At 40.9% G+C, this 144,179-nt stretch overlaps 1 protein-coding gene across 1 annotated transcript; it reads right to left on the reverse strand.

Annotated features, from left to right (window-relative positions):
- Positions 1-35,881: 35,881 nt before the first annotated feature.
- Positions 35,882-97,990, reverse strand: LOC124722727. Its single transcript, XM_047247868.1, is given in 6 exon segments — positions 35,882-36,083; positions 36,086-36,115; positions 36,118-36,675; positions 58,006-58,115; positions 65,056-65,259; positions 97,821-97,990. Coding segments are annotated over 6 exon segments (1,191 nt in total). The 3' UTR covers positions 35,882-35,964.
- Between the last annotated feature and the right edge of the window lie 46,189 nt (positions 97,991-144,179).

Here is a 144,179-nt window from a genome sequence, read left to right on the forward strand (position 1 = left end):
TTCTTCCAGAGCAATCACCAAACCCACAATTATAGCAAGGCGAAAGTAGTTTCCTCTGGACACAACTAAGAAAACTTTAAACAGCTATCTCAATAATTAGCGGCTTAAGGAGATAGCTAGACACACTAAACATCAAGCTGACGTCAGTATTAGCAATTTCATACCATTCAGGGAATTCTACCATGCTCATAGAATTGCACGTGATAGATATCACTGACATAAGGATCGTTGCAACCACACAAATGCCAGTGACATGGACATGCGGCGAGGGGAGGCGCCCACACATAAACCGCCTAAAGCGCCCCCAACTCGGCTACCAGATACTATAAAGTATCTGAATTGAACATAATACCGAAAAATTTGTAAAATAAGTTTGCATTACTGACTGCCAATATTTCACTTGAGGGCTGGCTCACCAGTCCCATTGGTAATTTTTTTTTCCTTTGTTGTATTTCGATTCCCCCCGAAGGGGGCGGGCTGTCAGCATCTTATTACGCTGCTCTGCAGCCTACAGACTTTTTAAAACGTAAGAAAGAAGATAAGAAACAATAAAAGCAGGCGATAAAACGGTGACTGAAATTGTAAAGTGGCGGAAAATTGTGGAAAGTTAAAACATAAAGCAAAGGGGTGGCAAAGCTAATAAAATACACAAGAAGCAGACAGGGAACATAGTAGACAGACAATTAAAAAACATGGCGACAGTCTGGTTTCTGTCCGCAAGAAATATAAAAATCACACCCAGCGACAGAATGATGTCCGTTCGCAACACTTCGGAGAAGACACACAACACTGAACACTCACTGTAAACGCTATACTAAAATGTCGGCACAAAGGTAACAACAAGGAGGGAGGAGAGGGAAAACGAAAGGGGGGAACCAAAGGAGGGAGAGGACTCATAAGGGGGAGGGAGGAGCAGGGCAGATGTGAGAGGGAATGGGAAAAGGCAGAGGAGGGAAATGCAAAAGGACTCGTGGGGAGAGAAGGGGGGCAGAGAGAGTAGGTGGGGAAAAAAAGAGGTTGGAAAGAGGGGGGGGGGGAGAGAGCCCAGGAAAAGGACAGAGGAAAGGAGGGTGGGTGAGGATCAGAGTTGATAGAAGGGATAAATGGAGGGAGAGAGGGCATCATCCGGGAGGGGGAGTTGATGGAAGCCACCTAAGGAAAGGAGATGAAGGGTGTAGAGATGGAGGGTAGGGGGGACACAACAGTGAAGACGTGGCAGCGGGTGGGGATGGGAGAGGAGAGGAGCAACCAGGGGGTGAGGGGGATCAAGGCGGTGGGAGGTGTAGAGTATGTGGATATGTTCGAGGAACAGGAGCAGATAGGGAAAAGGAATGAGGTCATAGAGGATCTGCGTGGCGGACGGGAGGCGTATACGGAAGGCGAGGAGGAGTGCATGAAACTCAAGGATCTGGAGGGACTTACAGAATTTGGGGGGTCCCGTTGGTATATTTCACTTGAAACTATACATAATTTGCCCTGGAATATTGGAACAAGTAGATAGCATATTTCTCCACAAATCATTAAAAAAGCAACATCTTCTTATAAAGTATAAATAACGAAATAGGAATTCATGTTTATTGAAAACAAGTTCTACCATAAATTGTATTCCTGAAACCCTGAAACTGCAAAATAGAATCAAGTCCTATTTCAAATCCTAATTTCAAAGGACACCTGCAGATGGCTGCCTTACAGAAAACTAGTGATCCTGTTACCAGCAGGTGGTCGCACTGTAAAAAAAAAGTGGACAATTCAGTCTTTGTACCACAATATTCTTTGAGGTTATTACTGTCGCCAACAGCTGGCTTCACCACTAATAGCACAACAGAGTCGAAATTAATTATTTCGCACATCTGAGATGATGCACTATTCCAATACCTGCAAAAACACGTCTGCAGCGTGATAAAGAGCAAATTAGTTCCCACATACACACATACTCGCCAAATTTGTGCCCAAAATTCTGAAGTATGTACTAAGTGCTAGTTTTCCATGCCTAATAACAGTTGACATTTTAGAAAGTAAGCCTACGAAATGTATGTCGTAAAAATAACCTGCGTGAAAATACATTTTATCTAAAATACTGTACTGAGCAGGTAGGTAAGCCAGCAGCCGGGTAGTTTGAATGTAAATAATTAGCCGTACTCTTGGTTTAAGCTACAATACATCTTCACAGTACATATTTACTCATTTCTGTTATTCTTTCACCATTTTATGGGGTCACACAATATAAAATGTAGTAGTTGAATCTAATTGTTAATTATTGCTATTATTACAAATGATATAGGCCTACTTTCAATGAAGATTGAAACATGAACTATTGTGCCAAGCCAGTATAAATGTTTTGTAGACTGTTTTACTTTCCACAACTAAGATTCCATAATATTCTAAAATGTCTGCATAATACGTCGGCAATGCGAGGAGTGCGAAGTTACATTGAATATCTAGAAGCTTGTGAAGGTTAAGTACAGGAAAAGGTGCAAAATAAATACGTCATCCCATCTATCATGTCAAAATATTCTAACAATGACTCGGAAATACGAGGGTTGGAACTTTAATAGTGGCAACTATTTATTTACAGCTCGTACAAAATAGATACGTGTTTCGAAGTTGTACTGACCTTCAAAGTAGTCACCAGCATTGTGTATAACTCGTTGTCAGCGATGTGGACGTCGTAGGATACTCTTAGCAGTGCCAGTTGTATTGACAGTTCGAGTGGCGCGGTCTATTGCCCCACAAATCTGTAGCAGTTCTGAAGCGAATACCGAGAAGTGTTTCCTGCAGTTTAGAAATCGAGTTGAACTTACCAGAGCTTAAGTCAGGGGAGTGCGGTAGGTGGTATAGCACTTAGCAGCCCCATCAGTCAAACAAATCAGTAACAGCTTTCACTGTACGTGCTTCAACATTGTCTTGCAAAATGATGATCAGGTCCTGCAGTAAGTGTCATCACTTCTGTCTCTAAGCTGGTCCTAGGTTGTGTTCCATAATGAACAGCGTAGAGACAGAAGTGATGACTCTTTCTGCAGGACCTGACCAACATTTTGCAGGACATCTCTGTCACGGATATTATCTAACCTCAGACATCTCAACAGAAACCTGAATTGGTTTTCACTCATGCATAAATAACATGATTCAAGTCGGTTTACCTTTGAGTTATCCCACAATTTCGATATACTCTTCCCAGAACATCTCAAAGAGCCACAAAGATATAACAAACCAATGAAAGCTTTGATCTCTATCGCATCCGTTTCTTTAACATCCCTTTCCGTAGAGAATTATCACGAACTTCATTGATGTATATATTAGTGTATGTTGCTATATTGTTTATTATGTTTTCATCCGAGAACTAATTCAGAATTTCTATTCCTGTCTTTTTTATTCGAGCTTGAGTTTTTGGTCCAGGGAAGTGCGTAATGATATTACAAGATCTGCTTCTGACATTGGCAGGACATTTACATTTCCTCCATTTAGTTATTCCACCTTTCCCTAAAAAAAAAAAAAAAAAAAAAAATGCATCCTCTTAAGCTACTTCTTCCTGTGACTCATATTCATGATTTCCTGACACTTCTTGCTCTGTTCCCGAATCATGATCGCTTTCTTGAACACAATCCTCAGTCTCTGAGTCAGCTCTACCACTGTGAGAATCTTCATCACCCAGCTCATTGAACTACTCCAGCCATACATTAGGGTCTCTACTAAATTCTGCCAGAGGTTTTCTTGCCTTTGACATTTCTTCTACAATCTAAAAATAAAGTTAGTACTAGGTAACACGGAAGGAAACTGCAATCAGTTTCAATACGTCTAAATGTGCGCACATGAAAGATTGGTTGAATCTAGGAAAGCAATAAAGTAATATAGACTTACTTTGTTTCAGACTGTGGCATCGCATTCGGAAGGACGACGGTTCAATCCCGCGTCCGGCCATCCTGATTTAGGTTTTCCGTGATTTCCCTAAATCGCTCCAGGCAAATATCGGGATGGTTCCTTTGAAAGGGCACGGCTGACTTCCTTCCCCGTCCTTCCCTAATCCGATGAGACCGATGACCTCGCTGTTTGGTCTCTTCCCCCAAACAACCCAACCCAATCAGACTGTGGCAGCAGAGCTCGCGCGGATGACGAGCGTCCTCCAGACTATAATAATGTTTCATAAACAATGTATCTTTCGTAACTGAAAGCCAACAATAACTGGAACAACAGCTGGAGAGTTAACAGAATGGTATCTAGGTACCTTTCGTAACTGAAAGCCAACAATGACTGGACCTAACTGCTGGAGAGTTAACAGAATGGTACTGAAAATGGCGCGGATTCAATTGGGCCCTGTCAGACAAAAATTGAGCGGGAAAGTCATGTGGATGACGTGTGTCATCCGCGCTAGCAACAGAGGGATCTGCATACCTTGAAAAGGTAATGAAGCGCCAAATACGCCTAAAGCCTAGCGCAAGACAATATACGAGTACCCTCCATTGTTATAAATGCTAAAAAAATGTCTGAATACGTATTAAAGTGACGTTATTATCTACAACGTAGAGATACGTTGATGTAGATGGGGTATTAGTTGTGTTCCAAAATTTAGAGGGTTACAACAGGAAATGATGTCAGGGATTCTACCACCCATGATGCTGCTACGTCTGATATACATGCATTGTATCTGTTCAGAATAGTGAATCCCAACTGTCTCATCATATAGAATACCCCAAGATATCGTTTTGCATGAGAGATGTCAAATCCAGGCAAAAATTACGCTACGCTTGGTAAAGTTTATAGATTACCGAATTATGCTGGTTCCTACGACTGCTGCATGGTAGTGAAAACCCATAGAAATCGAATCAGATCTATTAATGTGGATTTATAGAGTAATTTCGTGAGACAGAGTAGTATGTGCATCCCATGTGTGGTGTGTATAAACTAAAGATGTCATATCATATTCGGCAAAATGGCAGCGAATAATAACGTAATGCAATAATTTAATGGTAACTCCGCGATTTATGCGTGTGGCAGTGTGCCAAATCGCGACCGACAGACTGTACCGCCGGTAATATTACGGAGAACAATGTTTCCCTTGTTTTAATATAGCGCTACTGTGTCGCATTTAACGAAGTCAGAGTAGCGTAATCAAGGGATACGCAGATAGAATTGTTAATTATTTACCTGTACTCCACTAGACAAACAGCAGTCCGCTGCAGAGTGAAAATCTCATTCTGGAAACATCCCCCAGGCTGTGGCTAAGCCATGTATCCGCTATATACTTTCTTTCAGGAGTGCTAGTTCTGCAAGGTTCGCAGGAGAGCTTCTGTAAAGTTTGGAAGGTAGGAGACGAGATACTGGCAGAAGTAAAGCTGTGAGTACCGGGCGTGAGTCGTGCTTCGGTAGCTCAGATGGTAGAGCACTTGCCCGCGAAATGCAAAGGTCCCGAGTTCGAGTCTCGGTCGGGCACACAGCTTTAATCTGCCAGGAAGTTTCATATCAGCGCACACTCCGCTACAGAGTGAAAATCTCATTCCAGCAGCAACGTTGTTAATCACCACACACAGGCTGTTCTGTAAGTTATTCGTTAAGTGAAACCTCATGGAAGCAATTGGCAGAGAGTAGAGTTGAGCACATCTTAAATATTTTCTGATTGTGTTCACTACATGTAAAGAGTTGGAGTCTTACCCAAGATCAAAACCTACAATTCATACTGTTCCCAACTCCAAGATACACACAGCCACAAGACTACTTGTTGCAACGTATGAAAAGATACATCATCACCTAGCAGACACTATTTGTAGTCATAGATCCTGAGAGGCTGTCAGGGTGCACGATACACGCCCTTAGCCTATCCCTGGGTAACACCTGTATCTACAAGGTATGCATACAACATCAATCTGAGCCCTAGAAACTCCAGTCTGCGAGCCTTTCGCTTCGTTTGTTATCAGGCCTATAGGTCGCATGTCCAGACATGTCGCATTCGCCGCGCGGGATTAGCCGAGCGGTCTAGGGCGCTGCAGTCATGGACTGTGCGGCTGGTCTCGGCGGAGGTTCGAGTCCTTTCTCGGGCATGGGTGTGTGTGTTTGTCCTTTGGATAATTTAGGTTAAGTCGTGTGTAAGCTTAGGGACTGATGACCTAAGCAGTTAAGTCCCATAAGATTTCACACACATTTCATTTGTCGCATTCCTCTGGACAGTACCAAATTACTTCATATGGATTACAATCTTTCATGTGGTAGATGACACTATCTGTAAACATCTAATTAATTGATATCAGTGATGTTTTAGGAGGTGGAATCTCTTGCATTTTGCTAAATTGTGGAGAGATAGTCGACTGGATTATGGCAGTTTCAGCGTCTATGTGTATGTGTGTGGCGTGTGTGTGTGTGTGTGTGTGTGTGTGTGTGTGTACTGTGTTAGGCAGCTGACACATGAAGACATATTGAGTAGATCTAGGCCACCTCACGTTGCTTTTAAGACAGTTGTGTATATCTTAGCCTCACATTAATTGTTACTGGGACATATTGCAACAATTCCCTCTCGTTAGGGGTTTTAAAAAAAATGGTTCAAATGGCTCTGAGCACTATGGGACTTAACATCTGTGGTCGTCAGTCCCCTAGAACTTAGAACTACTTAAACCTAACTAACCTAAGGACATCACACACATCCATGCCCGAGGCAGGATTCGAACCTGCGACCGTAGCGGTCACGCGGTTCCAGACTGAAGCGCCTAGAACCGCACGGCCACACCGGCCGGCCGTTAGGGGTTTTAACCTCTAGATGTTGACAGTTACAGCTCTAGTAGGAATTTCCGTAGACTATGCCCATTGGTCAGGCGGCGCGGGTTGCACTGTCCAGCAGTAATACACATTATATGTGTGATATTAACATAAAAAGGAATCGTAGTATTTCATCGTTCAACAACAAGGTTTATTTTGACATAAAGAAGCATAAAGAAACATTGCATTCCAACCATAGAGAGCGACGATCACACCACCGGTGTTCCACACTTTGAAATTTAACTCTGTAATCACTGGTTGATTTTTGGCAGCACACATTTTCGATCGGATCGCAGGGAGTGAGGGACACCACTCGGTACAATATTCTGGTAAACAGTCGTTAAATCCGTTTATTTAATTCAAGCCCTTCAAAATGGCACATGACTTGAATGAAATAACTGAGCGCATATTAATGAACACCATCCCCAATGGGATACCAATTGATCCCCTACTTTGCCGGTGACGTTTCACCATTAACCATTCTATGGAACCTACGTCAAAATCACAGCGGGGCACTACTAACACCAGAATAAAACAACCGTAAGCTTTCACACTACATCGAGCACCCTACAGCATCCGAGATTCTAGCTCGCTTGGGACAAACCGATAGTGTGCCAGGTTTGGCACTGTATACAGAGGTCGGCAGTACTTTCGCCGCCTAGACATGTAATATCGCTGGTGAGGCAGGTAGTTTGAGTGTGGCTAGGAGGAAAATCGGGTTGAATTATGGAGCGGTGACCGAGAAATGCTGGTTGTTGACGCCCTGGCGTTGGAAACGCGGTACACAGCTGGTCGGACGGGTATGACTGGAGGTGTGGTTTGCCTATGTGTTTTGTGGGGATGGTTAGTCCAGTGGATCATAAGAAGGAAGAGCGTGAACATAGATGAAGTAGAACTAGTCATGCTCTTCCTGCGCTCCACGTTAAAGGTACTGATATCTGCGACATTTTGCGAGGAAGAGTAGCGAGTTCACTGAAGAGCGTTTGGTGTGTAAAAAGTTCTGTCAGCGTTGGTTGCGAGAGGCATTGTCTGTTGACTTGTTTTGGAAGTCAAGTTAACTCATGTTATCTGACAGATGTGTAATGCATATGAAGTTGTACACTGTTATTATCGTAGCTAGGAGAGAACTTAACTCCTGTTCCAGGTTACTGTCAAATATTCATTTTAGTTGTTTGAAGTTGCCATGTACTAAAGGTCTACCCCATGTGGGAAGCAGCGTAGCGTGACACAGTCCACAGTTAACCATGGAAGCTATATCTTGCATACCATTCAATACTTCAAAGTTTGCTATTGATCTGTGTATTGCAAAAGTTAGTGTGCATTTAAAAGATCATATGATCATGATATTTTCCCAAGCTGGGATTTCATCTGTTGATTGGAATAAGTTTTAAACCTTGCTTAATCTGGTTTTTAAATTATGAATTTTACGTTCTTCTTGCATTGATAATTTTCTTAGTAAGCTGCCATTAAAGATTACTGACCAGTTTTCTGCTAAGAATATAAGAGTAATTGTGTTCCATGTTTAGTTCCAAGTTTGATGGTGTAACTGAATGAACGTTTTGGGGAAGCCATGTTACTGGGAAGTATACTCGCTGTTTCCAGATTGCTGCCAATGTGACTAGTGATTGTAATCTTGAGCTGAGACTCTCTACTAACTTTATTTGTTTCAGAAAATAAGTTTGATCTATGTGATTCCGTACAACGAAAACGTAGAGAAATGTAATTGTCAGTGGTGGCTGTACTCGGACACCAAGTCTGTAAAATTACTTGGCGCTACAGTGAACGGCTACATCCTCTCGTCCAGGACTGAATCATACCTGCAACAGTAAGGGCAAACAAACCTAAGAATAACAAAGCATGCAAATTTAATAATAGAAACAACCATAACAATAATGATGGTAATAGTGGTAACAATTAGTGATGAATGGGCAAAGTAACTACTAATACTCTTTTCCTTCTTCTGCCCGGCTGTTCGCTGCTGTTTCTGGTGGTGCTTCATGCTGCACAGCAAGTGATGGTGTAACCTCAATCACATTATTATAAAAAAAAAAACTTTGCTCGAATGTTAGGGAGCAGAATTTGCATGTGTAGGGCTCTACCCCTACTCCTACAAGGCCTTGGCACATGTCGACAGAATCCCACATGCAGGTTTTGGCAGGTTATGTTATCTTGGAGCTTCACAAACTACAATATATCACCTGACACGTTGATCGCGTGATTAGTATTTAGTGATGGGAGGTGGGTGCGCTTACGGACAACGCATACTGTCTTTATGTTATCTATCACTTAAATACGTGTTGCGGCATTTGTTTAACGTTTATAGCAGTGGAAGATGTTCATACAGTAGTGCAGTTAAGAGAATGTCTTGTTTTTGGTTCTAGGCTTTACGTATGTTTTGTGTTAGGTGTTAGCTATTAGGTGTTCAACATCAGATATTTGGCATTAGCCACTGGACGTTCTGCGTTAGCCATTACGTGGGTTTGATGCCTCACTGTACTTGCAGGGTGTGTGGAATCTTACAGATAGGGTGATTCAGGTGCCCCTAGCAATATCGTTCTATGCAACCCGCAATTCTATACCTGGCTTTCAACAACCACATGCAAGATTTTCATATTCTCTCGCTCACTACGCATGAACTAGTAGTCCTACAGAAAAAAAATTGAATTGCGTCATTTCGTAGGAAATCTAATGTAGTTACGTTTTGTACTGCATAACGCCCACCACAGGATCGAGCCATCAGGCCTGAGTTTACGAACGGTATTCCAATGTATTTGTTCCCACCTACTGGATTCGGTGTAATACTGGCAGTAGCAAGACATACAAACACCTGCAGTTTCAACATACAATGCTATCATGTACATTACAATTTACATTACCATACCCAGGTATTTGGTGCAGAGTACAGACCGCATATTTTAAAAAACTGTTGTTTTTGGCATTTAAACTGACATATATATATGTCTTGGTAATAGAATTAGATCACCTTGCTTGTATTACCTGCATAAACATTAAACGCACACAAACAAAATTTGCGTTTTTTCAAACGTCTAGCTAACCTTGGGTAGCGGTGGAAGGCGCATTACCCAATGGAGAGGTAGTTTGTTTGGTCCAATCCTTCTCAGAATCTAGATGAAACCAGTTCTCCAGCTATAAATCTTATCAGTCCTAGTCTGAGAGCTGATAGCAGCAGCATCATTGCTGGTCTGAAAGTATCGTCATGCACGGATCTATTCTGTAATTTCCAGAGATTTTGCACTCCAGACTATCGAATTGTCGCAAAGAAGCTAGCTTTTCGGATACTAGCTGGTGCTTGATATAGTGTGTCTGTTTCTGATGATTTTATTCTGGTGTCGACACTGTCACACTATGAGCTAGACGTAAATTCCACAAATAGGTTCATGGTGAACCACCATTGGCAAAGTACTGATTTGGATTATATGCCACTGGGGACACTGTTAGTTGTATACGCTCAATTATTCCAACCAGGTCATGTGTCTTCTTGAAGGTCTTGGAGAAAGTGAAGTGGGGCTCATTTCCGCCATAATATGACTATAATATTGAGGCCGAGGGGTGTCCCTCCATCTCTGCGATCCAATCGGAAATGTGTGTTGACGAAAAGGAACTAATTACTACAAAGTAATATGTGAAATTGTAGTTCAAGAACTGCAGAAACCACCACGCAAAACATACCCTGGAAGATATGTTATGATTACAGGTTTTGACGGCAAGTGGCAGGTGGATCTTGTCGAGACGAGGGAATATTCACATGTGAATAACGGATATAAATATATTTTAATGGTCATTGATAGTGATTCTAAATTTTCCTGTACATTACCCGTGAAAGCGAAAACAGGGAAGCATGAGGCGCGTGTGTTTGAGTGATTGCTGCAGGCGAAGACGAATCGAAGCCCAAACAACCTTCTAGCAGATCATGGCGGCGAATTTTACAGCATAATTTCGAGACAGTGATGGAACAGTATGGAACACACCATTACTCGACATTCACCTACGTGAAGGCTAGTTTTGTGGAACCCAATTATGGATGCTCAAAACTGGCTCTGAGCGCTATGGGACTTAACTGCTGAGGTTATCAGTCCCCTAGAGCTTAGAACTAATTAAACCTAACTAACTTAAGGACATCATACATACATGCCCGAGGCAGGATTCGAACCTGCGACCATAGCGGTCGCGCGGTTCCAGACTGTACCGCATAGAATCGCTTGGCCACACCTGCCGGCAATTGTGGATGCGATTCAATCTTTGTGACTCACAGAAATGGATCGATATCCTCCCGCAAATAACTGTACAGTATAATCGAACCAACATCGCACAATAAAAATGAGACCAGTCGATGTTCGTGACAATAAACTTCTAGATGCAGCATGCAATCGTATTAAAATGCTAGATTCACGCAAATAGCAATTTAATGTGGGTGATATAGTACACATTTCAAAAGACAAGACAGCTTTAGAGAAGTCGTACATGCCAAACCGAAATATTCACAATTTCCGAAGTGCAGAGAACAAATCCTAGAAACTACCTCCTAAAGGACTGCAGTTTTACTGAAACTGTAGGATGCTTTTTCACGGAAGAGTTACAGAAGAGCTGGGATCCAGATGTGTATCTTGTTGAGAGGTTGATATGGCGTCGAGGGAACAGAGTGTTAGTTAAATGGCTTGGTTTTCCCGCATCACGAAACATCTGGATCGACGCTGACGATTTGCTACATAACAGACCATCACCACCTCAGTAGCATGACATGCGTGGTTGGAGAACCCATTAGAGGAGGAGGCTGTATTCTCGACGAACTACCAGTAGAATTATGCGTACCTGTATATAACTACTGTGGACCTGGAACAAACCTTCAAAAACGAATGGCACGCGGTGATAAAGGGACGAATCTGCTCTACAAAGCGTGTATGGAATACGAAATCGCATACTAACCGCCGATCGAAATTTATCTGATAAAGGTAAGGCAACAGGTGCAAGAAGGGATATTGGTGTAGGTCAACGCACCGCAGCAAACGCTACTGAAAATAACTTCGTGTGGCAAAATTAAACTGGGCTTGGATGTAAAGAAGTTCAGTCATTATGAGTGCTGCACATAGGACGCTAAGAAAGAAGATGACAACCAAAGGGTGCATGAAACTGCACCCTGACAGCGCTGTATGCAGCTAGAAGAGCCCTGAAACAGAAAGGAGCGAGAAAAAGAAGATTCATTAAACCACCCAGGGCTCTACCATTATCCAAGACGTTGGGTGAAATTATTCCCTTCCTCATGCCTGTCCTAACCGGTCTCTCGGCGATGGGTTCAGTGGCTCGAAGTGCTCCGGTTATTCCCAGGACAGTCAAGAATGCACAAAACATTCAGGAGCAACTGCAGGAGGCGCGACGACATAACCGCATGATGGAGGAAACAGAGATCGGAAAAGAGCTATACTTGAAACCATACAAAAAAAGGACTAGGTCTCTTCATAAACAAAAAAGAAAAGAATCGTCTTAGCAGTCCTACCAGACAGGGAGCTTACAAATACAGATATGCTTAAGTCTGTTAAGATAAAATTCAACATGCCAAGATTCCGAGGTGTGTTTATGCATATACATTACCGAAGACTGCGTAGTTAGGTTAGGTTGTTTGGGGGAAGAGACCAAACAGCGAGGTCTTCGGTCTCATCGGATTACGGAAGGAAGTCGGCCGTGCCCTTTCAAAGGAACCATCCCGACATTTACTTGGAGCCATTTAGGGAAATCATGGAAAACCTAAAACCAGGGTGGTCGGACGCGGGATTGAACCGTCGTCCTCCCGAATGTGAATCAAGTCTGCTAACCACGGTGCCACCTCGCTCAGTACTGTGTAGTGATCAGGAGGATGGGGATTTGTGAATCTGGATGTAGCAGGAAGATTTGTAACCCAATGGGTAGCATATATTAAAAAAGAAATACGAATAACGTCTACTATTCGAATCATTCGACGACCTGCAATCTCTAGAAGAATTACAACGATACTTCGCAGGCGGAAGACATGTGTTGTACAATTTTCGACGCTAATAAGACTTTAATGCATTCCTCTGCGGTCATCTACGCATCATGTCCTTCCTGACGTTTACGACTGGTATATAAATAAGGGTATTAAGCATCCATTCAACAGTTGATGTTTAGATGCAACGTCATACACACTGACTTTAAAAGAACGATCGTCTGTATTAAGTGCGAATCACTTCCCACCAACTGATTTAAGTAATGGAGATTGGGCTGGACTGGACTGGAGAAATACAACAGCATCCAAAATGTCCCAGAGGCTAATAATAAACTGCATCTGGAAATTAGTAGTAAAAACAAAATTGTGGAAACTGAACCAGGTGCATCGATATTGACGATTTAAGGGTATACAATGAAGACTTTCACGACCGAATGTTCCAGCTGCTGAGAATTCTTCCGCCGGTTTTATGGCCGTGGTCCATGGAACTCTTCTATCCCTGACGTTTCGTTCAAGGCTACGTTGGACATCTTCGGAGGTGCTCCTGATTGTGCTGAGTCTTGCAGGTTTTTGAGAACAATGGGTACTCTAGTAAGGAAATAAATAGAGTTTTGCGACCGAATAAAAGGAGGCCTGAGGACAACGATAGGACACAGCGATGGAAGAACACGCTTTCTTTACCCTTCATCAAAAAAGTAACGGATCAAATCGCCAAGATTTTAAGGAAACATAACGTTCGATCGATTTTCAAAGCAACTAAGAAAATAGGCCAAGCACTTCGTTTCGTTAAGGATAAATGTCCCCCTCTGTCTGCAAGTGGTGTATACAGCATTCCGCGTACGTGTGGTAAGGTCTACATTGGAAGTACAAAGAGAAGTGTGAATACACGGTTGAAGGAACATAAAAATCTTTGCCGACTAGAGAAAACAGACAAGTCAGCCGTGGCGGAACATGCTCTTCAGTCAGGTGATCACGTAGTGAAATTTTCGGAAACTGAAGTTTTATGTACTATGACGAACTATTATCCACGGCTATATAGAGAAGCCATCGAAATATATAATCATGGGGATAATTTTAACAGAAAAGAAGAAGCTATGAAACTCAGCGATATATGGACAGTGGCGTTACGGAATCGATGAGAAGTTTTTATCTTTGACGTACTATGATCGATTGTTATATTTTATCTTTGTCAAGGTTTATCTCTGCTATCACGTGAAATCCAGACCACGCCCACATTCCACGGTATTTAGGCCGCTCTTCGACGACCGACTCGTCAGTCGGCAAGACTCAGCACAACCAGGAGCACCTTCGAAGATGTCCAACGTAGCCTTGGACGAAACGTCAGGGAGAGAAGAGTTCTGTGGACCACGGCCATGCAACACGGAAGAATTCTCAGCATTTTTAAGGGCAATTTTAAAACAGTCTGGAAAAGGGATTGAGCTCCGTGCTAACATCCATACACTTAAATCTGAATCGAGTGACATTAAGCAGAAAAGGTTCAATAGGCCCACTGTTGGGTTTCCCACAGCGACAGGTTTTTGAAGACCAATCACAGTAAATTTTACAAATATGATGAGACAGTGGATATTCTCCCTGTCAGTACAATCCGTGTTGAGTGTAAATTGCAACGAACTCATATCTTAACAATAGATTGATTCATTCAATTTAAGGATTCTCCCATCAGTTGGAACAGGATATAAGATTGTTGTGACTCCTACCAACGCGATATACCTTCAAGTGACAGTTCAGACTCTGGACTACCTGGAGCTGCGTATTGTAGTTCAGAATAACCAACTTGTTGACTTCCGTGTTGTGGGAACCATCGTACGACTGTATCTAAGAAAGGATGAGGGTAAGGTATAAAACGAGCGCACACAGCGCACAGCACAGCACAACACTTCACAACAGAGCCGCCAGGCGAAAACAGTTGCGAACTACGAGTTCCTTAAATCAGTAGGCTTGAAACCTCGCAGTGACGTCGTCGCTCAATGTATGTCACCCAGTGGAATATGAAGAGCAAATCAAATACCAGGAATACTTCTCGCATAAACCTTATGCTTCAACGACATTTAACAAGAACGATGAAATCAGGATTCTCATCCTGCACCAAAACGCTTTAACTCTTTCATGCAAGCGTTTCATATACTTGGATGAATTATTTAAGAAAAATGATGGCAGTCACACAATGGAATCAAAGCTTACACGCGATACTTTGGCATTCTTATTCCAAGAAATACAGGATGAACTTAATGGGGTAGAGACTGATCGTACATGAAATGTTGACATAGACTCATCACCACCCTCGGATTTGAATGTTTTAGAACTGCAGGATGGTTCATAGACGAGCATGTTGGCAGAGCAGTAACTCGTACAATCAAGGAACTCAAGAGGAGAACCAGATCATCATCATCAAATTATACGGGAAATGCCACTCATCACTGTGGCACACGGGGAGGCTTTGAAGCTTTTAAAAGTTCTGAATATCGGTACATATCTGCCATTAACTTTCCGCTCATGGGAGGTTTTTGAGTTCCCGGTGCTAACAACAGCGAGCAGACGAACATGGGCTATTAAAACCTCAGAACAGCTGGAAACACCAAGATTCATCATACTTGCATTCCAATCCTATAGAAGGGGGAATGATTCCACCGTATTTGATAACTGTAATTTAACTAATGCTAGAGTCTACTTGAATTCCGAATTCTATCCGCGTAACAGTTTACTGCTACAGTGGGATCGGGATACATAGTCTAGCATTTGACATGTATGCAAGATTCCGTGCTTCTCACTATGAACGTGTTGAAGAGAAAGGATGACTACTCAGTCCACGGAAATTCAAGGAGCTGGCACTAATAATCGTGATAGACTGTTCTAAGAAGAATGAGATAATTAAATCAAGACCGACTGGTGTACGAATCGAATTTGAATCTTCATCAAATTTCCCAGAACACACTGCAGCGTCTGCTCCAGTTCTTCATGGCCGTGTGATTGACTATTTGCCCACTTACGGGTGTTGTGCAGCGTGCTGTGTAAATGACCAAGTGCTGTGTCATACCCAAAACATTTCTCAGTGAGAACTTGGAGTGTGAACGTTTTTCCTGGCACTCAAGGTTCATTTTTAAAGATGTTGCTTTCATAGCATACACAGAAGATGCCAATATAATAGAGACACAGAAACATTCTCAGCAAGAACTGCATCACCGAAGTCTTTCAAGGATGTGAATTGTACTAAAACACGGAGGAGTGCAAAGTGGTTAATACGTTCCTTCCATGGACTCCTCTGGGACGATCCTGGTATACCTTACAGAGGTATGATGACGTGACTTGGAATATTCAATCATCCTCAGACCATCATCTACGTTACAGGCGAAGAAAAGATCACATGGATGCAGCGAATCTTCAAGTTTGCATCTTTTTAAGACCTGGAATTCTACGGGCATCCAGCTATCAATCAGCTCAAGAAGAAGAAGGTGTGTGAAAACACTGATGTGTCAGCTTATGAAAATGTAAAATTACTTCTAAATTGGATTAATGAAAATAAATTTTTACCTCACAATCTGTGTTTCTCTTTCTGTCTACCTACATCCTACTTAGTATGTAGCTTTGCCAGCTCCTACGCACAGCAGATATAATTCCAGACATGTTTGCTACATGTCTTTTGAAGTGGGCGTGATCACTCGACACCTGTTCCCAAAATGTATATGTGCAGTGCTATAGGCGAAATCCAATGCTATCATTACATATATTTTGGTTTCCGCCATCTTAAACGTCACCTCCCCTTGCTTCAGACTAATACCTAGTGCATCTTGCACAGATTTTATATACATTTGTAAGGGTAGGGATTAGTGAAATAACAACACAGACCTATGGTAACGAATAACAATTTTCTATTCAGACATATTCACAGTACTAATGCAACTATACATCCACAAATCTTATTGCTATTACAATACACGAAGTAATAGTGCTTTTACATTCACACACAAAAAGTAGGCCTAATATATACAGTGAACTGGGTAGCTGTAAACATTTTCCATCCCAAGAATCTGAAATAATAGAACGAAGTGGATGGCCCTAAAATGTTCATCCCAAACAGCTGCACTAAAATGAACTGCGTGGAACTCACACTTAAAAATAGAACGAGAACAAGACACACTCATGAAGTGCAAAAGAAAGAAATTCTGCAAAATATTTTTCCCTTCATTTACAATTTTTTAAACTTTTTTGATGATTTTAGTCCAATATTTAATTTTTTTTATACATTGCACATTTTTAACTGTCTTTATTATTTTTTCCAGAACATGGTGCTTATACAGGGTGAAGAGAAATTCTCACAATCGGACTTCACAACGCTCACATACTAACATACTAACAATACAAAAATGTCACCAGATTTCCTCCTTTGCACATTTTGGTTAGTAAACGGACGTTAAAGATGGGCAGTTTGGCAACACTGTAATCACATGTAGGATAACTAATTATGTTAGCAGGTGCACCAGTTCTCTGCAGTTCGTGCAGTGAAGGGAGTTTTGGGTTAACATGCAGGAGGTCGACGGTTCGATTTTGGGCCGAGGCTGACTTGTTTTTAATTGCTAAAAGCAGTCTGTGTGGTACGGTACGTAGCGTCTTAATCGTCAGACAGAGATTACAGTGGGCCTTCTACAAAGCATTTGCAGGTACATGTTACAAACACAGAAATGGAAATACAATCGTTTTCATTTGTCAGGTCTTAAAGAACTCTGATCACTGCAGCAACTGCAGAGCACTGCTGTATCTGCTGACAGAATTAGTTACCGTACCTGTGATTACAGTGTTGCGAGACTGCTAATCTTTTGCGTCCATTTACTGCCCGAAATATGCGCAGGACGAAATTCCGTGACAGACATTTTTGTATTGCCATTATGTGAGGAATCGCACTGCGAGTTCCAATTTTTCTTCGCCCCGTACATAGTATGCTAATTATTCAGAGAAAAATAAACAGAATTTATTTATACATAGGGATACATATTTACGCAGGCATCCACACTCAGACGTACTCACAAGCATACACACTGACACATAAGCACTCACAAATGCAGGTACACTATACCTCACACACATACAGTATTTACACTTCTATGAAAGAACCATACTATTCAGCACAAGCTCTCACCCAGCCAGTCACTCACATTCTCTCTCTCTCTCTCTCTCTCTCTCTCTCTCTCTCTCTCTCTCTCTCTCTCATTCACACTGTCGGAGGCACCCACCCCCTCTCGCGCCGCAAGTAAATAGTGTAAGTACGAGAGGGTTTCCATCCCGTCATCACAAATGGCTCTTTTATCGTAATCAGGTAAGAATCCGACTTTAAACTGCAGCACAGTGTACATCTCGTGACCTCGCGATCGTATGCAGAGGTTGCAGTGGAGCACTGCGAACACGATCGTACACACACTGCAAGTAATCTTCGACCGTGACGACACGTGATGCAGCACGTTGTACACCGCTATCCCATCTGTGGGTGGCTCCATCTATTGTACGATTTGTATACATTTTGGAACTTGGACACGCAAACTTCACAATCAAAAATCCATCTGTCTCATCTTTCATTAAGCCGATAATCTTCTTGTTCTGAGGAACAATACTGAGAGGATTACAGGCTGCATATGTCGGTATGTCGAGTTCATTACCGTGGCACCTAATTACTTCATATGGATTGCAGTTCTTCACCCATTAGATGAATCTATCTATGTCCATATAAAGTAACTTTGGTTCCACGAAATAAGTTTTACCAAACTCATAGTGAAGTAGATGTCCAGTATACACGTACTCAAATAGATAGGCTTCGTAAACTCCACTGAAACCTCCGATATCTCCACAGCAAAAACTTCTCATTGAAAACAGCGACCAGCTTAAATTATGGTGTGGCGATGCACTTCCTTACGCCCCACGTATAGATTCAGAGCATCAATAACCTTGAGGCTGTGAGGAAGATTTTTACTTGGATAATTATGTTCACTATAGATACTCAGATTCGTTCCAGAACGACAGACGTCAAGTGGAGACATTACCTTTACATCGATCGGTGTCAGACTGCAGCAGCAATCGTAATATTTAATTGTAGTTACACAGGTAAATTTGTTCCTGGCTCCCAATATTCGTGTGAGTCTTGTATGTATTTGATGATCTGTAGACAAGTTTATCGAGGTTTAACTGTCAGTGCAATGTAGTGATCCACACTGGCAGGAGCACCAGTTTGACGGGTAAATTCAGTGGCGAATGGGCTACCCCGTTAGGATCACTAGGAGCAATGCACCCTGTGCTACTCTGGGAAGCATTGGAACATCTCTCTTGGCGCTGGACCTGCACCGCCGCTACGCTCGTATGTGTCGTGGCGCCAGCAACTGTGCCTAGGTGAACATATATTTCGACTGAAATTTCTCAGGTGTCAAATATGAAAGGGATGCCACCGCCTCGTGCTTGCCGGACCATAACGGACACCTGTGCATCGCTAGGCAGCTTTCGACCGCGTCGCCACTTTGTAGGGCCCCTGGACTCCAGCATCGGCGTCAGGCGTCGTGTGGCTGAAAGCGTTTTTTACTAGCCACCTTTTGTTTGAATTATAGTCCATCGATTTCACTGACCAATAGGATGCTGTGAATGAAGGAAAACTACCCCATACATGTGAAGAATACTGATTTAATTAACTTGCATAAATTTTTTATATGAACATGGTGTTGGCGGTACAATAGTTAAGGGGAGGATGTGTGTAAGTGGGTGACATATAGCAAAACAACAGGTTAAGTGCAGAACACTACGTTAATTTGCATAATTTTCATGTAAAACGCAGCACAATATTTTAAGTGGTGAGTGACGAAGAAGAATGCGCCAGAAATGGTGTTCAAAAGCATGTGAAATTCGAAGACCGTACCAGAAAATGGTGGAAAGACATAACTAATTACTTAATTTGGTATCAAAGGCGGTACAATACTTTAAGGAAAAGGCGGTGACATGGAAAACCATTTAACAGAACAATAAGTTAAGTGCTGATAAAGTCCCACACATTAGGTTAAGACACCCAGAGTACAGTGTCAAACATTAGGTTGTGCAGCATGTTTGCTCCATGTAACTTTTTCTTACAAGACCTACATGTTTCCAAATAGCAGAGAATGATAGGCAAGAGAAATCCAACCCCACAAACTAAATTTTTTATAAAAAAACAATGTACCCTTGAATTTCCTGTTATGAGATCCTTCCTCTCCACCACCACCAAGACCACCATCTTGAATTGCGTCACGGAAGGGACGACAGTGCCCTCTGGTAGCAATACTTTGTACTAGGTCAGTTGGACTCTAGACCTTGGGGTGAACACACTTGATGGTGGTACTGCCTCTAATTGTTTAGATAAAGACTTATGTCCAGCACAGGCAGAGTCCTTTTCCCACCAATCCCTAGGAAGAGGTGGCAGTCAGATGAATTAGGTTAGTGGAGGTAGCCAAAGTGTCCTTTTTTCCCGCCATTTTCTTAGGTTAGTGCAGGTAGCTGTGGTGTGTTGCATTGTCCTGATGGAATTTGAACTTCCCTCCATTTTCTAGGGATGATAGAGGAGGGGGTAGGGGATGGGTTCTACCAGTGAGTGAGAGGTTAATTAAGTGATCAATTTAATTAAGTAGTCAATCAAATTGATAATAGTGAGAGGGGCCTATTCCAATAACTCAGACCTGAAAGTATACCTGTAGCAGTGAGGGGGAGAAGGGCGTTGGGGGAGTGGGAGGGGGTGAGGGAACAATAGGTTAAGTGCCTGTCAATCAAAACGAAGGATCCTCTTAGCAGAACAATAGGTTAAGTACCTGTCATTCAAAGTAGAACAATATGTTTACCCCTGAGTGCATAGCTGCCCATGATGCAGGCAACCCACACTAACAAAATGCACCACAACGAACTTTGTCCCACTAGTACCAGTTACTCAATTATACATAAGTACAAAACAAGGAAAACGTCACTATAAAAAATAAAGAATTTGCCTTATATGTATTCATATGGGCCAGCTGCCTCGTATATATCATGTAGATCATATACCACATAAGGAAGTTATATATTAGTATTATGCTATGAGAGTATGACGCTGCTATGTTAGATAATATTGTTTATTACGTTAGGCCCCTCTCAGTGACATTGCCATCTTCAGGTTATCTGTGGCTAGTACATAGTCTGGTACTATATTTCAAATGTTGATGTAGATAATTTAACGTATTACAGAATTATGGTTTGTTACATACATCAAGTGGTCTTGATATCCATATGAGATCTTTGTCTCAATTGATGTCGCACTACTGTATTAAAGGAGCAAACTTATTACGTAGTGTGACAGCAACAGAGACATCGACGTCATATGTATATCGCGACCACCTGATGTGTGTAACAAACCATATTTCTATAACACGTTAAGTTATCTATCTGAGGAATTGAAATATTGTACCAAACTACGTGCTTTCCTTAGATAACCGGCCGGCCGAAGTGGCCGCGCGGTTCTGGCGCTGCAGTCTGGAACCGCGAGACCGCTACGGTCGCAGGTTCGAATCCTGCCTCGGGCATGGATGTGTGTGATGTCCTTAGGTTAGTTAGGTTTAACTAGTTCTAAGTTCTAGGGGACTAATGACCTCAGCAGTTGAGTCCCATAGTGCTCAGAGCCATTTGAACCTTAGATAACCTGATGATGGCAATCACGCAGAAACAGACCTGTCGTAAAAACAACATAATCGATCACAGCAGCATCTAGTTCCATAGCATAATAAATAATGAACTTAGATTAAACACCCAAAGCTTAAGATACTGAACGTCACGAATCCGATACCGTGAAATACACACAAATGGAATGGTCTGGGGACTTAAAATAATCCGATGGGGTGCAAAACAAGTTAGTTAAGTAATATCACAGGCATCCACAGTTCTTACCCTTAAGGTTAATACAATCACGTCTGATTTAAAAGTGAGGCTGATGTCAACATTATCCCCTTGCAGGAAGAGACACAAACTAACTGAAAAAGGTCCGTAGGTCTCAAACAGTCGTGAACTTTACACTTAAAGAAACTGCGGGTATTTGTGACGGTATCCGAGTCATAGATATTGATAAACTAGAATCCTGTTCATGTGCAAAATTTGCGATGTCACCCTTCGAAACGTTTTTTGCCCCCTTAGGTAGCAGCATGAAGGTGGGACAAGCTGCCTTCTTCAAACACGAAATAATTTATTTTCGAACACAAAATCTACTAATAGGAGGTGATTTTAGCTATGTACTGCATGCGAAACACCACTGGCCGAATATTAACTACTGTAAAGAATTACACCACCTCGTGAAGAATTCGTGGCTCAAGGTAACACGGCAATTAATATTACTCATATTTGTAAAACATATTTTCCTGCCATCGACTTCAGCTAGCCAAGCTGGTAGACCGTAGGTACTAGGGAGCATACGTCAAAGAGTGCTCACTACAGATATCAGCCTCGCACCATCTTCCGATCACTGGGCATTATTTGTATCGTAAAACCTAGACAAACACCCTGAAGAAACGCATTGGGTTTACTGGATGTTAAACGTCTCCCACCTAGATGACGAAGCCTACATGACGCTGTCAGAACCACACAGACCGACTGTGTATTTTCCCTTGACAATTCCATATAAAAACAGTACAGAGGGTGCAGAGTTGCTTAAAGACGCTTACTAATATATCTATTATTCATGGATCAAATCAATCAAGTAAAGCGAACCGTGGAATTCTGTGTCTGATACTTTGACGAGCCGACTTATTGTCATTTGGAGGCATTCCTTATTAGTGATTATCTCTAGGCGCCACCTGCATATCCAGTCTTCACCATCTACAGCCTCCATCCAGTCGTCTCCATGTGAAGAAATGGCACAAAATGGGAGAAGTTTGCTATCGGTGAACGATCCCATGTTGTCAGACGCATTGTTGTCAGCGCAGTGTTCTTTGTCAATGGAGAGCAATACGTCCACGTCTTATTCAATTGCCATAACGGGAGCTAATAGCAATGTACACTGTCGATGTGCTTTGATCATGTTTACTGTTGGGTCCTAGGTCTTGCTTTATTGAAATCTGCTGCTTTGTTTGTTAATTCTTCTTGAAGAGGGCTATCTACAGCCTCTTTTAGGCAACGATGGGATTGACAGTATGATAAATGTTAGTAACTGGTTAAATTTCTGCGTAACCACAGAAATGAGTAGTAGCTATGAATCTATAACAAGAAAATATTTTTCTAAAGATACCTTATAGATATGACGAAGTGATCAGTACCTGTAGCAAGAATTCTGTGATATTAAGGCCCCACAGCCTCCGCAGCACGATAGCAGCCAGACTCAGGTGGCGCTGGCGTGCAGCTGGCGCCTGGAAGTTGTAGAAAGTGAGCGCATGGACTGCTGCCACCAGCTGCTCGTCAGGCACAGTGGAGTCGTTCAGCAACCTGTGACAACAGCAACACACACAGCTGTAGGCTGATGACTGTGAGATATGAGAGAGAGCACCACAACCAACACCTGTTGCTCTGACATTGCAGGGAAACTCACCGCCGCGCGCAGTGGCCAGGCGGTTTAGGGCGTCATGTCACGGACTGCGCAGCCACTCCCACCGGAGGTTCGAGTCCTCCCTCGGGCATAGGTGTGTGTGTGTTGTTCTTAACATAAGTAAGTTTAAGATAGTTAAAGTGGTGTGTAAGTCTAGGGACCGATAAACTAAGCAGTTTGGTCCCCTAGGAATTCACACATATTTGAAAATTTTGGAAATTCACCCAGTAGTTACCCACGAATGAGGACGGTGGCTAGTCAGGTTTAGCGCTGGTACAGAGCTTGTGCATCGAAGTTGTAGAAAGTGACTATAGTGTCCGTCAGTGTAACGAGTTGGATTGGCGCTTTGAAACACGTCGAACACTATGGAATGATTAAAACCACAATATATTCAGTATGAAGCATACTTAAGTTTGTATCCTGTACTCTCGCTCTCCCTCTCCGTCCCTCTCTCTCTCTCTCTCTCTCTCTCTCTCTCTCTCTCTCTCCCTATAGGGTGGTCCATTGATAGTGACCAGGCCAAATATCTCACGAAATAAGCATCAAACGAAAAAACTACAAAGAACGAAATTCGTCTAGCTTAAAGGGGGAAACCAGATGGCGCTATGGTTGGCCCGCTAGATGGCGCTGCCATAGCTCAAACGGATATCAACTGCGTTTTTTGAAAAAGGAACCCCCATTTTTTATTACATATTCGTGTAGTACGTAAAGAAATATGAATGTTTTAGTTGGACAACTTTTTTCGCATTGTGATAGATGGCGCTGTAATAGTCACAAACGTATAAGTACGTGGTATCACGCAACATTTCTCCAGTGCGGACGGTATTTGCTTCGTGATGCATTATTCGTGTTAAAATGGACCGTTTACCAGTTGCGGAAAAGGTCGATATCGTGTTGATGTATGGCTATTGTGATGAAAATGCTCAACTGGCGTGTGCTATGTATGCTGCTCGGTATCCTGGACGACATCATCCAAGTGTCCGGACCGTTCGCCGGATAGTTATGTTATTTAAGGAAATAGGAAGTGTTCAGCCACATGTGAAACGTCAACCACGACCTGCAACAAATGATGATGCCCAAGTAGATGTTTTAGCTGCTATCGCGGTTAATCCGCATATCAGTAGCAGACAAATTAGGCGAGAATCGGGAATCTCAAAAGCGTCGGTCTTGAGAATGCTACATCATCATCGATTGCACCCGTACCATATTTCTATGCACCAGGAATTTCATGGCGACGACTCTGAACGTCGTGTACAGTTCTGCCACTGGGCACAAGAGAAATTACGGGACGATGACAGATTTTTTTCACGCGTTCTATTTAGCGATGAAGCGTCGTTCAGCACCAGCGATAACGTAAACCGGCATAATATGCACTATTGGGCAACGGAAAGTCCACGATGGCTGCGACAAGTGGAACATCAGCGACCTTGAGGGGATAATGTATGGTGCGGCATTATGGGAGGAAGGATAATTGGCCCCCATTTTATTGATGGCAATCTAAATGGTGCAAAGTATGCTGATTTCTTACGTAATGTTCTACCGATGTTACTACAGGATGTTTCACTGCATGACAGAATGGCGAAGTACTTCCAACATGATGGATGTCCGGCACATAGCTCGCGTTCGGTTGAAATAGTACTGAATAGTATATTTCATGACAGGTGGATTGGTCGTCGAAGCACCATACCATGGCCCGTACGTTCACCGGATCTGATGTCCCCGGATTTCTTTCTGTGGTGAAAGCTGAAAGATATTTGCTATCGCGATCCACTGACAACGCCTGACAACATGCGTCAGCGCATTGCCAATGCATGTGCAAACATTACAGAAGGCGAACTACTCGCTGTTGAGAGAAATGTCGTTACACGTATTGCCAAATGCACTGAGGTTGACGGACATCATTTTGAGCATTTATTGCATTGATGTGATATTTACACGTAATCACGCTGTAACAGCATGCGTTCTCAGAAATTATAAGTTCACAAAGGTACACCCGACAGCAAAAAAAGTGAGTCACACCTGAATTCCAACGTGAGGCTGCACCTGAATGTATGCAACCAACATAGCATATCTGTGTTGCACATCGTCGCAACCCTCCACAGTACAGTCGTTGTAAGATACACAACGGGTACCGCTAGGGACTACTAGAGAACACCGGTCTTTATGACAGTCCGTCCAGATATAAAGTAACACCACGATAGTACAGAAGAGATCAGACAGTCCTTATCGTTTGTAAACTAAACATAATTACAATAAGTGACATTTCAAATGTTATGGGACAACTAGTTTTGTCACATAAATCGTTCAGTAATCCTTAGGCACAATTAAATATTTGAGACAGTTTATGGATTTATAAAGTTGTATGGCAATTGGAAACAAGCTCTTTGCTGTCTAAAAGGTTTACCCAACACATGCTGATCGTCATTCAACGTTCAACGGGGAGTGGTTTCGCATCAACTTTATGTAATACTAAGCAGTTAAAAGAAAACGTGATAAACAGCGAGAAGCACTCTACGGAAATCCCAACATTAACAGCGAATCACAAGTACGAGGGGCGTTCAGAAAGTAAGCTCCGATCGGTCGCGAAATGGAAACGACTATGAAAATCCGATAAAGCTTTGCACAGATGTGTTGGGTAGTGTCTCTAGTATAACCCCAGTTAGCATCACGTCGCTCTTCTCATTTCTGAGCTCGCAGTGAGTGCGTAAAGATGTCTAGAAAATAGTGTCTGCCGCCAAGTACGAGGGCCTGCTGAGAAATTTCGCCTGAAGCTATGCAGCTAACATTACATAACTGTCGTGCTGTTTCTTCGTCAAGACAATTCTCAGCCGCATTCTGCAGGGGAAATGAAGATGCTCCTGCATCGTTTTCAAATGGAAATGTTAGATTACCCACAATACAGTCCGCAATTGTCTCCCCCAGAGTTTCATCTCTGGTCACATGAACCGCTGTCTTTGAAGACAACATTTTGACACAGACAACGAGGTGTAGGCCAGCGTGGAGAATTGGCGGAAAGCACTGGCGGCTGCCTTCTATGATGAGGCTATTGAAAAGTTGGTACAACGCTATGACAAAAGTCTAAGTCAGAACGGCGACTACGTAGAGAAGTAGCTGAAAGGTGTAGCTAATTGTTAGAAGTAAAACATTTCTGATGTTCACTGTGGTTTCAATTTGGCAATCAATCGGAGCTTACTTTCTGAACAGGCCTCGTAATATCATTGTTCATATTACTCATCGACAGTTACTTGTACACAATGTTGTACTTTAAATGACATGACCAACGTCTTCGTTCTGGATCCGGATGTAAACCCAGAACGTAAAGCCATTGTTAACCAATCAAAGCTTTGTGCCTTATCGAGACTCGATCACTAGGCAGAAAGAGACGTCAAATATTGACGTTTGCACCAGTATCAGTTATCAATTCTCAACTTGAACGTAAATGACGATAATGTTTGTACGAAAGCAGGAAGCCTAACATGACAATTACCTTCTTGGTAATTAACCTCGAAAGACGTTGTATAGTGTTATATTGTTAAGGAACAAAGAATGCATATGTTTAAAATTGAAATGCCATCATATAATGCTGGGGACAAGGATGCGAACCCAGCACCTAATCGGATTGTTGAATAAGTACGTAAAATCAGAATGTAGATATCACAGTTTGTCACCAGTAGTGGGATTGGAACCTTAAATGACGACTGAAGTTGTATTGCCTGACTAGGATTCGAACCCAGCGCCTACCGCCGTCGCTGTCTAACCAGGAACAAACGAGAAATGTCCAAAGTTGTTCCACCATCAGCGAGATGTGCACACGTTTAACTAGAAATAAGGTGACGAAAACGTCTATGCTGACTGAGAGTCGAACGCCGCACACATGGTTATGAAGACACGTTAATTATTAACTTCATATTCTGTAGTAGCTAGGAGTAGCATGCTTAGTTGCAAACGTTAAGGCCTTCCTCATCCCTAGTAACGTGTTGCCTAATATCTGCGATATCATGATGTTAATTTACAAGTGGATTGACTGCCGTAAAGAACAATGTTCTCTAGTAGTCGTGTATCATTGAGATGTAAATGAAGTGCCTCAGCAGAAAGTAATTTCCGTCGCGCAGCACGTATTGTTTCAGAGACACTGAGTACATGTTATAAGCGCACAAAACGTGTATTATATACTAAGTATATACTATTATTTGGAGAAGCTGCCGCCAAACCTGTTTACTTTTACATTCTGCTTAGTTGTCGTGGTTGAATACAGATTTCCTTAAGGCTACATCTAATGCACAGCGCTTACAAGAAAGTATAGTTTCCTGCGTCATGCTATTGATAGCTTGGTGAAATATTTTGTGGTAGCTATGTTTAAAATGAATGTATTTTTGAAAGTATTGTTCGTCAAATATTTGAATGAATCGTCAACTGTAGGTGTTTTGGTTGGCAGGAGAGCCAACACCGGGTTACTAGAGGAGGCCGAAAGGCACGCGTTTTAGCTCACGCAGGCTGGCGTGAGGTCTGGAACAGGACAAGAAAATTAGAATTTAGAAAAGCGGACGTAGCTGGTGGAATACTTAACTTTAATCCGTTAATGAAGAACGTCGGTCTTGCCGGTACATGATTCACAATATCAATGGTAACTGATGATGGCTCCTTGCTAGGTCGTAGCAAATGACGTAGCTGCAGGCTATGCTAATCTATCGTCTCGGCAAATGAGGACGTATTTTGTCAGTGAACCATCGCTAGCAAAGTCGGTTGTACAACTGGGGCGAGTGCTAGGAAGTCTCTCTAGACCTGCCGTGTGGTGGCGCTCGGTCTGCAATCACTGACAGTGGCGACACGCGGGTCCGACGTATACTAACGGACCGCGGGCGAGTTAAAGGCTACCACCTAGCAAGTGTGGTGTCTGGCGGCGACACCACAGTAGGTGTGCCTGCACATGTTATAGCATAATAGCTGTAGCTGCGTTAGTTTATACTACAGACTTGGGTAGGTTAGGTGTAACTTTTCATCCTTCGAGGGGTGATCGTGGCTTTGCGGCCCGGGTCTGTACTAGCCGCGGCTCGCGAGCTACGGGCCAGCCAGGCTGGCCGAGGCGAGACGAAAGTGAGCGAGCTGGCGGTGGCGCTGGTGGGCCAACAACCCGGGACGAGCCAGCACGGCATGCCTCTGCCTCTGCCGCTCCGTTTGACGTAAATACGTTTACCTCCTCTCCTGGAATCATTATAAGAGCGGCAAGCAGAAATGCATCAGGCTGTCTGCCATAATGGCTCACTGGGAGAGGTCGATTCGAGGTACAGTCAAAACATGGTTCAAATGGCTCTGAGCACTATGGGACTTAACATCTGAGGTAATCCGTCCCCTAGAACTTAGAACTACTTAAACCTAAGTAACCTAAGGACATCACACACATCCATGCCCGAGGCAGGATTCGAACCTGCGACCGTAGCGGTCGCGCAGTTCCAGACTGAAGCGCCTAGAACCGCTCGGCCATTCCGGCCGGCCGAGGTAGATTCGTCGCTCTCATTGAGGAAGGAGGATGTTCCATCAGAGAAGCTGACAGACGGTATGCCGTACCACATACCACTGCAACGAGATGGTGGAGGATCTGCCTTGAAAGAGGCACCACCAACAGGGCTCCTGGCTCAGGCAGGAAGAGAGTGAACTCACAGCAGGAAGACAGGGACCTAGTGTCTAGGAGCAGAGAAAATCCCTTTCTGAACGCGAAGCAGTTGCGGCGGGAGACCAACTTCCCCGGCTCCAAAATGGTTCAAATGGCTCTGAGCACTATGGGACTTAACATCTGCGGTCATCAGTCCCCTAGAGCTTAGAAATACTTAAACCTAACTAACCTAAGGACATCACACACATCCATGCCCGATGCAGGATTCGAACCTGCGACCGTAGCAGTCGCGCGGTTCCGGACTGCGCGCCTAGAACCGCTAGACCACCGCGGCCGGCCCCGGCTCCAGTGACACGATTCGCCGAAGGCTGAGGGATGCTGGACTGCATGCACGACGATCCGCCGTGAAACAAGAGCTCAGCGAAGACAACGTTTTATACCGGCTAGCATTTGCGGGGCTCCATCTGAGGGCGTCGTGGGACAACGTCATTTTCACTGATGAGAAGGTGTTTTCCACCAATAACGACGGTCCACGAATCGTTTATAGGCCGCAAGGGACTCGCCATCGACGCGAATATGTAACCACGACGAGAAGAAGTGGCCGGCTATCTGTTACCTGCTGGGGTTGGATTTCTGCGAGAGGGACGGGAATTCTTCACAGGATAGAAGGAACTCTGGACAGCGTGCAGTATGCCCACATATTGGAAAATTTGATGTTTCCGTCAGTGCGAATGCTGTACGTAGGAGGAGACGTCACATTGGAAGAGGACCATACTCCCATTCACAAGTCTGCATTTGTTCAGTAGCGGCTCTCCACGATTGGCGTCAACCTCATGGACTGGCCGCCACGAGCGGCTGATATGAACCCCATGGAAAACATGTGGGCTGAGGCCGCCAGAACATTAACAGAGAACTGGCCACGAAACCAACCAACTACTGCGGACGCTCTTTGGGACTGCGTCCTGGAAGTCTGGGAGGAAGTTGCTTGTTCAGGCTGTTACGTCCGACGGCTTATACATTCTATGCCAAGACGAGTGATAAAGTACAAAATAATGAAGGATTCTGTTTTGTTATGTCTTCTTTTTCGTCAATTTTCCTCATTGGGAGCTAGTGGAAGACCGCGTGGCAACAGAAAAAATACAATATGGGTTAGCTTTCCTTTGAGTTGCACTATTAATTCAAGTGGGTTTCTTTTGAATATACTGTTTGTTAAGTATTCTATTTTGATTTCATTTATACCCTGTCTACATTCTTACAAACTAATCAGCGTAGATGGACTCTGTCACAGTAGTTTTTGTTATTTCAAATACATCTCTCTCTTCCCCTCCATCCATGAATACACCCTCCGTCCTCCACACAATACGCAAACGATTTCATATTATGTTTACTCGCCACACGGGATTAGCCGAGAGGTCTAAGGCGCTGCAGTCATGAACTGTGAGGCTGGTCCCGGCGGAGCTTCGAGACCTCCCTCGGGCATGGGTGTGTGTGTTAGTCCTTAGGATAATTAAGTTAAGTAGTGTGTAAGCTTAGGGACTGATGACCTTAGCAGGTGTGAATGGGAAGTCCCATAAGATCTGACACACATTTGAACATTTATGTTTACTCGTTGTTAATATCTCCTCTATTCTCTCTCACACTCTCTCTCTCACTCTGACACTATCGCCGCAAGTGCCCTTCTATTCCACTCCCCCAAAACTTTATAAACAAATCTAGCGGTATCCAATGACGCTACATTTTCTCTTTTAATTGCTGTTGTCTTTACTCTCTATCATTCCTCTCAACACCTATGAAACCGTATTCTTCGGTCTCCCCTTCCCTATAACCCATTCTTCGTTCTGAGAACAGTCCTTCTTATCTCTCGGTGCTAAGATAAAACGAACTGTGGCACACATCCAAGTAAGCAATACTTTGCAAGCATTTCACGCTTATATTTTGCACTTTTGCACTTCTGTCCATTCCCAGATCCCGCCCTCCTTCCTGTTACGCGTCCCTTGACATCTGCATCTACATCTAAATGAATACTCTGCAATTCATAATTATGTGCTTGGCAGGGGGTTCTGTGGTCTGGTGGATTAATATTGTATTGATGTGTAAAACGTGTAGGTTCACATCTCACGTCAGGCGTAGATTTTTAACACACAAAAGTAGCTCTCCTTCACCCCTAGTAACGCCAAGTGCAGAATGCCAGTAAGCTCCGTAGTTCAATATCCGCAGTAAAGATAACATCCCTTCGCTGTTGACTGGGGCAGAGTGGCATTCGTTTGAGCTGTGACAGATGGAGAAACCCCGTAAGGCAGAGACTCTGTCACCAGCAAGCCGTCGTAAACTAGAAAAGTATTTCATTTAATGAACCAATGGCCATGTAAGTTCACAAGGCTCTTACTTTATTTGAAACTGAGACGTTGAAAATTGTGATTCTGGACTGGGATTAGAATTCGATTTCGCTGTGGTCCCGAAGACTGCAAACTCTTCTAGGCGTCCTCGAAAGGCATCTGTCTGGTTTCGAATCCTGATCAGCACAAAATATTCATTATTTCATTTCAAGCGCCAGCATGTGCACTCCGAACTTCTGGTGAAAAATAGTTGCATTTTCAACGTCTCTTCGTGCGTTGTCAGCTGTAACGTGTTCGTTTCAACTCAGAGCCACAGGATGAGCTTTTTATCACAACGTTATAAGATTAAACGTTTCCTTACATCTTTTCAAGTTCAAACATTCCTCTCCATCCTACTGATGAAAACGGATTTGGGTTTGACGTTGTGTTCGTTGTGATCACCAACGACGATATGTTGTGGATTCAACTTCTACCCAGCAGAGTATTTTCCATCACATCATTGAAAGTACAAACATGCCATTCCTAGCTATTATTGGAAAAGAATTTGATAGTTAAAGATTCTTCATGACCACGTGCGCGGGGTTTGAATTCCATTCAGCACAGAACTTTTCGTCGCCTTATGTCTAACTAAACATGCGCCCATCTCGCTACTGGTGAACCAACAATAGCTACTTATCGTCTGTTCCTGGCTAGAAAACAACGGGTTCGAATCCCAGTCAGGCAAAAACAATTCTATCGTCATTTAAGATTCCAGCATCTCGCTATTGGTGAAAACATTTGATATTTAACTTCTGATTTTATGTACAGTCGTGCTCAATAGTATCCGAACAACCTGAATTGCATTTCGCCTGATTCCCATCCAACCCACATAACGCAGCTGTCTAGCAGGTCCTCCAATCGCTCCTTGGTACAGTCGTTTGACTATTGAAAATGGTTCCAACAAGTCACCACTAGAAAACACTGCTCTGTATCGCAATAACTCAAGATGTAAAGTAATATCACGATACTACAAATATCAGGGAACACCTCATCACAGATAAGACTCTCCTTAAGTCTTGTAAGCTAACATTTATTGCAATAAATGACATACCTGAAATGTTAGCACTCTCATTATTACGTCAGATAGGTAATGCACGTAGTAAGTTCGTCATATTCATAATTTCCTCTTCAAAGTAACATACCGTACTTGTTATTTAACACAAAATGTCATTAAAATTTACGTTATTCACGAGCAGCTGGTTGAGAATATGTATGAACTTCAAATGACACGACGAACCGCCTCGTTCTGCATATGGATTCAAACCCAGGTCATGCAAACTAAGATTTCGTGACTGACGGAAATTAACAGTCATTCCTGACTAGGCATAAAGACAGTGATATACCTCGATTTTAGACAGTATCAGTTAACAAATATCAACTTTAAATTACATAACGTAACATTTTTAACGGACGCGAATCCCTACCCAGCATCTATTGTCCCTGTTAACGAACTACGAGAGATGTTAAATATTGTTTCTTCACAAGTAACTTACTTGAAATGCAGTGGGGTAAAGCTTTGTGTTGGACAGGGATTCGAACCCAGAATCTAATCGGATTGTTATCGAAGAACAATCAACTTTGAGATATCGGATTTTCTCGGCAGTAGCTAGATGTGTTAACTGAAATGACGAGACGAAACATTAATTTTTTCCTTCCGAGGACTCCAACCCGGCATGTATCGCTGTTATATTCTAGAGAAAAGGAACGTTAAATATGGGTTTGTTACGCCAGCAGTGACATGTGAGCATGTTTGAACTAGAAATAATATGACGAATAGTTCAGTGATGACTGAGAATCGAACCCCAAACATATCGTTGTTGACTACACACAAAGAGACGACAGTTACCGAATTTTTATCCACCAGCAGCTCGGAATAACATCCTTGAACTTACAGTGATCTCGCAAATAGTTCTGTGTCTCACTGGGAGTCAAAAAAGTCAAATATCGTTAGTGTTGACAACGAATGAAAATGCATTAAAAATAAAAATTATTATCCACCAGCAGATAGGTGTTCTCATGCTAGAGCTTGATAATACATAGTCAAAACTTTAGTGCTGGGCCAGGATTCCAAGCCATTCATGCACAATATGTGGAGCTGTTGAGGAATCTGCAGTTTTGAACAAACAACAAGTTGTAGTCGAGCTGTATTGTCACGAAGGTATCAAATTCCGCGTTAAGGGCGGTCTGAGCTGCATTCCCAGTTCAGAACCAATTTTATCGACATACATAAGCTCAAATAAAAGATGGAATAAGTGTCCTGTGACCATACACAGGGTATGTTTCGTAACTAGAAATAAATAACTAGTATAAGAAAGGTTACTGGTGATAGAGTTTCTACCTGTCGCCACTCCTTACTTTATTGTGGTTCCACCCAACGTCTACTTGGTAGAGAAAGAATATCATGTTTAATGTGATTTTCAGTCCACAATGCCATTATACCTTCTTCACTTGGCGTAGCCAGAAGAGAATAGAATCGGCCTCTCCCAATTAAGAAACATCGGCAGAAGTTGGAATCGAACCCAGACCATCATCATATGAAACTATCATCAGTCCAACAGACCACCAAATCCTCTTCTCTAAGACTCATTACTCTATCATAACGCCGCTGCGGCACACAAGATGAGAATTCTAACACACAGGCTCCCTGTAGTGGTTTGCAGGATGTTCAGTACATTCATTTACTTGGTTGACCGAATCGCCATGAACTAGTTGCCTTGGCTGCCCAGTGCATACATTCGGCTCTATTTTGTAATCACCGAAATAAAATAACGTAACTGCCACCTACACAGAACTGTCAACAATGTAGGATGCAGAAATTTGAATAGGAAGTGTTCCTTTCCATTTGAGCTGCTCTATTGCGCTATCTGTTTGTTGAAACCGTCGTGCAGTGCAAAAGAAATGCTGTAACTGTCTGTCTCTCAGAAGTCTAGATCCAGCCATATGCATTATCTCACAGCACTGTGGAATGCGGAAGTTCTGGAGGAACTGTTGTTCACTTCCAGAGCTGCTGTAGCTACGTCACAGCTACTAGTGTAACGGTAAGTGTTGTGCACTGTTGATAAGACGTCGCGTGTTCTATTACATTCGCTGCTACATTTTTTAAAAACGCAATTCTGTTGAAGTTATCAATATAATGGAACTTTGAACATAAATCCCTTCACTTCTGAACCCAAAATAGTCGCATGTGGAAAAAGGGCTAACTTCTGCGTCATTTTGTTCTTTTCAGGTTTAATAGATGGCCAGGCAGCAGATGCGTCTCGAAGCTTTTGTATTATGTATGGGGAGAGCGCATCGTGCCAAAATAGTCAGAAAAGTATTTTATACATTGGCTGTCGTCTGGTAGTGGCATTTTATTCTTCTTCAAACCTTGTTTGACAGCTTTAACTCAGAAAAGGTTGTCTACATGCATGTAATCAATAAACTGCATGTGCATTGTCAGACTGTTATCGATAACATCAGAGAATTCGCATATATCGTTGATGATTAATTTCTCTCTCATGTTTAGTATTGTTTTAACAACACTAAAAGAAACCTTACGAAAACTGTGCACTGTATTACAAGAAACGAAATAAAATTACGCACGATAACCTTACGACGAAAGTCGGTTTTAACAAAACTGAGTATCTGTACACAAGCGTGCCTCTATCTGCACGAATTAGTAAAATACTACTCACTTAGATTTAGATTGGGTCTGTGTTTAAATGGTATGCTGTGTCATACTCAACAGGTATGCAAATGTGGCATTTCATAAATAAAGTTGCGTATTCCTAGAAACCCAAAATTTGCTTGTTAGCAGCGGAAAGAGGCGTTACCAGTTATGCAGCATTGTAAGTTTTTCACCATTGCACTTTGAGCTGAAAGTATTTTCTTGCGATTTGCTAATCAATTTATTTCCTTCATACTTATCACCCTGGCATGTGAGTCTTAAGTGAAGAACAGTATTGAATTTCGTATCGTTGGCGGTCGATTCGAATTTCTTCAGAGACGCTTGTATTGTGTAGCAGCTTCGCAGTAAAAATGAAATGAAATGTCGTGTGGCTAGGGCCTCCCGTCGGGTAGACTGTTCGCCTGGTGTAGGTCTTTTGATTTGACGCCACTTCGGCGACCTGCGCGTCGATGGGGATGAATGAAAGATTTTATTCTTACGCCTTTAACAGAGGCATGTAAAAACAAAAGTTTAAACTTACTGCAACAGCGCAGAAACATGACTTTAGCATTGTTTTTCAATGCAACACAACATAGTGGGAGGGGGGGACTAGTAATTTGTAGCTTTCTACTAATCTCGCAGATAAGTACCACATAATCACATTATGTTCACAGGTATAACAATTGTTTTCTCCACTAGAATTCAAAATGGTAAAACTAAACCAAAGTCAGTAAGGCAGCCAGCACAGCTATAGGAGAAGCTCTCTCAGAAGCGAAACATTCATCGAGCTAGCACAGGGGGACCATGGGGGTAGAATTTGTGGGTCCGGTACCCACAGCTCCGACAATCCGACAAGGAATCTGTAGCAGGGACAGGGGAAAAAATCGAACGGGTGCGGAGAAAGGGTTCACACTTCGGCACTGCCTTGACTTTCGGTATATCGCCGCTCGGCTTCTCTGGAGCGGGAGGGACTACAGTGACCGTCCCGAATCCACATCGCAGGCTAGGCTAGCAGGTGAGGAGCGGAGAACAGCACAGAACTCGTGGCAGACTGCGGCATCACAAAATCAGGGAGTGCGGGAACAGCTTCATTGACGAGTAGTCTGTAAGGATCTCTTTCAGCTTATCTTTTGACAGCCTCGGCACAGACAGTTCGAAGCCTGTTCCGAGCAGCTGCTGTTGTCCAGGTAGAGGTGCTTGTTGTACAAAGCTCCTGGTCAATGTACGGCGTCAGCGGAGTGTTCTCCACACCGTCCCGGGCGCAAGCCTCGGCCCACGGGCCCATGTGCTTGTCGTTCACCTCCTCCACCACACTGGACATGTCCGCCTGAAACAACTTGCAGATGCTGGACAGAGTATTGCCCCAGTAATCGTGATTGATGTCAAGGAGGTCTGACACAACGGAGCTGATATCTCCTTGCGTCGTATCTCTCGAATCGACGACGTGGTAAACCTGTCCGACAGTGTCATCGCGTTGTGCCAAGTGCAATATCGCACGGCAAACGTCTTCCACGTGGACTGTATTCATGCGTAGGTCGCGACCCCACAGCAGTTTCATCATCTCTCCGAGGTGCCTGTATATGGCACCGATGACCAGCCTCGGGGCGAGGCCGTGGCGATCGCCGAGCCCGTACACAATGCCGGGGCGCACCACGGTGTACTTTAGATCGCGCACGTTCTTCAACTCCTCTTCCAATTGGCACTTACACTTAGCCACATACGTCCAGGATTCTGGCTTCCCGTCCTCCTCGGCAGTCAGAAAGCCGAGATCTACGAACATTAACACAACTTACTGAATCGAGCTGCCAAGAGGATTTGATGTGTAAAGGTTTTCTTCTGATTTTGTTACAGAATTTTTTCTGGGAATTCGCAGCTACATGAAATAATACACAAAAAAAGCTCGCACGCGCTGCCCCTACCACAGTTAGAACTGACGATTCTCTTAACCGTTGGAACACGAGACACGCGCGGTACCACGGGGCTACGGACACACTGATGCCAGCACGCAACTCTCATTATGGTATTGGTCGCTCAGCCTCATAACGCATCGTGAAAGATATTAAAAGTTGTCACTTATGTGAAAAATAGCATTTCTTTGGCCAAAAAATTCAAATATCTGTCTCAGTGTCTTAGTTTACGTGAGGATTATATACCACGAGTCATTCAAATGGAAAGGGAATATCAAGTGAATTTAGCGAGTCAATTCAGTACCATACGCGGAAGTGATTGCACTGTCACAGTGTTGTCAAATGTTTGTGACGATGTTGCCAATTCTCAGCTGTGCTAGGAACAGCTCTGTAGCATTATAGGAGAAGAATCCTGTGCTCGTGTCATAGGAGGAAACGGAGAGGAGGCGCGGGGTTTGATTAATATGCAGCGTTTTCTCCTATCAGCTGTGTCAAACATTCAGGTGTGTAATCTTCCATCACGATTACGGTTTCCCACAAAATATATACGAATAAAACACTTACCTTCTTACTTTGTGACAAAAGATTATTTCAGTACAATAAAAAGTCTTTGGAAATCAACTTTGCCGACCTGTCACGAAAAGTAAGATAACAAACACTTTGCACCTCGAAATCGATTGCATCTATGTGCAGTCTTGTGATCATACAAGTAGAATTTCATGAATTGCACGAGAATGTAGAAAAATGTTGGTGCGAATGGAAGCTGTAAGAAAGACAGTTACCTAATTATTCTGTACCACGTAATAATCAATTCATTTGATAATTCAGAAGAGAAGAAACTAAAAATTATGCCCATTAAGACAGAAACTAAAGTGCAGATGCGGGCACTGTGCAGATCTACACTTTTTCATCTTCAGATTTATACAAATAATGTATACTAACCAGCGATTCATTGCTTTCATAATGTTTCCCTCTTGTTTAGTCTTCTTATGATGAACTGGATCCACACCCATGAGTCTGAATTTTTCTTTGTATCCTTCCATCTACTATCTTTGTGTGTTATTGTTCGGTGTTCAAAAAGCAAAATATTATGCCTGCTCCCACGAGGTTTTAAAATGAGGTCGCAAAAAGGCTAACGAATTATAATCAAAATACAGTGAGACGCCAGTTCGCCTGTCGTCATGGTGTTAAGTAGACATAAATAGGTGGGTGTTATTGCCTGCATCTCCGGCATCCCGTTGTCGTTTTCTCTTATTGAGATTTTCATATTACCTTGATCACAAGACGCTGAGATAAATGTGTATATTCTCCATGACGAAACATCCCACATTCCATTCATCCTGATCCATTAGTTACGTGCATCGGCGGCAATGATTGATAGGAAAGCTGTTGTGGGGTGACGAATAACAATAACAACGGTAGTAATTACAAATCAATAATCAAGGATGTTTACTGCATTACAGACGATTAACAAAATAACCAAGAATGGCTGAGTGTTTAATTGGCGTACTGAGTAGGTGTTCTTACCACTTTGTTACTGAATTCTGTTCTAGTTGTTTGCAGAGAGAAAACAAAGAACGCCGTAGCCATACATATCGCTAGTACAACGAGATATTACCTATCAACTATCCTTGCTTTACATCACGAGACGAACATGGCGTCACTGAGCTGATATTTGAAATACATTTCTGTTTTCTCTCTCTGTCTCTCTCTCTCTTTTTATTTTAATTTTAATTTTTTGAGGAAATCATCGAGAAGCGTCTACGGTCGCAGGTTCGAATCCTGCCTCGGGCATGGCTGTGTGTGATGTCTTTAGGTTAGTTAGGTTTAATTAGTTCTAAGTTCTAGGCGACTGATGACCTCAGAAGTTAAGTCGCATAGTGCTCAGAGCCAGCCATCGAGAAGCGCGATAATAAGCAAGTAGGCATATAAACTGTTTACAGTTATTTTCATCGGGATACATAATGCAAAAATACAACTTTTAAGTGTGTTATTGCGAAATTCCAGTTATTGACAGTCTATTCGTGAGTTTGCTCGCATTCAGTGGGGTGAAACCTATCACAGAAGCAACACATAAACGAAATCTCGCTGCACTGACGTGTTGTCCGATATATTGCACGGAAAACATATCTGATTCATGTTGCTAAATACAGCTCTATCAGATATCAATTTGGAAGCGTACCAAGTGTATATAAGTATATCTTGAAATACGCAGAAAGGCCCATAGAGGTATTCGAATGAAACATAGCCATGACCAAAATTGTAACTGGAGTCGACAGCATCGTCGTCTACCACCTCGACAACTCGAACGGTGACAGTGCTCAGCAGGTTACTTACGTTTACTGGTATCAAAGCTACTGCATGAAAACACAAAAATGTTAATAACCCGAAGATCATTAGTTTTGGAAACCATAGAAAGTAAAGCAGTCATCAGTCGGAAGAGTGGTTTGAACACCACAGTGCTTTAATAGGCACGGTCTTGTTGGAGGTGGTATGCTGTTGCTTTCATCCGACCTTTGAGTTGACTTACCTAGCCAGTTAATAGGGGAACCTACAGTTCTACGTGGCTTTCAGGCCAACAGTGCAACTCGGCATTTTTCACATCAACAAACACTGCCCGAGGGGAAATATGTGTAAAACGGCACATACAAATAGTGGGAGTGGTGAGGGATCGAACCTGAGACCCTTGTATCCATTCTCTTGCTCTTTATCACCTTGCCACCATGCAGCCAACACTGTGGTTTCTGCTTGCCATTAAAATTAAGGATCTCTCGTTTGTGCCTGCGTTGGCACTTGCGTGTCCCTTAGGAGACCTTACCTTTGGGATTACCCTCGTATACGTGTGTGTAAACGCCTCCCAATGCCCACTCAAGGAAGACAAGGATACGTAGTCTAGCTTCAATGTTACAAATACGCCTCAGTTTGTGGATTAACGCTGACTTAGGTTGATAATCATTTTGAATATGTATCAGTACTGTACCCATTGGTGTGGAATTCGTTTTCAACCAATGATTCCCACAGCTACAAGAACACTGCTTTAATACCTCTTAGACAAAATATTTACGCAGTGATATCAGACGAAAAGATCAACCTGACACAAACTGTGGGAAGTTTGTTTTACAACCTTCGTACCTGGATAAAGAGCTTTCCCTATTTGAGATATCTGTGAACGTTGCTGCATAAGACGATTTAAGAAGAAACTAAATTCCTTCAGCTACGAGAATGTTTAAAGAAACCGTGTTAACGGCACTAAATCAGGGTTTGTAAATCGTTTACCAGCCGTACTCTGCCGCATTTCGCTGGTTCGAAGGCAAAAAGCTTACTGATAAATTTCACAGAAGGAAAAGGGGGACGAAATGTCTCCCACTCGAAGGTCATGTTGTTTTACTTAAATGATTTCAAAATCGGGTAAAATGAACAATGAGGTTGTCAGTATAAGCACATTACTGTTGCCAATATGATGTTGCACCGTCCAGGGCCTGTACTGATAAAGGGCCCGTTTAGGTCAGGCATATTGTACACAGAAATGGAAGAGAGAGCACCACTAAATTCTACAATCCGTATGCATTGCATACACAGAGAAATTACTGTTACAGTGTACTTATGGAGCCCAATGAGTGAACTGCATATTTTCCAGTGAGAAAGAGCACTGGCAAACAGTCTTCGCTACATTATGTTACTTAAACTGGCGTCACTCTGAGCTAGAATTTACCGACAGCAACTAAGTGCAAGGACAGTGAGTTGAATGCGGGTTTTGCAACTATGAAATACTTTCCTTACATTATGGAAGCGAATATTAAATTTGAAGTAATATTGCGAAAATTTTGGACTTGGATAGCTTAGAATGAAAATCTTTCTGTTTATTGCAAAGAAAAACAATTGATTTTCTAAAACATTCTCTGTCATACACAACTTGAAACAGGTCACGTCGACCAAATCATATGGAAGAACCGACAGTGAGGTATATCGGAAGGCAGTAAGATCCCTTGGCTTTAGGTTTGGCAGTATTCGACAGCCATTTCTAGGCACAAGTAAATGAAGAAAGGCAGCGCGCTTTCGTTATAAAGTAACGTCTTCATCAATTACTTTACTTGTGATGTAATATTCGAGTAATTGCTGATGTTTGATATTAACAAGAAAAGGATTCCGTAGACAGGGAAAGAACTTGTTCTTGGCCAACTACTTCTATAATGACCAAAAGGCCTTAAATGATCTTCAATCACATGTGTTCCAGCAGTGGTATGAAGGAAATGATAGTAATAATGACGGTGATAATCGAAGTATCCGGTAACTTCACACTTCACAGTGGATTTTCTCGAACTGAGAAATTTCCTGAATTAGTGAAAATTTCAGAATGGCTTCAAATCGATGCTATGACGCCTAGAAGAGTCTTTACATCCTGCTGACATGAGAATAGCATAATCTCCACGTCAGAAGCTTGCTTCTACTTAACCATTTAATATACTCGCGTTTTTTTTTTCCACCGTGACTAGTTTTGTAAGCTAAGCACATCATCCATTACAGCACACTCCTGGGGCTGGGAAACGTGGCCACAATGGTCTGGTGGAACGAACTATCACAAGTGCAATGCGTGTGACTAGTTTTGTAAGCTAAGCACATCATCCATTACAGCACACTCCTGGGGCTGGGAAATGTGGCCACAATGGTCTGGTGGAGCGAACTATCACAAGTGCTATGCGTGGGTTCAGGCATTTATTTTTAAGAGGCACAAACAGATTTACTTTACCTCTGGTAACCTCAAGAGAAAGCTGTTATAATCCAGAATCCGCATTAAACATCGAGTTCCTTCATTCCAAACTGGGCAGAGCCGGTTTACGTTGGAAAATGACATAGGTGGAGGTCAGGGTAAACAGAAATACTGTCGCCAGTAAACTTACTTACATTAGAAAATTTTATTTTATTTGATGAACTGAGAGCCGTCTAAAGGAACAGGGCTCTTATTTTACTTGTACTTGATTGAACTAGAGATGTTGAAAAATTTGGTGCTGGACTGTGATTCGAATTCGTATCTCCTCTTTCGAGGATCTGAATCTCTCGGAACACTGTAGTTCAATCATTTCGTTCCTTTTCCCAAGACTGCAGGCTTCTCTAGATCTCCTCCAAAGGTAAATATGTGGGTCCGAATCCTGATCCAGTACAAAAATATTCATAATTTCATTTCAAGCCCTATCACGTGCACACCGGCCTGCTAGTGAAAATTAACGTGCACTTTTAATGTGTGTTCATGTTGCCATCAATTTCTGGACAAACACACACACATCTTACTGTTGGTTAGTAAGCAACTGATACTTAAGCAATATTCGTGGACAATAAAGAAGAACGATAGGAGTGCGGTTCGATTGTCGCTCAGGCACAAAAAATTGTGTCCTTATTTTAGATTCAAACACCTAGCAGCTGGTAAGAAAAACCGATACGTAACATTAGATTTTACTTAGTTAACAATCCGATTACGTCTTGCGCCGCCCATTGTGGCCGAGCGGTTCTAGGCGCTTCAGTCTGGAACCGCGCGACCGCTACGGTCGCAGGTTCGAATCCTGCCTCGGGCATGGGTGTGTGTGATGTCCTTAGGTTAGTTAGGTTTAAGTAGTTCTAAGTTCTAGGGGACTGATGACCTCAGATGTTAAGTCCCATAGTGCTCAGAGCCATTTGAACCATTTGATTACGTCTTGGGTTCGTATCTGCGGCGCAGAACTTTACATCATGCGCTTCATCTTTAAATGCATACACACTTCGTTACTTCGGAATTGAGGTATATCTGACATCTTTCATGGTTAGTTAACAGGGATGAAAGGGTCTTGATAGGAGTCCCGGTTTATTAAAAAAACTGTCGTCGTTTATTTTCAAGTTTAGATTTGGTTACTGATATAAGCGAAAATTTTAGTACTTCATGACTCTTAATGGATAGTCAGAAATATGATATGATTAGATTAGATTAGATTAATACTTGTTCCATAGATCATGAAAACGACATTTCGTAATGATGTGGAACGAGTCATTTTAATGAAAGATTTCTTTACATACCAGTATTCAATTTCTTTACTACAGTTTTTTACCCTCTCTCCCTCATTCTTTTTTATTTTTATCTCTCTGTCCCTCTCTCTCTCTGTCTCTCTCTCTCTCTCTCTCTCTCACACACACACACACTCACACATTCACTTTTTATTTTTATTTCTTTGTTGTGCTCGACTATCGGCGAGGCACGAAAACGTCCGTGAATGAGTTTCTTAGTTTTTAGTACATTTACGAAAGAAATATAAAAACAACTATGAGAGTTACTTCAAATGGTACAAATGGCTCTGAGCACTATGGGACTTAACTGCTCAGGTCATCAGTGTCCTAGAACTTAGAACTACTTAAACCTAACTAACCTAAGAACATCATACACATCCATGCCCGAGGCGGGACTCGAACCTGCGACCGTAGCGGTCGCACAGTTCCAGACTGTAGTGCCTAGAAACGCTCGGCCACTCCGGCCGTCTGAGAGGTGGTGATTTATGATGCTTAGTAGCAGTCAGTTCTGAGTATTATTAGTATCTAAGCTCCAGTCCCTAAACTAAGTTACAGAAATGCGAATCAGACGCATTACTTATTCCAGGCCGTAGCAGCCGCGTCCTTGAGGCACCAGCTATGGACACTTCCCAGCCCGCTGTAGGATCACATCGGTTCGTCTTCTTCCTGCAGGTAATCTAACTGAGATTTGGCAACAACGCAAGGAATGTTTGGCAACTCTGTGATCGACAAGTTACTTCCTGGTGTGCACGGAATTAACCCTCAAATTTCACTTGATTTCTCCTGTCATTCGTTGTCAACACTAACGATATCTGACTTCTTTGACTCCCAGTGAGACACAGAACTATTTGCGAGATCACTGTAAGTTCAAGGATGTTATTCCGAGCTGCTGGTGGATAAAAATTCGGTAACTGTCGTCTCTTTGTGTGTAGTCAACAACGATATGTTTGGGGTTCGATTCTCAGTCATCACTGAACTATTCGTCATATTATTTCTAGTTCAAACATGCTCACATGTCACTGCTGGCGTAACAAACCCATATTTAACGTTCCTTTTCTCTAGAATATAACAGCGATACATGCCGGGTTGGAGTCCTCGGAAGGAAAAAATTAATGTTTCGTCTCGTTATTTCAGTTAATACATCTAGCTACTGCCGAGAAAATCCGATATCTCAAAGTTGATTGTTCTTCGATAACAATCCGATTAGATTCTGGGTTCGAATCCCTGTCCAACACAAAGCTTTACCCCACTGCATTTCAAGTAAGTTACTTGTGAAGAAACAATATTTAACATCTCTCGTAGTTCGTTAACAGGGACAATAGATGCTGGGTAGGGATTCGCGTCCGTTAAAAATGTTACGTTATGTAATTTAAAGTTGATATTTGTTAACTGATACTGTCTAAAATCGAGGTATATCACTGTCTTTATGCCTAGTCAGGAATGACTGTTAATTTCCGTCAGTCACGAAATCTTAGTTTGCATGACCTGGGTTTGAATCCATATGCAGAACGAGGCGGTTCGTCGTGTCATTTGAAGTTCATACATATTCTCAACTAGCTGCTCGTGAATAACGTAAATTTTAATGACATTTTGTGTTAAATAACAAGTACGGTATGTTACTTTGAAAAGGAAATCATGAATATGACGAACTTACTACGTGCATTACCTATCTGACGTAATAATGAGAGTGCTAACATTTCAGGTATGTCATTTGTTGCAATAAATGTGAGCTTACAAGCCTTAAGGACAGTCTTATCGCCGGCCGAAGTGGCCGCGCGGTTCTGGCGCTGCAGTCTGGAACCGCGAGACCGCTACGGTCGCAGGTTCGAATCCTGCCTCGGGCATGGATGTTTGTGGTGTCCTTAGGTTAGTTGGGTTTAACTAGTTCTAAGTTCTATGGGACTACTGACCTCAGCAGTTGAGTCCCATAGTGCTCAGAGCCATTTGAACCATTTTTGAACCAGTCTTATCTGTGATGAGTTGTTCCCTGATATTTGTAGTATCGTGGTATTACTTTACATCTTGAGTTATTGCGATACAGAGCAGTGTTTTCTAGTGGTGACTTGTTGGAACCATTTTCAATAGTCAAACGATTGTACCAAGGAGCGATTAGAGGACCTGCTAGACAGCATGGGAATCAGGCGAAATGCAATTCAGGTCATTCGGATACTTTTGAGCATGAATGTATTTCGTTAACAATCCGATTACGTGCTGGGATCGCATCCCTGTCAGAAGCTTTATACGATGGCATTTCAATTTTAAACAAGAGCATACCTTGTTCCTTGTGAATGACACCATATTAAACGTCGTTGGGGGTAGTTTCCAGGAAGGTAACTGTTATGACAGGATTCCCAGTTCTGTACAAACATTTTCGTCATTTATTTTCAGGATCTGAATTGATAACTAATACTGGTGCAAACGTCTATACTTCATGTCTCTTTATGCCTAGCGATCGGGTCTCAATAAGGCACAAACAAAGCTTAGCTTAGTTAGCAATGGCTATATGTGCTGGGTTTGAATGCAGGTCCAGAACGACGACGTTGGTCATGTCATTTTAAGTTCAAATTTGTGTACATGTAGGTGTTGATGTGTTACGAGAATAATGATATCACTGGTGATTCGCTGTTAATGTTGAGATTTCCTTAGAGTGCGTGTTGCCGTTAATAGCACTTTTCTACTGGTTTGTCCAATATCTAGTTTCCAGAGCCACTCGCCGTTGAGCGACCTTCAGCACGTAGATGGAAAACCTTTCAGAGGACGAAGAACTATTTCCAATTGCTGTACAGCTTTGTAACGCCACATATTGTCTCAAGTATTTAATTTTGACTAAGGATTACTGTACGATATATGTAAAATAATCCGATTTCTCAGAACTTTTGGAATGTCACTTGTTGTAATTAAGGTTAGTTTATGAGTGTTATGGGGTATCTCATCGCTAAGAACATGTTTTTTAATATGTTTTGTATGACGATATTAGTTGATGCATAGACTGATTGCCATAAAGACCTTTGGTACCCATTGTGTGTAGTCAAACGACTGTACCCCATGGGGTTTTAGTGTTTAGAGGACCTGCAACACAGCTACGTTATGTTGGTTGTATTCGGCAGTGACCCACTTTTTTCGCTGTCAAATGTACATGTATTACCTTGGAACAATGGACATAAAATGTTCAAACGTATCTACGTTCTGTATTTTAATTTAAAAAACCAACCTGTTACCAACTGTTCGTCTAAAATTGTGAGCTATACGTTTGTGAGTATTACGGTGCCATCTGTCACAAAGCGAAGAAAGTGGTCCAACTAAAACATTCATATTTCTTTACGTACTACACGAATATGTAATAAAAATGGGGGTTCCTATTTTAAAAAACGCTGTTGATATCCGTTTGACCTATGGCAGCGCCATCTAGCGGGCCAGCCATAGCGCCATCTGGTTTCCACCTTCAAGCTAGACAAGTTTTGTTCTTTATAGATTTTTCGTTTGACGCTTATTTCGTGAGATATTTGGCCCGGTCACAATCAATGGACCGCCCTGTATATATATATATATATATATATATATATATATATATATATATATATATATATATATATATATATATATATATATCACTGCATTCTTGTCAGTACATTCGGTGTGATGTGAGAGCAGTCGGGGAATACTCTCAAGTAATCTCAAGATATTCTGAGGTGGGGCTCTCAATATGGAGGTTTAAAAAGACGTGTGTAACTAACAAAATTGCAGGCAGTGAGATGAGGCAAATTCGGCGTACTCTGTTAGCGTGTGTACCGTTTCCTCGCCACATATGGCGAGCCCTCTATAGCAGTGTCTAGTTTAAATGTTTCTTCTGTGCAGGTGTTAGCTGCGCGGGACGCTCAAAGTGCGTCCGGCGAAGATATCTTCGATACCGCATTCCTGTCCTTCCCCCACCCCCCTTCAATCCTGTGCCATGGAGCTACTGATGGAGTTTGCTGTGGAACGATGGCTTGGCGCTAACCAACGTGTGCCCAACGTTCGTCTTGTGTACCACCAGGGACCCATGCCTAAGACGAGAGGTAGTACTTCTATGCAACGGCACACATATCTGCAGTATTGATACTGCTGTGGACGCCCAAGGCTTAGTGGCCGATTACAACTTTGTGTATTTGACAGACGTAGCTGTGAACGGAGACGAATGCTGCGGCTGCTGCAGCGATAGTGGAGGCGGCAATTGCTGCGTACGTGGGCAGGGATTCTCCTCTGTCACAGAGCCATTTCAAGACCCATGTGCGGGAACGTCAGGCATCGGCAACGGCTGCTTTAAGGTAGCAGCCTGGTATGTAGCCAGCATTTCTGAAAGATTCATGGATTCACAGTAATCACGAAAACGTGGTTGATTTTGATTCCATTGGTGGATGCTGTTTTGCAGCGAACGTTATAAAGAGCTTGATCAATCAACTGAGTAACGGTATTGGGATTTAATACTTCTCCTGGCGAAGGGTCGCGAAGTGTCCGAGTGCCATAGCTGCTGACAAACAACTACAAAGCATTTTATGTCGAGTCCGAAAGATAAAATTTGAGCGTTTTAGCCTGGAAAGGGCAAATAAAACGGTCGGCTTCACCCTTCGCTTGAGGATAGATTGGTGGCAGTCAGATATGATGAATTCTATTTCACTGGCAAGATTTTTCAAATTTCATCTTAGACACTGTGGACCACCGTCTGAAACGATTGTCTGTGGTGTGCGTGGTGAGCAGACGGACCGAGTGGAATGATTTTATGGAATCATTCTTTCAGTAGTTTTCTTTAGACTTCTGGTACAGAGCGCTTTACAGTCGAGCTGTGGCTGTACATGGTCTGGTGCGACACCGGATGTTTCTAGACACAGCAGCTACCCTCATTCAGCCCAAGTGAACAGCATTCCCACATCTGGGGCTGCAGACAGTAGACGCTACTCGCAAGCATACGGTTGAAGGGGTGTATCCGAAGCACCATCTGCCAGCCAAACAGAGGACTGGGAACGGTCACGTGGGGGACGTGGAGTAGGCTGCCGAGAGGGCATCGGTACAATGGGTTCGCTCTCTGGTCAGCCAGCTCTCGTCACGACTAGACGTGTTCTCCTGTCCTCTTTCCAGGCTATATGGCCCTCAGGATAGATGTGACAGCCTCCTGCCACGCTGCACTCTATAACTTTGTGTAAAGTTTAAAAGTAGAAGATGCGGAAATTTACCCTACTCCGTGAATCAGACACTATTGGTGTTACCTTTTCGCAAGCTTCTTGACACTCCCCGATGCCCACATATTACCAAAGTCCTAATCTCTGTCCATGGATGCACATCTTGTGTCAGCCGCGGGGTTACAATTGACCGTTCGGCCCCGGTTGTTGGCGTAGGAGGGAGCTGGCTGTACTCTGTTAGCTCATATCTTGGCTGCATTCGACTGGGCAATGTAATAGTCCGAATTCTTTTGGCGTCAGTTTCACCTAGAACGCATCACGCCGCGTGGGTACGCACTAGCAGCATGTTCGGCCGTGAATTCTTTAAGCCGCCTTGCTGCCACGCCGCCTTCACGCTGCCTCCGAGCTGAGGCGCCTGGCGTGAGCTGCCTGCTACGCCGTTGCCCGTGTCCGACCCTGACCGCCACGACGCCGTGGATCGATGCCGACGCCGACGCCGACGCCTCCGTCTTCATCGTCGCCTCGCGCTGCGCCGTGCTTCCGATCTCGCTGACACCGCCTCTTCGCATCGTTTCAACCGACAGCAGAAATGTTGAAATAAGCTGTGCTGCCATGCGTACCTGCTCCTTGATGCAGTCTTTATGAGAGCTCCTGCGGTTGGAATTCGTTGCGGTTGGGTTTTAATGTTCATTTAAATGTTGAGACTTTTTTAAAGTCTTCCAGTCTCTAGACATTCTGTCCTAAAGCTTGTAACCGTGCCTGGCACACGCTCCCGTGGCTTGCCAGAACATCAAGAAGCACCAAATGCTGGAAATCCTGAGGTACATAACACTGGGGTACCTCAAGAGCAGATTAATGCATTATTGCTACAAACAACGAAGTTACAGAAGACAAGATGCTGATATAATACAACAACGTGATCATTGAATTAGGCATGCATCTGGCCAAACTGCTGCAAGCACGTCTAGAGCTTCTGCGGCGGATGCAGTAAGTTCTGTACCAAATTTTGCTAGTCCCAATGGTGCAGCCTCTTTTGGTCCCTCCTTGGCGAGAATGTTACCACATTTTTGCTGAATGTCCGGCACCTGGGACGAACTAGCTCCTGGCTGTATAGCTTTCTGCTAAACATAACAACACTACATCCCTTAGGTGACATGTGCAGTAAAGTGGTATCAGTGGATGCCTTGCACTATTCACAACATTTGATATCCTTGCAAAGAGAGCGCTACTCCGACAAAAGAAGTGTCCTTTACGGCAGATATCGTTCGTCGACTTTGCGCCAGAAGTATGATGAATACTTATGGCTTTCGATGATCGGATATGAGCTGTCTTGTCGAACATATGTGCTGTAACAGGTAGGAACCCTAACTAGAAATAATAATCTCAGAAACAGGTATAGTACGGTAAGCTAGAATTTCCCTAGTTTCAAAGGATTCCAAACCAGCTCTTCCTGCATTGTTACAAGCAACGAAAGCTACAGTTACCCATCCGTTACCCAAAGAGGAAGATGAAGAAACTTTCATCAAAGAAAAATTTAACTTCGGACCAAAAAATAAACTAGGTCCATTAAGAAGAACTAGCAATGAGGTTCTAATTGAGGAAGCTGAGCCAGAGTTATTGGTGTATTCATTTGCGGAATAAATCCACAGATTGGGATTGAGGTTAAAACTGCTTCCCAAACTTCATTACACGGTGCCATCAGGTTGGCTGTTTCACGTGAGGCAGCGACTCGCTTTGTTTCTACTCCTGCGCGAAACAACGAATCTCGACACGTTTTATAAATGACTCAAACTGACAATTGTGTGGAAAAGCGAATGACATGGCTCAGCATTGCCATGAACAGTGTTGTATGACATGTCATACAATAGGGCTGTAGGGGTTGCCCACTGCTGGGCTGGTAACCCAAACTGTTTTCTTAGGATACTGACTGAGGACAAGTCTGGCGTCGTTTGATGCAATAAATCAGTATTCTTTTTAACTCAGAATACAAGTTGTTGCGTTGTCTCCCACTATGGCGGTTGGCTATGTAATTTGCAGACAAATCTTCTGTATCCAGCAGCGGACTCAGGGTTGCCAAGGACGCTACATCAGCTCTGAATGGAAGTTGATGACAGCCTTAGTAGTAAGGCACTGCATATGCGGTGCCATATTACAGCTAAAACAACTGCGAATGTCATATTTCAGTGACATCAGCATCAGCACTTCCTTATCTCCAAGGCTATACCAGGAACCATGTGCCATATTTCACTGACAGCAGCAAAAGCATACATCCACGAGCACCTGTAGTCCCCTGTACTCTGCATTCCAGCAATTTACATGAAACACTCCTCGCACCATGTCCCACATGCCACAACGCCCATGTGCCTTGAGCCGAGTACTTCCGCGCCCGTGAGGTCACAATACTATAACTGATATGTAGGAAGTGTATAGTTTATGTATGAAGTGTTTAGTTCAAAATGCCTCTCCACCAAAGAAGGGTGAAAGTCGGTCATTCATATATGAAGCTGCTAAGCATTCAATTTTCTACATTAAATTAATTCATTCTTGTCCACAAAATGATGTGATGGTAGCGCTAAGGATGAAGCTATTCAAGAAACTTGTTGTTGCTGTGGTAGTCTAAAAATTGTAATGAGAATATTGGTGGCAGTTATGTAAAGACAGCATGAATAAGTGTGTACTGTTGCTGACAGCAATCAGTGTGGCACCTCTGGATCTGAGGTGCTCTGAAACCATGCAGCCAAAATGTCCCAACCACACGAGCATAGGGATAAGTCAGATAATAATAATCGTTGTAGAGGTCCCAAAAGTATATTTACAGCCATCGGTAAATAGTTCACCCTTTTATGAGAGAACTGATAAAGGTAACGATTTCAAGACATACATCCATATGCTCATATGTGAGGCGGTATAAGTATTAACGCCGATATGTTTTCCATGCAGGCGAGGTAACGTCTTTGCAGCAGCAGTCCACTGACAGGCACACAATGCTGTTCAACAAAACCTACTGTTGGAACACCAGTGGGTGTAACCATCTCAGTGTCGGTATGACATCGAACAGAGAGTTCTATCCGATGGTAATATTTGAAAATCCTCGATTCAGTGACTTCGAAATAATATTATACATGCATGAACGGCATCGTATGCTATTTGTCAGCGCAGGTCTCTGAAGGTTTTCCAGACACGATTACTCTCTATAGGTGATACTGGATAAAGATACGATTTCCATAGGGATTTCTCTGGTACAGCTAAAATGTTTAACAGCTGATTGGGTACACATTTAAATAAGCAGACTTTTAGGAGTTAAATGAATGCCAGCTATACAGTACAGCATGAGCTAAAGTGTTGACAATGGTGCCGGAGGTATGTATCGGGCGCTATGAGACATTGTGGAGTAACCTGCTGCAGTTAGTTTTCCAGACTCTCTGCACTGTGAAGAAACCATGGCTCAACTCTAGAATGAATACTCATTGTCAACAGAGACGGAAGTGAATAATTCAACGTTACCAGATGAGGCCACAGAATTGCAGTTTTCCTTAAGTATGTGTGTATACACAGCCACACTTAAGAGTTTACAAAACCTTCTGCATTCCAATGTAAACGAACAGTTAGCACCACGAACAAGTCGACGAAACAACCTCCTCACATGGGCCTTGTAGTAAGCGACTTGTTCTGCAGTTATGATGCCAGAATTGAGAACAACAATATGAATTAAACATTACTTCCCCATATTACACGTGCATTGTTGTTGGGCCTTCAGGTTATGGAACAACTAATCTTTATCTCACTGTTAACACACACTGAGGGAGTTTCCCTCAAGTATGTGTATATTTCTCCAAAAATTCTGTTTACGCCAAAATATTAATTATTACAGGAGATGGTGTCCAGGATTGAGGGAGTAAAGTACCAAACGATCAGCGAAAGCACTAATGTTCCTGTTCCATCACCTGAAAAACTATAGCCAAAGAGCTTATTCATAATTGATGACGTCCCAGTGGAAAATCAGGATGACATTCGCAGACATTTCTGCTTTAGTTGTCCAGACTTACTCAAGGATCCCGGAGGAGTTGGTCCAGGATAATGCAAATCAAAAAATAAGAACTGTAGGCGTTTAAGAAATTCTATTTGATCTGAAATAATAGGTTCAAAGTGTATGTGGAAAAACAACATTAAAGATTGACAATTACATTCTAGCTCCAGGATGCTTAAATTAGAATAAGGTAACTCACTTGTATATTTATTCAAAAGTTTAGATGGGCCGGAAAATCCAAAATTTAATAAAAAGGGTAAAAAAGTTGAAGATAAAAATAAGGAGAATAATAATGTAATTATACCACTGGATCAATGCCAAGATGATTCAATTGTAGTATTAGATGATTTCAATAGAAAATCGGGGCTTATTTATAAAATATTTTTAATAGAGGTAGAAGGAACAGACTGTTTTCATTTATCTCAGACATATTCTAAAATACCTAAAGAATTAGTCAGAGAAAATGTAAATTTAGTTAATATTTTCAGAGATGATGAAACAAACTGAAATTATATCTGCCATCAGTTTGCCTGTGGCGATTTAAAATTTATGATTTTAAATAAATGTGTAGTAAATATTGGAATGATCAGTTTTGATTTTTTATGACGGATGTTAATAGGAAATTTATTCAAGGGAAATGCAAATGTTACATAAAACATTTCCTAAACTAATGTTTCTTTATCGTTATTAAATGGGCACTTTTAAACATGATACTGTTTATCTTCTAGACCACGATGATAGTATTTTACTTGAACATGTAAATGAATTTAAAGAAGCTCTTGATTATATAATAGAAAATGAAAAATTTGAAAAAAATGGTTGAAATGGCTCTGAGCACTATGCGACTTAACTGCTGAGGTCATCAGTCGCCTAGAACTTAGAACTAATTGAACCTAAATAACCTAAGGACATCACACACATCCATGCCCGAGGCAGGATTCGGACCTGCGACCGTAGCGGTCGCTCGGTTCCAGACTGCAGCGCCTAGAACCGCACGGCCACTCTGGCCAGCCGAAAAAATTGGTCAAAATTATACTAATTTTTTATGGGCAATTAAAGAAACTAAATGTGGGCCCGATACTTGTGGTTGTAATTTTTTTATAAGTGTAAAAGGAGAATGTATTGTCTAAGTGTTTCTCATAAATTCATACATAAATGTTAAATATTAAAAATTAAGTTTCATTATTGTGTTTTCACCTTTAGTAAATGCTTTCCAAATATGTCCCAGAGGCTGTTAAATGGATAAAGGGCATAGAAAAAGTAACTGAAGAATTGAAAGAAGGGTTCTAATTTTGGAAAAAACAACCAACAACACATCAGCTTGTTATTAATGCAATTGAAAAAGTATAACAACGAATCAAAGGTTTGGTTGATAATATATTGAAAGCTACTGAAGCGAACAGAGCTGTTGGAAAACAAATGGCTGCTTACCATCATCAAAAAGATTTACCAGGAAATGAAATTGAGAAGTATGATTTGTTTGATGACCATCCAGCTTTGTATGACTATACATTAAGTGAATCAGAAATACAAGATGCATTAAGGAAGTATGTAGAAGAGATTTAAGATAGAAAACAGGTCGCTCAAGCTGAAGGTGAAAGTGGAAAGATATATATAAGTGAAAGAATATTAACACTTATTAATTGCAGTGAACATAAAGTCTTAGGACTGAAATCTGTTAATATGCTTAAATATATTGGTGATATACCATCAAAAATTGAGGGATATAAATTAACTACTGGTGGAAAAGAATATGAAGGTACAGGACAATTAATGAATCGGTTAACCAAAAAACAGGTTACTATGGATCCAGAATGAGATTTTCACTCTGCAGCGGAGTGTGCGCTGATGTGAAACTTCCTGGAAGATTAAAACTGTGTACCAGACCGAGATTCGAACTCGGGACCTTTGCCTTTCGCGGGCAAGTGCTCTACCAACTACCCAAGCACGACTCACGCCCCGTCCTCACAGCTGTACTTCCGCCAGTACCTCGCCTCCTACCTTCCAAACTTTACAGAAGCTCTTCTGCAAACCTTGCAGAACTAGTACTCCTGAAAGAAAGGATACACAAATATATTATTGAATTCAGGATAAAATAAGATGAAGCAAAGGCACAAAATGTAAAAGATTGATAAAAGAAATTGCTGAAGATTATTCTCAAAATGAAGACAACCTCTTACAAGTACAGGTTTCTCAGATGCACAAAAATGAAGACTTAATAAAAAAATAATGAAAAACCAACCATATATACATGGGTGAATATTGTTACAGATTTAATCAACAGATTATCAATTTTCCATGGAGACGATTAAGCTGGAAATGAAAATTATCACAGTGAAAAAGCTGGAATAGCACTGATGTTAACAAATGAATTTAATGATTTTATAATCAACAATCCAAATTCCATATTTGATTAGATTTTTGAGTAACTTACCACACAGAGTGGGAAACCTATTAAATGATTAAACTGGACTTTAAGTAATTTGTTATTGCCAAAGGTGCATCTCCAAGGATATTCATACTGTGGACCATTCATTAAACTAGATCAATGACTAGCACTGATAAGGGTATAGGTTCCTTGGATAAAACCTGCAGAAAGTATGATATTGCATATAGCGATAATAATGACTTGAGTAAAAGCAAATAAACAACTTCATTTAGCTGCAAAATAAAGAATGCATGTTTCTGATGCTTTATTTGGAGAAAAATAAGCTACAGGTGTAGTTAGAAAAATAATGTATGGAAGAGAAAGTTGGGAAAGGGTAGTAACCTTGCGTCAGCTGAAGCAACTTTAGATGGCTCTTGATGTAATGGTTTGTGAGTATAAAAAATATTAATCCTTATCAACATTTTTATCTCCATAAATGAATAACTTCAGCCTTATGAAACTTCCTAGCAGATTAAAACTGTGTGCCCGACCGAGACTCGAACTCGGGACCTTTCCATTTCGCGGGCAAGTGCTCTACCATCTGAGCTACCGAAGCACGACTCGCGCCCGGTCCTCACAGCTTTACTTCTGCCAGTATCTCGTCTCCTACCTTCCAAACCTTACAGAAGCTCTCCTGCGAACCTTGCAGAACTAGCACTCCTGAAAGAAAGGATACTGCGGAGACATGGCTTAGCCACAGCCTGGGGGATGTTTCCAGAATGAAATTTTCACTGTGCAGCGGACTGTGCGCTGATATGAAACTTCCTAGCAGATTAAAACTGTGTGCCCGACCGAGACTCGAACTCGGGACCTTTGCCTTTCGCGGGCAAGTGCTCTACCATCTGAGCCACCGAAGCACGACCCACGCCCGGTCCTCATAGCTTTACTTCTGCCAGTATCTCGTCTCCTACCTTCCAAACTTTACAGAAGCTCTCCTGCGAACCTTGCAGAACTAGCACTCCGGAAAGAAAGGATACTGCGGAGACATGGCTTAGCCACAGCCTGGGAGATGTTTCCAGAATGAAATTTTCACTGTGCAGCGGAGTGTGCGCTGATATGAAACTTCTTAGCAGATTAAAACTGTGTGCCCGACCGAGACTCGAACTCGGGACCTTTGCCTTTCGCGGACAAGTGCTCTACCATCTGAGCTACCGAAGCACGACTGACGCCCGGTCCTCACAGCTTTACTTCTGCCAGTATCTCGTCTCCTACCTTCCAAACTTTACAGAAGCTCTCCTGCGAACCTTGCAGAACTAGCACTCCTGAAAGAAAGGATACTGCGGAGACATGGCTTAGCCACAGCCTGGGGGATGTTTCCAGAATGAAATTTTCACTGTGCAGCGGAGTGCGCGATGATATGAAACTTCCTAGCAGATTAAAACTGTGTGCCCGACCGACGAGATACTGGCAGAAGTAAAGCTGTGAGGACCGGGCGTGAGTCGTGCTTCGGTAGCTCAGATGGTAGAGCACTTGCCCGCGAAAGGCAAAGAAAGGTCCTGAGTTCGAGTCTCGGTCGGGCACACAGTTTTAATCTGCTAGGAAGTTTCATATCAGTGCACACTCCGCTGCACTGTGAAAATTTCTTTCTGGAAACATCCCCCATGCTGTGGCTAAGCCATGTCCCCGCAGTATCCTTTCTTTCAGGAGTGCTAGTTCTGCAAGGTTCGCAGGAGAGCTTCTGTAAAGTTTGGAAGGTAGGAGACGAGATACTGGCGGAAGAAAAGCTGTGAGGACCGGGCGTGAGTCGTGCTTCGGTAGCTCAGATGGTAGAGCACTTGCCCGCGAAAGGCAAAGGTCCCGAGTTCGAGTCTCGGTCGGGCACACAGTTTTAATCTGCTACGAAGTTTCATATCAGCGCACACTCCGCTGCAGAGTGAAAATTTCATTCTGGGAACTTCAGCCTTGATTATACTTTGGTACCCAGTGTCGAAACTAAACCAAAATCAACTAAATTAAAATCAATAGTGAACAATTAAATAGAAACGGCTAATTTTAAATGATGTAGAAAATGAAAAGACATAAAAATTGGTGGCAATTTACTCATAACACTAGGTACACCTGTTGTAAAAAAACTATTGAATATCTAACAAAAAGGAATGAGGATTCAGGACCAATAAAACATGAAGGAGAATTTATTCCTTTATTATTGCCAACATTACCACATCTTGCTACTATTGATTCACTTGCTGGTGGAGCAGCTGCTGTCACAACAGCAGTAATGGGAAAAAATAGCGATAAAGAAGTAGAAGAATGAAAAAGTCGTAATTTAACAGTTGAGAAGACAGCTGGCGCTGGAATAAAAAAATTGGTTCAAATGGTTCAAATGGCTCTGAGCACTATGGGATTTAGCTTCTGAGGTCATCAGTCACCTAGAACTTAGAACTACTTAAACCTAACTAACCTAAGGACATCACACACACCCATACCCGAGGCAGGATTCGAACCAACGACCGTAACGGTCTCCTCCCCCAAATGAAACCCAACACATTTTTTCATTCTCTTTCTGCACATTTTACACGTAAGGGAAACAATAGTTTTTCATTTTTATGTCTTCACTCGTACAGGTAAAGTAGGATGATACAATCCTCTTTACATTTTAAAAACCCTTACAACTTTTTAGAATAACGTCTTGGCTCACGTATTTTTGTAGGATGACCTATAGGATAATAATCATAATATTGTGCAATTGGAGAGAGACTAAAAACATCATATATCTTATTTTAGTGTTAACACCTTTTACTGTAACACTTAATGTTACTGTATTTGTACGACTAGTATAAACAGCGTCTGTTTGATTCAATGGTTCGGTAGCTTCAGGTAACTGTTTCATTTTCTTAAGTTTTTTATACACTGTTGAGTTGATCCAATTACATTCCCGCATCTCTACTAAACTATATACTGGACTTCGTATTTCTGTACTTCCTGTTAATGTCTTTGGATGTAAATCATCAACTAACGCACGAGTTTTGGTGTTATACGTTTCAGTTTCGAAAACTTTTTTACTACAATGCCAGAAACAGCTGTAATATTGATAAATAGTATTTGTTTGCTTATAAAAACCATCTCATTTTGCTCCAGTTGTGTTCACTTCACTAGCGCATTTAAAATTATTATTGTTTAAACTATTTAACCAAGCTTTAGATTATTTACTATAAATTTCCTTTTTTCTCTATACAGTACGGAAATTCTTTTGTTAGGTAAGAACTTACATCAGTATGTAGCACACAGATTCCAGAAGTTGTTAAATGACAAAATGAATCTGTATCAGCTATTTGTAGGAATTTTATTCCTATGTAATTCTGATTTTCTCATGTATTGATTAAATGTTGGAAGGACCCTTTCTTTGATTGTCTAAAATTTAATGTTCCTGCATATTTACTAATTTTACCTTGTCTAAAATTGCTGCTGTCTATAATTTTTACACCTAAATGTTTTATATCCAATAACATTACTCTATTTCCTGTGTTAACAGTATATTGCTTTATTGTATTTTCAGAAGGCACTGATGTCCAAGCAGTTTCGTCGCTTTCCCCCGTTCTAAAGAAACCAACGAACCAGCCTTTATTGTATTTTCAACACAGTACTTCAGAATCAGTTGTGAATCATAAACTTTATCATAATGAGCTATAAATGTATAAACATTATGTTTATTACATATCATTGACCTACAGAATTGTGACCACATGATTAGAGGCGCAATGTCACTGACTGTGCAGCCTCTCCCACTGAAGATTCGAGTCCTCCCTCGGGTGTGTGTGTGTGTGTGTGTGTGTGTGTGTGTGTGTGTGTGTGTATGTGTGTGTGTTGTTCTTCGCATTAGTTAGTTTAAGTTAGTTTAAGCAATGTGTAAGCTTAGGGACCAATGACCTCAGCAATTTGGTCCTTTAGGAATTCACACATTTGGATATTTTTGAACCTACAGAATTCATCATTTACTTTACATTTATAATCAGTATACCATTATAATTTTGAACTCTTATGAGACTTGGAATATGTATTCCTCTTTCTTGTTGAGCGTCATAATCAGACCAAATTTATTTTTCTGTATGTGTACAAGGAATTCTCTTTGGGAATTCTTTTTTACAACACCAAAACTGTTTTGCTGTAACTATATCACTGCATTTCGAACATTAAAAAACAAAATACCTTTTATATTCTCCATTAGCACAACAACCGTTTTTACTACATTTTTGGCAACCATCCACTACATATTCTTCAACAAATTTTCTTTCATATACACAACAATTTCGTGTTTTGTATTGCATGTAGCATTTATGATGTTAATTTCTACTTCTAGATCTCAGTTTCTACGTATTTCCATCGTGCCCCGCAGCCACTTGTGCAGTTTCAACGTCCTAACGCTAACCGTTCATAAATTACGATGATTTTATTTTATATATTTCAATAATTGTCACCCTCTAGGTGCGTAAGTGAACCTAACCATAAAAGTAATCTCAGGAAAAGGCCTAAATTTTCCCTCCATGTCATGTCCTGAGCTTATTTTTATAGTGCAGAATCTGTAGTTAAATGTAACAATAAGGTACGAGCAGAAGTTTTTTGACTTATTCCCCATGTAAGAAATGTGTCACATGCATCTGTGTCTGAGAATTAACGATTAAAAACTTTTAGTTTTATTGTGTAAACTTCATTGCCCGCTAATCTTACTAATAATCAAATATTTTGTCAAATAGTGTCCTTTGACCCAATCTTTGATGTGGATGAGTAAATTAATAGTCATGAATAATTGAACCAGTTTAAAAAATCACCTATCCTTCCATCATTTGTTTGATTACGACAGATAGTGCTCTTTCAATGGCACAGTTTCATCTGCTGCTGATAATAGTGACATCACCATTGTCCTTCTTGTCGCTTTCAGTTAGCAGTGTCTCTCACATTACGCAGCTATTTTCAGTCGTGCCTTGTCCATCTCCTACCCGCTTCCTGTGTTGCTGGGGCACGATCATCCTTCCGGGAGTTCAGCTTAAGCCTGGGAATACCAACGCATGTTCCGTAACGCATCCTTCCCGGAGGGTGGTGGTGGGGTGGAGTGTAGACTATGTCCAAGTAAAAGAATTAAATATAACGAACTTCATGAATTGTTGTTAACGTCTGGTAACAACGATCTTTTTAAATATCTTTTACCACAGTCTTAGCAGTATTAACAAATTTTCCTTAACCTGTACACAGAAGAGGTGTGCTTTATGACTACTACGAACTAATTTTATAAATACAGATTTCATTACCTCTTCACTGAGTTTTGTTCACAACACACTTTTGAAAGATATATAAATGTGTAAGAAGATTTGCGAATTTATAAATGTGACTATAACATTTCTTGCGAAGCGCCACATCTACTAATAAGGCATAAATTTTTGGTTACGTTTTACTTAAAAAGTCAAGACGATTATGGAATCTGCTATGAGGCATCATTAAAAAATAGAATAAGTGTTCTTTTAATTTAAAATATAAAGTACAATTTTGCTAACAATATTTTCAGAAGGTGGAAGTAAAGTTTACTTCCACTTTTGTATTGCTAGGATTAAATTCATGACTTTTAGGCATTGCGCCCTTCTCGTTGCAGCGTTTTTCTGGCACTCTTCGCTTGGGGTTCTGCCGTCAGTAGTGAAATTCCGTTCATTATTCTTGTGCTTAAGTAGTAATTAGCTGGTTTGCTTATCAATGACTGCATATTTTCTAAGCCTTTTGTATGGGTCTTGCCCTTACCTTTTGTAGTTGCGTTTGTGGGGAAACTTCCTGGCACATTGGAGCTCTGTGCCGTACCGAAACTCGAACTCGGAGCCTTTGCCTTTTACGAGCAAGTGCTCTACCAAATGAGCCACCCAAGTACGACTCACGATTCGCCCTCACTACTCGTTTCTTCCAGAAGTGCTACTCCTCCAAGCTTCGCAGGAGAACTTCTTTGTAGTTTGAAAGGTAAAAGATACGGTACTGACCGATGTAAAGGTGTGTGGAGGTGTTCTGAGTCGTGCTTCAGTAGCTCAGCTAGTAGAGTACTTCCCACAAAAGGCTAAGTTCCCGAGCTCGAGTCTTGGTATGGCACACAGTTTTATCCTGTCAGGAAGTTTCATATCAGTGTATACTTAACTGCAAAGTGAAAATTTCATTAATGTTTACTATAGCTCATGGAATTCATTATTAATGACTCCTTAGAATTAATGGATAATACCTCTCCAACCGTAATCACATGTGTCTACACGATGTTGGTTATTACAGCTCCAGTTCCTTTTGAGAACAGATGTGCTAGTTAAATAAATCTGGGCTTAGATTTAGAGTAAGAAATTTATGATGTATTCATTCAACTCACGTCGTGTTATGTGGAATGTTTGTTATATGTTCAACAGGAGTATGCCAGGGTGGTCATACACAGCCTAGAAAGCTTGTAAGACTGTTGCTAGGTAGGTTGGGATGAAAAACGATTTTTAAGAAAAAATTATACGTTGTGTCGTTTCCGAGTTAATTAGCATTGAAATTAGCCGATCAGGCCGTTGCACGCGCAAATTCAGGAGGCCCGCCAGAGATGGCTTCACCAAACCTGTCCTCCGCTTCGTTTCCTAAAAGCTAACATGAGGCTGATACAAAAAGTTGACACGGGGCGGTAGTAAACACCGAACCCGAGTAAAGGCCGAGCAGCCTCGTGTGCTGTCATCATGGTATGAAAGCCACTGACGCTAATGGTATCTGGCAGGGCGCTAGATTTTTCACGTGCAGCGGCCTGGTTGGCTAACTTCATTGCCAGTTGACTTGGTGCAACATACCGAATTCCTTTCTTAAAAGTAATTTATCAGCGCAGCCTGCCCTCCGATACCCTTCCAAGCTTTTGAGACTGTTTCTGACCACCCCTGTATATCAGAATATTTCTGCATCAAGAAAAGGAAGTTTCTAATTTCCTATTTAGAAATGACAAAATCTAAGAACGTTTATGTATATTACAATATTCTGAAATAGTTGTGAAATTTCTTTCTGAATAGAGGTTTTTTGAGCTGTACCATGATATATTCCAACATCGTAGACCAACCAAATTTGTGTTACCCCTAAGAATAGCTACCTCTTTCCAACATAAAAGCAAACAGATGCAACAAAACTCTCCTATAGCCTTTAAGCTTCCGATCTGGGCAACCTGCCTTCTGAAGAAGCATGTGGCACCATGTTGTAATCATCGTAAGCCACCAATTTTAGTGAAAGGGCGAAGGGTGGAAGTATTTAGACGATAGTCAGCCGGTCTGTAAATACTTAGGACTTTCTCAAAATGTTATTTCAGGCTTCATTTACCACTGAATTTTTTCAGTACTCTCTCAGTATAAGTGCTCCACTGTGTATATGTTAAGTCTGCCTGTCTTTCAAGACACAAGCAGTTCACACCCTTAAAAGCCGTTGACAAGAAACACCTCCAGAGCTCTTCCGAATGTGCTACAACCTTCACCCCACCGAGTTAACCAATAGGAAACGTGGGAGGCGAATCATGTTTATTCTTGCTGGAAGGTTTTGGAGGGCAATGAGCAGTTCCTTCGGCCCCTCCTTCATACCTGTCATAGAGGGCAGATGCTCTTCTGATTGAGTCTTCAGACACAGCAGTCACCCTCATGACGTCCGCCTCTGTTTCTGCTCGTCTGCATTAACCAACAGCCTCACAAATGATACCCACTACCTCTCTTATTTCATAATCTGTTCATTTCTTTTCTCAAGCTCCTACACTGGAAGGCGACCACTTCTTCCACTCCCACTACTGTTCGTTTTCGTAAACTAAGGATACATGTCAAGATATCTTTAATTAATTCATTTTTTTTAGCCACCTACCTTCCAAAGTTCTCTACCATACTCGACATTCTGCCCAAACCACCGTAGTCCGAACGTGCTACATACGAGTACAGCGACGCCAAACGAGTATGTGTTAATAGGGGTAGGTGGTAGTGTCGGTAACGTAAGTTTTTATATTATCGTATTTTCTGAATGTTATTTTGAAACAATCCTTACAGTAAATAGTAGTATGATACGGTACTTAATAAAATGTCTGGCAAAAAAAGTGTCACATCCAGAAAGGGAGGAGAAAATTAAATGAAAACCCACAGCTTGAAAGGGTATGTTGTGTTCCTTCAATTATTACAACACAGAGTCAAGGGTACAATGAACTTGGCAGTATGAACCGATTTATCACTATGACGCTCTACTCCTTCTGGCCTTAAAGCATGCTCTGATTTGATTGCAAAGGGACCGTAATATCATTTCATTCTCTGCTGAGGCACGTTTCCCCACGACGTTTATAAGTAATCATCGATAACATGGTTAATAGGACTGGGGCAAAGTTAGCGTGTGATCCGGTCCCTCACATATCGTATCGGGAAGGATATGGGGATCTTCCTCTCCACAGGAGTGCCTCAAAATCACCCACACAGTTTCATAGGCCTCGTGTAGTTTGTTGACGATAATTTCCCCTGAAACATGGCACCAACATCCTGTCACATTGAAGCTAAAATACGAGGACGCAAGATGTCGATGATGTAATCTTGTGCCATCGGTGTTCCCTCAATCAACGCTAATCACGACCTCCAATGGCTCCCCATATCATGATACCAGGAGCAACACCGTTGGCCCTCTACAAAACATTGGAGTAATGGACCCTTTCCCGATGTGCCGCCATACTCGTCGACGATTGTCATCTGTGGGTGTGCAGAAGCGCGATTCGTTGCTGAACACAGTGTCACGCCATTTATCAACAGTCAATGATTCATGGTCATGGCACCACTGCAAACGAAACCATATGTGCTGCGGAGTAAATGCCAGCCTACGCCTGGGATGGTAAATCCCTAGTCTGGCTGCTGCTAGACCATGGTCAATGGTGTTGGATGACACAGAGTGTTAGAGGGGTCCATTACTTGTTCTTGGATGGCAAGTACAGAGATGGAGGGGTTACGATGGGTTCGGTGGACACTGTGAAAATCCCTCGTTGTAATAATTAGATTTTGTTCACGGATTTTGTTTACTGTAACCAAGACGTCGAGCACGTGTGGCCTCGTGTTCCCATTCAGTCCAACATCGGGCCACTGCCACATACGAATGCCTCACAAAACTAAATACTGCAAGATTGGACCAACTGGTCAAATGGAGGCCCACAATGATTCCACTCTCAAACACTGTGTGGTGTTAATAACTATGCCTCACAAGAGTACAGGGTATTTCTGTAGCCTATACAGTGGTCAATCAACACCTGACCCTATTCACGCCTCTTATATACCCAACTAAGACTTATAATAACATTAAACACGATCAACATTAACCCACTCTTTTGTCCGTTCTCCCTGTCATTGAGGATTTCGCCACTAATCGCTTATATAACTGGCACACGTAATTTCTTCCAGGTGCTTCATTTATTTTGTCAAGCAGCGTGGAATTATGAAATCCGATGCGATAAGAATGTGACTTTATTGGTTTATTTGTATTTTTCAACACTATTAGCACTTTCGTCCTTTGAATGTTTGGGAGTTGTATTGTAAAAGAAATCATAAGTAAAACAGACTTTTTTTCTTCCAGAAATGTTTTAATCTGATCGTGCAATATTATAAACCTTGTCTTGTCCATCAGCTCACCTGTTTCTTTAAAGAATTTATGAACTTGTTTCTCCCTAAAAACTGCTGCTCCCTGCAAAGGTCGCGGATGCAGCTGTCCTCAACCTTAATTCTTCTTGTCGTTTCATAAAACCATAGAAAAAGACTTTAACAGATTTAATCTTTGTCTCACTGTACCGATGTTTTATTTTCATACGCAGTGCATATTTTTTACAGTAAATTTAAGAACGTGGCTTTTCGCAGAGGCGTATGCTGGCTGTCTAAAGTTTTAGTATGTTTGTACTGTTTCTTGCTCGACACTATATCTTTCTCATTAAAACATACCTCTTTTTGTTTCGCTGTAAAATTTTAATTTCTTTAACTAAAGTACCCCTCGGAACTCAAAATTTCTAAGTCTTTTCCGTGATTGATATTTTAAGAAGTCTGACTTTATCTACCGCATCCTTTGTTTTAGTTCCATCCAAATTATATTTTGAATTCTCCATCTTTGCACTGTTAAAGTAAGTATTAAAGTTTCTATGGTCTCCGTTTTGTCCGGTTCAACCGGAAATTGCTTTGTCCGATACAACCATATTGTCTCGCTGTGGTAATTTAACACCCTCATTGCTTTTACAGTGGTTAGATATCGTTACAGCCTACAAAAAATAGAATAATATCGGTTGCATATGTAGACAGACTGAAAATGTAATATTAGTTAATAGCACACAAAACACAACACCGCAAAGCTAAGTTTGTGCACAAGGAAAATAAGTGAGATCAAATAACTTGTTGCCAATCCGAAAAGCATTGTTATTCCGTTGCAAAATTGGTTGAGTGGTGTTGCGCCTATATAACTTACGAAGGGTACCACGTCAGGTGCGGCCACTAGTGCTGCAGTTTATAAACAGTTCCTGTTCAATAACATCCAGTGCTCGAGATTTACCGACGTTCCCGTATTCGTCACAGTATAGGTATTTGTAGAAGCACAAGCCTACCATCATATAAATACACCGTAATTTTAAGTAGCACCGCAAATGATACCCACCTGCGAAGACTGCGAATGGCGACGGACTTGCGGACGCACATGGAGGGGCAGACGGTGACGCTGGGGAAGGGCAGACGGGACAGTGGGTATACCGTCGACTCCACAGAGGTCACGATGGGGCTGTCCGCGAACTTGCGCCACGCCTGCCAGCCCAGGGACACTGCGCCAGCTGCGCATGCGCACACGGCCAGCGCCCATACCAGCCTGCGCACACATCAGTAGAAACTCTGGTTTTTCATTAGAAAGCACGAAATTCTTATTTCTTTACTTACAAGGTTCAATATTAAATTACAACACAGGGAAACGAATATTTACTTATTGTAGGTACACGGTATGCTAGGAAAGGTATGTGACTAATTATTCTTCCGTGATTTGAGAGTCTGGAAATGAAGTCCCATACCGCTGGACAGAGCGTAGGGGAACGATGCAGGGGACACGCACCGCCGGTACTAGGCAAGGTCCTAGAAGAGATGGTTTGGCGTTGCCTTCCTCCGACCGTAATGAGGATGAATAATGATGATGAAGACGACACAACGACACCCACCCATCTCGGGGTTGATGAAAATCCCTGACCCCGTCGGGAATCGAACCCGGGACCCAGTGCTTGGGAAGCGAGAACACTGCCGCGAGACCACGACCTGCAGCCGATTTGAGGGTCTACAGGGTAGAAAATATCGTACACACAATGGCCACATCTTGCAACTACAATGGCTCTAACAAGGCTGGACATCCAATCGACCTGAGCTCTGATTTGCAGACAGTGGATCGTCACTGCAAGTAGTATGATAGTACCATATTTGGTGAATTTTTGTCTAATTTACGGCTAGATCCCTGATAAGATAACAACTTAATTAACTAATCTCTAATTCGTGCCTTAAGTAATAGCTCTTTCTGCCGGCCGCGGTGGCCAAGCGGTTCTAGGCGCGTCAGTCCGGAACCGGGCGACTGCTACGGTCGCAGGTTCGAATCCTGCCTTGGGCATGGATGTGTGTGATGTCCTTAGGTTAGTTAGGTTTAAGTAGTTCTAAGTTCTAGGGGACTGATGACCTCAAATGTTAAGTCCCGTAGTGCTCAGAGCCATTTGAACCATTTTTGAGCTCTTTCTGTCTACTCTGCTCTCATTCACTCCCTCCCCCCACCCTGGCCTAGCGTTTTTGTGTCCAATAGCGTTTGAGTATCTACACATCTCGTTCAATGGCCTCCTGAGCCCAGGAACTCGGTGTAGTAGCGTTTCATACAACTTATTGGGTGTGGCAGCACCAGCACTACTTGCGCCCAGTACTTCAAGTAGTAATAATGATGAAATGAATCCGGTGGCAGTGAGTAGCCAGGAAGAATAACAAGAAAACAGCATTTGAAATGAAGTACATACTCCTTCTTCTTTTGTTTGTGCCTTTACCCCGCAGTTGCGCAGGGTCAGCGTGGTTAGGATCGGATTTGGCAACGTTAATGTTAAGGGGTGGCTGGATTCTCTTCCTGCCGCCACTCCATACCCCTTGGGATGGAAATAGTGTACCTCAGCTGTCCCCATCTAGTGTAATACATGCAATAGTGGGAATGTGTTGAAATGTCTGCGAGTCGTATAACTGAGGCTGTCGTGGGGACCAGCCCAGTATTCACCTTGAGGGATGTGGAAAACCGCCTAAAAACCACATCCAGGCGGGCCAGCACAACGGCTCTCGTCGTTAATCCGCAGTCGCCAACAGTGGCAGCGGTAGCAGCAGCATTAGCAGCTGATCTCCCTGACCCGTTGGCGTTCGAGCAGCAGCAATAACAGCAACAGCAGCAATCTGCATATGAGCTCTCGTAACTCCAGGCGTTCGATCGACCACAGCCAGCAACACAGAAACTCCGATAGAGTGCTACTACTACCAGAGTGCTGTCACTGTTCTTCCCTGGTATGGACATTTTAACAGCAAGTAGTTCAGACCTTGTGCATGTCCAGATAGAGACATCGATGTCGTCATCCACACACAGAATGTGCAGCGAATTGGCACTAAAGTGAGCTACACGTGGGTGGAAACAGGTTATCTGAGTGGTACGATCGAGTTGTTGTTGTTGTTGTTGTGGTCTTCAGTCCTGAGCCTGGTTTGATGCAGCTCTCCATGCTACTCTATCCTGTGCAAGCTTCTTCATCTCCCAGTGCTTACTGCAACCTACATCCTACTGAATCTGCTTAGTGTATTCATCTCTTGGTCTCCCTCTACGATTTTTACCCTCCACGCCGACCTCCAATACTAAATTGGTGATGCCTTGATGCCTCAGAACATGTCCTACCAACCGATCCCTTCTTCTAGTCAAGTTGTGCCACAAACTTCTCTTCTCCCCAATCCTCTTCAACACCTCCTCATTAGTTATGTGATCTACCCATCTAATCTTCAGCATTCTTCTGTAGTACCACATTTCGAAAGCTTCTATTCTCTTCTTGTCTAAACTATTTATCGTCCATGTTTCACTTCCATACATGGCTACAAATTCTTTCAGAAACGACTTCCTGACACTTAAATCTATACTCGATGTTAACAAATTTCTCTTCTTCAGAAACGCTTTCCTTCCCATTTCCAGGCTACATTTTATATCCTCTCTACTTCGACCATCATCAGTTATTTTGCTCCCCAAATAGCAAAACTCCTTTACTACTTTAAGTGTCTCATTTCCTAATCTAATACCCTCAGCATCACCCGACTTAATTCGACTACATTCCATTATCCTCGTTTTGCTTTTGTTGATGTTCATCTTATATCCTCCTTTCAAGACACTATCCATTCCATTCAACTGCTCTTCCAAGTCCTTTGCTGTCTCTGACAGAATTACAATGTCATCGGCGAACCTCAAAGTTTTTATTTCTTCTCCATGTATTTTAATACCTACTCCGAATTTTTCTTTTGTTTCCTTCACTGCTTGCTCAATATACAGATTGAATAACATCGGGGAGAGCCTATAACCCTGTCTCACTCCCTTCCCAACCACTGCTTCCCTTTCATGCCCCTCGACACTTATAACTGCCATCTGGTTTCTATACAAATTGTAAATAGCCTTTCGCTCCCTGTATTTTACCCCTGCCACCTTCAGAATTTGAAAGAGAGTATTATAGTCAACATTGTCAAAAGCTTTCTCTAAGTCTACAAATGCTAGAAACGTAGGTTTGCCTTTCCTTAATCTATCTTCTAAGATAAGTCGTAGGGTCAGTATTGCCTCACGTGTTCCAACATTTCTACGGAATCCAAACTGATCTTCCCCGAGGTCGGCTTCTATCAGTTTTTCCATTCGTCTGTAAAGAATTTGCGTTAGTATTTTGCAGCCGTGACTTATTAAACTGATAGTTCTGTAATTTTCACATCTATTAACACCTGCTTTCCTTGGGATTGGAATTATTATATTCTTCTTGAAGTCTGAGGGTATTTCGCCTGTCTCATACATCTTGCTCACCAGATGGTAGAGTCTTGTCATGACTGGCTCTCCCAAGGCCGTCAGTAGTTCTAATGGAATGTTGTCTAGTCTCAGGGCCTTGTTTCGACTAGGGTCTTTCAGTGCTCTGTCAAACTCTACACGCAGTATCGTATCTCCCATGTCATCTTTATCTACAACCTCTTCCATTTCCATAATGTTGTCCTCAAGTACATTGCCCTTATATAGACCCTCTATATACTCCTTCCACCTTTCTACTTTCCCTTCTTTGCTTAGAACTTGTAATGTTGTTGCATTAATTTGTTCTGAAAGCGGTGCTGATAGACAATGAAAGCGGGTTAAAAGCTGTGAGCTATCTGAGAAAGCTAACCCTGCATCACTGCGCAACTGTTTCACCAGGTATCCAGTCTAGCTTACCAAAGTCCCAACCAAACTAACATTAATTATAATCTTTTAGTACTCATCTTACGATAACCGGTGATATATATATATATATATATATATATATATATATATATATATATAAAGACAATTTAAATAAAAAGAAATAAATCAGTTTATATTTGGACATTTATTTTAACATTGATCATTGTTTCGTTAAAATTTCAGCATATCAAACTTGATTCATAACTAAACTGGTGCTTTATTTATGATTGTGAAAATGTGAGTTTGTAATCTTACGGAACACATCAAATAGGGAGCCAAGATTGGGAGACTACATACAACACTGCATCCATAAAATAACACACGAAGAACGTTGAAACATATGCAAGAGGAAATTAACCACAACCAACCGATTCAATTTTCACCCAAAGAAGTTACCTTTGTAGCACAATCCTGTCCGTCATGAGATTACTACACACTGGTATACTAAATTCATACTAACTCTGTGTGAAATCTTCCCGAAAAGAATAGCTGAGGGCTACTTTGATGCTTATACCACACGCTTCACGTGGTCAACTTGGTTTACACAAAGAGTGTAACTCCACAATAATTTTGATAATGAAAATAAACTACATCGAAACGCAATTTACAAAAGAAAAACCTCGAATTGGTTACTATCGTCTTACTATTAACCTGATGGGTCAAACAATTGTATAAGCATGTGGTACTGGTCTCACAAAGTACACCCCACGTGGGTTGAACATAAAGGAAAGTTGCTATATTGAAAAATATTGTCAAGACGAGACGTTATAATCTCACGCACATTCGCATTTAAGATTGATGATCTTAGTTAGAGTTACTGATCAACACGTGGTTCCACTTTACTCACAAAGTAGTGACAAAGCAACTACCGGAAGATATTCTGAACTTCACACTCGAATTACAGTGCCTTGCAATTTAAGATAACATTAGATATTTTAGAGCAAAACCTAGAATAAAGGTGATTAAATTTTCAGTTAGGCTGAACTTAAGAAATCCATTGTCCTACGGACTTAGCAGACACGCGCTTAGCCAGAGATCTTACCACTTCAGATGCTCGCCGCGGACAGACTGCTGTGGTCCCTTCCTGAGGGTGCCTCCAGATACAAAACGGAAGTGACCAGAGAGGCAGCTTCCTATACCGACATGACAAGGGACGGACAGGACCATACTAAGAATAGAAACCTCTTTGCTTTTAGAAAGCGTAGCTACCTGTTCCGAAGTTGGTCCTACTGTTCTCTAGCAGACAGGCTTGTCTGCTACCATCAAGCATTCAACTAGAAATACATTTGCTCATTCATCCTTTCACACAGAAGTGAAGGGGGATGACAGTATCTTATCATATACAGCATATAAAAGAAAGCGGATGTAGGTTCCGTATGAGACTGTGTGACATGAATTACATATAAACTGTGTTTTAAAGTGTAGTAGTGTGACAGATCGTTCTTGAATATGTGTAAAAGTAACATGTTCCACTGCTCAGTCTCCTCCCAGATAGTCAGAAACTCCGCAGTAAATTTAGAAGTGGAATGTATGCCGTAAATGACAACAGTTTTAAAAAATTAACATGAAAGGAATCCAACAGAGACCTTTCAAACTGAGTTTCCATCTGAGCTCTTGTTATTCATACAAGTGGTTCTCTTTCCTCCAAGCGTCTCTTTAATTTTCCTGTATGCAGTAGCTATCTTACCCCTAGTGAGATAAGCCTCTACATCCTTACATTTGTCCTCTAGCCATCGCTGCCTAGCCATTTTGCACTTCCTGTCGATCTCATTTTTGAGACGTTTGTATTCCTTTTTGCCTGCTTCATTTACTGCGTTTTTATATTTTCTCCTTTCATCAATTAAATTCAATATTTCTTCTGTTACCCATGGATTTCTACTAGCCCTCGTCTTTTTATCTACTTGATCCTCTGCTGCCTTCACATTTCATCCCTCAGAGCTACCCATTCATCTTCTACTGTATTTATTTCCCCCATTCCTGTCAATTGTTCCCTTATGCTCTCCCTGAAACTCTGTACAACCTCTAGTTTAGTCAGTTTATCCCGCTACGGTCGCAGGTTCGAATCCTGCCTCGGGCATGGATGTTTGTGATGTCCTTAGGTTAGTTAGGTTTAACTAGTTCTAAGTTCTAGGGGACTAATGACCTCAGCAGTTGAGTCCCATAGTGCTCAGAGCCATTCATTCAGTTTATCCATGTCCCATCTCCTTAAATTCCCACCCTTTTGCAGTTTCTTCAGTTTTAATCTACAGTTCATAACCAATAGATTGTGGTCAGAGTCCACATCTGCCTCTGGAAATGTCTTACAATTTAAAACCTGGTTCCTAAATCTCTGTCTTACTACTATATCATTTATTTGATACCTTCTGGTATCTCCAGGCTGCTTCCATGTACACAACCTTCTTTTATGATTCTTGAGCCAAGTGTTAGATATGATTAAGTTATGTTCCGTGCAAAATTCTACCAGACGGCTTCCTCTTTCATTTTTTACCCCCAATCCATATTCACCTACTATGTTTCCTTCTCTCCTTCTTCCTACTCTCGAATTCCAGTCACCCATCACCCCCTCACGATCGAGTATATTGAAATAAAAATGGCTGATGAGTCTAGCCCACTGGTTACATCAATTAATGTCGGAATGTTAAATGGTGAAGCAACAGTAGTGATCATTTATGGAGAGGCAATGGTCAAGCCAAGAGCAGATGGTCCAGCTATATCATCAAATAATCAAGTTCAAGGCATTTATGTGTCAGACAAACTGTTGCTGGCAGCAATATGTTGCATCAATATTCCTTGGCTTTATTACATACCAGGTTAGCGCCTGCTGCTTCATTCACATTGAATGAATGCTCTGCACAGATTTTTTTGTTTCCTCTTAATTGAATTTTAAGGTTGTTCACAAACTGCAACACCTTGTAAACTTGGCACGCCAATTAGGTCCACAAAAGCAGAGTCTTTTTTCAGATTTTACTTCTGCCCAAAAAGCGATTTCAGCAGCTAAAGTCGGTGGTGTTTCTGAATCCTGCCATGTGGGTTCTTGTGGTGAAATTTCTACAGAAACTTCCATTCCATAACAAGTATTTCTTTAGAAGTCAAACATAAATTATCATACACTTAGCTTTAAATAAGTTTTAACATAACGAAATATTTTCATAAAATTTCTCATCCCGTATTTCACTCATTTCAGGGTTGGATTTCTAAAAACAATGAAAAGCTTATTTTGTCCTAACTAATTTTCTTAGATTTAGCTTCAAAGGATCTTTCACAGTGAAATATTTTCATAAAAATTCCCATCACGTATTTCACCCCTTTAGTGGCTGAATTTCAAAAAACACTGAATCATGTATTTCTTTTTATATCAAACAAAGAAGTCATATACCACTTCATAAAGCTTTAAAAATGCTTTATTAGTATATTAATAATGATTTATATTAAAAATTTCGCACACCATTTTTTTCCACATGGTGGTTGAATTTCCAAATTTCTGAAATACGCATTTCTTTATCTGTGACTGAGAACGAAATACCTGTATTTTTACATCTAGCATATAAATTACCTTGATAGTGACATTTTTCCAATATCCCCTCATCCTTTACGGCTGCCCCTTAGGGACGGATTTAGAGCAAACCTTTACTAAATGACACGTACAGTGTAAGAGCAACACATTCTCCAAATTTCTGGTTTGTATCCTTAGCGGCCTGGGCTGGCTGAAGATGAGTCAGTGAATTAACGAGACCATATTTCACTCCCTTAGACGTTTTGAATTTCCCAAATCACTGGAACATATATTTTTTTCCAACCTAGAAATAAATCGTCAGTATATATATATTTGTAACTTAGAAATACTTTATTAGGAATTCAATAAATAATTATTTATTTTCCAAAAAAGATACCACCTACTATTTTAGCTCCTTAGTTTTTGAATCTCCAAAAAATACTGAAGCTCATACCTTAATTTCCTATAGAGAATTCATATACCATTTTTTTTGGTTCCAGCTTCATAATTGCCTTAACAGCTAATTATTTTCAAAAAAATACCTTTCATCCTTTACTTCACCTAATTAGGGGTGGAATTTCGAACAATCCCTTACTAAACGCCTCTTACATTATAAGATCAACACTCCAAATTTCACGTTTCTCTCTTTAGCAGTTTGGCTGAGTGATGATGAGTCGATGAATCAATCAGCCCCTATTTAACCCACTTACATGTTCAATTTCCAAAATCACATGTTGTTTGTTATTTCTAATCGAGAAGTCATACGTCAATTTTCATAGATGGAATTTAGAAATGCTTATTAGCTCTTGAATAATGAATTGTTTTCAAAAAAATATCACCAACAATTTATCTCAATAGAGGATAAATTTTCAAAAATGCTGAAGCACAGACTTCTTTATTTCTGACCAAGAAACCAAATACCAATTTTCGTAGTGCTAACGTCAAAGTTGCATCAGTAGCAACATACTATCAAAAAAAATTGTCATCCATTATTTCACCGCATTAGGAGTGGAATTTCGAAAAATACATTCTTAAACGATGCCTAGAGTATAAGATCCTCATCCTCTCCAAATTTCCAGTTTTTGTCCTTAGTAGTTAGGGTTTGTCGATGGTCAGTCAGTCGGTCATAAGACATTGCCTTTTATATATAGAGATCGGCATACCAACAAAATGAAGTTGGAAAAGCTAGATCATCGTATTCTTAACTGTATTCCACGTGTGCTGCAATCCATAAATCTCATCTTGTTAGTATGGACGCTGAATATGCTAAGGAGATACCAATGTATGTAATTGCCCCAATAGAATTAAATGCAGTGCAATCCAAATTCAAGGTGTACGAACATGAACTCCTTCAGCAGCATTGTAAATAAATATGTATGCATATTGGCTCCTAGTATCAACATAAAAAGTAACAGGCTGAGAGGGGGAGTATTTCATAAATGAAGACCTACAATTTTGTGAAAAAATTCATAGTTTTTATTATATGTATTACATCATTTTTAATTTCATCTTTGCTGCATATATTTTTGTTAGTAATTCTTTAATTTTCAATATATGTTCTTGCAAAAAAATTCTTTGGTATTTTTTTTATTTACGATATGTGTGCTGAAATATATATGAAACAATCACTTATTACTAATACAGAGAGAGTAGTGAATTTTTATTTACAACAGCAACAGCAGCATCAGAAGGAAAGAATCACACACAATGAACAATGTTCATATAAAAATGTATTTAGATACACATTCGGTAATACTTATGACTAACACTTGTTGCTACTATTACAAGTATTTCACATATACACACTTCCTTCTCTATCTACAAATAAATGTCTCATCCACATACACAGACATTCAATCTAGTTCACGTGGATAGTGCGAGAATGGTCGAGTTCCAATCTCATCATCACAAAAGAATCGCTTGTCGTCACGATGTGACAATCCACCTTTCAGTCCCGATGCGGTGTGTACCACCTGAAACTGCGACTGAAAGTCTAGTTGTCACACCATATGCGATGAATTATGGAAAGCACCATCAACGCCAACTAAAAGGCTCGTCTTGTAGTCGTCTATTGTTAGATACATTGAGATCACACGCTGCACATCCTGAACCCACCTTTGGGTGGCACGAGTATCTGTATCGTAAGGGTACATCTTTCTTCGAAGCCCCACAAACTCTACAGCTTGCGAGCCATTCGCCTCGTCTTTCATCAGACCGATAACCTTATTTTATTGTGGTGTTATACCATAGGAATACTGGCTGCGAATCCAGATGTGCGAATTCCTCTGGATGGTACCTAATTACTTCATATGGATCACAGCCACGCGCCCAATAGATAAAGGTGTCTGTAGTCACATACAACAAACCAGTCAAATATAGCATTAAGGTTTTTGCACTTTGTGATGCGAAAACTTTTTTTACGAGGAACCTTGAGGTAGATTGTGGAAAGCAGGCCGAACGACCTTGTGTAATCTCAAATTCAGCGTCGGAAATATTTCACAAACTTAAGCCATATAGAGAGATCCAACAGGAATATAAGCATCGACAATTGATATACAACTTGCCCCTTGGCTATGTAACTGTTAGGTAAAAGGCTTACTTGTATTGGGATATTCAGAAAGAATAAACGAGAAATTCCCAAGGAATTCCTGCCTAAGAAAAATCGAGTTACTGGTTCATCCCTCTTTGGATATGAAAGCGATGTGACGCTGGATTCGTACGTACCAAAGAAGAACAAGGCGGTTTTGTTGTTGTCAACTATGCATGATTCAGATACTATCGATGAAGATTCTTGAAAGCCAGAGATTGTGTTGGATTACAATGCTACTAATGGTTGCGTTCATACAGTTGACCAGATGTGTGGCACATATTCTGTGGCTCGTATAACGGGAAGGTGGCCTTTGGTAATATTTTTCTCTCTAATGGACGTTGCTGTTAACAACTCCAAGATCCTTTTTTACTCAAATGGTCAAAATCGAATGGTTGCGAGAAGAGTATTTCTGAATAACCTGGCTTATGACCTCATGAAATCACATCTAAGAGAAAGAGCCAGAATTCAGTGCCTTCCCAAAGAAATATTCAAAGGCACCGTACAACATATGAGCAAGTTGAGAAGCATTCGGCTAAGAAATGGGGACACTGTTTCACTTGTGGAATGGGCAAGAATATTAACACAACAATAAGGTGTGATTCTTGCAACAATTTTGTTTGCAGGAAGCATACGAGTGTTAGCTACACCTGCGAAAAGCTACAAGTTACACCTGCAGACTCAGATGACTAGTAATTTGGACTTTGACATCTCTTAAATTACTAATTGGTGCACATGGCCTGTCTGTAAGCTGTTATAATATGGTTTCCGTAGGCATTCAGTACGAATACATACATTAATTTTCAATTCTGACAGTGAAATATAGACTTTTTAGAACAATGTCATTTATGAGTTCAGATGTATATCAACTTTTCTAAATAAAGTATAATTAACAGCCATGTTAAATAATGAAACATTCTTTACCACTACAAGTGAGCAACAGTGTATGGACATTTCTTGGCTAGATATGTAACAATATTTCTTAGTACTTTCCACTGTACCCATAATAAATTATTTGTATTAATTGCACAATAAAATTTCTTATTTCGAAATTATTAATATCATTTTGAGTGATACTATATCTACCCTTAAAAACAATAAACTAATTAATATCAGTACTAAGGTGAAAGTACATGAAAATAATTATTGAGCTGAGCAGCTTCCGACTGCTCGTGCAATAAAAAGAGGCACGCCTGCTGGAGGGGTAAATGCTCGAAAGCAATTACTCTTGTGAGTCTTACGTTAACAAGGAATTTTGCATCTTTTTCTGTTTGTATTAGTTTATTGTAATTACAAGGGGCTGAGAATGATGGAACGGAAAATGGCCTGAAAGGCGCTAGGCGTAGCGAACAAATTATGTGACAGAATTACAGCGATTATCTGTCTCAGATACCTAAACATATCGTAACTATAGCTCCAGATTATCATTATGTTGTGTAGGCAACTGCCCATGGGCCCCGTATCAGTCATACTTCATTTCGGAACGCATTTCAAAATATTGTTGAATAATACTGTATTTTATTGGTGCAGTCTTAATGTTGAATAATCAGACTATGGCATGACAAGAGTACCTTTTTTAACGCAACACGCTGCAAAAGCTCTGCATTGTGAATGCATACTTACTGTGACATTTATTTAATTTATTCTATGGCCACATCACTTCCATAAGGTTGAGCGTATTGGTTAGCGTGACGAAAAGCACTGCTGTAGTCCCCGATTCGTTGACTACACGTGTTGTATCATAACCAAAAGTTTTAAAAACCTTTCAGTTATGTACTTTCATATTGTTCTGTAATTGCGATAAGCGAGATTTGCGACTGTGAATTAAAACTGAAAAGTTTTACTGGGGTCTATGTTTCAAAACTTACAAATTTGGAAAAGAATGCTACATTTATGAAGTCTGCAAGTGTTTCGACAAAATCGGCGAGACGACCAGTGTAATAAACTGAAATTACATTTAGCATACCACATAATTTTGATTAGGCTATGTCATTTTATATACTTATTTCATGTAATGTTATAGAATTTAATAAGTACGAAGCACTGAAGGTGGCTTATGTAGATATTATAGAAAGTGTTACTCTTTCATCCTACGCCGTTCTTCATTCTCTCTCCGTTCGCCTAGTATCAAGGAAAGTAGTAGTAAATGATTCAATGATAAAAATATAGACGACAGGTAAGTACTTAGGTTCAGTTAACGCTATTTAAATAGGTATGTTAGTGCTTACTTGTTAAATGTTATTTGTAAATTTCAGGTCCGCACTCTAATCACACGATTATTTACCTTTTCTTTCAGAAACAAAAAGAAGGAGTTACTCGTGAAGAAATAACACAAAGTGGTTCGGAAAAACATGAAAAGCGGCAAGAGCAACAAGAAAATCATGATGAACAATTAAGGAACATAAAAAACAACAAATCGGATTTAGCCACCAATTAACGAAAATTCAAGCTTATGCGTACTAAGTACATCTACCAGCCGCACGATCGTGGTGGACCCAACAGAGATGCCTTGCTATTGTTCGGAACATATAGTCAGGATCAACAATCAGTTGAGTATGTAAAAGAGAGTCAGACAAAGAGTGAGGTCCAATTATTGCATCAGGATATAGTGCGTATGGGAGTAGAATATCAGAATGTCATTGGATTATGACAAAATACTGCCGACGAAATACAAGATTTTTTATGTACTGGAGATCCTAACGAAATACTTTGAGTGTGAGTTTTCTGCTTCAGTCCGACAACACGACAGTGGCAATTTTTTCCTTAATCTACGTTTCTTTCGGAAATATACACTTAGTGGTAGAATCAAAACAGAGTGGCTCATGTATTCTCAGTCTACTACAGAAGTATACTATTTTTCATGTGTTCCCTTTGGTGAAGCGTAAAGCCAATCACAATTTCAAACTCTGTTTACCGATTGGGAAAATTCGTCGCACCAAATTCAGTTGCGTGAGAATAATGCAAGGCACCGAGTATGTGTACAGACACTTACTAGTAGACGATGTATTCGACACCTCATTGGAAATTACATTCAACAAAGAAAGAGAATATTGAATGAACGTTTCAGTAAGAGTGGTCTCAATGATTTTTATCGTCCAGTGGGTTATCATTTCGTGGTGTCAAATATATTCTTGGTTCTCAACATAATGGCAACTATTTGAGAATTTTACAGTTAATCGCAGAGTACTACTAGTTCCTTAGTTCTAATTTAGCCAAATATCGTAATTTAGGCAATGCAAAACAATTATATTTGTCTCCTACGATTTGCGAGGAACGTATTTACATACCGGGAAATAAGGTTTCAGAATTCATTGTTAATGAAATTACGGAAGCCAAATATTTCTCAGTAAGTATCAATTAGACATCAGACATATCTCACACTGATCAGGTGACAAACGGAGAATTTGGAGATCGTTTTCTTACGTGTATTCCAATAGAAAGTCACAAATGAGGAGAACTAGCCACCACAATTTTAAACTTTATACACCAGTTTAACACTGATGTAAACATTTGAGAGGCAGGACTTACGACAATACATCAAGCATTTCAGATTATTACAATGATCTACAGGCGCATTTTAAGAAAATAAATCACCTCGCACACCGCTGACCACAAGTTTCCCCTAACAGCGAGAAAATTAGCAAATCTCACGCATCTCAGTGATAAAGCAAGCCCCACCGGCTCAGTGTACTCACACGAAGATGAAGATATTTTATTGAACGTGATTCTACCAGACCCGATTTCAATAGCAAAATCTCGCATCTCAGTCAAGACCTGTGACGGCCCTGTATTGTAAATACAAAGGGCCACTGCAAAGCAGTGAGCAAGGCGTTCCAGTACTACACCTTTCCACAACAGCTGATTGTTAAGCATGGTAGACTACGCTACACTAAATCCGTCATACGATGGCTTACACGGATTGCACCAGTGACGAAGTGCATGACTACTTCCGTCGTTTGGGCTACTGGTGGAGTGCAGTGTACCTCCACCAGAGAATCCACCAGAAACGGCTGCCTGTTTGCTTTGAGAGCCCAACCCCTAGGACAGCATCACGTGCAGAAGAAAACCGTTCACGACAACCAAAAGGTACTCTCCATCACCGAAATGCTTGAAATTTCGATACAGGAGTAGAGAATGCTAGAGGACCTCTAGGGAGAGACGCAGTGCTTCTGTCACGAAAATTTTGGGCATGTGATGGAGTACAACACAAAGAGCACTCTGTGCGTGAAATGTTCCCGCAAGAGCAGCAGGCCGCAATAACGGCAGGCACAAATGCAACAGAATCAAGGAACAACAACCTTGATGTGCAAACTGTGGCAACAATCAAGAAGCCAGCTGGTTCAGTTGTACTCCAGCGAAGAAATCTGGACGTGCCAAGTCGAGAAACAAGTAGAAGAATCGCTATCAGATAACAGTCAGAACTATTGGTCACCATATGCCAAACCCGCCGACGGCCAACGGTGACCAGCACCACTCTGGCCAATGACAGTGTCTGGAGTACGTGGCCTGCTGCATCTGGACAGTGTGCAGCTGAATATAGTCCGGACAACACGTTGCACCCAACACCGATTGACAGTGGCAATCACAGTCGGCGCACCAGAGCTGAATCGCCTTCGTCAACCCTGGCAGGAGCACATATGACCAAACGGATGCAAATATCGGACGAAGCCTCACCTTAGAGGCTGTAGTGAAGGCGGTCAGAGAGCTAGTCACTGCCATAAGAGATGCTTTGGTAACTGCAGTAATCAATATGACAGTAGCACTCAATGCAGCTGGATAGTGTGGTTACAACAGCAGCTCCTACCAGTGTTTCTGAAGGTCTCCGCTGGTTGTAAGGCCAATACTAGAAGTATCCCACAGATCTTTCAGGAAACATCTTTCCTCTCCACAAATAAACGAAGAGTGCCACAGCAAATTTAAAACTGTTGGCATGGTTATACTTCTTAAAGAAGAACATACTCTCAGATTTAAAAAAAAAAGTTGAAAGTGCAATGAATGACAACTGTGAAGGCATGCAATACATTACTGTAGTGGTGCGTGATAGCACACAGCAGCTAATAGAGGAGAACATGAATTACGAAAAGGATAAAACAAACGGTGGGAATGACACGAAAAATGGGAGAAGTTTACAGCCGGACCTGCGGCTTGTTTACGAGTTGTGTTGGAGGACATGCATGTGTTAACCATAGCAATAACGTACATGGTTAGGCACATTCATTCAAAGGGGTGGACCATAAATTTTCCTGTCTCTGAGGAAACTAATCATATTTAGCTCAGAATCAATAAATTGTTTACAAATACAGAGGAACTGGAGACCCTACTTGACGTCGTCTTGAAGAGGAGTATTTTCACAAGCGATTGGTGATCAAACATGGCCGAATTTGTATTAACATACATTAGAATGGCCCCAAATCAGTGTCCTCGCTATTTTCCCGTTGCATTCGCATGCAGTCATCTCGTACGCCATCGACAGTGGGACACAGACAAATAATTAAAGTAGGCGAGATAAACGTGATGTGCAGTGTCATGGTAATGCAAGAAAGGTCATAGTGGAGGTGGACCTACACATATTACGTATACAGGAGCCATATTCCAGAAATGGGTCGATATCGCACTTTTCAGTTACAGCACTAATGGACGCCATTGTCTTGGCAGCTAAAGACAGAAGAGTGACAAAGATACATCAACTGTGTGACGATCAGACGATGACTACAGAAACAATGGCGGCCTCGGAAAAAATCACATAACTAATTCATATTTTATATGCAGTAAGGAGATAAATACATTCAACGTAAAAGGAGAAACAATAATGCTTCGAAACGACAGACATGTTTTCGCAACGGACGCAAATGCCTAATCAACATTGCGGCATAGCAAAGTAAGTGATAAAAAAGAGTAACATACGGGGGGTTTTATTTTAAAATTATCGATATATTGAAAAATATATACTGGTAGTCTTAGTCGACCTTGAGTTGCTACCTGACTTAAGTTGGCTCTGATTCAACGCGCGGATACGTCCCCAGTATTGTTTGCATCGAAATTATCATTACACTCTGATTATTAAACGAATCTATGGTGATTGTTAGCTACGAAATCAATAATGCGGTAATTAGCATAGGATACCAAATTGAGATCTATTCGGAAAACAAGATGAGCAATATTTCTAGCCTACATGACAATCCAATACACTCGCTAACCTAACTAGCCTATGAGTGGCACAATGTATCCTCCTTTCGTAACTCCCTAGGTCAACTTTTTGCGGATGATGCTGTAGTATATCGAGAGGTTGTAACAATGGAAAATTGTACTGAAATGCAGGAGGATCTGCAACGAATTGACGCATGGTGCAGGGAATGGAAATTGAATCTTAGTGTAGACAAGTGTAATGTGCTGCGAATACATAGAAAGACAGATCCTTTATGATTTAGCTATAATATTGCAGGTCAGCAACTGGAAGCAGTTAATTCCACAAATTATCTGGTACTAAGCACTAGGAGTGATTTAAAATGGAAAGACCATATAAAGTTGATCGTCGGTAAAGCAGATGCCAGACTGAGATTCATTGGAAGAATCCTAAGGAAATGCAATACGAATACAAAGGAAGCAGGTTACAGTACACTTGTTCGCCCACTGCTTGAATACTGCTAACCGGTGCGGGATCCGTACCAGATAGGGTTGATAGAAGAGATAGAGAAGATCCAACGGAGAGCAGCGGGCTCCCGTTACAGGATCATTTAGTAATCGCGAAAGCGTTACGGAGATGATAGATAAACTCCAGTGGAAGACTCTGGAAGAGAGACGCTCAGTAGCTCGGTACGGGGTTTTGTTGAAGTTTCGAGATCATACCTTCACCGAGGAGTCAAGAATTATATTGCTCCCTCCTACGTATATCTCGCGAAGAGACCATGAGGATAAAATCAGAGAGATTAGAGCCCACACCGAGGCATACCGACAATATTTCTTTCCACGAACAATACGAGACTGGAACAGAAGGGAGAACCGCTAGAGGCCCTCAAAATACCCTCCGCCACACAGCGTCAGGTAGCTTGCGGAGTATGGATGTAGATGAAGATGTAGAACGCTGAACCCGCAAGTCACTCTAGTGAAGTTCTACCTGAGCGCAGTCAAGGAGCTAGTGAAGCACGAACTCATTTAGAATTGCAGTGCCCTACTTTGGCTGATGATTGCTAATATCACCGTAATTCTCCCTGATGATTACCACGGTGGCCCGGCCAACGTAGTGATGTCGTCTTTCCCGTGAGCGAGCTTGGCTTCAGTCTCAAACGTGGACGTGATTTGCGTCCGTAAACTCCTGTACTTAAGTGTTCTGTTGCGGAGTCCGTCACGAGTCAATACTCAAGCTACTTGCACATATGCCAACAGTAGTTGGTCGACTCAAATGCGCGGCAGCAAAGGTACACTTCAGACTGCACATGAACACCACAAGTTAGTACAAATCTGTTTCTCTCCTCAGAGGAACAGATAACGCTACGTGTGTGGAGTCGTATGCTCTACACCATTCAGACTTGGAGAGTAACCACTGGACTCAATGCCAGGAATTTCTCCAACCTATTTCTCTCCACACTCTCCAAGCAGGGCAGGCCGATACCACCACTGCTCCGGTCCAGTCCCGACCCTAGAGCCCTCATTCAGATTTTTGCAAACTCAGCCGTTCTTCGCCGCTTGGATCCGTGCGCGTTGGTAGCCAATCACGACACAGACTTCCATGTATCCGTGCACGTTTGTACCCAACCACGACACAGAATTCTCCCGCGGTTACTGTTGCCGCCAAACTTTTAATATGTACCTCTGCGCGTTCTGCGGCAATCCCGTCACAGTCTTCCGCAAATTTTCCACTGTGGCGGAAATCGTCTTTCTCTCTTCCGCATGTAGCTCCTTCTCACTTCTTGTTGTGATGGCCCAGCGTCTCCCAACGTCTTTGGTGGCCTGAAGTGCCAGCCGACAAAGAGGTCCGGCCGTGTTCCAGCCTCTGTGGCCATCTCGTTGGTTTGACATGACACACACAACTTCCTTTGCTGTGTCCATTCTCTCCTACCGGTGGGCCAATTATCTCGTTTTGTTAAATGGTTATCTCTGTGTCTCTGTGTATTCGGTGTATTAGTACTAATTTAGCATCACGTAAGGTGCAAAATCAGCTACCTTACATAACATATCCCTTAGTGAACAAATTTCGACTTGGGCCTGTCAAATAATAGTAGTGTTGACTGAACCAGTTCGAAATTACTCTATCCTGCCTTGCATTCAGGTTTGTATGGGGACTACCCATCAAGATTTTACTTTTAAATTAAAAATGTGGGCATCAATTACTTGACTACTTTTCACCTCTTGATAGAACTGTTACTCATCATGAGTCACATAACTAATCAGATGACCCAATAAGAAAGCAAAATTAATGTAATACAGAACAGATAAATATTAACAGTGTAGCTGTCTGTCTGTACCTCACGGTAGTCCCCCCTCTACTTATTTGAGGCCTCAGACGTACCTCTTACGTAGCTAACACACTCATTCACTTACTTATTAACTGTGGCCGTCCATTCTATACAAGATTATGAAATTCAACAATGAAGCATGACCGCTCTCTAATGTTTCAATTTCGTTACTGTTGCTTTCCCTGATTAACATGAAATGGAACTAATGTGAACACGAGAGAAGAGCAGTGGCATGACTTATCAAATTCTTGTGACCTGCACATTTACTGTTATGTCCAAGACATGAAACTTCAAAGTCAAACTGGCAGTATCACTTACAAACCATGATTCTATGGTGATCTACGTATTTTTAGCGGTATTTAATCGACAAACAAGCACATCACAAACAGGTAACTACTGTACATGTGATTTTATTACTTGATGTGCATTTAAATTTAATGGATTTTTTAAAATGTTATGTGACTTGCAGCAGTATCACCAGCAAACATCCTATCAGAATACATTCGCGCTACAAGTATTGTCATTTAGGATATGGACTTCAACTGGTAAACATTTAATTCTGACAGCGCAGCATAAAAATAGAGTGGTTAACATGCACTGAACGGCATAAAACACAAAAATGTACAATGATATTTGTATACATAAAATAGTTTGCATAAACAAATGTAGAAGGACATAGAATGACAGATATAATTTTTTTTCTAACATCATATGAAAGTGGTAACATGTAAGACTTTTGTGGAAATGTACCTTGTAAACAAAAGTAGATGGACATACATAAAATAGTTTGCATAAACAAAAGAAGATGGACATAGAATTATAGACAACATTTTTACAATGGCAACACGTGCTCACACTGTATAAAAAAAAGTTATACCCTTAGAATCATCTAATTAATAATGGCTACATTTCCCATATTTTACGAGACAGTGGCAATTCGTGTCCAAAACAAACATATGTTCGCAAACCTACAGACTTTCTACGCAAAATACCCCTAGATTTGAAGATTAATAATGGCAATATGTGCCCAAATTGTTCGCTGGGGTAATGGCAATTAGTGCCCAAACAAAATCAATATAATCTGACTGCTAAATATGCACAACAAGGTGAGGATCCTCCAGTCTCTCATTGACGCATATGTTAATGGGTTAGTGTTCTTTTCCATGCAAGTCGTACAGTCGAACTACTGGCTAGTCGTGTTCGAAAAATAAAAGGAACTCCTGTATGACTCTCTTGCTTTCTGATGTGCTGCTACTCAGCCGTTCAGAATAGCTGTCTCATCCCTTTACTCTATTTATCCAGACTGCGCAGATGTATCTTGCCCGTTAAATGAATAGATATTAATTGGCGAATTTGGTGCCACATTACATATGTACAGGTATGTCTGTGAACCATCTAATTAGTGCAAATTACGCTTTCGCGCAATGCGGTAAGCCCCCTTACACACATTCCTACAATATCCTGGTTGTCTTTACCGGGTCTTGGCATTGACACGAACCGTAACCTCGCTCTTGTTTCTGCACAGAGCTCACCTACTTTCATTGAGCTACCTTGAACCGGGTCTTGGCAGTGAAGGTACCCCTTTAATAATAAATAAAATTAAAAACCACGCAAGTCGCTGACTTGCCCCCAAGGCACACCAAACATTTATCAATAGCCTGAGTACTTCGTATTGAAGAAAAACTGTATTTGTCAGGGCTTACCATCCATCCTCATTATACCATGCCAAAAATCGAGATCTACTCATGACTGCAAAAGAGAAACACTCATACGCAACCCAGCGTCCCTACACAAAACAAAAATGTGAATTTACACTTTAGAACAAACACAATAGCCCAAAATCTTGACTTGCATAGCTGATCAACATTACACCATTCCCCGAAAAAGAAAAACCAAAAACCATTTCATATTTACATTATTACAAAACGAAAATAACATTTTCAAAGAGAGCCTAACTTACTGCTGAAAGAAAAAAATAGCTTCAGTATTTACTTTATAATAGTTACTGAAAGAGAAATTACACTTTATTTACTACTACATTTATCTGACAGCAAAAAGAGAAAATAATTACTGACGTTACATTCCCGCTGAAAGAAAACATAACTTCATCTCTTGTTGCGGAAAGAAAAAAATGACTCCATCTCTTACGTTTCACTACAAAAAGAGTAAATAACATTTTCAAATAGAACATACACTCCTGCTGAAAGAAAAAATTACTTTGCATTCATTTCAAACAGAGGATATTACTGACTTATTTGCTAGTACACATATTATTAATCTATTCTACATATATCTTTTCGTGGGTCACATGATGCACCCCAAGAGATTTGCCAGACTTCAGGTTTTCCAGTTCAACCGAATTCGTATGGGTGATCCTCCGTACACGTACGGGCCCGTAGTATGCCGCAAAGAATTTGTGACTAAGTCGTTTCTGTCGGTTAGACAAACGGAGGGATTTCACTAGGGCTTTCTGTCCTATCCGAAATTCCCTAACTGTTGCTTTTTTATCAGCTCTCTCCTTGCGTCTTTCATCTGCTATCTTTATGTTCTGGAGCGCCTTTCGTACCATTTCCTTGTGCCTAAGTCTGAGTCTTAGGGGGAAGTCCCGTATTAACTCTGGTGGCTGCTTATTGTTTAGCACTATGACCGGAGGGTAACCTGTCGTTCCGTGTGGCAACTCATTGATTACTTCTTGGAAGTCACGCAAGTACACATCCCACGTCGCGTGTTTCGTCACGCAGTACACTCTGCACAGAGCCACCAGGTCCTTCATGACGCGCTCACTAGCATTCGAACTAGGATGGTACCTGCTAATGTAGATTGGTCTTATGTGGTACTGTTGTAATGTGTCCTGCCACTTTTGGGAACGGTATTGTGGACCATTATCCGACAGCCTCCGTTCAACGCGGCCCACTTGCTGCAGGAAGTCACGAAGCAATGCGTTGCTGATGGCCGTACCTGTTGTCCTTTTTAGAGGTGACTGTTGCAAACTTGGACGTTAATTCCTTAACCACCATTATGTAGGTATATACTCGTGCCGTTCTAGGCAGGGGTCCCATGAGATCTGTCGCCACTGTTTCCCGCAATTTGGAGGGAATAATCGGGTACACTGGTGCCTGCGTGCGTACTGTGAGTGTTTTGGCCCTCTGACAATGTTTGCAGACGCCCAGTACTTTACGAATTCTCGTCTCCATTTTTCGGAAATGGCACAGGTTCTTTAACTGTAGGTAGCATTTTCTTGGGCCAAAGTGAGTTCTACTGAGGTGCGTGTACAAGATTACTTTGTTAATAATGTCCTCTGGCACACATGCTACCCAGACCGTGGTATGCACGCGACGCCTGTAGAAAAGTACTCCTTTCCTCAGCACTGCGGCTGTGTCTTATCTCTATATCTTTCTTTAACCTTGAGGAGGTGTGGATCTTTATCCTATTCTGCCTGTATGTTACTCATTGACGCCATTATAAAATTCTCGAATGCCACCTTTTTTATGTAATAAATCGAGAATGATTCGTCCTCAGCACGTCTACCTTTTCGAGGTGTGCCTCCCATGGGAGAACGAGACAGTACGTCCGCAATGATGTTAGTGGGACCTGGGATATAGATGGGGGTAAAGTCATACTCCTGGAGTATGGAAATCCACTCGCCCAGTCACCCTGTCGTTAACTTCGCCGCCATTAAAAATTCCAGTGCCTTATGGTCCGTGTACACTCGCGTTTTTCTTCCGAATAGGAAGTACCTGTATTTCCGGAATGCCCTGACCACGGCCAGAGTTTCTACCTCAGTCACGGAATAATTTCTTTCGCACTTCGAGAGCACTCTGCTTCCGAAGGCGAAGGTTTTGTGTGTCATCCTTCCATTCTCCATGTATTCATGGAGGATGACAACACTGAGACCTGTTTGTGAGCTGTTTGTGGCCATGCAGAAATCTTCTGACAAGTTAGTGTGAGACAAGATAGGGGTCGCAACCAAAGCTGCCTTTAAACTCTTAAACTCTCGGTCCACGATCTCGTCCCACACAAATGGCGTTTTCTTGCAGGTCATGGCACAACAGTTTTGGGGTGGCTAATTGTTCTGCATGTATGAACTTTTTATAAAAATTAACCACACCCAAAAATCCACGGAGCTCTTTTCTTGTCTGGGGTATCCCGAATTTGGCTATCGCTGCTAACTTTTCTGGGTCTGATGATATTCCATCACCTGAAATTATATGTCCCAAGAAAAGTACCTGATGGCTCCCTATACACGACTTCGTGATATTAACCGTCACCCCATGTGCTTTCATCTTGTCTAGCAGTGCACCAAGTACGTCGTTGTACCTTCTCCAATTGCATTCCCCTATCAGAATATCGTCCACATAGCAGGTTATCTGCTCCCGAATATTATGGTCCAAAATCGTTCCCAGACCGCTAATGAACGCTGCTGAGGATACATTTAGGTCGAATGGTAGGCGTCTGAATTGGTAACAACGACCGAACCCAATGAAGGCTGTATACTTTCGACATTCCGGTTCCAGCTCGATTTGCCAGAAACAGCTCCGAAGGTCGATGGATGTAAATACTGACACGCCATGGAAACGCTGCAGTAGCTCCTCCAATTTCTCTGACCGGTCAGTCTCCTCTACAATAATGGTATTAATCTGGCGTTCCCGGGTTCGATTCCCGGCGGGGTCAGGGATTTTCTCTGCCTCGTGATGACTGGGTGTTGTGTGATGTCCTTAGGTTAGTTAGGTTTAAGTAGTTCTAAGTTCTCTGGGTGTTGCGTGACGTCCTTAGGTTAGTTAGGTTTAAGTAGTTCTAAGTTCTAGATGTTAAGTCCCATAGTGCTCAGAGCCATTTGAACCATTTGAACCAATCTGGCGTGAATCGAGGACAAGACGAATACTCCCATCTCGCTTATCCACGACCTGCACCGGGCTATTATACGTTAATGTCGTGTATTCAATTATTCCATCGTCTATCATCTTCTGCAGTTCTAGCCGTACCTTTTTACGATATGCCAGAGGAATAGCGTAGGGAGGTACTCGAAATGGTTGGTGTTCTTTCACCTGAAAGCAGTACTGAAATCCTTTCAGGTGCCCAGGGTTCGGTAGAAATACTTCGGCATTGCGCCTGAGTATTTTCTCTAATTCAGCCCTATCCCTCTCCCCTACTTCCGTTAAGTTATTCAGTTTTATATTAATGGCCTCATGTACTTCACACATTGACGTATAAACCTGGTCATTGCTACTCAACCCTCGGCTGCAGCGTGAATGTTTGTCATGTGATTGATTCTCATTTTCTAATATCAAGCAGTTGTATGGGATTTGTCCTTTGGCGACTTCCTCGTAGAACTGGATTCGGATATCCCCACCTTTTCCCAATAGAACAGTTCCGCGACCCATGTCCATAACTGCCTTTTGCTCTGTCAGAAAGCCCATTCCAAGGAGGATGCCAGTGGTCAAGTTGGGCACGACAAATAGACAAATAGATTTGCCACGAGAGGATTATCCTGGTACATAACTCTAATCTTATTTGCCGCGTTATTTCCGTGCTTCGGTCCGAGATTGCCCCCCGAATTCTTTTTTTCGGAATTTTCAACGTTGGTGCAGTTGTACACTCGATAGCAAAAATAGTGGGTCACGCCTGAATTCCAATGTGTAGGCTGCACCTGAATGTATGCAACCAACATAGCATATCTGTGTTGCAGATCGCCGCAACCCTCCACAGTACAGTCGTTGTAAGATACACAATGGGTACCGCTAGAGACTACTAGAGAACACCGGTCTTTATGACAGTCCTCCCAGATGTAAAGTAACACCACGATAGTACAGAAGAGATCAGACAGTCCTTATCGTTTGTAAACTAAACTTAATTACAATAAGTGACATTTCAAACGTTATGGGACAGCTAATTTTGTCACATAAATCGTTCAGTAATCCTTACGCGCAATTAAATATTTGAGACATTATATGGATTTATAAAGTTGTATGGCAATTGGAAACAAGCTCTTTGCTGTCTAAAAGGTTTACCCAACACAAGCTGAACGTCGTTCAACATTCAACGGGGAGTGGTTTCGCATCAACTTTATGTAATACTAAGCAGTTACAAGAAAACGTGTTTATCGGCGGCAGGCACTCTACGGAAATCCCAACATTAACAGCAAATCACAAGTAATATCACTGTTCACATTACTCATCAACAGTTACTTGTACACAAAGTTGTACTTTAAATGACATGACCAACGTCTTCGTTCTGGATCCGGATGCAAACCCAAAATGTAAAGCCATTGTTAACCAAGCAAAGCTTTGTGCCTTATCGAGACTCGATCACTTGGCAGAAAGAGACGTCAAATATTGACGTTTGCACCAGTATCAGTTATCAATTCTCAAATTGAACGTAAATGACGATAATGTTTGTAAGAAACCAGGAACCCTAACATGACAATTACCTTCTTGGTAATTAAACTCGAAAGACGTTGTATATTGTTGCATTGTCAAGGAACAAAGGATGCACACGTTTAAAACTGAAATGATATCATGTAATGCTGGTGACAAGGATGCGAACCCAGCACCTAATCGGATTGCTGAATAAGTACGTAAAATCAGCATGTAGATATCAAATTTTGTCACCAGTAGTGAGGTTGGAACCTAAATGACGACTGAAGTTGTATTGCCTGACCGGGATTCGAACCCGGGGTCTACCGCAGTCGTTGTCTAGCCAGGAAACCAGGAACAGACGAGAAATGTTCAATGTTGGTCCACCATTAGCGAGATGTGCGCATGTGTAACTAGAAATAAGGCGACGAAAATGTCTATGCTGACTGAGAGTCGAACGCCGCACACATGGTTATGAAGACACATTAATAATCAAATTCTTATTCAGTAGTAGCTAGGAGTAGCATGTTTAGTTGCAAACCTTAAGGCCTTTCCCATCCCTATTAACGTGCTGCCTAATATCTGCGATATCATGGTGTTAATTTACATGTGGATTGACTGCCGTAAAGAGCAATGTTCTCTAGTAGTCGTGTATCATTGAGATGTAAATGAAGTGTCTCAGCAGAAAGTAATTTCCGTCGTGCAGCACGTATCGTTTCATAGACACTGAGTACATGTTATAAGTGCACAAAACGTGTGTTATATACTAAGTATATACTATTATTTGGAGAAGCTGCCGCCAAACCTCTTTACTTTTACATTCCGCTTAGTTGTCGTGGTTGAATACAAATTTTCTTAAGGCTACATCTAATGCAGAGCGCTTACAAGAAAGAATAGTTTCCTGCATGATGCTATTGCTAGCTAGGTGAAATATGTTGTGGTAGCTATGTTTAAAATGAATGTATTTTTGAACATATTGTTCGTCAAATACTTGAATGACTCGTCAACTGTAGGTGTGCCTGCACATGTTATAGCATAATAGCTGTAGCTGCGTTAGTTTACACTACAGACTTGGGTAGGTTAGGGGTGATCGTGGCCTTGCGGCCCGGGTCTGTACTAGCCGCGGCTCGCGAACTACGGGCCAGCCAGGCAGGTCGAGGCGAGACGGAAGGGAGCGAGCTGGCGGTGGCGTTGGTGGACCAACAGCCCGGGATGAGCCAGCACGGCTGCGCCGCATGCCTCTGCCTCTGCCGCTCCGTTTGACGTAAATATGTTTACCTCCTCTCCTCGTATCAGTATAAGAGCGGCAAGCAGAAATACCATCAGGCTGTCTGCCGTAATGGCTCACTGGGAAAGGTCTATTCGAGATAGAGTCGTCGCTCTCATTGAAGAAGAAGGATGTTCCATCAGAGAAGCTGACAGACGGTATGCCGTACCACATACCACTGCAACGAGATGGTGGAGGATCTGCCTTGAAAGAGGCACCACCAACAGGGCTCCTGGCTCAGGCAGGAAGAGAGTGAACTCACAGCAGGAAGACAGGGACCTAGTGTCTAGGAGCAGCGAAAATCCCTTTCTGAACGCGAAGCAGTTTCGGCGGGAGGCCAACTTCCCCGGCTCTAGTGACACGATTCGCCGAAGGCTGACGGACGCTGGACTGCATGCACGACGATCCGCCGTGAAACAAGAGCTCAGCGAAGACAACGTTTTATACCGGTTAGCGTTTGCGGAGCTCCATCTGAGGGCGTAGTGGGACAACGTCATTTTCACTGATGAGAAGGTGTTTTCAACCAGTAACGACGGTCCACGAATCGTTTACAGGCCGCAAGGGAATCGCCATCGACGCGAGTATGTAACCACGACGAGAAGAAGTGGCCGGCTATCTGTTACCTACTGGGGTTGGATTTCTGCGAGAGGGGTGGGAATCTTCACAGGATAGAAGGAACTCTGGACAGCGTGCAGTATGCCCACATATTGGAAAATGTGATGCTTCCGTCAGTGCGAATGCTGTACGCAGAAGGGGACGTCACATTGCAAGAGGACCATTCTCCCATTCACAAGTCTGCATTTGTTCAGTAGCGGCTCTCCACGATTGGCGTCAACATCATGGACTGGCCGCCACGGGCGGCTGATATGAACCCCATGGAAAACATGTGGGCTGAGGCCGCCAGAACATTAACAGAGAACTGGCCACGAAACCAACCAACTACTGCGGACGCTCTTTGGGACTGCGTCCTGGAAGCCTGGGAGGAAGTTGCTTCTTCACGCTGTTAGGTCCGACGTCTTAAGCATTCTATGCCAAGACGCATGACAGAAGTACAAAATAATGAAGGGTTCTTGATAAAATATTAGAGTCCTTAAGATGTTTTGTTATGTCTTCTTTTTCGTCATTTTTCCTCACTGGGAGCTAGTGGAAGATCGCGTGGCAACAGAAAAGATACAATATGGGTTAGTTCTCCTTTGAGTTGCCTTTTTAATTCAAGTGGGTTTCTTTTGAATATACAGTTTGTTAAATATTCTATTTTGTTTTCATTTGTATCCTGTCTAGATACTTACAAACTAATCAGCGTAGATGGACTCTGTCACAGTAGTTTTTGTTATTTCAAATACATCTCTCTCTTCCCCTCCATCCATGAATACACCCTCCGCCCTCCACACAATACGCAAACGATTTCGTATTATGTTTACTCGTTGTTAATATTCTCTCTCTCACTCTCTCTCTCAGACACTATCGCCGCAAGTGCCCTTCTACTCCATTCCCCAAAACCTTTATAAACAAATCTAGCGGTTTCCATTGACGCTATATTTTCTCTCTTAATTTCTGCTGTCTTTACTCTCTATCATTCCTCTGAACACCTATGAAACCGTATTCTTTGATCTCCCCTTCCCTATAACCCATTCTTCGTTCTGAAAACAGTCCTTCCTTATCTCTCGATCCTAAGATAAAACTAACTGTGGCACACATCTAAGTAAGCAATACTTTGCAAGCATTTCACGCTTATATTTTGCACTTCTGCACTTCTATCTGATGTGTCGGCAGCTGGGCCAACACCTTGTAGATCGAGGTGGCTGAAAATGCACGCTAGACTAACGCAGACGGGCGTGAAGTACTGGAACAGGCTACGTAATTAATGCTATGAAGAAAAGTACGTAGCTGGATTAATACTTATCTTTAATCAATCATTGTGGTACATCGCTCTTGACGATACACAGGAGACTTTAATTACAATCACTGTAAGGCTAATGCGCCTTGCTAGTTCGTAGCCATTAACTTAGCTGAAGGCTATTCTGTCTCTCGGCTAATGAGAGAGAAAGGCTTCGTACATCTAGTCGCTAGCTAGGTCGTCCGTACAACTGGGCCGAGTGCTTGTTCGTATCACGAGACCTGCCTTGTGGTGGCGCTAGGTCTGCGATTACACAGTGGCGACACGCGGGTCCGACATGTACTAAATGGACCGCGGCCGATTTAAGTTACCACCTAGCAAGTGTGGTGTCTGGCGGTGACACCACACTATCCATTCCCAGATCCCGCTCTCCTTCCTGTTACCCGTCCCTTGACATCTGCATCTACATCTAAATGAATACTCTGCAGTTCATAATTATATGCTTGGCAGGGGGTTCTGTGGTCTGGTGGATTAATCTTGTATTGATGTGTAAAACGTGTAGGTTCACATCTCACGTGATCGTAGATTTTTAACACACACAAGTAACTCTCCTTCACCCCTAGTAACGCCAAGTGCAGAACGCCAGTAAGCTCCGTAGTTCAATATCCGCAGTAAAGATAACATCCTTTCGCTGCCGACTGGGGCAGAGCGGCATTCGTTTGAGCTGTGACAGATGGAGAAACCCCGGAAGGCAGAGATTCTGTCACCAGCAAGCCGTCGTAAACTAGAAAACGTATTTCATATAATGAACCAATGGCCATGTAAGTTCACAAGGCTCTTACTTTATTTGAATCTGAGACGTTGAAAATTGTGCTGCTGGACTGGGATTCGAATTCGATTTCACTGTGTTCCCCAAAGATTGCAAACTCTTCTAGGCCGCCTCGAAAGGCACCTATCTGGTTTCGAATCCTGATCAGCACAAAACATTCATTATTTCATTTCAAGCCCTAGCATGTGCACTCCGAAATACTACAGAAAAATAGTTCCATTTTCAACGTCTATTCGTGCGTTGTCAGCTGTAACGTGTTCGTTCCAACTCACAGCCACATGATGAGCTTTTTATCACAACATTACAAGATCAAACCTTTCCATACATCGTTTCAAGTTCAAACATTCCTCTCCATCCTCCTGGCGAAAACGGATTTGGGTTTGACGTTGTGTTCGTTGTGATCACCATCGACGATATGTTGTGGATTCAACTTCTAGCCAGCAGAGTATTTTCCATCACATCACTGAAAGTACAAACATGCTACTCCTAGCTATTATTGGAAAAGAATTTGATAGTTAAAGTGTCTTCATGACCACGTGTGCGGGGTTTGAATTCGATTCAGCACAGAACTTTTCTTCGCCTGATGTCTAGCTAAACATGCGCACATTTCGCTACTGGTAAACCAACAATACCTATTTATCGTCTGTTCCCGGCTATAAAACGACGGCACTAGATGCTGGGTTCGAACCCCAATCAGGCAAAAACGATTCTATCGTCATTTAAGGTTACAACATCGCGCTGTTGGTGAAAACATTTGATATTTAACTTCTGATTTTACGTAATTCGTTAACAATCCTATTAGGTGCTGGGTTCGCATTCCTGTCACAAGCTTTACATGATGGCATTTCAATTTTAAACATGAGCATACATTGTCCCTTGTGAATGGCACCACATTAAACGTCGTTGTGGGTAGTTCCCAGGAAGGTAACTGTTATGACAGGATTCCTAGTTCAGTACAAACATTTTCATCATTTATTTTCGGGATCTGAACTGATAACTGATACTGGTGCAAACGTCTATACTTCACGTCTCTTTATGCCTAGTGATCGGGTCTCAATGAGGCACAAACAAAGCTTAGGTCAGTTAGCAATGGCTATAGGTGCTGGGTTTGAATCCAGGTCCAGAACGACGATGTTGGTCATGTCATTTAAAGTTCAAGTTTGTGAACACGTAGCTGTTGATGTGTTACGAGAACAATGATATTACTGTTGATTCGCTGTTAATGTTGAGATTTCCGTAGAGTGCGTGTTGCCTTTAGTCGCGTTTTTTTTACTGGTTCGTCCTGTATCCAGTTTCCAGAGCCACTCGCCGTTAAGCAACTTTCAGCACGTGAATGGAAAACTTTTCGAGAGCGAAAAACTTTTTTCCAATTGCCGTACAGCCTTGTAACTCCAAGTATGTAATTTTGACTAATGATTACTGTACGATATATGTAAAATAATCCGATTTCTCAGAACTTTTGGAATGTCACTTGTTGTAATTAAGGTTAGTTTATGAGTGTTATGGGGTGTCTCATCACTAAGAACGTGTTTTTTAATATGTTTTGTATGACGATATTAGTTGATGCATAGACTGATTGCCATAAAGACCTTTGGTCTCTAGTAGTCTCTTGCACTACCCATTGCGTGTAGTCAAACGACTGTACCCCTCCCCCCCCTCCCCCCCGGGGTTTTAGTGTGTAGAGGACCTGCAACACAGATACGTTATGTTGGTTGTATTCGGGGGTGACCCAATTGTTTTGCTCACAAGTGTACATGCGCCACATGATTTACACAGCTGCTCTGAGATAACAGATAGCTGACTGCCACTGCCGGCCAGAGTGGCCGAGCGGTTCTAGGCGCTAAAGTCTGGAACCGCGCGACCACTACGGTCGCAGGTTTGAATCCTGCCTCGGGCATGGATGTGTGTGATGTCCTTAGGTTAATTAGGTTTAATTAGTTCTAAGTTGTAGGGGACTTATGACCTCAGAAGTTAGGTCCCACAGTGCTCAGAGCCATTTCAACCATTTTTTGACTGCCACTGTCCAGGATCGCACTGACTTTCACGTTCCCGATTATTACCTCCACTATTGGGTATAAATCACGCTTTTGTCTGTTTCCCGCTTCTTCCATTAGTATATCTCCTGCATCCTCGTAGTCAAGCATTCTAATGTGGCTACTACAAACTTGGTATTCGGGAAGGGGGGTGGTCAGATCTGCTGTCGGTATTTGTCAAGTGTGTGTGCTATTTTGCTGTTGCGCTTGTCCTGGGTTTGGCGCTCTGCGCTCTCTTGAGCTCGGTGCGGTGGGTAATCATTTTGGAAGTGGTTCCCGTGTTCACGGTTACCGTTCCAATTTCCGATTTGTTCGTTTTGACTATTATACGTATTGTTCCGGTGCTGGATATGGTATCTCCGGTTACTGTTCCAATTCCAGTTTTACCCATTTTGTCTGTTAAACATCTGCCCGTTAAACTGCTGTCTATTGTCGTTACTGCGCCAATTATTTGGGCCACGGTGCCTTTTATATCCTGGACTGTTCTGTGGATAGTCACTTTGCTACTGCTCACCGCTATTCTCCTTCTGTTTTAGCCTCATCTTTGTCTGTTCTTGCGTTATTACAAATTCTACCTCTCGTAATATCGCTCGAAAACCCTCGTTGTCATTTCCACATTAACCTACAAGAACCTGTTGGTACGCTGGCGGCAGCTTCATAAAAAATAAGCGGATTATCTCACTGCCACTGCAAGGCATGTCTAAATTTCTCTTTACCATTTGATCAAAGAATTTTATCGCGCTCTTAAAACCTGACCCGTCCATGTCTCTTAGCATCATCAGCTCTTGCTTGATTCTATCCTGTGTTACTCTAGATCAGAACCGATTCAAGAAAGCACTACGAAATTCCTCATATGTTTTGCACGATTGTGCTCTCTTTATCATGGTTTCTGCGACCATCTCTTCTAAGTGTGCACATACGAAGTCCATTTTCTTTTGCTCCGGCCAATACGGCGGTATTGCTTCCGTGAATTTTTCCATGAAGCTTCGAGGATGGAACACATTGCCTTCCTCCTTGAAGTGATGGAATTAAGGGATCGTGAGATACTGTTCGTGATTGAATATGTTTTCTACTTCTTTCCTTTCGCAGCTAATCGGGTGTGGCGAGCTCGCATGTGTAACGTGGGAGTCACAGCGTCGCAGTGGTATGCAGTTGGAAACTGGCTGCGTCACTGGCTCTCTATTCATTTCGACTGTCTGCCGGCTTCCCGTACAAGATACGGTGCCTTGTGATGTCGTTTCACTCCAACTCGGTACCGACATCGGTCGCGTACTACCTTCGCACCGCCTACCGTCTGTGTGCATATGTACGGGCTCTTGTGTACGTGCATGCGCCCACGCCCGTGTTGGTGTTTGTCTTAACCTTGATTCTTCGCCTAGCTCTGTATTTACCCGTGTTGATGGTTGATCGTTCTCTCTGTTTGGCGATTCAACGTCAGCATTAGTGTCGCGCCAGTCCTCGCTTTGTTTTTGTGCTTCTGCCCGTGATCCGGTGGGCGCGTCTTTTCTTTGTAAGAGAAGTCGCAGCCTCTCCACTAAACTTTCCTCTATTTCTTTGTGTTTAGCTTCCTGAATTTCGGCAGATAATTCCGATGTATGTGTCTTCTCGTCCTCTAATTCCGGAATACGTGTGTTCAATTTGGTCAGTACTAATTTGCCTACTTTGGTAGTCGTGAGAGTCTCCGACCTAATCTCTTGTGCAATTTGTTTTGCATTATGCACTATTATTTTAGCTTCTTGCGCCCCTTTTTGCGCTTTCGCAACTTCCGTTTCCATTTCCATACGGTAACTTTTAATTTGATTTTGGATACCTTCCATCTTCGTTTGCAATTCGATACGTGTTTTGGCCAATTCACTGTGAGTTTTATCTGCTTTGTTCACTAGTTTGTTTAGGTAACTTAAAATGCACGCCATCCCACTATTTTGCTCTAGGGTCTGGTCATTTCTCGTCCCCTCTAAATTAACAGGTGAGAAACGCCCTTCTCTTTGGTCCCATCTATCATTCTCTGATACCGTCCGTCTGTACATGTCCTTAGGACTGGTTCATTGGCTCGGTACATTTCTGGTCTACTGATACAACGTCCCAAATTCCGGCACTAATGTTTCCGGCTCAAGATGCTGCTGTGTTGACTCGTCGATCACCGACGGACACCCCACGAACTCATTGTATTCGCCGTTCTCTCCTATCTTAAGCAGTTCACTGTCAATTTCATCTCCCATTCCTTCCCGCTCTCCTCTTTGTTCCGTCATGGTAACAGTAACTGGGTATACGGCTACTACTCCCTTGCTCTTCTCTCTAACCTTGCTTCGCGTTATCATCTACGTCACAAATTAATTACCCTACGCAAAACATATACAGTCTACTTTAATCTTCATACACCACATGAAATAAATTAAACACAACAACAGCAACACAAAAACAACAGCAACACAAACCACAACAATATCAACGAGTTATTATAACGCCGTTATGCACAATACCAATGATGGCGAAACTTACTTCTACAATACAAACCCTGAAAGAAAAGACGTATCATTCATTAATACAGATGCCGCTGGAGTATTTAAAGCAACTAGTTCTGTTCCACACATTTACATATTTAATTACGCACTCTGAGATCTGTTTGTCCTTACACAAAATGTCAGAAGATTCCTATTTTTTGCTCAATCCTGGCTGAATCGCCACTTGCAACGTATGAGGGGTTTTATTGTAAAATTATCGATGTATTGAAAAATATCTACTAGTAGTCTCCTAGGCGACTTTGAGTTGCTATCTGACTTAATTTGGCTGTGTTTAAACGCGCGGATATGCCCCCAGTACTGTTTGCATCGAAATCATCATTACACTCTAATTATTAAACAAAACTATGGTGATTACTAGCTACAGAATCAATAACGCAGTGATTAGCATATGATAACAAATTAAGATTTATTCAGAAAACAGGATGAGCCACATCTTTAGCCTAACATGACAATCCAATACACTCGCTAATCTAACTAGCTTATCATTGGCACAATGTATCCTCTTTTCCTAACTCCTTAAGTCAACACTGAACCCACAAGTCACTCTAGGGAAGTTCTGCCTGAACGGACACAGACTCAGAGAGCGCCAGTCAAAGAGCTAGTGTAACACGAACTCATTTAGAATTACAGAGCCCTACTTTGACTGATGATTGCTAATATCATCGTAATTCTCGGTGATGATTACGACGGTCGGCCCAGCCAACGTCGTGATGCCGTCTTTCCCGTGAGCGAGCTTGGCTTTAATCTCAAACATGGACGAGATTTGCGTCCGTAAACACCTGTATGTAAGTGTTCTGTTGCGGAGTCCGTCACGAGTCAATACTCAAGCTACTTGCACATACGCCAAGAGTAGTTAGTCGACTCAAGTGCGTGGTAGCAAAGGTACACTTCAGGTTGCACATGAACACCACAAGTTAGTACAAATCTGTTTCTCTCCTCAGATAATGCTACGTGCGTGGAGTAGTATGCTCTACACTTTCAGACTTGGAGGGTAACCACTGGACTCAATGCTGGTAATATCTCCAACCAACTGCTCTTCACGCTCTCCAAGCCGGGCAGCCCGACACCGCGACAGCTACAGTTCAGTCCCGACCCGAGAGCCCTCATTGAGATTTTTGCAAACTTGGCCCATCTCCGCCGCATGGATCCGTGCGCGTTGGTAGCCAATCGCGACACAGACTTCCATGTATCCTTGCGCGTTTGTACCCAACCGCGACACAGAATTCTCCCGCGGTTACTGTTGCCGCCACTCTTTTAATATGTATCTCTACGAGCTCTGCACCAATCCCGTCACAGTCGTCCGCAAATTTTCCACTGTGGCGCGAAGTCGTCTTTCTCTCTTTCGCATATAGCTCCTTCTCACTACTTGATGTGATGGCCCAGCCTCTCCCAAGCTCTTTGGTGGCCTGAAGTTCAAAATGACTCTGATCACTATGGTACTTAACTTCTGAGGTCATCAGCCCCCTGGAACTTAGAACTACTTAAACCTAACTAATCTAAGGACATCACACACATCCATGCCCGAAGCAGAATTCGAACCTGCGACCGTAGCGGTCGCGCGGTTCCGAACTGTAGTGCCTAGAACCACTCGGCCACCCTGGCCGGCTGGCCAGAAGTGCCAGCCGACAAAGGGGGTCTGCCGTGTTCCAGCCTCTGCGGCCATCTCGTTAGTTTGACATGACATAAACAACTTCCTTTGGGGTTCCGGCCGTGTTCCAGCCTCTGCGGCCATCTCGTTGGTTTGACATGACACACACACACCTTCCTTTTCTGTGTCCATTCTCTCCTACCGGTGGGCAAATTATCTCGTTTTGTTAAATGACTATATCTGTGGATTCGGTGTATTAGTACTGCTTTAGCATCATGTGAGGTGCAAAATCTGCTCCCTCATATAATAATTTGGCCTTCATAAAATGAAGAAAGCCTCTCAATTTGCCTGCATACTAAAGTAGCGCAAGTGTGGGAAATTCGAGAGTCAGTGATGACATTGTAATCCCAAATGAAAGTAAATGGTTCCAGAGACTTCTTTACTTCTCAATCATCTATGGAGCGCCTCAGTTCAAATTTTCATTCGTCGCTTTACTCTGCACATAAATATTTACAGCAAGCGATCATAATCACATTTACTTCACAATGCATACGATGATAATGACTCAGAAGCTAACACCCAGTATCGGCAACTACACAATCTACGCAAAGCGAACTGGGAGTTTTTAAAGGCAGAAATCAAGATAAAACCACTGCAAGTAAGTTGATGTGATGTTGATACCAAAGCCGACGGTTTGGTGGGAGCGTTGCAGACGTCACAAGGGAAGACATTCCCAACATTTGTTTGGAAGGCAGAAGGGTTTGAAGTTCTGTGGATTTTGCGCTTTGGTATATAAGACTGAGAGCGAGACAGGCGAGAAGATACTACCAGAGTTCCATAGGAGAAACAGAAAGATAATAAAGGCTCAGATTCTATCGATCAATCGAAAAACAATGTAACGAATGACTACACAAAACAAGAGTAGAATAACGGGAGGCTACGTTAGTGACCAAATGGTAACTTCTCCACACATGTTCGATCAGCCATTACTGAGACGACCTGAGGGCACAAGACGATAGACCCGGAGATAGCAGTGCACTACCCACTCAGAACTCTTTTGCTGGAAGATACGAAGATAGAAGACACTGAGTATATTCAGCAACTTCGCTCTGCATTACTACACGAACATGTTAAAAGCTGTGTCGTGATACTATTTGCCCAGGAGGAAATGAGGCTGGCAATAAAGAACTTAATGAAGATGAAAGCGTCAGAACTGATAGAATTAAGTAAGAAGTCTTGGATTAGCTAGTGGAGCAAAGTGTACCATACATAACAGCTTTCTAAACGATATAAGCGAATGTCTTTTGCAGGAATGGGTGACCAAAGTGTGTTAAATCTCAAATACTAATATACTAGAAGAAGGGGGAAACAACGACCCAAGCGAATCAGAATGTTACAGACGAAGTGGTTTGGTAAATGCTAAAGCCAAAGTATACGCGAAAGTCAATGCTGCCATCTGGGAGAGCACAGGTAGGTAATAGGTACAAGCGTCCTGCAGTACAATTTCAGGAAAGGGAAATTCACTGAGGATGCAATAAATTTTTGCACTGAACACTATCAACACCTCATATGACAAGTATGTTACAGGCATAATGATAGGTACAGCAGGGTGCTTGAAAATTTATGGTAGCCTGCACAGTACAAAGGACTGTGACACATGGACTACCCCAGGTAATAGTAGGGCACTGCCAGCTCTTGCCAGGAATTCGTTAACATCAGCATCAGCACTTTTTTTATCTGTGGTGTCATATTACAACTAAGACAATAACAAACATCATATTCTGCTAAAATTTTCTGCAGCATCACTGTGGGAAACATCACATGCCATGATAAAAGAGGGGAAGCGAGAGGGCCCACCCCTACACCCCTGATTCCAATGGTATTTACACATGTGTTCCCAGTAAGCTGTAAGTATCTGAAAATAGTATCTACCATTCAATTACACCGCTAAGCATTCTGTTTTCTTTATTTAATTAATTTTCCCATAGTATGATATGATGCAAGTGCTGAAGATGATGTGACTGAAGTATCTCACCATTCCTGTGTATTCTATAAATGGCAATTAGGATGCTGTCATCATTTATACAATAAATATTTATTGCTTAAATAAGTGTGCATACTTTTGTGGGAAATACTGGTACTCACAGTAATCAGTAGGAAGAATACGTACCACGTCCTTGCTGTTTCAAAATTTTTAAATCTACAGCACACTGCTTCTGACTCTGTGATGCCTATCAGCCATGTGATAATCAGCACATCATTATCACAAACACAACTTAAGCATTTCAAATGAACATCTTACACACATCAGCATAGACAAAGGTAACTGTAGCAAAAATAATAATAATAGTGGAAGTATATGTCATGCATATCTTTATAGAGATTGATAAAAAGATCACATATAAGTGAGAGAAATTTCATCTCCATCATATGTATGACTCTTTTTACCATACATAATTACATTAGCAAATGTATCATTTCGAACTTTATCATTAAAAGTTGCACAAAGTTTCATATTTGTTTTTTGGAAGTTATAACAATTTTTTCTAAATGTCATACTGATTACATAAATAGGATAATTAGTTGAAAAACTAAATGGTTTAATATAAATATCTGATTGTAGTAAAGTATTTCTTTTAAAATCTAGACATACTTTTAGAAAATTGTTTGGTAGATTGATATTTCACATTTCTTGAGTAAAAACTTTATTTTTACTATTTTTAAATATATTTTCTGTAGTTTAACATGCTCAAGTAATGCAGAATCAAATAATTGAGTATTTCTTCGATTTGTATGAAATAAAACAAAATCAAGATATGGCATATCAAATTCTATAGAATTATAGTAATTTGTTATATCTAGTTCAAAACTACTTATAGTAGATAATCCTGCAATTTCTTCTGTTTGAAGTTCATAAAAAGAAATAGGAATTTTAGGATCTTTTAAAATATTTTCCCATTGTTCAAGTTAATAATTTGGTTCATATTTAGCAATTGGTACACGAATTTCCATAGATTCTATAATACTTTTACCTTCTTTAGGAAGAGTATCTTTCATTTGAACACCAGCATCATTTTTATCAAATCAATGTAAAATTGCATCTGCAGAAGACGAACTACATGTAGAAACTACCGTTAAGTTTACTTCAAACGTAATTTTTTTGTAATCTTACAAAAATCCACCAAGTAATGATAATGGATAAAGTACTTCATTTTTACTACTATTTATTTTTCTAAACTTATTTTGTCAGTAACAGATGAAGTTACATGTAGTAAAACTATTGATGAAATAAAAAGAAGTTCAGTTCTAGATAATACATTATTTTCTTTTTTATTCTTGTAAAGTATTACAATTTAGTTACATAATTATCAATAAACTTTTTATTTGATTTTCCATCATATGTTCGATAGTCTGTACCATCATTTCAAATAATACTTAAGTTCATGGATAATTGTGCAAGATTTTGATGTAACCAACAATCATAATTTTTTGTTTCAATTTCTGTACCTTTGTAAGGAAAATATGAATTATGTTTAGTTTTTCATTAACAGGAAATGAACAAAACTGTTAACTTTCAATTTTATTCATTATTGTTTTAGTAATTATTTATTTATCAAGGGAAAAATTTATAACATATTTTTAAAATAACTTACAGTAGCACCATTATAGCAAATTAAATTACCTTTATCATCAGTTATATTAAGATCTAAATCTTGAATTGTATTAAAAAAAGGAACATTTAGTGGAACACTTGGTTCTTAAATTATTGGTTCACCAAATTCTGCATTATGTTTAACTGAAGCAATAATATTAGTTTCTGTATGAAAATGACCATTATGTTTTACATACATTCCATCAGCAAGATTAAAATTTATATTTATTAATTCAAAAGGAATTATTTTAAGAACATCTTTAACTATAGCTTTTTCATTAGCTTGAACAATTTGATTATCAAAACAAATTAAATATCCAATACTATCTGCTGTATCCATGTACAATTTTACATCACTTTCAATAACAGCTCTGTTTAAAATTTCATCTGCATTGATGTGTACATTGCGTTTTTCCGAATGTATATTTATTTTTAAATTTTTAAAACTATATTGACTTTCAGATATTTCTATTGTTTCGCCATCACAACAAAGTTTACTATTTTTTGTTATAATATTTGGTGTCAAAAATGTTGAATAAAAACCAACTAATCTAATATTAGTATAATTATCATGTAATGCAATAGTTAATCTTTTCTAAGTATAGATTTATCACTAAGTTGAATTAATCTACTCATTTACTACCAAAAATTATTAATAAATCTAAAAATTATTTATAAAGGAAAAAATATTAAAAATTAATACATTATTAAAAAATGAACAAAACAGATTGTGAACCTTAAGTAAGAATTCCAGAAAATAATATAAAAAACAAAGATGGTAAACTTTTACCAAATTCTACAAGATGTGCAATAATCGGACCAAGTGGTTGTGGAAGAATATCATTAGTGATTGATAATTATATTTTTGCTCCCAGATCGTTAAATTTTTCATTAGATGAATGTGAAGATGATTCAGTTATTGTATTTGACGATTTTATTCTAGAAAGTCAAGATTCTGTAAGAGCAAATTTTACTAGAGATAGACACAAAGGTATAGATTTCGTTTATTTAGGACAATCTAAGTCAAAAATATGAAAACAGATAGAGAAAACGTAAATATTTTAAATATTTTCAGACAAGATGATAGAAAATTAAATTATATTTTTCAGGAATATGTTGGTGCAGATTTAAAATTTAGTAATTCTAAGACTTGTGTAGTATATATTAGAATGAAGAATTTGGTTTTTTAACAACAGATATCTCTAGGAAACTAAATGGAGGTACGTTTAGAAACAAAATAAATTTTTTAACAACATAGACATTAAATAAAACATTAAATAAAAACATTAAACATTAAATAAAAAAATTAAATACTATAAATATAATAAAACATTAAACACTAACATTAACATTAACTGTAACATTAAATTTAACATTAACTTTAACATTAAACATTAAATTTAACATTAAAAATAAATATAAACAAAAACATAAAAATAAATATATACATAAATATAAATATAAACATTAATGGAGAAATAATGAATATTCTTTTTCATTAATACATGTTTGCAAAGTATGATGAAAAAGTTGTTAAACAAGTTAACAAATTGGAAAGAAATTTGAAAAATTGTAAGAACAATTTAAGCTTTGGAAAAAGCAACCAAGAACAGAGTATGAAAAATATAAAAAAACAAAATCAAACTGTTATTGATGCTATTCAAAAAGTAAAAGAAGGTATTGAAGGCTTAGGTGATAATTTTTTAAAAGCAATTGAAGAACATAGGGAAGTTGGAAAACAAATGATTCCATAATATAAAAGATTTTGAGGAATTATCACCAATTAAAAAATGAATGAGTTGGTCTGATGATATTCCTGGAAAATATGATTATACAATAAGTGAAACAGAAATTAATGATATATTTAAAAAATATGAAGAAGAAAATAAAGGTAAAATTACAAATGAAAATAAAAATAAAAATATAAATGAAACTAAAAAGATAAATGTTAATGAAAGAATGTTAAATTATATTAATCATACTGAAGAGAAAGTATTTGGCTTAAAACTTGTTCCTACGTTTAAATATGTCAGTAATTTACCTGTAGAATTTAATGGTAATAAATTGAAAATTGGTGAAAAAACACACTTAGGTACAGATGGATTAATGAGAATTTTAACTGCAAAACAAATTACTATGGACGACTTAAATGAAAATGGTCAAGATTTATCAAATTATGCAGATATATTATTAAATTCAAGGGCATTATATTCTGACAATAATCCAAATAAAATAGGATCAAGTAGAAAATAAACATATATATTTAATAAAACCATTTGTCAAAGATCATTTTTCAAATTTAGAAAAACAAATTATAGATCCTTCAGATTTTTGTTTTCCTGAAAAAAATGTGATGGTTTACTTAAAAATATACAGATAAATCAATTGAATATGTTTGGTTAAATGATGTTAGACAAATAATTGATAGATAGTTAGTATACCTGAAAATCATACTGTTTACAAGCAGAAACGAAACAAAGTCAGTCAAGCGGTGAGAAACGCTAAGCTCAGGCATGCCCGTACATTAGCTGACAATAGACGTAGACCAGCTATCCTGTGGAAAAATCTCCGCAGTCTCGGTTTAGGCAAAATAAAAGTTGCAGAAAATCCCATGGTCCCAACTGAAGAACTAAACAGTTTCTTCACATTACCTACAACTACAATTGAACCGCAAAAGAAACAGAGATTAATTGATTACTTCATGGGGATAAATGACTGTAGCAAAGAAAAATTCTATCTACAACACGTCACTTGCAGTACTGTCAAGAAAGCCATAATGCAGATTAGATCAGCATCTGCTGGACATGATGGCATCACCATTCAGATGGTAAAACTTATTATTGACCAACTACTGCCCTCTATAACAGACATTTTCAACGATTCATTAATCACAAGTGTTTTCCCTGAGGCCTGGAAACTGGGACAAATTAGGCCACTGCCTAAAAAGGACATCGCCACAGCACCCTCTGACTACCGCCCCATCTGCCTTCTTCCTGCACTATCAAAGGCCTTAGAATATATAGTTCATGACCAGCTCACCAACTACCTAACTACTAACAACCTACTAGACGAATACCAATCTGGTTTCCGTAAACATCGAAGCACAACATCCGCACTGATAAAGGTGACAGATGACCTGAAACTTGCCATGGACAGACAAGAAGCGACTATCATTTGCTTCTTAGATTTCAGCAAAGCATTTGGTACTGTCGACTTCGACATCTTACTAGCCAAACTTAGCGGTCTAAATTTCTCACCAAGTGCAGTGCAATGGTTTCGCTCATACATGACGTCTCGTCAGCAACACGTCCTGTCTGGGAATATAAAATCCCAATGGCGGCAGGTAGTGTCAGGCGTTCCCCAAGGCTCAGTATTAGGTCCTATACTCTTCTCTCTGTATGTCAATGATGTGTCATCAGTTCTGACCTATTGCAAATATCATACGTATGCTGATGACCTTCAGTTGTATCTAAGTGCGAAACCAAGCAAACTCAAGAAAGCTATTGAAAATTTCAATACTGACCTCGATGCACTGTCGAAATGGGCACAGGACATAGGTCTAAAACTAAACCCATCTAAAACCCAAGCGGTACTTGTAGGTCACTCTAAGCTCATTAGCCCAAAACATCAGGAATCCGTACCATCTCTTATCCTAAATGGAACAAATATTAACTTCTCTCCCTCAGCAAAGAGTTTGGGAGTTATAATAGATGAAAATCTAAATTGGAAAGAGCATGTAACTGCAGTGTGCAAAAAAGCATGAGCATCCCTTCATGTCCTACAAAAATATAAAAAACTCTTCCCTTTCGCTCTGAAAAAGAAATTAGTACAAACGCTTATACTCCCAATCATTGATTACTGTGATATTATCCTACAAGGCCTCTCTCAGGAAAATTCGCGACGTCTAGAACTGGTCATGAATGCCTGCATCTGATATATCTGTGACGTTCGACTTTTTGATCACATTTCACCAGCATATGCAAAACTGTCCTGGCTGCGTGCAGACAAACGCAGAGATTTCCATACACTCTGTGTCATCTACTGCCTTATACTCGTAAATGTACACTGTCCCTCATATCTCTCCTCGTCCCTAACGCTCATGTCAGTACAACATGGCAGAAACACACATTCCCATTATAATAAAATCCTCTCTGTACCACTGCATCACTCAGTTACCTTCTCCAAGCCCTTTACAGTAGCAGGAACTCGACTATGGAATAACCTCCCTCGTTATGTTAGAGAACTTAAAAACATGTCCGGCTTCAATAAACAGTTAATGACGTATCTACTTAAGCAACAGTAATGCCTTCCTCTGTACATGAATGCACTTCACGTCATTACTTCCCTCTTTCCCCCTCCTTAAATCTCCCTTCCCCAAAACTCGCTACACTAGTAAACATCTACTTTACACACCAAGATATTAATGTACATCTGCACAAATCTTCATTACTATTGCCAATTTTTCTCATGTTTACCATTATTATTTGATTTTTTACTGTTATTATTATTGCTTTTATCATGATCTGTATGTATAGCACCTGTTGTAAAATACTGCCAGCATTTACTTTATTAGGTCTTAGTCATGTTTATCATTATTATTTGACTTTTTTTAATTGTTATTATTATTGTTTTTATCATGTATAGCACCTGTTGTAAAATACTGCCAGCATTTACTTTATTAGGTCTTAGTCATGTTTATCATTATTATTTGACTTTTTTTACTGTTATTATTATTGCTTTTATCATAATCTGTATGTATAGCACCTGTTGTAAAAATACTGCCGCATTTACTTTATTAGGTCTTAGTCACTACTCTTTATTCATATTGTCACTAGAGTAATATAATTTTCTCATTTAAACTATTGTCATGAGGTAACTCTGATGTGTGAAATACTGCATGTGTAGAACACTGGTCTGATGTAAGAGAGGGCCTGACGGCCCTAATCTGATCAGGTTAAATAAATAAATAAATAAATAAATAAATAATTCATGGTGAAGAACTAGACGGAAATAAAAATTTTTATAATGAAAAGTTACTGTTGCACGAAAGTTAACAAAGCGATTTTCTAATTGATAACCCAAAAGGAATTCCATATTTAATTAGATTTTTAAATAATCTTCCCCATAGATTTTGGAAAAGTGATAAATAGTGAAAGCGATTAGTAAATACTTTAATTAACAAATTACCATAAGAAATGCATCTTTCACAATGTAATTATTGTGTTCCAAGGATAAAATTAGAAGAAATATTAGGTAAAGGTGATAAGTGTATAAATCCATGACATGATGCTTGTAAGAAACATGATACTGCTGTACACAGAATAAAGATTTAGAAAAAAGACATATAACTTATGAAGCACTTCAATAAGCTGCAAAAGAAAGAATGTACGCAAATGATGCTTCATTTGGTGAAAAAGTTGCAGCAACAGCTGTTAGACTAATAATGTATGGAAAAAAATTAGGCATGGGAATTAATGTTAATATTGATGAAAATGGTTGGTGGTGATAAAAATCTTTATAAATTTTTAAACTATATAAAAATCTTTATACTTTTTAAACATAATAAAAAAATTTATACATTTTTAAACTATACTATATATCGTTATAGATTTTTAAACTATTTGAAACATCTTTATAAGTTTTTAACTATAAAAAAAATCTTTTTAAAAATTATTATAAATTTTTAAACTGTATAAAAATCTTTATAAGTTTTTAAGTATATAAATTTTTAATCTACATAAAACTCTTTATAAGAATCTTTATAAAAAATTAATAAAATTCTTTTTTTAAAATTTAATCTATATAAATGAACACATTTACATCTGATTATACTTTGCTACCTTGTGGTAAAACTAAACCAAAATCAATTAAATTAAAGGTAAATAGTGAACATTTAAATGCAATTGAACCATTTTTAACTGAACCATAAAAGCCTAAGAAAGACAAAAATTGGTGGAAGTTTACTTATTACATTAGGTATTCCTGTTGTTAAAAAAATTATTGAATATTTTGCAAAAAAGGAAGATGGTAGAAGATTAACTGAACATGATGGTGGATTTTTACCATTATTAATAGCTGCATCACAATATTTAGCTGCAATTGATTCATTAACTGGTGAATCTGCAGCAATTGCAAATGCGGTATTAAACAAAATAATAAACAATTAGAAGAATAATAAAGAAAACAAAAAATTCAACGAGTAATTGATAAATATCCTAATGCATTAAGTAAATCTGATATGGAAAAACTTACTAAACAATAAAAAATTAAAAATGTTCATGGTGTATTCATGATTGATGAATTTGTAAATAAAACATTAAAAACTGAATGTGATATAGTAAATTTAGATATATCTGATAATCATGGTACTCATTGCATTTGTTAGTATAAGCATAATGTTTTTGAATCATTTGGTGGTAATTCACCAAATAAATTAGTAAACTATTTATGAAAAAATGAACTATGCTACAATACAGAAAGAATACAAAATTTTGACAAAGGAATTTGTGCTCATTTATGTTTATTTGTTTTAAAATTGATTTGTGAGAACAATAATATTAATGATATTTTTGATTTAATAGATGGACATTAATACATCTACATACAATTTAGAAAACATTGAAAAAAATATTAAACAACTACAATCATCAATAGATCCACATACAACTAATCCATACAACTAAAGCAATTTCAAAAATTATTAAACATCTTCAGTATCCCTAGATCCATAGAAAACTAATGCAATCAAACAATTTCAAAAAAGTTTAATACTGGTTTGAATACAATTTTTAAAATAACTTAACGTTATATTGGTTTTAAAAACAGAAGACTTGTTAATGTAAATGATCCAAATCATGAAAAAGATATAGTTAACAAATATTAGTTATATAATAAACTATTAAATGTTGAGTGAAAACCACAATACACAAGCATTTTAACACAATTTAATAATTATTTAACCAAAAATAAGTAGAAAAAGCATGTTCAGATTATTGCTCAAAAACAGATATAACTCCATATCTAGAACATTTAAGTAATCTTAAAGATAAAGTATATGATAAATATATAAGTGAATTTACTTGGTACACAAATCAAATTTGATACCAGCAAATTTGAAAGAATCTGTTAAACTTGTACCTGTATATGTAAATATAATTGTATTTGATGAAATAATTTAAAATTTTATAAATTTTTTATCTATACAAATGGAAATTCACACTTCACATATAGTACATAAGTAATTTCAGATTTATTATTTAAATTGTAAAAGTTTACAGAAACACATAATCCACATAGAGAGACAAATAAAAATTAAAGACAAAGAATTGAAGTTATTTGTAGAATTTGTAAACAATGAAAAGTAAATTTGTTATAAAAGTTCGTAAATGGTGAAGCTTTAAAAATTAATATTTGTAAAATAAAAATTAATGAACTACATAAACCACTTAGAAAAAATTTTAAAACAGGAAATGCTGCTTCATTTAATATAGATGATTTATGGAACCTGATCTAGCTAAAATGGAATCTGTGAATTTAAAAGGAATTTCACAAATATATTAAGTTTATAAATATATGCGAATAACAATTGATATTTTTTCAAAATATGCGTTTGCTATTCCTATTAAAGATAAAACAGCTAGAAATATAGTTGATGCTTCGGAAATAATTTCATTGCTACAAAAACAAATAATTTACAAACAGATAATGGTAAAGATTTCTATAACAAAGATTTTCTAGAATTAATGAAGAAATAAAACATTAATCATTATTCAACCTTTTCAGAATTAAAAACATCTGTTGATGAATGATTTAAAAGAATACTTACAGAAAAAATGTCGAAATAAATTACTTTACAAGGTAATTGTAAATGATTAAATTTAGTTAAAAATCTAATTGATGGATACAATAAAAACGAAATAGACGTTACTGAAAAAGGTTTAAAAAACTAAAATTGTTCATAATGAAGAAACTTAATTTTAAAATAGTGATAAGTTAGAATTAGTAAACAAAAAAATCTTTTGCAAAAAGGTTATACAGCTAATTGGTCAACAAATTTTTTTGAAATTCAGGATGTTAATCATTATAATCAAATTACATACAAATTAAAAGATATAAAGAGAAATTTTTATGAGCGAGAACTACAGGAAACAAATAAGCCAGATGTATACTTAGTTGAAAAAGATTTTAAAAAAAGAGAGATAATCTACTTTATGTTAATTGGTTACGTTTTGATAATTCACATACCAGTTGGATAAATGAGGATAAAGTAATTTTATAAAGATAAAGTAATTTTATAAAGAAGTGGTTTACTATTGAGTTTAACAATCAATTAGTTTTTGAACTATTATTTTTTATAAGAATTAGTTTACTATCTAGTTTAACAATTAATCATTTTTTTAATAAATTTCACCTGTTTCCATCAAATTTTGATTTATTTCATCTTTTAAATGAGGTAATTCTTTTTTCGTTTTAATTTTATCATCTTTTATTTTAATTAATCCATTGTTGAATTTTGTGTTTTGTTTGACATTTGTAAAATTTTATTTGATATTTGTAAAAAGTTTCCATTTATATAGAAAAATTTTATAAACAAAAATTTCTATGAATTTTATATAGAAATAATTTTATTAGTTTAATAACTTATAACGACCATATGGTAATGAATCTATTTTATTTTCCAATACCTACCTTTTATTATCATGAGGACTTAGTGCTTTTTTATTTACTTGAATTGTATATATTTCAGGTATTTCATTTTTAATTAAATCAAATTTTCTATATTGTTCTACATTATTAAACAAACTTTTTGTAAACAGACATTTTTTAATTCCTTTAGATTTTTTCTTTATTGTCACGAACCTTATAAGCATACATATTTCCTCTTAAATCACAAAATTCTTCAGATACTTTTCATTTACATTCATCTTTCATTTTAACAACTAATTTTTTGTTTACTTGTTGAATATTATTATCATCGTAACATAATTCAATATTTTCTACACTTTTAGGTGTCATAACTCTGTAGTGAAAATCATACATTATTTCTTTAGATAAATCAAGTATAGTTAATGCAGCATAAATAGGTTTATCAAATGTTATCTTAGTTTTATTCAATGAATAGGAGCAAGGTTTTCATAAAATATAGTTCTACATTTAATGTTTGGTTTAGCATCAAGTTTGCCACATATTTTACAGTTTGAAAATAATTTTATATCTTGATATTTCTTGTATTCTCGATTGTTTTACCAAATACAGAATTGTTCATTTATTTGTAGAAATTTTTTTTCACATTTATTTGTAGCTTTTGTTTTTAACTCTGTGTTTATGTCTATATACTTCTTTAACCAATCAGTTTGTCTAAATTTTAAAACTTTATGTTTTTTTGTAAGTTTTAATCATAAAGATAAATATTGTTTAAGATGTCATAAATGTACTACATAATTATGTTCTTTATCTGTAGTAGTTATTAATTTACCTTAATTTGTACCTGGAACAAATTTTGATTCAGAAGTTAATGTTAAATATTTATGTAAATCTACTTCAAATATATAACCATTTTCACAATGTTTGAAATTTCATTTATTTTTGTACAATTAAAATTATTTGGTTCATCCAATTGAAACCTATCATATGGTAAATAGAGTTTCATAGCATTACCATATAAATTATTTGCAGCTAAATATGTTATATAATTTGAATTTCTTCATTATTAAAATCTTTTAAATATTTATTATTTTCTTCTTTCACATCTTTTACAACATTGTGAAATTCTTCATTTTATTCGTTTTTCAACCATTAAAAGCATATCATAATCATATAATAACACAAGTTTTTGTTCTGTAATTTTTAGCATTGCATCCCAAAATAAACCTGGAGCTGTAAAATATCAAGAAGGATCTAGATTATATGTTTGTATGCATGTTTTTCTAAAATTTTCAAATATATCATTCCATAAACGTACATCAGTTTCAAGGTACAAATCATGATATTTACAGAGATTTTTTATTTTCCCAAACTAATATTGCATGTTCATAATCTTCATCAGTTATATCACAATCATATAATTTACTGTAAAATTTTTCTTTTGTTGGTAATTGTGTTCCTTCAAATTTCTTTCCAAAAGTAAACACCTTTTCTAATTACTAAATTAAATAATTCTGGAGAAAAATACTTTTTAATATTTTCGTATTGATTTTTCTTTAAAGTAGTTTTTAAATTTTTTGTATATTTAGCAAAATTATTTATTTTCATTATTTGGTGTTAATTCTGTTTCTTTATTATCATAACCAAGTTGTTTTAGAAAAAGATGAAAATCATAACCAGATAAATTATGTAAATAAATAGGTACAAAATCGGTTTGTTCTCGATTTAAATTATAATTATTGTATTATGGAGCAATATGTTTTCCAGTTAGATGATCTGACGACGAACTTTTTTATTATTTTTTGTTTAATTATGTTTAGATAATGTATAAAGTTTAGAATTATTATATATTTTGTTTTCTTGAAATGTAATTGGTTTTTGTTCTTCAACTTCAGAATAAATTTTTCCAATTTCTTCACCGTCTTGTTTTATACATTCAATAAATTTTTTATGACCATTTGGTCCTCTATATACAACAGGATCTTTATAATGTCCATTTATATATTTAATATAATAACAAAAACCACTTGGTTCATGTTTTTGATATTTCATTGTATATAGTTTTGGATTTGGTTCACAATTGCCCATTTTTAAAAGTAAACTTTCAAAATCACCATAAATAACAAATGGAACTTTTTGTATATATCGATAATTTTTAAAATATATACATTCTTCTTTATTTGGCATTTCAACTTTTAATGGTCTTTTAGTTATAATATTTTTCTTTACTATTAAAATGTAGTAACCATAAATCACAAATAAATTTTACTTTTTCATGTATATTAATTTCACTTGATACAAGTCTAGATGCATGGCTATGACTTGTTGGGATCGAAGAGTGGTGGGAAAATGCTGTTGGAAGTGGAAGAATGATGTTGATCAATACATTGAGAATCCTGTAGTGGGTGTGCAGATCTGAATGGAAAGAAGGTACTGTTACGGAGGTTACCAGAGGTGATGATACCATTTAGTTTCATAGGTGATGTGTTCAGCATACACCAGCAGGTAAACTATTTGTATTGAAGGTAATACACCATTTTTCTTGCTAAACAAAGATGGTGCTGATACCGGATGAACAGGTACTCCTAGTCACACAAATATTGGTAAACTGATGGTTACTGAAGTTTCGTATGCCATGGACAATAATTACATATCTGTGGACAAATGTCATGTCGGTTATTAAGCATAAAAAGGTGACTAACGAGTACATATCCTCGTTAAGCTAATGGAAGAATGGAAATAGTTAATTGGAGAATTGGATAGATGCTTGGTTATTGTGTGAAAGCACAGCATTCAGATGGAATGATGTATTTATCGTTTGCAATGACTGCGTATAGCTCCAAAGTACATATCAGCACAGTGTTGTCATTATTAGAGTTGATGTATAGGAAAAGGGTGCCATGACCATTCGACATGATTGGACAGAAAGGTGGCAGGAAGTGTGAGTCCGTCCGAGAACTTGCAATGAAAGTGTGGGAAGTACAGAGATATGAGTGGATACTAAGATGTTGGAAGAAGCAGGAAGATGTACTGAAGCAAGTAGAAAAGTTCTTACAATACGAAGTAGGACAATGGGTGGTGTTATTGGGTCCATATAGTTCGAATCAGAAAACAAAGATCTTTGTAACATGGTACCAGGACCCACACTAAGTGAATGATACTACTTCATCAATAAATGTAAATCTGCAATTGCCAACAAGGTCAACAATTATTGTGCCTGTTGGGCATCTACCTCCAATCAAGAATGTGACAGAATCTATTCTGTTGGAGGTGGGAATAAAAGCAAGGAAAGAATGAGAGAGAAGAAATGAGAGGTTGAACAACATGAGAAGGAGGTCCAGATACCTCATGCTCGATGCACATTGAGGCCAAGGAAAGAGTCGATATTTATTGTGTTTTTGTGATTTATGTATTTTTTCTCTTGTGTGCAAATTAGGGTGCTTACGTTGTATCAGTTCATCCTGTGTGTTTTTGCAAGGCTTCAATGTATCTGCAGTGTATTTTGATGTGCTGTCAGAGGCAGCGGGCTTCTGAAGGGAGAGGAAGTGGTAATGACCCCTGTACTCAGATTCCCATACTAGGGCTTCACCACTGATTGCTAGTTTTGTCAGCGCTGTACCTCTTCGCTAGTGGCAGAGTGTGGGCGCTGCAAGATAGTCACATGCGTGGAGGAACTGTATTTTCCAGGCAACAAGACAACATAATCCAGTTGCAGACTGACATTGAGTTTTGTGTCTACTGTGTGGGAATTACGAAATGAGGTAAGGAGGCTTGAAATAGTGTTTTCAATGGTATCATAGTTAGCAGATAGTAATGGGGTACTTTGAGAGGTCGCTAAGGAACACAGGATGTACTTCGGGGCATATGCATGATTAAAAGAGCAGATGCAGGAGGTAATCAGAGTACTGCCAACAGTTGGTGTGCTGCACAACCCTATGAGCTTAAAAAGGGGATGGACAGATGCGGGACACAAAATTTTGAAGATTGTTATTATTCGGGACAGGCAATGAAAGCGAAGCCCGCAAATTGAATGAAACAGTGGAAGCCAAAAAGAGTTGGTGGCGGCAGACAGAGCAATACTGGAGTGACTTTGCACCCAGGCAGTGAATGACGGCTGTAGTGAGTTGACCAAGACAACCATGCTTTGGCACTTTACCATGTTAGTTATGTATTACGCCAGGACCTCAGTTAGTGTCCTGAAAGTCATACAAGCATGTATGCTAGTACCGAATGAGAGGACAACAGTGACAAGACGATAGCGATGTCTAAGGGCTAGCATCTGGGATGCAAGAGTAGCACTGACAGACTTGTAGGAGGCCATTCATCAGGCACTTCATGGGCAGTTAAGTCCGGTCTTGCTGTCACCTGAACAGTATCTGAGGAGACTGAGGAAGGTACATGGGAAACTACCGCATGAATTACAATTAGTAGCAGTGGCGGATAGTGCATCAATGGGTGTGATGACAGACAATGCACAGTTGTATGTCTCTGAAGATGGTGGTAGTGTGGCATTGTCCAGAGATTGCAGTGCCACACTAAAGTCAGCAAAGCGATTCCATGCCATAGACATTATAGGGCTCACTGCAATCAGCAACAACCTATGGGACACACTGATGAAGGCCATACCTCTGTTGCAGCCACCTGTAGTAAGCGTTGCTTCACGCAGTGGAGAATGGCAAAACAGAGGCACGCCGCCGACAGAGGCATTGCGAAGTAAGCATGCACAGATAGCCCGGCTGACAGCAGCAGTCTACCAACAGGCTGACACAAGGACGCACACAGACCGAGCACCGAATGAAGCATGGAAAGTGCTGAGTAAGGGGAAGTGAGGTCAGCACGCTAAGCTATGCTGCAATATACTGCGGGAGAAATAACAAAAAACTACCACCGAGAGTAAAAAACGTCCTCCTGCCGGATATGAATAGTGGAGCGCAGGCAGCAACAGATAGAAGCCATTAGGAAGCAGTTCGGATCTGTGGACGGACGTGATCCGTGTCCGAATGTTCAGTCTTCGTAGGTGACGATTCCAGAAGTCTGTTCCAGCTCTCAGGATTCATCCGTTCGCCCCCAGGTGTCAACTTCAGCTCTAGAGGTCCGCCTGAGTTCGGTCGGCACCGTGGCTGACTAACTACAGTGAGAACTTCCAGCAGGACCAGCCACAGCGCAGGCTTGGTCACAGGCGCCGCCGGGGACTGACACCCGGACTTCACGGCAAGCAGCTGACCTCACAGCGACATTGCTCTGTGGGCATGCCCGTACTGGGGCGCCGAGCGACGACAAGGTCATCTCAGCCACAGGGCATCCTGGCTTCAGCGGAGCACTGGTGGCCTGAGGCTCCCGACTGCGATCAGAGGCGCGCGTTGCGCGCATTGTCAGAGAATCTACATAGCAGCAGCCAGACAGAGGGATCCGCAGGGCTGGGCAGCGACGACGAGGGAAAAATTGTAAAGAAAGTTCAATAAATAATTGTAAAACTCCACGCCATCTCAGTCTTTGGCGCAGCCACTGTGTCTGCTGCTAACAAGTGGTGCAGAAGGCATAACAATAGGTGTCGGGCGCACCCACGCCACGACTTTGACTAGCACCGTGCAGAGCAACCGAGAAACACCGAATAGGGTGAGTCCAGCAACTGCCTTCTCTCTATGTTTTCTGTGTAGCTAGACATGATAAAGGTAATGTTAAGGGATGTGAGGGTGTCATTTGAAAGGCCTAGAAGCCCTGAAGACTTATCGCAGTTTCGTGTAAATGATAGTCACGTTAACTTAGTACCATCTAAATGTGTAGTGTGTGGATTAACAGGTCACGTCGCTCCTTGCGATAAATTTGTACCAAGCACTTGTGATGTGTGTGGCGTCTATGGTCATGTAACGGGGCAATGTGGTAAGTCTAGATGGCTTGCCATTAGACGTGCTAAGATTTAACTTGCTTCTGGATAATACAAGTTTATTTTTGTGAGGTGAGGTATACCACACAGAAAATGCCAGAGACGCATGCAACTGGGACAAGTGACGCCGTAGTTGCATTGACAGAGCAAATTAAGGAAGTGATTGAAGAAAATAAGTTGCAAAATCAGAACATGCAGAGGATGGAGCAACAATTGTTGCAAAATACTCAATCAGGCTCGGGAAGTGATAGTGTAGAATGCAAGGGTACTGTCTTTTCCGGTGTGGCAGATTGTTCAGCAGCTAATTTAATACCTTCCTTCTTGGGTAAAACATCAGAGGATCTGAATGTTTTCATTGGTGATGTACATAGTATGGCTAGACTGTGTGGCTGGTTGGATGAAATGTGTTTGCAAATGGCGAGGTTATGGTTAGTAGGTGACACAAAGACTTACGTGGCATACCACGAAGGCTTAAAGGCTCCTACTACATTCACAGAGTTGCCTGAGGGATTATTGAAAACGTTTAGGAAACAAAACGGTGCCAGATATTTTAGAGATAACTTGGGAAGGATGATGCAAAAAAGGGATGAAACAGTAGAAGAATTTTCAGACAGAATTAGGAGAACGAATGCGCACACGTATGAGTTAACGCAAGATGTGAGTGCAAATGAAGTTCTATTGAAAGAAGCAGAGAACAGAGCTTTAGACGCATTTTTACGAGGGGTCTCGCCGGATTTTTCACGCCGGCTACAGATGGAAAATCCAAGTGACTTAGCAGCAGCATTGCGCGTAGCTACACATTTGCAGAAAGTGGATAGCGCCACTAGAAGTCGCAATGACAAGAAAATTTTTTTGTCTTCCAAAGAGTGTTGCCGTTGTGGGAAGCAAGGTCATTTTAAGGGACAATGTCGGGAACCGCAGTGTTGCAATTGTCAGAAAATAGGGCATAAGGCACGGTAGTGTAAAGCCAAGAAATGGGTTAATGATACAGCTGATAAAAACTGTTAAACGAAAAAGGAGTGTTCCTGCCGTCGGTAGGCATCCCCAGTAAAAAGAGGTACTCAGAGAGTGCACGAAGAGGCGGATTGTGGTTTGATGGTTTGGATAAAAGATAAGTGGTGAAGAGTTTTAGTGGATACTGGAGCGCATGTATCAGTTGTCAGTGTGGACCTCGTGGGCAAGAAAGGATGGGAAGCTCCAATATACAGATTGCGCGCAGTAGGTGATAAAAAATTAGATGCACTAGGAACAGCACAGGTCAAGTTTAAGATAGGGAACTTGTGGTTATGGGAGCAAATGGAGGTGTTTTCAACTGTGGGACAGGGATTTTCAGCGATACTTGGGTTTGAACTTTCTGATTAAACATAACGCCAAAATTGACCTTTCGCAACATACGCTGGAACTCGCTGGGAACATGTTGTCAATGGCTACAGCCATTGCAAATGTTTCAGAGTCGCAAGGCACACTGATAGCTGAGGTGATACCAACTAAACTGCGTACAAGTGCATTAAAGGTGATTTCGTGTGACAAAGTACGAACAGGTACAGAGATGTTGATCTGGGTACGGGTGGATGTCGATGAGCCACAGCAGGGGTTATTCTTGGTAGAGCCACTAGCGAGTAATGAGGTTTTAGACGAAAGGCATTGCTTTATTCGTAGGCGTGTATCACGGGTAACGGACATAAATGGGCAGTTTATGGTTCCTGTGAGTTTAGATAACTTCAGGCGGGATGATGTCGATCTGCCGAAGGGATTAGTAATAGCCACAGTAGAGTTAATGGATGAAGAGGACATCGATAGTTCGAGGCTAGACTATGATGTAAAGCAAACCGTCAGCACGTCTGCACTTCGTGACAAGGTAAATCATTTGAGAGGAAATGCTCGTTCGGGTATGGAAGCATTATTACTAAAGTATAAAGCATTGTTTGAAGCACAGGGTACGTTACATTCCGACAGGGAATCACGTTCCAGTGTATCATAAGCCATACAGACTACCGAAACAATTACAACCAGTAGTAGAGCTATTAATAGAGCAACAACTGGAAGATGGGATAATCCAGCACAGAAATAGTCCTTCGTCTAGTAGCGTGGTCCTAGTTCCGAAAAAGACACCGGACGGGTCGAAAAAATTTCGCTTTTGTTGCGATTACAGACATTTGAATGAACGGACAGTGGTGGACGTATATCCGATTCCGAATATCACAGAAACGTTAGATAACCTAGAGCAGTGTAAATTTTTCTCCACTATGGATTTGCGAAGCGGTTATCACCAGATTGAAGTATGTCCGGAGGACAGGCCAAAAAGAGCATTTACGACGCATTGTGGTCACTTCGAGTATAGAAGAATGCCGTTTGGACTAAAAAACGCTCCAGCAACATTTCAGAGGTTGTTGGATGGAGTCCTTCGCGGGTTGAAACCGAAAAAATGCATAGTGTATCTGGATGACATTATAGTTTTTTCAAGAGATATAGAGCAGCATGTGAAACGGTTAGAGGACGTGTTTAAAAGATTAGAGGCAGCATCGCTAACATTAAGTTTGGACAAATGCGATTTTGCGCAAGCACAAGTAAATTATCTGGGGCATGTTATCAGTCAGTACGGGGTACGGACAGATCCTCGTCTCACTCCTGCAGTACGAGGTTTTCCGGTTCTGCAAACAGTTAAACAAGTGCAATCATATATTGGTCTTGCGAGCTATTATCGAAAATTCGTACAGGGGTTTGCAGAAATAGCGAGGCCACTTACTAAGTTGCTATGAAAAGGTGTTACCTTCCAGTGGACGTCAGAGTGCGAGGAAGCATTTCAAAAGTTGAAACGGACACTGACATCAGATCCAGTTTTGAAGTTTCCAGACTTTTCGAAGGCGTTTATACTACAATGTGACGTGTCTAATCATGCTCTTGGCTCAAATGGTTCAAATGGCTCTGAGCACTATGCGACTCAACTTCTGAGGTCATCAGTCGCCTAGAACTTAGAACTAATTAAACCTAACTAACCTAAGGACATCACACACATCCATGCCCGAGGCAGGATTCGAACCTGCGACCGTAGCGGTCACGCGGTTCCAGACTGAAGCGCCTTTAACCGCACGGCCACACCGGCCGGCCCATGCTCTTGGGGTTGTACTTGGACAAGAAATTGACGACAAAGAACATCCGATTGCGTTTGCCTCTCGTCAACTTAACAAGGCCGAACAAAATTACTCCACGACGGAGAAGGAATTGTTAGCGGTAATATACGGGATTTCGTACTTTCGATGTTATCTGTACGGTAGAAGGTTTAAGGTTGTGACGGATCATTCAGCTCTGAAATGGTTATTAGGTCTGAAAGACCCATGCGAGTAGGTTAGTGAGATGGGCACTGAACCTCAGTAAGTTTAATTATTAGGTAATACATAAGCCAGGTGTGAAACATGCCAATGCTGACGCATTGAGCAGGAAAGTGGCAGTATTACAAGTAACGGGGGTGACTTAAGATGAGTGGAAAAGGGCACAAGCCGTGGATAGTGATTGCCAATTGTTCAGAAAGCAACCGCAGTTCCTAGTACAGGACGGGTTACTTTGCAGTTCGACTAAATGCGGCCCGCGCGTCGCCGTACCCGCAGCGTTAAGATCTGAAGTTTTGCAACAGGCGCATGACCATTTTCTTTTAGGACATGGCGGGAGAAGAGCTACGGACAGGCGGATAGCGGAGAGGTTTTGGTGGGGGACACGACGTCAAGACGTGGACGAGTACGTCAGGAATTGTGTGCTATGCTCCAGACTTGAGCCATCAAAAGATTCAGCTTCAAAGATTACCAGAGGCAGACAGACCTTTCCAACAAATCGGAATTAATGTATTATGCCCATTTAATAGGAATGCAGCAGGGAATAGGTATGTGTTAACAGTGATTGACCACGAAACTTCCTGGCAGATTAAAACTGTATGCCCGACCGAGACTCGAACTCAGGACCTTTGCCTCTCGCGGGCGAGTGCTGTACCAACTGAGCTACCGAAGCACGACTCACGCCCGCTCCCACAGCTTTATTTCTGCCAGTATCTCGTCTCCTACCTTCGAAACTTTACAGAAGCTCTCCTGCGAACCTTGGTAGAGCGAAAGGCAAAGGTGCCGAGTTCGAGTCTCGGTCGGGCACACAGTTTTAATCTGCCAGGAAGTTTCATATCAGCGCACACTCCGCTGCAGACTGAAAATCTCATTCTAGTGATTGACCACTTTTCTAGGTATTTAGTCATGGTTGCATTACCAGATCAGAAAGCAAGTACGGTGGCACAAGCTTTAGTTAATAATTGGTTACTCAGGTATGGGATACCTCAGTCCTTAATCTCGGATCAAGGTTCTAATTTCACGTCTGATCTGATGAGGCAACTGTGGAAGTTACTAAAGGTAAAGAAACTACAGACTAGTACATTCCATCCAAAAGCAAACGGACGAACGGAGAGAGTGCATCGCATGATCGCTAAGATGTTGAGTCACTATGTAAATAGGCAACACACCGACTGGGATGTGTACTTACAATTCGTAACCAGTGCGTATAATAGTAAGTTACATATGTCGACAGGACTGTCGCCATACGAAGTGGTGTATGGGCGGCAGATACCATCACCTTTTGACATCCTTCGTCCAAGGCTGAGAGCGGAGGGCGAGCAAGTAAGGCAATTTGCGAAAACCATTAAGGAAGTATGGCAGAGAGTTAGACGAGCTAACACGAAAGCGTTGGAACGACAAGAACGGATGGGAGGTACAACGAGGAAGTTGCCACAGTGCAGAGTAGGCCAGTGGGTGCTACTAGCTAATCCGTATGTTCCGAAAGGGAGAACCAAGAAGTTCACAAACAAGTTCCAGGTAATGGATATGACATCACCTGTCAATGTAAAATTACAATTGCCTACCAAGACAACGGTGGTTCACGTTAGTAGAGTTAAGCCGTTCCAGGGGGTAGTAGATCCATGTATATGTACTTCTCCTTCTGGCAGAAAGCGAAAAGAAGCGCCAGAAGCAGACAGTAAGCCGGGTATTAAGTATAAGTTGCGTTCGAGGGATGTGTAGTTCGTAGTGATTATCATGTGTGTATTAGTTTTGTGCACGGATTAGGGTTATTTTACTGGTATTAAGGGGTAGTGATGGCAGTTTTTCCTTCTCTCTCCATTCTGTAGGTGACGCAGGATGGGGTACAAGTGGATAGTATGGGGCGTAGTCCTCTGGCAGCTTACACAGGCTGGCCAGGTACAGGATATGCCGTTGCCAAGTGGGGTGTTGTTCGTAAACAACCGGATGTGGTCCTCACGAGTCCCGAGTGGACGCTTCGGCTGGCGCTCAGCATCCTGCAGGTAAGGAAAGAGATGCAGCAGCTACAGGAGGTGGTGTCGAGTGCAGAAACGGTTGCATCTAAGAACGGAATATTACGGGACGTGCAAATAGGGTACAAGGCTTTGGATAGGTCATGTAAGGAAATAAGGGAACAACTGTGCCAAGGCACGAGCATGATTCCAGGGAGGAGAAAGAGAGTAAAGAGGGGTTAGTTGAATGCAGGTGGGAAGTTGCTGAAAACAATTTTTGGAACAGCGGATAGAGAGGATATTGAGGGTTTGAACAATTCTTTAACAGTTATTCGCGACAGGGAGGAAAGCATAGGGAAGTTAGTGGATATACACACAACAGAGATACGGGGATTAGGTACAGAGTTGTTGAATGTGACGCGCGTGGAATGTGGGATGGCTACAGGGTTACGAGCATATATAGAACAAACACAGAAATTATTGAATACAGATCTGGAACAGGTACAAACGCGATTGGATATAGTGGAAAGGAAGCTGAAATGGCTAAATTGCTGCGGGAACTGGTCAACAGGATTGGTGATGCATGAGTGAGGATTGATGAATTGCAAGAGGCAGTATATCACGCATTGCACGGGCAAGTGAGTGTGACGTTGATGTCACCAGAAAAATTCAGACGCAGTCTGAAGCAGGCAGAGGGAGAGTTTCCAGAGGGGGTAGAGCACGTAGTGCCGATAATTGAAGCGAGTATGTCACTTTTTTATCATATGTCTAGGATTAAGGTAACAACGGATCTAGTTAAGATGTATATAGAGAGTAGATTTCCAGTAACTAGCGTGCCGCCGGGGACTGACGCCCGGACTTCACGGCAACCCGGCCCCACGGAGCATGGACCGTCCATGACGGGACCTTGCGGACATCCAGACTGACGGCTTCCCAGCCGCCGGTACAGCAGGCGTCGGCAGCTGACCTCACGGCGATGCGGCTCCGTGGGCATGCTCGTACTGGGGCGCCGAGCGGCGACGAGTTCACCTCAACCACAGGGCATCCTGGCTTCAGCGGAGAACTGGTGGCCTGAGGCTCCCGACTGCGATCAGTGGCGCGCATTTCGCGCATTGTTGGAGAATCTACACAGCAGCAGCCAGACGGAGGGATCTGCAGGGCTGGGCAGCGGCGACGAGGGAGAAATTGTGAAGAAAGTTCAATAAATAACTGTAAGACTCCATGCCGTCTCAGTCTTTGGCGCAGCCACTGTGTCTGCTGCTAACAAGTGGTGCAGAAGTCGTAACACCTCTCTCTCAGCATAGCAGCGCCCTCATACGTAGGTCAATACGGTATTGATCATACAAGAGTTCAGCTCCTGTTTGTGACCTCATCTGAAGGAGACAACATCACAGTGTGTGGCCCACGAGCTGTTAAAGTTTCTGATGGAGTTACATTTTGTAAATATGGAGCATTCTGCAGCAAGGGAATAGCTCCTTAATCTGTGCATCAGGCGATGCTTCCATAGTCAACGACAGTTGTAAATTATCCAGCACTGCTATGGCAAAGAAGTGTGTCAAGAGATTTTAAAATACTTCAGCCTTCCTGAAAGTAGTTTCTTAACATATGTCTAGTAGACTTGAATCATTTGTAATAAAAAGTAGTAATTCCTAGTTAATATCTGAGGCTATATTTTCTAGTGTAGAAATGTTACATCAGAGTAGATTTTATCAAAACACCTTCTTTTCTCCTTCCTAAAATAGTTTTAGGTCAGGTCATTGGGCTTTTGCCATGTTGTGTGTTTTTACCTGCCTTATTCTGATGAATTACGATTAGGTTCTTGATATTATTTAGCAGATGTTTATAGCAAATACATCCTCAAATCGTTTTATAGAGCCTTGGCACCGAATTTCTGATTTTAATCTAACCCTCCTGAAAAGTAGATTTTGCACATAACCCGAGCAGACCTGAGTAATTTGTAATAAAGCCAGTAATCCCAGTTAATATCGGTGTTTACATTTTTATGGTGTAAAAATGATGCTTAATGTTCTTCCTTCCTAAAATGGTGATTAGTAAGATGAAACGTTACTGAAAAACTTATGAAAATACCTGCTGAAGGGAGTTCGTTCTATGTACCAGATACAACGTAGCCTCAGACTGAAACGCCAAGACCCATTACTTAGATGTGGAGAAAGGATTGTGACACTGGGCAAGCATCAGAGAAAAATTCAGTTGTAGAAATATTTAATCTGGGGGTCCATTCTGCTTTTCACTAAGAGTAGGCCTACAAAATGGAATTAGTTATCTTCTTTAGTAGCTTGCAGTAATTCAGGTTACCTATCTGTTTGTTTTCTTGCCATCTTAGAATAGTATTTTATTCAAATTCTAATTCGTGTTGTTATAAGCTTGTTCAGGTTAGTTTCGCTACATCTCCTCATTTAGGCCTTACATGAAATGTCAGTTCTCACTTCAGCATTTTATTTTTTCCACTACTTTAGTAACTATTTACACATGAAAATAGCGTTAAAGTTTTTAACTTAGGACTTTGCATTCGCGTTTTAGGCATCAGGATCGACAGATGTGTATGTGTGCGTGTGTGTGTGTGTGTGTGTGTGTGTGTGTGTGTTTGTATGGAAAATAGCATTATGACCCCTGACATAATCGTTGTATTTTGTTGTTTTGCTCGCACACTTTTGGTAATATTTTAGACCTTAGAAGATCATTGTGACACTCGACAACCATCAAAGAAAAATTTAGATGTAGAAAATACTGTCAATATGTCGCTAAGTTTGCCTCCTCTTTTCTATTAAAGTTATCCTGATGCTTATAAATTTCAATGGCTTCTCTACATAGTCGTGGATAATAATCTGACGTTGTAGATAAAATTTCTGTTTCAGAAAACTTCACTTCGTAGTTTCCTGACTGAAGAGCATGTTCTGCTACAGCTGATTTCTCAATTTTTCCTAGTCGGCAAAAACTTTTGTGCTCTTTTAGCCGTGTATTTACGCTCCTTTTGGTAGTTCCGGTGTAAACTTTACCACACGTAGACGGAATTTTGTATACACCACATGTCGACTGAGGAGGGCGTTTATCCTTCACAGATCGGAGTACTTGACTTATTTACTTTGTTGGTCTAAGGACCGATCTGATGTCATGTTTCTGTAAAATCTTACCTATCTGATCCGTTACTTTTTTAATTGAAAGGGAGATAAACCGTATTTTTCCGTCGTTGTCAGTCATCCTTGTGCTTCTGTCTTCCGTTCCTTAACCGACTAAGAAAAATTGAGAAATCATCTGTAACAGAGCACGCTCTTCATTCAGGAAACTACGAAGTGAAGTTTTCTGAATCAGAAATTTTATCTACAACGCCAAATTATTATACGTGACTATGTAGAGAAGCCATTGAAATTTGTAAGCATCACGATAATTTTAATAGAAAAGAGGAGGCAATGAAACTTAGCGACATATGGACAGTAGCTCTGCAGCATCGATAGACAATTTTATCTTTGACAAGACGAAAATCGATAGTTAAGTTTTATGATTGACAAGGATTATCTCTGCTCATCACGTGCTACTTCGACCACACCTCCTCTCCTACAGTATATGTGTCTCTCTCGGACGTCCGACCAGTCAGTCGGCAAGACTCCGCGGAGGAGCGCCTCTGAAGATGTCCAACGCAGGCCTGGACGAAATGTCACGGACGGAAGAGTTTCTTGGACCACGACCTCACATCCCGAAACGGTTACCAGCACCTATGTCATCCGGTCGTGAAAGCCTTCATTATATGAAGTATCGTATTCCTGTTACTGAGTACTGATGCTGTCGATGTCTGCGACCGGACTGAGATAGACCAGCGACGGGCGGCTGGTAAAGTCAACGTTGACAGGGAGCGCTGAATTCCGTCTTCCTGGAAACTTGGCTCTGCCCTCTGTTTCCACTGGAGCGGGGATCATTGCCTTCTTGATGCCGTTCGCGGCATTGCGCTGGTCGGTGTGCAGTCGATACTTTAGGACTGCAAAATAATGAACTCATATTGAGGTCTCAGCCACCATTTTCGGCTGATTTGAATCACTGTAAAACCCCTCGGACACTATGGAGGGAATGTTCAACGCCCACGATCCATTGGTCCGTAATTGCGTCACCCGTGGATAGAGATGTGGCATCACATGTCTCCAGAAATCTACCAGGATCTTGTCTAATCCATGACATACTTAATCGCTGATGTACTGTGTTTTGAAGGTGGACCAAGACAGTGTAAGGGAAGTGGTCATAATGTTTTGTCTCATCAAAATATACCCTGTTTTATTCGCCGGGGTACACCAAATATTACTTCGATGTCTGTTAAGGCTTCGCCTTCCAAAACTATCAGTTGTGTCCTGTATGCATTCTGTAACCATTTCCGTACGCTAAAAACTATTTTAAGAAAGAAAGGGATGGAAGATTAAGGTTTATCGTAAACATTTTTAACGGAACGTGGCGGAGGGTAGTTGTAGTACCACTGTCTCTTTCCCCATTTGTTGCTCCATTCACCAATGTCGCATGTAAAGAATGATTGCCAGTAAACCTTCACATTAGGTAGTAGTCTATTCCTGTAAAGATTCGCTGAAACTCGTTAATCTTAGTAATTTGCCTATAAAAGTAAGTACATAGTAACGTTGCGCAACTAACCGTTCAAATAGCGACATGCGACCTTTGGTGATATACCGCACGCCATGAAGAGTCGTCTCCCTGGAGAACTCGTGTAGGATCCTCAGTAGGCGCTCCCCTCTGCTCTTGCTCCTGCCCTTCTCTCGTCTGTAATTGAGTACAAGCCCAGCTCAGGATGTTGCTATAAAATCATGGTGCATGGAAATTACCTAGACTTTTTTGTATGGAAATTTTTTTCCATGTTTTTGAAACTACGTTAACCTACGGGAATTTCTACTATTTCTCCATCGGAATATAATTTATCATTTGTGGTGTAACATTTGAAATTAAACAGTTTGTATAAAACCAACTAGTGAAACATTGCTATAACTTTCTCGTAGAACCACAATCAACATTTTCTTGACAACCTGCCACTCAACTGAAATAATATACTCAGTTTCATTAGTAAAAATTACTTTCATTAAATGAAAACTTATTGGGAAACAAAAATAAAGTTCCAAAGAAGAAATCAAACGATGAACATGGTAAGCTCTTACCAAATTCTATTCGATGCGCAACCATAAGACCAAATGGATATGGAAAAACTGCATTAATGACTGATGATTATATTGTGGCTCCATAACGGCTGAATTGGAATAAAATCAATTAAATGTACGTTTATTCAAAACGTTCAGATCAGCTGAAATACTTGCAATTTATAAGAAAGTGCAAAAAATTTGAAAATAAAAATAATAAGAAATAGTTAATTTTTAGAAAATAATGATGACATTATGCTGCTAGATGAATGTGAAGATAATTCAGCTGTTATATTTCACGATTTCATTCTTGAAAATCAATATGTTGTTAGAGAATATTTTAGTACGGTAAGACATAAAGGAATAGATTGTTTCCATTTAGATAAGAAATATTCAAAAATATCAAAACAATTAGTGAGCAATAATTAACTTTTTAAACTATTTTTAGATAGATGATATAAATTTAAGTCATGTACATAATTGATTTGTTGCTGGCGATTCAAAATTTGATAATTTAAACATAAATGTAGTATATGTTCGAATGAGGACCAATTCGGTTTCTGTACAATAGACATGACTAGGAGGCTTAAAGAAGGAAATTGCAGACATGAGTGAATAACTTTCTTAACTAACTAATTGTTTACCTTCAATAAATTTTTGCCCAATATGACTCAGAGGCTGTTAAATATGCTAGATGAAAGAGAAAGATGAAGAAACGAAAGAGAAATATAAAAACTGGAAGAAACTACTTCGAACAGAGTGTGAAAAATTAAAAAAAAAAGGATCAACCTGTAATTGATGATATCGAAAAAGGTAAAGAAGGACTTGAAGGATTTGGTGATAATGCGTTGAAAGCTATTGAAAAAAAAACAGAGATGTTCAAAAACAGATGTTTCCTTATCACTATTTCAATGAGGCTGACGATATACCACCAGTTAAATACTATGAAAGTCCACTGCAAGATTATGCTTTAAGCCAATCAGAAATACAAGATGTATTGACTAAACATGAAGAAGAGGTTAAAGACTGAATAGTTCAGAAAAAAATAAACAAGGGTGATGTTTAAAAAAACAGATGTAAATATAAGTGAAAGAATGTTCGAATTTATCAGCCATAGTGAGGATAAAGTTTTTGGGTGAAGACCTGCCGATACATTTAAATATAGGGTGTTTCAAAAAGGACTTTACAACTTTAAAAATTCATATGAATTTATTGAACGAAGATACAGAGCTGGGTTTAGTTTTATTTTGTAGGGAAGCACATAAAGGCTTTTTTTACCTTCAGCTAAAGGTGTTGTATGTGGCTTCCGTTGGTTATCCTGCACACATCCCATCACAAGTCAATTTCTTCCCAGACTCGCTGTAGCACTGCAGGAGTACCTTGCTCAGTGACGGCGTAAATTCTTGCTCTAATTTCAGGTAGACAAGCCGGCACAAGGGGTACAAACACGATATTCTTGATGAATCCCCTTAAAAATAATCGAGTGGTGTCGGATCCGGGGAACGTGTGAGCCACGCAATTGGCACAGTTTCACGGATAATCCATTGTCCTGGAAAGCGGTCACTGAGAAAATCCCGGACATCAGCCAGGTAGTGCGGTGGTGCACCATCTTCCATGAAGTAAAACTTTCGTTCTTGGTCATCGTCATCGATCTGTGGTATCAAAAACTGTTGCACCTTATTCAGGTATATTATCCCGTTGGAGGATCTTTCATGGAAATAAAAAGGGCCGTAAACTTTGTTCTTGATCAGTGCACAAAAATATTCAGTTTAGGACTATCACGAACATGTCTCAATGTTTAACGTCGATTTTCACTGCCCCAAAAACAACAGGTGTTAACCTTGCCATTTAAGCGAAAAGTTGACTCCTCAGAAAATATGATTTTGTCCAGGAAATGTTGATCCCCATGTAAACGATTTAACGTACCTGCACAGAAGTTCTTGTGAGCAATTTTATGAGTGACTTTTATGGCTTGTACGATCGTCAGTCTGTACGGTTTCAAATACAAACAGTTTCTCGACACATGCCAAACAGTAGTTTGTGAGATTTAGAGTTTGCGAGATGCACGCCGGGTCGATTTCGTGGGGCTGGTGACAAAGTATTTTCTCACACGCTCAGTGACGTCGTCAGATGTGCTAGACCGACCTGATGATTTGCCAAGTCTTACCGAGCACGCTGTTTCTACAAAGCGTTTATGCCACTCATAGATTGTGGTCGACTAGGGGGATTTTTTAACGTACTTGGTACAGAAGTTACGCTGAACTGTTGTCGCCGACTTCGATTCTTCAAACCAAATCACACAGCTAGCAAGCTCGGGTCCAGGGAAGACAACTGCTGCTAGCGCTGTCGGCCGGAGTGGCCGAGCGGTTCTAGGCGCTTCAGTCTGGAACCGCGTGACCGCTGCGGTCGCAGGTTCGAATCCTACCTCGGGCATGGATGTGTATGATGTCCTTAGGTTAGTTAGGTTTAATTAGTTCTAAGTTCTAGGCGACTGATGACCTCAGAAGTTAAGTCGTATAGTGCTCAGAGCCATTTGCTGCTAGCGCTCCCTCTGGTGCGATTTGCCTCTAACGAACTATGCAGGACAAAACTTGATATATTTCCCTACAAATTATCACTACAGTCACCTCTGTAGATAGTTTTTTAGAAACACGCTGTATATTGGCAATAAACCAGTAAAATTTGATGGAGATAAATTAGCAGTTGGTGATAAGAGATGTGAAGGTACAAATGGACTGATTAATTTTTTAACTACAAAACAAATCACTATGGAAGATATCAGCGCAACATTTAATGCTGCTCATTTATAAATTTATACACATATTTTTAACCATTCAAGAAGCCATCTCCTCCCCCCCCCCCCCCCTCAGTCCATCTTATCATGCATTCTCTGTCCATCTCTCCATACCTTCTCTTTCCCCATCTTCCCCTCCGCCCATTTTCTCGTCGCAACTCAATTTGTTTATCACCTCCACCCCCCTCTCTCTATCTGTCACCTACTATCACATAACGGTACGCATCTGCTCCTACCTCTCACTGTCTCTATTTTCTCTTATTTTCTTCCTCTGTCAGTCTGTTACTCTCCCATCTCTCTGTCTCTCTCCTACTCTCTCCAGTCTCTGTCCATCTGTTTCTTTCCCCTCTCCCCCTCTCCAGCTCTCCCCTCTAAGTTGGGTTGGGTTGTTGTGGGGGAGGAGACCAGACAGTGAGGTCATCGGTCTCATCGGGTTAGAGAAGGATGGGGAAGGAAATTGGCCGTGCCCTTTCAAAAGAACCATCCTGGCATTTACCTGGAGCGATTTAGGGAAATCATGGAAAACCTAAATCAGGATGGCCAGACGCGGGTTTGAACCGTCGTCCTCTCGAATGCGAGTCCAGTGTTCCTCTCTAAGTCCATCCCCTCCTGCCCCTCTCTAAGACCATATTCTCCTTCCACATCTCTCTGTCCATTGCGTCACCACCCTCCCCATCACCTCGTCCCACTATCTCTGTTAGTCTGCACTTCCCCCTCTGTTCATCCATTTCCTCATCCCATTCTCTCTTTACATCTCCTGTTTCCCTGTCTCTCTGTCTATTTCCCCTCCCCCTCACTGTCACCATCCCCTCCTTCCCACTAACTATGTCAATCACCTCTTTACCCTACTCTGCCACTCTGCCTCCTCCCACCCCTTTATTTCTCTAAGTTAACACCCCTACTTACCTGTACAGGAGGTGCTTTTTGAGAGTGCTTAGCCCACGAACACACATGTCACACGTATTTAACATTACACATATTTAACATTACACATAGTTTACATCTATCTCTACCGGATTTCAAACTGTGGCTGCATTTACATGCATCTCAATGCTTTTGACGTCATATTTCCTGAAATATGTGCTGTAAAATGATATAATTTTGTAGGTGTAGTCAGTGGTATATGTGAATACCGACTGAGAAGTGTGTTGAGAATAGAATTAGTAGTAAAGAAGAAATAAATTTAAAGGTCTTGCATGATGCTGCAGTTTTCCACACTTCGCAGTGTTTATGACGTCCCCTCCTAGATGGTATGTTGCACAGTGATATAATTTTCCAGGTAAATTCAGTGGCACATGTGTATACTGCCTACAAAATTTGTCGTGAATACAGTTAATGACCAAGAAGTAATAAATCAGAATATTGTGTCTGATGATGCGGCAGTTTTACCGCATCAAGAGCGAAAATATTAAAACTTCAGAAAAATTAAGTGATTTATTCAACGGAAAGACCATCATAAATTAAGGACGTTAATAACGCATTGCTCCACCTGTGGCCCTTATGCAAGATGAATTTCGACTAGTCATTGATTGATACAGTTGTTGGATGTTCTCCTGAGGAATATCGTGCCAAATTCTGTCCAATTGGTGCGTTAAATCATCAAAATTCCGTGCTGGTTAGAGGACATTGCCAATAATGACCCAAACATCCTCAGCTGGAGAGAGATCTGCCTACCTTGCTGACCAAGGCAGGGTTTGGCAAGCAACAAAGGTAAGCAATAGAAACTCGTGTCATCTATAGGTGGACGTTATCATGCTGAAACTTAACATCAGAGTGGCTTGCTATGAAATGGAACTGAACATGGTGTGCAATATCGTCAGCGTATCACTGTACTGTCAGCGTGCCGCGTATGTTAACCAAAGCAGTCCTGCTACCAAATGATATGCCATCACTCTTGGCTGTCGGCTCCTTTGGCGGGAAAAACTGCAGTCCAGGGCATCACCAGATAGGTCTTTCTTGTCATCAGGGCTCATTTCCAAGCGGGAGGCATCAGTCTTCAGGCCACTTTGGTGATTCACTTTCGCCCTTGTATCAGTGTGAACTATTCCATATATCGGAGGTGTGCAGAAAAAGTCATGTTCTGATCACCCGATTATATAGCTGTGAAAATAAATCCCTAATTCTATAGAATGCAAATTAGTTAACTTGAAATATATCGCCCTATCCAGTGATTATAGTCCCAATTCAGTAGATAATATATTTCATTTGAAGTCATCCAATATCAATAATGTAACTGGTACTCGATGTACTCCTTCTCAATCCACATATATCACCTTATCTTTTGTCAGTGACATGTTACAGACTCGCCAGCGTCCTAAAACATTGTGGGTACATTTTAAGTCTTTATTCAAAATTAGTCTCCAAGGGCCTGAGAATAACTATCCCACTGTCTCACGAGCCGAGGGATTCTCTGTTCCCAAAATTCCTGTGGCTGTGACAGGAGCCAGCCCTCCACAGTGTCATTTAGTTTATCATCCGAGCTGCAGCGTTTCACTTTGAGATGTTTTTTGAGCGGACCAGACGCGTGGAAGTCACAGTGCAAAGTGTCCGGGCTATAGAGCGGGTGTTCTAGTTTCTTCCACTTGAACTTGGCCATTTCACTTAGTGTGACCTTAGACACTGCAGGCTTTCAAATAAAATGAAATGATGTGGTGTGGTGGCCCTCAACTACGTACCCTCAGACTCAGAGTTGAAATATTAAAAGTTTTGGCTGGATTCGTTGTCTAGGGGATGGGATATGTAGTTGCCGCATTACAAGCCAAATACTGCTGAGTCTGCAGTATACAGTGCGCCCACGCCAAATCCGAACTTAAAATATTTTCAGGGTGCCACAACTCGCCCGTTACCTCACAACACTCGCTTAAGCGCATTATCCTCGAGCAGAATCACTCCCTCTGTGAGTAGCTCAGAGCGTTTACTCTTGGTGGACCTGGATAGGCTATGGAGTGTCTGACAGTACACGTTACTGTTAATGGTATTTCCTGCTCTAGGATATAGGCAGTGGGCATTACCTTGCCTGCTGAGGGCACAGCTTCGAATTTTTGAGGGTGAAGTGACGCATGCGCACAACAGTTCAGGGCACTACATTCTCGTCCCTAGATGTCTCACAACAGTATCCCAAAGCGGCATATGCAAATTTCAACCAGTCTGCTTGTTACGACTACAACGTAGGTAGCTTCACGAAGAATGGGCATCTACCAGCACTGGTATTCAAAAACAGTTCACCTTTCATTTATTAGTACAGTATTGGTATTATGCGAATTCATGATACTCGGCATTAAGGGGTTAACTTAGAGGTTTCCACTTGTCATTTCAGGCTTCCCTGTGTCCATATCTGACGCCTGCCGTTTTCGCTCCCATGCAATTTCACCAATGGCTTTTAAATGTGTCTAATCCCGTTTCCGTTGTTCAAAGCAATTGAATCACTTTACTTGTCACCTTTAGCTTGACCATTTTGTTGCTCGACGCCAGATAGGTTCGCGAGAAATTGTTATTTAACGAGACTGATGTTACTTATTACAGATAATCTGATGATGCGCTAACCTCGCAAAACGCCTCATTAGTAATGAAACATTTACAACAAAAGCAGTTTTCTATGTTTGTAAAATGGGTGAAATGCATCCAGAGGTTTAGGAGGAGCTTTTTACCCATGCCTCAACATTTTGACCAAATCCTTAATAACTTGTTTGTAAATTTCTGGAACGAAATGCGTTACTGATTCTGTGTATTAAGAGTACGACAATTTCTTCGTAGGTTTGTGGAACTAAGTGGCATTACGTGTCTACACATAGGTCATGTAATGCGCTTAAGTAAGGGGCCGCTGATTTGCGTAAGCGGTTTTGGCGTCTGATAGCGGCCTAGATGGGTTTCGTAAGATTCACATCAGGTGAATTGGTCGCAAAGACATCAACATGAGTTCAGTATAATTCTCCTCATACCACAGTAGCACGGTTCTGTCCCGATACACGAACAATTATACTTCTGAAAGCTGATATTTCCGTCGGGGAAGACATCAAGGGTGAAGGGATGCAAGTGGTTCGCAGCTGTCAGCGTGTCTTCGATTACTACCATAGGTCCCACCCACTCAATCGCAGGAGAATGTTTCCCGTAGCATAACACAGTTCCTACCAGCCTGCGTCCGTGGCGTGCTGCATGTTTCGAGCCGCCGTTCACCTCGAAGACGGCGTTTGTTGAGACGACCATCGACCTAGTGTAGCAAAAGTGTGATTCACGCGAAGAACCGATGCGTTCCCATTGATCAACGGTCAAATCTGGATGGTCCCATGCCCACTGCAATCGTCGTTGAAGATGTCGTTGCGTCAATGTGTGAATACGTGGGAGTGGTCTGGTATGGAGCTCCATGTTCAACTATGTACAGTGTGCTACGAATCACTTGTGCGTGCAGCAGTATTGTTCTCTTTCGACAGACATGCCACAGATCACCATCTATTCTACTTTACAGAGCAGACAAGTCTTTGAACCCTACGTTCTGTGTGGAGTCGAGGACGTCCAACCATTTAGCGCCTAGTAGTCCTACCTCTTTCTGTAGATGCTCACAAGAGTACCACGTGGATACTCTACCAGATAATCGTTCACAGGTTCTGAGTAATAATAATATGGCCTTTTTCAAAGTTGCTAACCTATATGGCTTTCCCCATTTGCAGCCCATATCATCGCTAGGCTGATCCGGCACATACTTAAATTAATGCGTAGCGTGCCCGCAACGTCACCAGGCGGCATCCAACGTCGCAGTGGGCAGTAGTCACAATGTTTAGGCTTATCAGTTTATATCACGTAAATTCACAAAATATCAAAGTTTCATCTGTAACCCTAGCGAATTTCGCCGTTCTGTTTCGTTCTTACACAGCTCATTCTTTATGACGTCATGTCTCCTTAACTATGGATCTTATTGTGATATTACAATGAAAAAAGTTGCAATCACCTCCTCTAGCAACGCGGACCGCCTCAAGACATGCAGGACGAGGGCGAATGAGCTCCTAGAAGGTAGCGGCAGGGACATGGAACCATGCCGACTTCACTGCCGTGACCAGCTGCGCTAGGTTTCCCAGTGGAGTATTCATGGCGCGAACAGCCCAATACAGGTGGTCCAACAGATTCTTGATTGACTTTAAAACCGCAGAGTTTGGTGGCCTAGGGTGTACAGCAAATTCTCCCTGGTGCTCATCAAACCACGCGTGTGCGTTATGAGATGTGTTACATGGTGCATATTCCTGCTGGTAAATACCTCCGTGCCGAGGAAAAACGATTTATATAGGAGTCCACAGTTCGTGGTCTCGCGGTAGCGTTCTCGCATCCCGAGCACGGCGTCCCGGGTTCGATTCCTGGGGGTCAGGTATTTTCACCTGCCTTGAGATGACTGGGTGTTGTTATGTCGCCTTCATCATCTTCATTCATCCTCATTACGGTCGGAGGAAGGCAAAGGCAAACCACCCGCACTAGGACCTTGCCTAGTACGACAATGTGGGTCTCCCGCATTGTTCCCCTACGCTGTGTCAAAGAGTATGGGACTTCGTCATCATCATCATCATCATCATCATAGGAGTTGACATTGTCTCCAAGATTAGACGCATATACTTATAGATCCACTGTGTCTTACAGACTGACGAGATCACTCAGTGAATTCTCTGTGGCCTGGACGCTTCCGACGATTATTGCAGGGTTTTTGCTTTCAGAAGTTTCACACCGTACACGCCATCGGCCATCTGTTCGATGGAGCATCAACGTGATTCATCTGTTCATCTGAAAAAGCAACCTGTCGTTAGGCAGTGAACATGTTGGAGGGCTAATGGCGTGCAAATTCCAGACATCGTCGGCAGTGAACAACAGGCGGCACGGGTGCATGAGCCAGGTGCCATCTGCGGAGGCCCATACGTAGCAATGGTCGCTGAACAGTCGTTGAGGAGACACTGCTAGTAGCCCCTTGGTTCATCTGGGTGGTCAGTTGATCAACACTTGCGCGTCTATTCGTCCGTGCACGTCCCCGCACTCAACGATTTCATTTACGGACCGTGGTATGCCACAATTGCCACAGTACCGTTGTTAGAAACAGCCATTTTGTGATGCGCGGAGTACTTTAACCACGGCGGCACGCTAACAGTTTACAAACTTAGCCGTTTCGGAAATGCTTCCATCCTTGGTGCGAAAGCCAATGATCATGCCCATTTGTACGTCAGATAACTTACTCAGTTTCCGTATTATGACAACGACTGCACTTTTTGCCGGATCCCTCCGACACGCTTTACACAGCCTTCATTGCTATTACAATCATCTGCCGTCTTCGAGTGTTCACTGCACGTTGAAGTCGAATGTAGTCAGTGGTCACATTACTGTGATTGGGCCATATACTTTTCCGGTAAAACCAGTATTATATGAGGATGCTGTCACCGAAATGGGTTGTAGACAGTGTTAGTATTACAGAAATAATAAAATGTCATACTTGATGCGGCTGTTTTCCACGCAACTTAATGTAAGAACTACGTGTCGTAGAAAAATATATTTTTGGAACCGTAAGGAGCTATCAAAATATTTCTGTTTGAGGGCGCTGCTCAGCGCATACGTAACCCAGAATGAGGATGTTGCGGGTACATAAGCACCGACATGTGACCAAGGGATTAATGTAGCATACTATCGGAGTTGTTTTGATCCCGTCTTATATATTCATAGGAATAAGCGAATTTTGTCTGGAAACTCTATTGCGAATAGAGGTATTAGTACAGAAGTAATAAATAAAAACCTTGTGCATGATGAGTCTGGTTTCTACCCCTCTAAGTGTTTATGGCGTCATATTTCCTGACCTATGTATCCTACAATAATATGTTATAGCAATCACATTCGGTGAAAACCGTCTGCAAAATGTGTTGCAAATTGAGTTCGTAATACACTGAGGTGACAAAAGTCCTAGGATACCTCCTAATATAGTGTCGGGCCTCATTTCGTATGGCGTAGTGCACCAGCTCGAGGTGGCATAGACTCAACAAGTTGTAGGAAGTCCCCTGTAGAAATATTGCGCCATGCTGCCTGTATAGCCGTCCATAATTGTGTAAGTGTTGTCGGTGCAAGATTTTTGCACAAACTGACGTTTAGATTACGTCCCATTAATGTTCGTTGGTATTGATGTCGGGAGATCTGAGTGGGCAAGTCACTCACTCGAATTGTTCGGAACGTTCTTGTGACCAATCGCGAACAATTATGGTCCAGTGACACGACGCACTGTTATCCATAAAAATTCCATCGTTTTTTGGCTGAAAATGGTCTTCATGTTGCCGAATATAATAATTTCCAGTCAATGATCTGTTGAGTAGAACCAGCGGACCCAGTCAATTCCATGTAAACACAGCCTCCAAGCATTATGGAGTCACCACAAGGTTGCACAGTGCTTTGATGGCAAACTTGGGTCCATGGCATACTAGGGTCAACGTCACACTCCACCCCTACTATTAGCTCATAGTTACAGAAATTAGGACTCATCTGACCAGGCCACGGGCTTCCACTCGTCTACGGTCCATTCGATACGATCACGAGCCCAGGAAAGGTACTACAGGCGATGTTGTGTGTTTAACAAAAGCACTCATCTCGGTCGCCTGCTGCTATAGACCATTAACGCCAAATTTTGCCATACAGTCCTAACGGATGCATTCGTACCACGTCCCACATTGATTTTTGCTGTTATTTCACGCAGTGCTGCTTTTCTGTTGTCACTGCCAATTCTATGAAAACGCTGCTGCTCTTGGTCATTAAGTGAAGCTCTTTGGATACTGTGTTACTGAAATGGAATGTCCGATGCATCTAGCTCCAGCTACCATTCCACATTCCAAGTCTGTTAATTGCCGTCGTAAGGCCATAATTAGGTGAGATACCTTTTCACAAAAGTCATTTCACTACAAACGACAGTTTCACCAATGCACTGCCCTTTTATATCTTATTTAGGCAATACTACAGCCATCTGTATATGTGCATATCGCTGTCCTATGACTTTTTCAGTTCAATGTAAATAACTATTAAAGTAAATGGTTATGGCTATGTTAGCAGTAGTACTGCATGAGCAGCTAAAACGTAGTAAGCGAGAATTTTTTTTAATTTCACCATTATTTGGGGATGCGAGCGAGAAAAAGTCCCGTATAACTTTGAAATTACGTACACAGTTGGTTCCGAGTCACTAAGTGCTCTCATCCTCTAATACTGAATGAATATATTCTCGTTATTTCCGTGTACTGTTCTACATTTCTTTCTCCCACCAACCCCCTTGAGAGGTTGATGGTTCTTTATTCCACAGTGGTTCTCTTTAGTCAGTTAAGTGATATATGTACAAAGTTTTGTTCAAAGCAATTTAGTGGTTTTGGATGAGATGTCGAACATACATAAATACATACATACAACCACATTTTTCAGATGTATAGAGTTTGTTCTGAAAAAAATCACGAAAATTTAACGAGAGGGAGTTTCATTTTCATAAATGCTCAACTTCATTATAAAACCTTTCTTTCATTTATTTTTGTGAATGAATCGTAAGTGGTGAGTCATGAAAAAGTGTCTACATCTACATCTACATTTATACTCCGCAAGTCACCCAGCGGTGTGTGGCGGAGGGCACTTTACGTGCCACTGTCATTACCTCCCTTTTCTGTTCCAGTCGCGTATGGTTCGCGGGAAGAACGACTGTCTGAAAGCCTCCGTGCGCGCTCGAGTCTCTGTAATTTTACATGCGTGATCTCCTCGGGAGGCATAAGTAGGGGGAAGCAATATATTCGATACTTCATCCAGAAACGCACCCTCTCGAAACCTGGCGAGCAAGCTGGCGATGCAGAGCGCCTCTCTTGCAGAGTCTGCCACTTGAGTTTGCTAAACATCTCCGTAACGCTATCACGGTTACCAAATAACCCTGTGACGAAACGCGCCGCGCGATAGTTTATTGCAATGAATGAGCTATTCAGATTCGTTTTTGCCCGTATGTGTTAAAGTGGTGGTTGGCTGGCGAATTGTTGCACTAACTATGAAAATTTGCGGAGGTGATGTAACTGTATAGGGAATTTATCCTTAATTTAGGAGTTTTAACATAGAAAAAGGATTTTACTTTCGAAAAGATTGCGAGCTCTGTAACGTACACATACCGTAACAGTTGTCGCGTATAAAACTAAGCCTATGCCACCCAATGTTATAAATGAAAGCGATAATGAACCATTAGTAATTATATCAACCGACTCACTTTAAAGACACCATCCTCCTGTTCGACCAGTAGAGAACTTCGAAATCGTACATAGTGCTCTACATTCACTGGTAATGGTACGAGCGCCCTTATAAGAATAGGGGAGCCATACATTTTTTATGCGCGAAACTGCGAAGTAGCAGTTGAAGTGAGATAAGCGCTTCCAACTTCACGGTTTGTATTGTTTCGGAGCAAACATCATTTCATTTCCTGATTTCTTGTAGCATACGCTGCGATTTGTTCCAAGGACGATTGTTGTGGCTACACAGAGTTACGTATATCAATCTCAAATTCTTTTTTCAAACAGTATTTTGTTTTATTTGACATATTTTTATATTACTTATCATATCTGTTTTTATATTTTATGTATCCTGTGGAAAAAGTTCAGCTCGTATGTGCGTTGTCATGACGGACAATGTTTGTTTGTCAACACATAGAGGTCCTTTTAAACTGAAAGTCCCACAATACAGTCTACCGATAAATAAATCCCAACAAACTGAGGCATTGGGTTTTCTGAGCAGATTGCGGACACAGCCTGCGCTCACTCTAAGGGAAATGTTAAACTTCCATCCGATATTGTGGACTTGTTTGTAATTACACTACTAGCCATTAAAATTGCTACACCACGACGATGACGTACTACGCGAAATTTAACCGACATGAAGAAGATGCTGTGATATGCCAATGATTAGCTTCTCAGAGCATTCACACAAGGTTGGCGCCGGTGGCGACACCTTCAACGTGCTGACATGAGCAAAGTTTCCAACCGATTTCTCGTACACAAACAGCAGTTGACAGGCGTTGCCTGTTGAAACGTTGTTGTGATGCCTCGTGTAAGGAGGAGAAATGCGTACCATCACGTTTCCGACTTTGATAAAGGTCGGATTGTAGCTTATCGCGATTGCGGTTTAGCGTATCGCGACATTGCTGCTCGCGTTGTTCGAGATCCAATGACTGTTAGCAGAATATGGACTCGGTGGGTTCAGGAGTGTAATGCGGAATGCCGTTCTGGATCCCAACGGCCTCGTATCACTAGCAGGCGAGATGACAGGCATCTTATCCGCATGGCTGTAACGGATCGTGGATCCACGTCTCGATTCCTGAGTCAACATATGGGGACGTCTGCAAGACAACAACCATCTGCACGAACAGTTCGACGACGTTTGCAGCAGCATGGACTATCAGCTCGGAGACCATGGCTGCGGTTACCCTTCACGCTGCATCACAGACAGGAGCGCCTGCGATGGTGGACTGAACGACGAACCTGGGTGCACGAATGGCAAAACGTCATTTCTTCGGATGAATCCAGGTTCTGTTTACAGCATCTCGATGGTCGCATCCGTGTTTGGCGACATCGCGGTGAACGCACACTGGAAGCGTGTATTCGTCATCGCCATACTGGCGTATCACCCGGCGTGGTGGTATGGGGTGCCATTGGTTACACGTTTCGGTCACCTCTTGTTCGCATTGACGGCACTTTGAACAGTGGACGTTACATTTTAGATGTGTTACGACCGGCGGCTCTACCCTTTATTCGATCCCTGTGAAACCAAACATTTCAGCAGGATAATGCATGACCGCATGTTGCAGGTCCTGTACGGGCCTTTCTGGATACAGAAAATGTTCGACTGCTGCCCTGGCCAGCACATTCTCCAGATCTCTCACCAATTGAAACCTTCTGGTCAATGGTGGGCGAGCAACTGGCTCGTCACAATACGCCAGTCACTACTCTTGATGAACTGTGGTATCGTGTTGAAGCCTCATGGGCAGCTGTACCTGTAAACGCCATCCAAGCTCTCAATGCCCAGGCGTGTCAAGGCCGTTATTACGGCCAGAGATGGTTATTCTGGATACTGATTTCTCAGGATCTATGCACCCAAACTGCGTGAAAATGTAATCACATGTCAGTTCTAGTATAACATATTTGTCCAATGAATACTCGTTTATCATCTGCATTTCTTCTTGGTTTAGCAATTTTAATGGCCAGTAGTGTAAGTTTCCTACGGTAGTTTGTAAACTTTATAAAACCGAGTAATAATGCAGAATATGTCAATAACCCAACAAGAAAGGTGTTCGAATTTGACAGTGTATCTACTTGAAGGTTATTAGAGAAATTAAAATACTGTTTAGCAAAGGGAGCTAAGACAGCGTCATTCCGAGTTAAACGTGAGATAATCCATTTTGCACTTTGATTTTCTGTGCATCACGTTGTTTTTCCTTTTCTTTTGTTCTCTCCAATGGGTGACATTACCAGGCAAGAGACAGTTTATTTATCAGCAAAAATTCTCAGTCGTTGTTGAGAAAGACCAGTTTCAACGATTGTAGGAATTAAACTCAACAAGATACTAATTTGTTATGGGAAATATTATGTTAGTCATTGAAGGACTTCTTGTGACATTCCTCGGCTTGAAACTTCACTACTGCTAACAACGTTGGTCATGGTTGGCAGAAGACAATTTTCTACGCTGATCGCTTGGTCAGACTTCAGCTATTGCTTAATGTTCCACTACAAGAGGAGTTTCTGGTGGTCGCTTGCCCAGGCTCAAAATACTATTTGACGTTCCACTTCAAAATGAGTATTTGATTGTTGTCTGGATGAACTCCAGCTCTTACCGGCCATTCTACTGCATATTGGTGATGTTACTTCATGAGTGGACTTCGAGAGACCGAAATGTCAGCATCATGTACAAATGTAGTGATGCATAGTGACTGAGTAAAATTATGGACTGTTAAGATGCTAGTTGTGATAGGAATTTATATGGCTGCAGTGATATTCATTCTGCAGTGACATTTTCGTTTGACGATAAAGTGTTTTATTTGTGTGCCTAATCAGAACTTAGCAGCACCCTGTGCCCAGACTTTTGACGAAAAACCAGAAGTTCGATTTCAGTACGCACAAGTTTTCAATTTATATGTTTTGTAAAATTTTCTCTATTTATGTATCTTGTCAAATTTTCATAGTTTTCAAATTATAAGGGCACATAAAAAGTACGAAAATTTTATCAAGTGGGTTGTGGAAATATGAAATTTGCGTGTATATATGTGGACTGGACATTTATTAGCGGATAGTTTGAGAATGAGTGAAAATTACATGTTACGAGAGCAAAGCAGTCTCGTGGGACGTCTGTGGAATAGTAGACTTACGGCAGTGACAGTAGTGTCTGAACTTGTGTCTCTTTGGTTCGAATGGCTCTCAGCACTATGGGACTTAATATCTGAGAATTTAGAACTACTTAAACCTAACTAACCTAAGGACATCACACACATCCATGCCCGAGGCAGGATTCGAACCTGCGGCCATAGCGGTCACGCGGTTCCAGACTGAAACGCCTAGAACCCCTCGGCTACAACGGCCGGCTGTGTATCTTTGTCTCAGTTGTAGAGCGGAGGGTAGTCGAGTGCTATACATGGAGTAAGATGGCAGATCTTATAGCGTAGTGCATATTGGAGGAGGATTTGCTGAAGAAAATTGTTAGGAATTATTAATCTGGTGGAAGTACTTACTGACACAACGTTTATGTAACAGAGAGGATATATTTGCGTTATGGATATGTTTTTAAGGTAATAACTTTTGCTGGCGTGTGTTAATAATGTTAGCGATTCTTGCAGCAGAACACTCTCCTTCCTCACATCAGTTTAGGTTAGTTCAGTGTAATTCATTTCATTTTGCGTAATCGTGAAACCATTGCCTTGTAAGACTTTTGCAAAGTTAG

The sequence above is a fragment of the Schistocerca piceifrons genome, chromosome X (assembly GCF_021461385.2).
Source record: "Schistocerca piceifrons isolate TAMUIC-IGC-003096 chromosome X, iqSchPice1.1, whole genome shotgun sequence".
Classification (NCBI taxonomy): Eukaryota; Metazoa; Arthropoda; class Insecta; order Orthoptera; family Acrididae; genus Schistocerca; species Schistocerca piceifrons.